The 137,265-nt window shown below is 48.2% G+C and overlaps 10 protein-coding genes, 1 long non-coding RNA gene and 3 other non-coding genes across 20 annotated transcripts in view; 10 read left to right on the top strand and 4 right to left on the bottom strand.

Moving 5' to 3' along the window:
• The first annotated feature begins 7,620 nt into the window (after positions 1-7,620).
• Positions 7,621-21,497, top strand: nr1d1 (nuclear receptor subfamily 1, group d, member 1). Its single transcript, XM_004556510.6, has 8 exons — positions 7,621-8,047; positions 14,328-14,597; positions 14,682-14,770; positions 15,872-16,016; positions 16,105-16,757; positions 16,833-17,018; positions 19,396-19,606; positions 20,263-21,497. The coding sequence occupies exons 1-8, from the start codon at positions 8,014-8,016 to the stop codon at positions 20,481-20,483; spliced, it is 1,809 nt and encodes a 602-aa protein (XP_004556567.3). The 5' UTR covers positions 7,621-8,013; the 3' UTR covers positions 20,484-21,497.
• Positions 21,498-24,560: 3,063 nt separating this feature from the next.
• si:dkey-225f5.4 (uncharacterized) lies at positions 24,561-28,056 on the bottom strand. 3 transcript variants are annotated; one of them, XM_004556511.3, is made up of 9 exons: positions 27,965-28,056; positions 27,639-27,732; positions 26,662-26,785; positions 26,409-26,566; positions 25,911-26,053; positions 25,656-25,833; positions 25,320-25,459; positions 25,079-25,241; positions 24,561-24,772 (listed from the first exon to the last, which is right to left on the bottom strand). In XM_004556511.3, the coding sequence occupies exons 1-9, from the start codon at positions 27,979-27,981 to the stop codon at positions 24,707-24,709; spliced, it is 1,083 nt and encodes a 360-aa protein (XP_004556568.3). In that variant the 5' UTR covers positions 27,982-28,056; the 3' UTR covers positions 24,561-24,706. The 3 variants fall into 3 exon arrangements, with proteins under 3 accessions (XP_004556568.3, XP_004556569.3, XP_012776002.3); XM_004556512.6 differs by lacking the exons at positions 27,639-27,732; positions 27,965-28,056 and adding an exon at positions 27,013-27,595; XM_012920548.5 differs by lacking the exons at positions 27,639-27,732; positions 27,965-28,056 and adding an exon at positions 27,013-27,595 and having other exon boundaries at positions 26,662-26,833.
• A 3,040-nt stretch (positions 28,057-31,096) lies between these two features.
• Positions 31,097-39,958, top strand: wipf2b (WAS/WASL interacting protein family, member 2b). 3 transcript variants are annotated; one of them, XM_004556513.5, is made up of 8 exons: positions 31,097-31,257; positions 32,173-32,269; positions 32,362-32,659; positions 36,366-36,491; positions 36,715-37,362; positions 39,054-39,269; positions 39,480-39,581; positions 39,797-39,958. In XM_004556513.5, the coding sequence occupies exons 2-8, from the start codon at positions 32,204-32,206 to the stop codon at positions 39,835-39,837; spliced, it is 1,497 nt and encodes a 498-aa protein (XP_004556570.3). In that variant the 5' UTR covers positions 31,097-31,257; positions 32,173-32,203; the 3' UTR covers positions 39,838-39,958. The 3 variants fall into 3 exon arrangements, with proteins under 3 accessions (XP_004556570.3, XP_076739625.1, XP_076739626.1); XM_076883510.1 differs by having other exon boundaries at positions 39,054-39,131; XM_076883511.1 differs by having other exon boundaries at positions 32,362-32,494; positions 39,797-39,957.
• A 184-nt stretch (positions 39,959-40,142) lies between these two features.
• Positions 40,143-42,129, top strand: LOC143418424 (uncharacterized). The gene is made up of 2 exons (XR_013098442.1): positions 40,143-40,432; positions 40,547-42,129. It is a non-coding gene; the product is annotated as an uncharacterized LOC143418424 (long non-coding RNA).
• A 292-nt stretch (positions 42,130-42,421) lies between these two features.
• utp18 (UTP18 small subunit processome component) lies at positions 42,422-53,571 on the top strand. The gene is made up of 13 exons (XM_004556516.6): positions 42,422-42,830; positions 43,671-43,819; positions 43,927-44,022; positions 44,095-44,168; positions 44,251-44,342; positions 46,518-46,643; positions 46,721-46,895; positions 46,972-47,072; positions 49,381-49,471; positions 49,567-49,690; positions 49,804-49,978; positions 50,050-50,192; positions 52,499-53,571. Exons 1-13 carry the CDS (start codon positions 42,612-42,614, stop codon positions 52,521-52,523), a joined length of 1,590 nt encoding a protein of 529 aa, XP_004556573.1. The 5' UTR covers positions 42,422-42,611; the 3' UTR covers positions 52,524-53,571.
• Positions 53,572-53,842: 271 nt separating this feature from the next.
• On the top strand, positions 53,843-64,186 carry btr30 (bloodthirsty-related gene family, member 30). Of its 2 annotated transcripts, none has more exons than XM_004556518.5 (13): positions 53,843-53,988; positions 57,883-58,000; positions 58,378-58,821; positions 59,053-59,157; positions 59,542-59,637; positions 59,753-59,986; positions 60,060-60,258; positions 60,341-60,430; positions 61,156-61,182; positions 61,434-61,460; positions 62,294-62,469; positions 62,549-62,704; positions 63,186-64,186. In XM_004556518.5, the coding sequence occupies exons 2-13, from the start codon at positions 57,893-57,895 to the stop codon at positions 63,393-63,395; spliced, it is 1,872 nt and encodes a 623-aa protein (XP_004556575.1). In that variant the 5' UTR covers positions 53,843-53,988; positions 57,883-57,892; the 3' UTR covers positions 63,396-64,186. The 2 variants fall into 2 exon arrangements, with proteins under 2 accessions (XP_004556575.1, XP_004556576.1); XM_004556519.3 differs by lacking the exon at positions 53,843-53,988 and adding an exon at positions 54,010-54,093.
• Positions 64,187-65,198: 1,012 nt separating this feature from the next.
• On the bottom strand, positions 65,199-71,065 carry ube2m (ubiquitin conjugating enzyme E2 M). The gene is made up of 6 exons (XM_004556521.6): positions 70,744-71,065; positions 68,908-69,002; positions 68,548-68,586; positions 66,652-66,755; positions 66,484-66,547; positions 65,199-66,368 (listed from the first exon to the last, which is right to left on the bottom strand). Exons 1-6 carry the CDS (start codon positions 70,856-70,858, stop codon positions 66,228-66,230), a joined length of 558 nt encoding a protein of 185 aa, XP_004556578.1. The 5' UTR covers positions 70,859-71,065; the 3' UTR covers positions 65,199-66,227.
• Positions 71,066-73,119: 2,054 nt separating this feature from the next.
• On the top strand, positions 73,120-89,491 carry fbxl19 (F-box and leucine rich repeat protein 19). Its single transcript, XM_012920576.4, has 11 exons — positions 73,120-73,801; positions 76,767-76,967; positions 79,052-79,195; positions 80,246-80,332; positions 80,416-80,586; positions 80,757-80,789; positions 80,876-82,098; positions 83,521-83,684; positions 84,122-84,283; positions 84,372-84,593; positions 84,673-89,491. The coding sequence occupies exons 2-11, from the start codon at positions 76,782-76,784 to the stop codon at positions 84,930-84,932; spliced, it is 2,652 nt and encodes an 883-aa protein (XP_012776030.4). The 5' UTR covers positions 73,120-73,801; positions 76,767-76,781; the 3' UTR covers positions 84,933-89,491.
• Positions 89,492-91,557: 2,066 nt separating this feature from the next.
• kpnb1 (karyopherin (importin) beta 1) lies at positions 91,558-101,925 on the top strand. The gene is made up of 22 exons (XM_004556524.5): positions 91,558-91,897; positions 92,724-92,782; positions 94,887-95,069; positions 95,144-95,344; positions 95,421-95,573; positions 95,662-95,721; positions 95,790-95,879; positions 95,967-96,077; positions 96,168-96,269; positions 96,357-96,581; positions 96,675-96,866; positions 96,987-97,117; positions 97,455-97,602; positions 97,778-97,849; positions 97,927-98,071; positions 98,175-98,257; positions 98,414-98,521; positions 99,038-99,181; positions 99,402-99,507; positions 99,831-99,945; positions 100,335-100,496; positions 100,578-101,925. Coding segments are annotated over exons 1-22 (2,631 nt in total). The 5' UTR covers positions 91,558-91,857; the 3' UTR covers positions 100,579-101,925.
• Positions 99,631-99,768, top strand: LOC111500963 (small nucleolar RNA SNORA79). The gene has a single exon (XR_002721316.1). It is a non-coding gene; the product is annotated as a small nucleolar RNA SNORA79 (small nucleolar RNA).
• A 1,228-nt stretch (positions 101,926-103,153) lies between the features above and the next one.
• Positions 103,154-103,235, top strand: trnas-uga (transfer RNA serine (anticodon UGA)). Its single transcript has one exon. It is a non-coding gene; the product is annotated as a tRNA-Ser (tRNA).
• A 473-nt stretch (positions 103,236-103,708) lies between these two features.
• LOC101475758 (uncharacterized) lies at positions 103,709-113,346 on the top strand. 2 transcript variants are annotated; one of them, XR_003024213.2, is made up of 10 exons: positions 103,709-105,740; positions 106,783-106,844; positions 107,508-107,612; positions 107,882-108,019; positions 108,338-108,477; positions 108,551-108,719; positions 108,798-108,926; positions 109,818-109,953; positions 110,590-110,748; positions 111,101-113,346. It is a non-coding gene; the product is annotated as an uncharacterized LOC101475758 (transcript). The 2 variants fall into 2 exon arrangements; XR_013098443.1 differs by lacking the exon at positions 107,508-107,612 and having other exon boundaries at positions 103,710-105,740.
• A 1,543-nt stretch (positions 113,347-114,889) lies between these two features.
• LOC101476252 (properdin) lies at positions 114,890-124,635 on the bottom strand. The gene is made up of 11 exons (XM_004556527.4): positions 124,480-124,635; positions 118,880-119,018; positions 118,611-118,780; positions 118,343-118,510; positions 117,941-118,150; positions 117,689-117,856; positions 117,100-117,291; positions 116,783-116,956; positions 116,510-116,704; positions 116,158-116,269; positions 114,890-115,299 (listed from the first exon to the last, which is right to left on the bottom strand). The coding sequence occupies exons 1-11, from the start codon at positions 124,538-124,540 to the stop codon at positions 115,170-115,172; spliced, it is 1,719 nt and encodes a 572-aa protein (XP_004556584.2). The 5' UTR covers positions 124,541-124,635; the 3' UTR covers positions 114,890-115,169.
• A 12,361-nt stretch (positions 124,636-136,996) lies between these two features.
• Positions 136,997-137,265, bottom strand: part of LOC101485181 (NLR family CARD domain-containing protein 3) — an 11,907-nt gene continuing 11,638 nt past the window's right edge. Inside the window, exon 6 of the mRNA XM_012916431.3 lies at positions 136,997-137,265. This exon is cut by the window's right edge and continues 927 nt beyond it. The gene's annotated coding sequence lies outside the window, so the exon portion shown is untranslated.

A 137,265-nucleotide genomic window follows, 5' to 3' on the forward strand; every position in this document is an offset into this window, starting at 1 on the left:
ATTTGTTTATGAAAGTTGGATAGTTTTAAAGGGATTTTATCGATATTGTAATTACAAAGCAAAAGAAAGTTAAGACCACCAATTTTTGAGAAAATATAATTGGGAATAAAGTTCCAAATTGAGGTTGGGTTCCTGAAAAATTGTTTAATCCAGTTTATTTTAAACACATTGTTTAATGAGGAGAAGTCAAGAAAGTTTACTCCACCATGTTGGTATGAGCTGGATAAAACTGATCTTTTAATATAATGAATTCTATTCTTCCATATGAAATTATAAATAAGTCTGTCAATATCTGCCAGGGTTTCTTTATTTACATCAAGAGACAAAGCAGCATAAGTTAGACGAGATAAACTCTCTGCTTTCACCAGTAAAACTCTCCCTTTAATGGATAAATCCCGCTGCAGCCAAGCATTTAGCTTTTGTTGTGTTTTGTCCAAAATTGGAGTGAAATTAAGGGAGCACCTGGTGGATTGATTTTTATTAATGACTATACCAAGGTAAGTGACAGACTCTTTCACTGGGATGCCAGCAATAGATAGACTGGTACAATTTCTAAGGGCAAGCAGTTCACATTTGCCAATGTTTAGGTGGAGTCCTGAAGCTAAAGAAAAGGCATTAATTGTGTTAATAGCCATCTGCACCTGTGAAGCATTTTTTAAAAAGAGAGTGGTATCATCAGCAAGTTGACTAATGAATATTTCTTCATCTGCAATTGTTATACCTTTCAGAGGACTGCGTTTAATATAATCAGAGAGGAGTTGAGCACAGATGAGAAATAAGTATGGGGAGATGGGGCAGCCTTGCCTGATACCGCGGTTCAAGTTAAACCTAGGTGATGTACCTGCTTGTAGTTTGATGGAGCAATTCACATTTTTGTACATTGTTTTAATTGCATTCTGAAAATAAGGACCAAAGCCAAATTTGTCCAAAGCCTGAAAAATAAAACCATGTTCAATCGTGTCAAACGCTTTGCAGAAATCTACAAATAAGATAAAGCTATCATCCCTACACAAATCTGCATAATCAATTAGGTCAGAAACAAGTCTGATGTTGTTGGATATGTGTCTGTTAGCCATAAAGCCAGACTGAGTTTCATCAATAATATCATTCAAAACAAAGATCTGAGCTAGGATCTTATAATCATTATTAAGGAGGCAAATTGGCCTCCAATTGTCAATATAAGTGGGATCTTTCTTTGGCTTTGGGATTAGGGTTAACAGACCTTGTGATAAAGTGGGGGGAAGAGACTGATTTATAAGACTTTCAATGTATATATTAAGAAGAAATGGAGCCAGTTGATCTGCAAAAGTAATGTAAAATTCAGAGGTTAAGCCATCGGTTCCTGAGGATTTATTAAGTTTAAGACGTCGAATAGCAGGTAGCACTTCACTAATAGATATCGGCCTATCACAGAAACTCATCTGATCTTCTTTAACTGTTCGCACATCAGGGATTTGTTCCATAAAGTTCAGAGCAGCACTCTCATCAAACTCTGACTTGTATAAATTTCTATAAAAATTGGAGCAATAGGTGGAGACTTTTCGGGGATCATCAGTTATAATACCGTCAATATTAAGTCTCCGAACACAACCAAGTTTAGAACGAGATTTCTCTAATTTAAAAAAATAGGATGAGTGTTGTTCACCTTCTTCTAACCATCTTCTCCTTGATCTCACAAAGGCTCCCTCTGCTTTCAGTTTATAAATATCATTTAACTTACTCTGTTGCAAAGCTAAGTCAGTTTTATCTTCTTCAGATAGGTTCTCTGGTGGGATCTGAGTGAGAGCAGATATCCTAGTAATTACATTAATTTCTTCATTTTTCCTCTGTTTTGCTGCAGATGAGCCATACTCTCTTAAATATTTAGCGGCTTCAAATTTAAAGAGTTCCCAGTTTTGACAGTAGAGATGACTGGTTAGGGCTTTATCCCAGAAACGTTTGATTAATGACAAAATATCTTCAAGCACTTTTTCATGTTTTAGAAGGGAGTTATTAAGTTTCCAGTAGCAGCTCCTACAAGTTTGGGCAGCATTAGTATTGAAAAAGACCTGAAGTGATACCGCTTTGTGATCCGTGAGTGGAGTTGGCATTATATTGGCTATAACATTATCCCTATTTAAGCAATCAGAAATTAACCAGAAGTCAATACGGGATTTAGAAGAGTTGGATTTGTTACTCCATGTAAATAGTCTGGCTTTAGGGTTTTTAAATCTCCAAATGTCTATTAAATGAAACTTTTGCATGAATGTATTTAAACAACAGGACAGAGAGTTATTTGAGCTAGGTGGCCATCTGTCTAGTGAAGGATCTGGAGCAATGTTAAAATCGCCTCCAACTAATAACAGGAGATTCGGGTATTTGGATAACCAGAACAAAAAGCATGTTTCAAGGGCATCCAGTAAGAAGTCATTATCAGACTTAGAATTAAAACCATACACGTTGGCAAGAAGAAGTGTACCATCATGTTGACAATCATTAACACATAGTGTCCTTCTGAGTCCATTTCAGAGTGCATAACATTCCCATTAAATTTGTTCTTCAGAGTAGTAACTCCTGCCGATCTTTCTGATCCATGTGAGAACCATAGGTCCTTGCCCCACTGTGTTTTCCAAAAAGCAGTATCCTTAATAACAGAATGTGATTCTTGAAAAAAAACAAAGTCAGTATTCTGTTGATTTGCAAACAAAAACAAAGCTTTTCGCTTAACAGTGTCTCTTAAACCCCTGACATTGAGAGAACAAAGTGATATAGACAGTGCGGCTTTAACACAAAATAATGAACAGTTTACTTCCCATAGTTAACGTGGAACTGGTATTAACTTTTATCCTGAACCTCAAAATTGTAAACAACCCCTCTGACATCTTTAACTTTATACCTCAAGGAGGGCATGAAACCTCCATCATCGCAGGTGCAGCTTGATCCTCAGGCGAAGTGAGCGTTGGGTGCACCTCTTTCCCCTCAATGATCACACGGACCCCGGCAAAGTGAGCTCTTTTTCCTTCTTTCCTTGCAGCATCAATAAGAGGCCAAAGCTTCTCTCGAATTGCCCTGTCAGCAGAGGACAGATCTTCAGTGAACCTCATGTAGTTTTCTTTCAGAAAGGAACAGTTTTTAGCTTTTCTCCAGATCAAGTCACGAGCTGATCTTGTCACAAATCGAATGATAACCAGCCTTGGTTTCTTCTGAGTTTCGCTGTAGCGGCCCAGGCGATGAACTACATCAATGCTGTTTTTGAATCCTGCACTTGTTTCCCCGGCAACAGTGCAGCAGATGTCAAGTACTTTTCTGGTGATGTCTTCTTGCTTTTGCTCAGGGACACCTGAGAGCCTGAGATTCCATCTCCGATGGTATCTTTCAACTTCGTTGACCTTCAGTTCTACTTGAGACATTCTGCTGCTGTTTTTTTCACAAGTAGCTTTAACGGTTTTGGTGACATTCTTCAAAGATTCTACTTCCAAGAACATGAAGTCAATAGACTTCTTCATGGCCTCGATGTTAACAGTATTCTTGCTGATCATAGCCTCCAGATTATCTGAGGGCTCATTAATTAAAGTAGCAATGTTGTTTTGCACATCAGCAAGAGTTATATCACCTTTGTGTTTTTTACCATCTGGTCTGGCTGGAGTATCGGGATCCGAGTCCGGCAGTGGCATCAGTTCAGGACTTTTGCTGCGGTTGTAGTCATGTTCGGCAGTCACGGCATTCTTGGGGCTGGTTTTTGAGCCAACAACACCTGTGTTTCTCTCCATTTCCTTGGTTGCTCCTTTGGTTAGACTTTTAAACTTCATGGGTGTTTCTTTTTCCTTCCTTTTGCTTCCCTGAGTTGCTGAAAACATCGCTGAGGTAACAGAGCTTTCCTGCTGTTAGCTGAGCTATCGCTTTGCAAAGAGGCTTGGGTCGCGAAAAAGTCCTTTGAAGTATGGTTCAGGAAGCCGTTACTTAGAAATGTTGCATACGTGTACTGAATAAACAGTCAGTAGAATAACTCATTTGTGATTCAGAGAAAAAACGACGGCTGAATGGTAAATGGTCTGTATTTATATAGCGCTTTTACTAGTCCCTAAGGACCCCAAAGCGCTTTACATATCCAGTCATCCACACATTCACACACTGGTGATGGCAGCTACATTGTAGCCACAGCCACCCTGGGGCGCACTGACAGAGGCGAGGCTGCCGGACACTGGCGCCACCGGGCCCTCTGACCACCACCAGTAGGCAACGGGTGAAGTGTCTTGCCCAAGGACACAACGACCGAGACTGTCCGAGCCAGGGCTCGAACCGGCAACCTTCCGATTACAAGGCGAACTCCCAACTCTTGAGCCACGATCACCCTAAAGGGAAGTAAAACTGCAAAATCCTGCTTAGCCGCGGAGAAGAGTGTCTACCTCGGTCGCCATCTTGGCTGCTCCCCCACGCTCCCCAGCCAGACCCTTCTCAACGTCCCTGTCACTACCCGATTCGTACCGGAAACCCGATCGGTACCCCGCATGCGCAAATCTTACGTCACTTCCTCTCTTTGCCAACATTGCGACATTCAATATATTTGAATGATGCGGTTAGCGCCCAGTTAGCTCCTAGCATTTCTCAACAGCTCTGCCTCCTTTTCGACTGCCCGGGACATTTAAACAATGGATAATCCGTATACAAAGAAATTCATGCTTTTCTCCTCAAGCGTCCCCCGATTGAGCAACAGCGCCGTAAAATAAGAAGAATGGCGCCTAATTACAGAGTTAATAATGCAGACTTTGTAATATCTCACGTGTAGATTCATCAGCCAGATGAAGTGTTTACTGACAATTGACAGTGATAGCGCACATCATCATCACTATTCCAACAATCCTCTCCTCACAGACAAGCATAAACACACTCGACTATCGCTAAATCAGATTTAACACACGTTTGTAATGACGATAATTCAGTTTATAATAGGGTTCATTCGCTCGGTCAGCAGGTGGCGGTATCCTCGTACACTGGGGAGTAAACTGCCATTAAACGAACAGAAGAAGAAGAAAACATCTGCACATGCGCAGTACGGATCGGGTAGACCCGATTTGTACGGTCAGACTTTACACATGCGTGTAAGGCAATCCCCTTACCTCTGTTGAGTTTGATTCAAGGTTATTTGTATTACTCTAAGGCACAAATTAGTCTACCTTCTTTACATCTAAACCAGATTCCTTTGACGGATAAAAACTGTAATAATAAAACCATGAACAAGATATTTAAAAACAAATTATTTCACGACTTTAACAGTAACACAAAACTAAAAGGGAGTAATATTAAAATAACGAACAAATATACGCACTTTTTAAAATGGCCTATCCCCCCCAAAGTCAAAGAAATGCAATTTAAAATAATTAATGGATATTACCCAGCAGCTGAAATGCTTAAAAAAAGGTTTGGGTTTGAGGTAGAGCCATGTGGATTTTGTTCACAAAATGCGGAAAGTATTGATCATTTGTTTTTTTCCTGCTCAGTAACAACTGACTTTTGGCAAGATCTAGTAGACTGGTTGAGTATAAGAATAGATGGGATGACCCCACTGACTCTAACACAAGTTTTATATAATAATGGTGATCCATCTAAGGAACTGTCCATGCTACACAAGGTGGTGATAATTATGGGCAAATACCACATACACAAATGCAAATGGAAAAGTAAAAGACCTTCCCTAACTGTATTGAAAATTGAATTAAAATCTTTTTTGTCATCTTTAGAATTACTGAGGGATTCATGTAAAGAGGCTGCTTTGATATGCGACAATGGGACTCAATCTCTATCCTTTTAATGATTGTGTTTTTGGTGTACTAAGTAAGCCACATGTATGTTAAAGTGTTCGCAGAAAGGAAACTGTTATATGTCATAAAAATGGCCTTCATATATTTATGTATATGTATATATGTGTTTTTTTTTGTTTTGTTTTTTTTGTTTGCTTTGTTTGTTTTGTTTTTTTTCGTTTGATTTCTTATTCAACCTTTTCAAGATGTTGTTGCACAAATGTTGTCTCCCAAGAGATTGTAATATGTGCATAAATTTAATTAAAGTATTTAAAAAAAAAAAAAAAAAAAAAAAAAAAAACTTTACACATGCGCAGTAAGGATCGGAGAGTCCTGATCCGTAACTTTCTTTTTATTTTTCATTTTTGTCTACATTGTACTGAAATGCTTCATTATTGCAAACATTTTAAGATATACTTGTTATTCTTAACATCTTAACAGATACTCTGACCCATAACTATCGTAAAACGCTACGACCGGAAGTAGAAACCTTTCGCGCATGCGGGGTACCGATCGGGTTTCCGGTACGGATCGGGTAGTGACAGTCCCACTTAAATCCTGCTAAATGAAACAACTGCACCACCTGCTGTCTCAAATGTCACCCTGCACTGACTCCAGTAACAGCAAAGGATGCTGGGTAATATTCAGTGTGGTAAAGAGAGGACCTACCTACTTTGTCCTTGACCATAAATGCTGGAGCTGTGACTGTAAACCTGTAAAGAGCCAGCAGACGTCACCCAGAGGTTACAGCTGCTGGGCCCCAGTCTGACTCATCACTGTGAGCCACAGCTTAGCCCGCACTAAACAACCAGACCGCTGAGCAGCTGTTTTCATGCAGCGTTTGAAGAACACAAAGTCTGTATGCTCTGATCTTAGTTCAGTAACACATCATTTATGAAGTTAAATAAAATGTCCCTTACTTTTCCTCTTCTTTGCATCTTTCTCCATTTCTGAGTGTCACACCCTGTGTTTCTCTCCCTCTGAACTACAGCACACATGTTTAGTGTCAAACGTCACATAAGCACTTTGTGTGTTTGCTGATGTTTGTTGAGCTGTTAAAAAGGTTGCTGTTGAACTTCCCTGCTGTTTGCTCCTCTTCTGCAGCGCTAACTGGATGCTGAACAATGCTTTGCGACTTTACATCTGCACCATGAACGCATCAACAGTGAGGGTGTGAGTGGAGTGTCGCTATTTTCTTATTGCTGAGTAAATATCTGTAGAAGAAACGCCAGGCTGCAGTTCACAAAACCTCCTGGACAGCTCCATGTTTCCTCTCTAACATCAGTCTGCGATGGTCTGATGGAGGATTCCAGCTGTTCAGCAGTCCTGGCTCTGCTTCGTCCTGTTGTTGCTTACATGATGCTCCAGATGTTGTCTGCTGGTCAGAGGTCTGGACTGCAGGCGGGCCGGTTCAGCGGCCGTGCGGCTGGGACAGATGCAGTCTGCGATTTAGCGTTGTTCTGCTCAAACACGAAGGCCTCCCAGAGACACACGTCAGCACGGAGCAGGTGTCAGAGCAGTGTATAAACACCTGTTTATACCTTTGAGCAGTGATGGAGCCTTTCCAGATGTGCCAGCTGTCAGCTCCGATGCCCCCCATGAGAGCTGCAGGCTTTGACCTGAGCTCTGATATCGTTAGTCTGGAGGATGTGGAGTCCATTTTTGGCTCATAAGTAGAATAAGTCATCATAAATATAAGTAGTAATAAATAACGTTAAATGATTGGTCAAAGCATTAAAATTATGTTTTAAAAACTACAAAAAAAAAATCTCCGCCTACGAATCCCAGAATGCCCCTGTGCGAGGAGCAGCCGGCTCCACGTGCTCGGAGGTTTAAACGAGCGGCTGCAGCGCAGAGAAGGGGCGGGAAAGTGTGTCACTGGGGCACGAGGCTCTCCCCGCGGTCACATGGTCCCGTTTTCTGCCGCGTGCGGGCACGGCGGCCCCCGCACATTCATCATCATCTTATGGCAAGCCGTTATGCGCGCGCGCCTTGTTTCAAAACACACAGGCAGGCAGACAGAGGCGCGCGTGCAGCAGGACGGATCGCTTGGTTCCGCGTGCAGCAGGAGCAGTAGTTTGAATTCACAGAATAAGACCCCGCTTCTTCTTCTGTGGTGGTTTCTTCTCCCACGTCTCCGAGCCTGGGATGCGTGCGCAGCGGTAGCTTTCTGGGACTTTTAAACGAGGGTCGCGTGTGTGACTTTTTCTCGGATGTCACAGTGACCACCGCTGCCATGGACACGAACAACAACAACAACAACAACCCAGGTAAATACGTCCCCTACTCTGCACCTCACGCTTACATTAGAGCTGATAAGAGCGACGCTGTGCGCGTGCGGCACATTTATTTTGACTTTTAACAGTGTGGGGGTCTCTGCTGCTGCTTCAGAGGTCGAGTTTTAAAAGTTGTCAAATTTCACATGGAGTTTGGCAGCAGCGCGGGGTGAAGGCTGAGACAAGCAGGTTACTGGTCGATGAGTAAACTGTTGGTATCGTTAGTATCGGACCACAGGTCGAAGCTTTGAGCACCTGCGGCTGTGTGGCGCGCGAACCTCTGTTCCGGTGTTTGTGTCCGCGGTACAGGTTCTCTCAGCGAGGGGGGCGGGAGCATCGGGTTCAGGTCCAGACCAGGTTCTGGACCCCGCATTGCCCTCACTGCAGTCCCCGTGAGCAGGTGGCCGTGTTTCGGGAACAGCGGGTCCCGCTTGGCACATGTCCGGCGGTGGTCACGGGGACCGTGTACGTGACTGCGCCCGTGTGTTCGGGTAAGTGGGTCAGAGTGACAGCGGTCATGTCGGAGGGTGGACAGGTGTCAGGTGGACCCGCAGTAATGTGTGTGTACGTGCTCGCTCGCTCGCGCCAGTTGCCGGTTCACATGGACCGGCAAACCGAGCCATGTGCGCTATGTTTTCACGGAGCTCCGCGGGCTGTGATTGGCTGCCACTGAGCCTGAGCTCATTGTATAATTCCGCTGCTCCTCCCCCGGCTCCTCCCCCTGTGTGCTCCAAACACGATCACATTTAAAGATTTGCGCACAGTCACGTGGTTTGACGTTTGCTCATTTTCGCTGACGTCAGGAGCCTTTGCTCTCTTCTTCTGCACTTTTATAGTTTGTATTTGTATGTGATCAGATTATTGATCATGGCTGATTCTGATCGATGACCGGGATGAGGATCTTTAGCACACACTGATGGTTCATCGATGATAGTAGTTACAGTCCGGCTCTCACCTGTCCTCACCTGTTAAAGCTGCAGTTTGGGTGTTTTTGTCTCCCCCTGCTGGCGCAGACAAGAACAACACAAACACAGCTGAGCGCTGGTTTCTGTGTGTGGCTTTTATCTGCAGCAGCACAGACTGCACTCAGCTTGTTTCAGGCAGGAGTCACAGAGTTTTATTCAAATGCCACTAAGGATGTTGAGCCGTACACAGAGACACGTCTCACACCTCGCCACAGACACCTGCAGCTGACCGCGGTGACGTGGAGCTGCTGGGAGACGCAAGAACACAAAAACATGAATCTGTGTTAAAATAATCCCTCAGGAGTTTTTTCAGACTGCAGGCTTACTGATGTAAATAACAATAATATATTTATCACATGATGTAATAAAGTGTAAACCGACAAATAAAACTCGACATAAAACCTGAACACAGTGACGAACACGACAGGTGAGACGATGTACCTGTGCAGCTGATTTATTTACATTTCTGGGACAAAAGGAGCCAATCAGAGGGGAGTGAGGTCAAGGAGGGAGGTGTGAATGAGTGAGGGAATAAAACAGATGTGAATGATGTATGTGATTTATGGAAGCGTCTCCATGTCTGCTCGAAGTCCGATATTCCTGATCCAGGATTCCTGCTGTATCCCCAGGATAGAGCGCCGCTCTGCTCGCTCTCACAGATCACCGTGTTTGTGGTTTAAAGCTCATCACAGCGGACACTTACTGACACTACACTACCCATGAGCCTCAGCTGCTGGTGCTGAGCTCAATGATAACAGACATTCGCCGCACTGACGTTCAAAGAGCGTTTGGCTCATGTGAACTTCCTGTCAGCTCAGAGTTCAGCTAACACATTTCCCTGCAGCACGCCCACAAACCTCAGACCAACTTTAAAAAACATGGCGGCGTGACGCTTAAACACGTACTTAAAAGGTGATAAAGAGGGTTCTTAGAGAACGTTTAGTAAAACATCACTGCAGCACTGTCAGAGAGACTCTCAGGACACGTCAGCGTTCGACCTCGAGTCGTTAGCCGTTAGCCACTTTGAAATTCCCACGGTGAGCAGAGACCCTGATGAAACGCGTTTACGCTCAGTCAAAGAGGGCGAACATGTGTCAGCAGCTGGATCCTCTCCTCTGGAGGTCAGCACAGTGCCTGAAGGAAGCACAGCGTCTTATTCCAAGCACGGATCGTTTAAAACCTTCACGAGGGCCTGAAGATCATGTGATCTGTCCTGAGACCTCGTGAGCAGCAGAGACGTGCCACGTCACCACCGCGAGCGTCAGCGCTAACGGGAAACTTTATTAGAAAATGATTCCCAGCTGGAGCATGATGCTGTTGTCAGGTGGAGGTGAAATGAAGCTTTCTTATCCCACAGTCTGATAGGAGCCTTTGCAGATTACCCAGAATGCACTTTGTGGAGCTTCCTGCAGGGCACGCTGGTTACTGCTCCTCTGAGGATGTGACTGATGAAGTCAGATGAAGGTTATTCTTCTTCTGCGGTTTCAGCTTTAATTATCTCTGAGTGGCTGTCGCTCACGAGACGAAGCAACTCATCTGCCAATTAGAAGGTTGGTGGTTCAATCCCTGGCTCCTCCAGGCTGGGGCAAGACACCAGCCCCAAAATGTTCTCTGACACATCCAACGGCGTGTGTGTCAGTGTGTGTGTGTGTGTGTGTGTGTGTGTGTGTGTCACTGTGTGTGTCAGTGTGTGTGTGTGTCACTGTGTGTGTCAGTGTGTGTGTGTGTGTGTGTGTGTGTGTGTGTGTGTGTGTGTGTGTGTGTGTGTCAGTGTGTGTGTGTGTGTGTGTCACTGTGTGTGTCAGTGTGTGTGTGTGTGTGTCAGTGTGTGTGTGTGTGTGTGTGTGTGTGTGTCACTGTGTGTGTCAGTGTGTGTGTGTGTGTGTGTGTGTGTGTGTGTGTGTGTCAGTGTGCGTGTGTGTGTGTCAGTGTGCGTAAATGATAAATTTCAATCGGCCTTCAAACAACATCACAGCACAGAATCAGCATTGCTTCGTGTTTTCAATGATCTCCTACTAATGGCTGACAACGGACGCCCCTCAGTCTTAGTGCTTTTGGATCTATCATCGGCATTTGACATGGTTGACCATAATATCTTATTAGCGAGACTTGAGCACACTGTAGGCATCAAGGGCGCTGCCCTGGATTGGTTTAAATCCTATCTCTCCAATCGGCTCTCTACGGTACATCTGGCTACATCCTCTTCCTCGGCTGTACCTGTTTGCTGTGGTGTCCCCCAGGGATCTGTGCTGGGCCCTACCCTTTTCTCATTATACTTGCTTCCCTTAAGTGCCATCTTTGAGAAATACCATATTGCTTATCACTATTATGCAGATGATATCCAGCTCTATTTTGAGCTAAACGACGATCTTGCTCTGTCTCTGAATAGCCTCCGAGAATGCATGTCCGAGGCCAAGAAGTGGTTGTTGTCGAATTCTCTTATCCTTAATGAGAAGAAAACCGAGATTATGATTTTTGGTAGTAATGCCCTTCGTGCCAAACTCCGGGATGCCTTTGGTTTTCTTAGTTGTTCTCTCTCTGATACTGTCAGGAATCTGGGTGTCTTATTTGACAGCTCCTTTTCACTTGACAAACAAGTGTCTGCTGTTGTCAGATCTAGTTTTTACCAGCTTCGTCTTATCTCTAAGGCTAGGCGCTATATCCCGCATAAAGATCTCGAAAAGCTCATCCACGCCTTTGTAACGTCGAGGCTAGACTATTGTAATTCACTTTATTGTGGTCTCCACTCTTCCCTTTTACAGAGATTACAGACAGTCCAGAATGCTGCAGCTCGCATTCTAACCAAAACCAGCAAGTTTGCCCACATTACTCCTGTCCTTGCCGATCTGCACTGGTTGCCTGTCAAATATCGTATTCAATTTAAAATTTTGTTGTTTACTTTTAAAATTACTAACAACACTGCACCCAGCTACCTTAAGGACCTTTTAAACCCTTATGCTCCTGCCAGGGCTTTAAGGTCATCGTCACAGTTACTGCTGCTCAGCCCAGATCTCGACTTAAGACTAGAGGTGATCGATCGTTTGCTCTTGTTGCACCTGTGCTGTGGAACAATCTCCCGATTGGCATCCGGGCATCTGATTCTATTCATTCTTTTAAATCACAGCTTAAAACATATCTTTTTAAACTTGCCTTCTCCACCTTTTAATTGCTGGTTTGTTTGTTTGTTTGTTTGTTTGGTTGCTGTGACCTATTGACCTTTTGTATTAATTCCCTCCTATCTTTCTATTGGTGTCTTTTATTATGGTGGTACAGCTTTTATCTTGCTATTACCCATGTGCTGTAGTCATTCTTATTGGTAGCTTTTATCTATGAACATAACTCATTATTTTTATTTATCCTTTATCAATGTTTGAACCTTTTATTGTTTTATGTAAAGCACTTTGGTATGCCCAAGGCTTTTAAATGTGCTCTATAAATAAAGATTGTTGTTGTTGTTGTTGTGTGTGTGCTCTGGGAGTAGAAGAATCAGTCCAAAAACAAGCCCCTCCTCTTCGCTTTCTCTTCTTATTCTTGGACTGTGAGCAGCTTTGCATGACTGACAGTTCATAATAATCCTTCTGTATCTGACTCTGGGCTGACTCCGCAGGCTCTCATTCATCCTCTGGGATCAGCAAGTTTACTCTCTGTGATGTCATAGAGGTCTGCAGTCTGCAGTCTTGGCTCACACTCAGCTCGTTACGAGAAACTCTAGATTGTTGAGTATGAACATCGCCATAGCAACAGCAGATATATGACAGGAAGTGAGGAGGAGGTCACGTTTAAGCTGAAGAATCTTATTTTACTGCAGCAGAAAACGCTGCAGATCTGTGTGTGTGTGTGTGTGTGTGTGTGTGTGTGTGTGTGTGTGTGTGTGTGTGTGTGTGTGTGTGTGTGTGTGTGAGAGAGATGAATGGCGGGAACGTGAGAGTGTGTGCAGAGGGAGGGTAGGCGTGGGTGTGGGCGGGCCTCTGGCGCTCCAGTCCCGTTGCAGAGCCGTCTGAGTGGAGCAGGCACGTGTCTCAGGGGCGTGACCACGGAGTACACACGAGCCTCCCGCCGAGGCTGCGTGAGGGGGAGGAGGGGAGGAGGAGGGAGGCAGCAGGTTCAGCACAGACATGAGCACAGCTCGGATATTTCTGTGGTCAGACGCTCAGAGGCCATGTGCAGCTTTATAAACACGTCACGTGACCTTCATCAGCACTCGTTTGTGTCTGCATTTCCACGCTGAGTCCTCTGTCTGAGTGTCTGTGCTGGTCTGTGAGCTCGCTGTGGTTCCTCGTGTAGCGTGAAGGTGATGGCGGCTGCTCTCCTTGTTCCTGTCTTGGTGACCCAGTTTGTGAGCTGGCAGCGGGCCTTGCTGTGTGAGTGTGTGAGCACAGACTCACAAAGCACACATTCAGCCTGAGTCTGAGCAGCAGAACATGAAGGTGATCACAGCTCGCACTGGTCGTGTGTGTGTGTGTGTGTCACGTGCAGCTCTGACATGTGCAGACAAACATCATCCTCTCATAACAAAGAATCAGGGGTTTCCTCCTGTTAGTGCTTCTGACTCCTCGCCGTGTGTTGACTAACAAACACATCGTTAGTCAACACTAATGCTCTGTGAAGGTCGCTGCGTGTCACGAGGTGAAAGGTGTTTGTCCCAACCTCAGTGGGGTCAGGTAGTTAGTGATATTGTATCATACAGGGACACCAGAAGCTGATACTTAATCAGATAAATTCAAATATTTTGGGAACACTACAAAACAGAGGGCCCATCTCTGCAGCGTGGTCCTGACATAACGTCCAACGCCATCGAAGCCACGGCGGTAAAAACAGGACTGCAGCCTCCCACAGAGATCAAACCTGCCGCTGCACCGATCGTGTTCAGCGGTCACAGTCTGCATGTGCTGCTGATGAAATCGTTGCTCAGAGCTTCACGTGATTTACAGGATGCTGATGGGAGGCAACAGGTCTGCAAACAGTCGCTCTCAGACGCTGTGCACATGTGGCAGCCGATCACTTCATTTTGAGCCCGCTCGGCGGCAGACCAACATTCACGGCAGCTTTCACTGGTGCTTTGATGAAACCTGAGAAGGTGTGAGTCTAAATCCCGCCTCTGCTGAGCGGCGGTACAAAGTCACGCTGCGCTGCACAACGAGCAGAACAAAGAGCAGAAATAAGCACTTACAGGCTTTTATTTTGTAGGAGGAGGCTGTGATGTGTACAAGCAGTAAAACCGAGTCGCTCAGAGCGTTCGAGGAGTAGAGGTGGAACGCTTCCCCCTCACCACTGTCAATAACCTCTGACCTCCCCTTGCTCTCCTGCAGGAGGCGTGATCTCCTACGTGGGCTCCTCCGGAGGCTCTCCCACTCGGACCAGTCCGGTCTCCATGTACAGTGAGAACTCCAACTCCCAGTCCTTCTTCGCCTCCTCCTCCTCCCTCACCCTGCCGTTCCTCAGCTCCGGCTCCAGCTCAGGGTCAGCCGGAGACGACGGGTCCTCCTCGGCCTCCTCGTCGGCAGCAGGCTCGCCTCGAGGCCGCGACGACGGCGGCTCTCTGAGGACGTCGCCCAGCAAGTCTGTGGCCAGTCTGACCAGTAAGTACGCAGTTCGTTTGCATGTTTGTGTGTTGAGCTGAACGGAACCTCTGATGTCACTTCCTGTATGTGACTGTGTTTCAGAGCTGAACGGCATGGTGCTGCTCTGTAAGGTCTGCGGCGATGTCGCCTCGGGTTTCCATTACGGCGTGCACGCCTGCGAAGGCTGCAAGGTGAGATCTCACACACACAATGGAACTACCGACTCAATGATAGTATTTGTGTTAATTAATTAAAATCTAAAACTGTTATTCTTATTTTTTGTTTTTGTAATATTTCAGAGTTATTTACTTCCTGTTTATTTTCAAATGCGTTATTTCTTTATTCACACACATCACATGCACACAGGCTTTAAGTGATGATGTGATGAAGCTTCAGTCCAAACTACTCTGCATTTATTAAGGCTGTTGTGTTTTTAACATGTTTTAATCTTTTGTATCTTGTTCTGTTTAATCTGAACAAGCCCCTAAAAACAGTCAGTGATCCCTGTCGGCCTCTCTCGGCTTTTATTACCACTGTTCATTTTAAAGCTCAGTTTTTAAAACCTTACGATGTAGCTACAGCCCAGCCCAGGCAGCAGTATATGAACGACTAACCTTGTATTGTGGATGGATTATCTCAGTTCTCCTGACTGAAGTTTGGTCCTTTTACAGCATCCTGCCATGCGATTGCATTTGTTCCTGACCACCGAGAACACTCACGTTAACTTTTATCGAGTGGAAGAAAGTTAGCGTTCATCCTCCAGCTTCACTGTGTTTATGCTAACATAGCTGTGTCGCTAGCGGTCACGTAGCACATCATTATATACCAGCTAGCCCAACTTCAGTAACCCTACAAACGCCACTGCTGTTTAGTTTTCTGTCTTCATTTATGTTGGAAGTGATAGCAGAGCTGTACGTTTGAATTTGTTTCAGAAATCTCTCAGTCAGAACATGCTATTTTTGTGTGGAAGCTAGCGAGCTAACTTCCGCTAGCTTCCTGCTAACTTCTAACTCCGTTAAATTTAATAAATTCTGTTTTCATGGATGTTAAACTTAACTGTTACACCTGGTAAAGCAGCAACGCTGATCATTTTATTACAGATGAAAGAGTTTAGACAGTTTTTAACTCTCAGTGATGCCGCAGTGTTCGTTTGGCTTTGGAACCTGAAGCGGCTAATGACGTCAGACTTAAAGACCGGATATACAGTCCGCGGATTTTGGCAGTTTTGGGGCTTGGTGGTGATGACGATGATGATGCTGAAGGTGACGGTGTGGGCGTGTCTGGTCTTGCAGGGCTTCTTCCGCCGCAGCATCCAGCAGAACATCCAGTACAAGAAGTGCGTGAAGAACGAGAGCTGCACCATCGTGAGGATCAACAGGAACCGCTGCCAGCAGTGCCGCTTCAAGAAGTGTCTGTCTGTGGGCATGAGCCGCGACGGTGAGCGCCCGCCTCACCTGCACGCCCACCTGCAAGCCCGCACACTCTGAATCCGACCTAACTCCTCCTCTTCCTCTTCTGTCCACAGCGGTGCGCTTCGGGCGGATCCCGAAGCGCGAGAAGCAGAGGATGTTGGCCGAGATGCAGAGCGCCATGAATAACATGGTGAACAACCAGCTGCAGAGCGACTTCCAGCTCGCCAGCCTGTCGTCGTCCTCCTCTTCCTCATCCTCTTCCTCATCCTCTTCCTCCTCGCCGTGCCCGGGGGTGACCATCGCCCCCGGGCCTCAGCCCTCAGCCCTGCCTCCAGCCCCCTCCTCACCCTCCCCGCCTGCTTCGGCTTCCTCTTCCTCCCCACCGCCTCTTCCCTCCCATCAGAGCTCCTCCCCCTCCTGCTCCCCACCCCCCAGCCCCGGGATGGACTCCACCATTAGCGCCATTGCTCGCGCTCACCGCGAGACGTTCCTATACGCTCACGACAAGCTGGCCAATAACCACGTCCACCACAATGGGGAGGCGGAGCTCTGGCAGCCCAACCGCTGCCCAAACGGTTACCATGCCAACGGCCTCAACACCATCTACCACCACAATAACAACCTGGCCACAGAGTGCTACCTACCGGAAAACAGCCGCACATATCTTCACCGTAGCAACGGGAGGCAAAGCCAGCAGAGCGGTCCCGCTGGTCATGTGACCCAGGAGCAGCGCTGTCCAGTGAAGAAGCAGACGGGGATCGTGCTGGTAAGAGCTCATCCACTGGGGGAGGGTTTACAAGCTGTCACCTGATTGGTTGACGGTGCTGTCCTGTCTCCGCAGGCTTGTCCAATGAACATGCAGCCTCACGCCGACCCCTCGAAGACCCCGCAGCAGATATGGGAGGACTTCTCGCTGTCCTTCACGCCCGCCGTCAGGGAGGTGGTAGAGTTCGCCAAACATATCCCAGGATTCAGCGGTCTGTCCCAGAACGACCAGGTGGCCCTGCTGAAGGCCGGCACCTTTGAGGTGAACCTGTGATGTCACTCGGTTTAGTGGGCGAGGTTTGTGCTGATTGACCCTGTGCACGAGAAAATGCTAACTTCCTGGTTTGAGACCGGATGTGGGGTTGTACATTTCCGGTAGCTTTACTTTGCGGTCAATCGCTACTGCGAAGATATCCTCCAACATCATGTCCAAAACTCGAAAACAGAAAGATGGCGTTAAGTTACAAAGAGCAGAAGGTGGGAACACTCACCGCTGCTGTGTCATAAAAAATCTAATGATCAATTTTGACGTTTAAAGCGTTTAGATCGATCAGTTGTTTACTTCACTCAACACAAGCAGAACTGCATCACTGCAGCAGAAGACACATCGTCCACACTCAGAAGCACATCTCTGTGTAGTGACTGGTCTCATGATTTAAACAGGCAAATGTTCAGCATTCAAACTACAGGTGAAGAATAGTCAAACCAGATGTTTCCCCGTTATGTTGATATCAGCTAGTCAGGTACACACCTACACAGCATGTTAACAAACCGTGAAAAAAGCCACACAAAATGAATGATTGCTGGTAACGGTTTCTATACATTAGTATGTACGAAGGGTATGTTGTGACTTACCTTCAAAATTACAGCGGTCCCTCGCTATAACGTTCACCTTTCACCTCGCTGTTTCGCAGATTGCAAGTTTGCATGCTTTTTTTTTTACGTCACATTGTGTCCTGCGTCCTGATCGCTGCAGACGATCTCCTCCGTGACGTCTCTCCTGTACAGTACAGAGTCGCTGCATCGATGCTAGCAGTGTGACTCTGAAGTGCAGTACTGTATGTCCACGATGTCCACCAAACGTTTGCACCGTCAAAAAATAAAATTGGCTACTTGATTTCACCTCTCGCTGGTTATTTCTATAACATAACACCCGCGATAAACGAGGGACAGCTGAGAAATATAACATCTGAATCCCTTTTCTCTTTTGCTCTGAGGCGCAGGGGGAAAATATCGACAAGTCGATGAACATCATTTACAGATATATTGGGCAAATGCCCGAGACATCTATAGAAATGTAAATCGCCGCTTGATTCATTCATTTGCTTAACTTGTTTTGGACAATAAACCAGGCGCGAATAGGACACCGGAAACAAAGCTCCCCACAGGAGTTTCCGCACCGGAAGTAGCATATGCTAACGTGCACATAGTCAGTTGGTTGATTGAGATTCCTTAGATGCTGTACCCGACCTGACCACTAGGCAAACTGGGGGCGCTGCACCCACCCTCTAGATATTTACCATGTCTTCTCACTCAGCCAGTTACAGCACTGTCATCCAATCAGAGCACATTTTAGGGAAATGACCTCTGACCTTTGAAAAAACTATTGAGTTCACCCTCGAGTCCACAAGAGTGCGAGTTTAAAAACTCCCACTAACGTTCCCGAGGTCAAAGATCTGAAGCTCAGGTTGCTGTTTAGTTGCATTTGTTCATGGAGACGTAGCGGTCGCAGCAGTTGCTTGTTGCAGCATTTGGTTAAGTTAGTGAGTTGCCGTGTTTAGTTGCAGCATTATGTTTCATTGTGAGACGCAGTCTTTGCTGTATTCTGCCCTCGCACTTAACTAGACAGATGGACAACCATCTTCCCATGTAGAAAAACCACAGCGCTGTTCCTTTCTGGCAGATTTATTTGACTGGATGCTTCGCATGGCTTTGTTGAAATACATGAATGTGCCATAGGGGTAGCAAACTGTCCTTCTCCCGCTAGACAGGAAGTAATGAGAAATAGCACTTCTGGTAGGATGTCAAAATAAAATGAACAGTGTGCCAGAAACAAATAAAGATTGCATGAACTTATATAACACTACATAACATGAGGGGCGAATCTTAAGGAGCCAGAACATGCTGCATTGTCTGTAGGTACAGAAAATGTTGCAGATGTAGTCCTGGAGCTACAGCATGATGTTTACTTGTTGCTGCAGATGTAGTTTGTGTTGCAGTTGCTTGTTTTCTGTGTAGATTTGCAGTCACCCACGTCACGAAAGCTTTCTTTCCCAGCTCCTTAGGCTAGTTGCTTGTTGTTCAGTTGCAAGTGTTGCATACGTTGCAACGTAGTGGTTGCTAGAGTTGCTGTTGTTGCAGGATTTGGCTTAGCTGCAGGAGTTAACGTGTTGCTGCAGTTGTAATGGGCGGTGTTTGGCTGAAGTTGCTGTGTTTAGTTGCAGGAGTTTGGATGTGGCGAGTTTTCTAGGCAGAGGATGTTGATCTATTAGCAGGAGTTGCAGATGTAATGTTGCTGTAGTTACACGCCTCCTCGTTGGTTGCTCAAACTCGTGTCAGGCTGAGATCGAATGAAACCTAAATGTGTCGGTGACATCATCGCGCTTTCACTGATTGCCCGTCCTTGTTTCCTGTCTCAGGTGCTGATGGTGCGTTTTGCGTCGCTGTTTAACATGAAGGAGCAGACGGTGACGTTCGTCTCCGGCGCCACCTACAACCTGCAGGAGCTGCGGGCGATGGGCATGAGGGACCTGCTGGGAGCCATGTTTGACTTCAGCCACAAGCTGGCGGCGCTGGAGCTGGACAGCGAGGAGCTCGGACTCTTCACCGCCGTGGTGCTCGTGTCAGCAGGTGAGCAAAGATCGCCGCCGCCGTAGATTAGCTGAAACGTATCGCAGTTATTTAAGCAACGTGTTGAGTGTTTAAGAAGGAAGTATAGAAAATCAACTTCCTGTTTGTAGCACATAACTACGGCGAGTGCAGGTGTAGCCCGAGTTTGTGTGGTTTAGCTGTTGTTGTTGTTTTCGATGCACGTTCAATCATCCAGGTAAGGAAATCGCTAAAAGTTGATTCTTTCATCTGGATGTTTTCAGAGGAGAAACGTTTCTCCATGTTGCTGCTGTAGTTGCACCAACTTGTTGAGTTGCATGTTGTGCCAAGTTTTGGTGTAGTTGCAAAAGGTACCGTTTGTTCAAGCTGTTGCTGTAAGTGAAGCGTCGTGGTTGCAGTGATTTAGGTAGCAGCGGCGTATGTAGATGTTGTTGCCGTAGTTGATGTCTTGTGTTTAGTTGCATAGTTAATAATTTTTGGTTGTTGTGTGTCGAAGTTGCACATGTCGAGTTTGTTTTTAAACTGTTTAGTTGCAGCTGTTGCTGTAGATGTAGTGGGTGGAGTAGTCACCGGGTTTGGTTCAGTTGCAGTAGTTGTAGACGTAACAGTTGTTGCAGTTGCTGCAGATGTAGTGGTTGCCCGTTGCTCGCTGACCTGCCCTCTCCGTGTGGTTTCAGACCGCTCCGGCATCGAAGACGTGGCGTCGGTGGAGCAGCTGCAGGAGAATCTGATCCGCGCTCTTCGCTCGTTGGTCAACAAGTCGCCCGTCGCCCCAGAGAGCGAGCACCTCGACGTGGACTCGCCACGCTTCACCAAACTGCTGCTGAAGTTACCAGATCTGCGGACGCTCAACAACATGCACTCTGAGAAGCTGCTGTCCTTCCGCATCGACGTTTGATGACATCACTGCGATGTCACCGCATCGCCACGCTCTCCAGCCCTTAACATCGCAGCGTCATCCAGACCGCATCGGACTGGCAGGATGATGATGTCATCAGCAGAACTTTGCAAGACATGCGTCTCCCCGCCAAAATAAAAGTCTGCTTTAAAACAGCTGGTTGATGTTTTAAAGGAGCAGGCTGCCATTTTTAAACCACACTATTTTAACCTGTGTAAGCCCAATCCGTTAGCTTAGCCTAGCCAGCCCAGTTCTTTGACTTTACTGGAGCGTCGCCAGCAGGAAGTCTGAAAGACAAAAGAAAGAAGCGTGAAGGACGTGGACGACGACAGTACGCTAACTGACGAGCTCACACAGGACAAACCTGTTCGTTCAGCTTCACTTCCACTTCCTGTTGATGTCATCATTCTGTCTGATTTTAGCTTCGTTAACGTTCATGATGAGTTCAGACGCTTTTAATTTGAAAGTTTTCCCAGCTGGAGACAGATGCACACTAAAAGTAGCTCTTTCAAACATCTGGACGCATCCAGCTGCTTTTAATGATTTTAAGGACTTTGGGATCAGCTCCTTCGATTTTCAGCGGCCGGCGATCTCTGACTGCGGCGGCCTCCACTTCCACTCTGCAGGAAACAGAAACTCTTCCAGTACGAACTGATTCATCCTGAACTTCCAAACTGTGGAGCGCCCGGAATGATGACTCCACCTACTACAGAGATGGAGGAGGCGGGGCGTGACCTGGCGACGCCTCAGACAAACCTTATGCAGCTGATGTTCTGTAAAGAAACTGTACATAGCCATGAACACAAAGATCCAGCTATACTTGAACTGTTTCCCTGAGATCTGTTGTACACAACTATTTTTGGTTAATATGAATATATGCCTGTGCAGATATCGTGACTATTAAAGTATGTACGAGCGAGGAAGTGCACCTGATGAAAGAAGATCTCTGATGTGTTTTAATCTGTGGTTTATGTTGTAAAGACGTTATATAAAAATGATATATAAATATATGCACACATGAGTCGTCCTGAATCTATAATATTCACACTGATCATAAAGACGTTACTGCGATGGACTGATGATTGGACGAGTCGGAGCTGAAGTAAAACGACCTTCAGTTTTCTCTCAGCAAAGCTCATTTTACCCACCAGCAGCGGAGGAGAAGGTGGAGTCAGTTACAGCGGCTGGTGGAGATGCTGTAGTGGCAGGGTTTGATGTCACAGACTCAAGCTGCTGCTGGTTGTAGTTGCAGCAGCTGTAGAGCGGGTGATGTAGCTGTAGAAGAGCCTGATTCGAGCTCTCTGTTATTGTACCGCAGCAGCTGTATGTGCTCTCTTCACGCCCCAAATCAAAATTGAGGAGGCTGTAAAGCAGCTCATGATGTTGGGACTAACAGTCACAAAAACTCATTTTACTACAGTAAAAACTTTAAAAAAAAATCTGAAAACTGAACAATCAGTTTTATTTAAGTAGCGCCAAATCCCCATCCGTCCGTCAGTCAAAGAGACCACGCCCCTAATAATGAGTTTATTTTGACACGGAAGTCTATGGGACTGACTCACTGCTGCCTCTGCTGGGCACCACAGGAACTGCAGCTCTTAGTGCTTCCATGTTGGGTTTATTCTAGTTTATTTAGACGCGAAGCTTCGTCTGTGTCACCTAGCTCACCTTTATTAGTGGAATATAAAGGTGTTTAGGGTTATATTCCAGTGGGTCTGAGCTCAGCGGCACAGTCTGCCCTCTGGTGGCGTTTTTGTGCCTTGCACTACAGTCACTGAAATACAACATCTAACATCGTCTCTTCACCATCACACATATTTATCTCTCTGTGAACTGTAAAGTATGAGAAGAAAAGAAAAAATATTTCATGTGTAATTTCAGGTTAAATGTTTAATGTTTCATATAAAAACGAGACACGTTGATGACTTATTAATTAAAACAAATGAAAAACATCATATTTCATATGAACTATAGGCTGTAAATACAGCAGCGCCAGCTTTCTCCTTCACCAGACTCCTTTGACTTTTTCACTGATTTTAGAGCCGCAGACTGTGACAAACAGACATCCACGTGTGTCTGAGCAGCATGAGGTGAAGCTGATCGTGATTGGTGGGTTTTTGGAGGTTAGTGTCCTGTTGGCTCTGAGCTTTCAGCAGTCAGTGGGACAGCAGGAGAAGAAGGAGAAAGTGAGTCACTCTGAGGAGAAAGTAGGTCGAACTGCAGCCTCATAATCAAACTTCCACTTTCTGGATTCTGATTGGCCAGCTGCATCTCGATCTCAGCATCCCCACTGCCCAATGAGCAGCCAGCGGGCGGAGACGAGCACTGTGTCCCAGTTTCAGATGGACTCGCACATCACTTCCTTTTAGTGCTGTGCGTACTTATATAACACGTTTACAGCCGTGTGGTGCGTCACCGTGACAACGGATCACTCTGATCACTGATTTACAGCAGCAGGAGGAGGAGGTCGTCAGGCAATAAACAATAACACAAACTGAGATGTTGCACACTTGTTTGTATGTGACACTGAGCTGCAGGCGCATGCTTCATAACCACACCTGCATGGTGATGATGTTTTCGCGTGGAAGCAGTCTCCACCAGACTCCAGTCAAAAATGTTCCGTTTTCACACGTTCACTTTTACAGTTACGTGTTTATCAGGGTTAAAGCTCCTTCACTGACGCACCAGACTCCACGCATATACGTGTATTTACAGCTAATAATAGCTGCTTTTATTACGCCTGGCAGCCGTCTCAAACCGTCTGCTCATCTGAGGAGATGCTGACAATCAGTAAATGCTTGGAGCAAAAACACGAAGCAGCCTGGCTTTCGTACGCTAACCCTCAAACCAAACTCCATTCACATTTGTGCTCATTTTAAACACGAACAGAATCCTTCACTTAGTCCACTCAGATATTTTCCTGATGTCAGTTTCCTACTGGTGACTCAGCAGCAGTCACACACGTCCACGTTCCGCTGTATTAAGAGTGGGTGAGATGTGCGTGGAGGGGAAACTCCACAGTGATCTGCAGTAATCTCATTCTTCAGCCGGACTCCTGTGCATACACTAACCAGCAGCTGCTTTTACTCCACTGTCCTCTCACCAGACTCCGGGTGGACCTTTCCACACCTTGCTGTGACCAAAGATCAGTGAAAATCTAACTATGTGCCCAAGAGCATCAGTTTTACAGGCTGTAATTTAGAATTATTTGTTACACCAAACTCCGTTTAAGTTTTGGCTGATTTTACACTTCCGTGCATTTGAACCAAGCCCCAGTGAGAAACGTTAAACCTGTTAAACCTGCATGTTCTGCAGACACACGTGAGCTCCGTGGCTGTTTCCGTGTTTCTATGAGAACACGTGACCCGGTGTGTCAGCAGCAGGAAGTCTTCCCGCGGGCTGTGCTCGGTTTTCCTTCAGGAGCCGCTCTGTCTGGTTTCTGACGGCGTGACATGTCCCCGACATGTTATCTAATCACGCGGACATGCGTGTGTGTCTTACGTCACGTTGTACAGTATCGGTGTAGCAGTGCATGCTGGGAAGCAGCAGACAGCAACACGAAAGGAAACAGCGACTCCCGGTGGCAGCTTTACAAAATAAAAGCTTCAGCTGAAGAATTGAATGAACATTTTTTTCTGCTGGATTATAAATGAAAGAAGTTCATGAAATGTTTTCAAACATGGTTTTTTTAAGTTTACATTTAAAAACAGACCCAGCTCAAGCAGAAATGGGCTTTTAAAAACAGCCTTTCTATTAAAAACAAAAATGGTTTTACTCTGCAAACATGCTTTTATTGATTAAAATCCTCCAATAATTGGTTTATTTTTTCTCACAAATATTCCTTTAATTTGACATATTTACTGACAGTTTCATTATTCCCTAAATATTTTTTATACGTTTTTATTTTCAGTAGTTTTTCTTATTCTTTTATAACTGACTGCAAACAGAACTTTGTTAGAGTACATTTTATTAGTTTAAAAATGAAGTTTCTGCTTCTTCTGTGTGAAACTGATGCTTCTGTAAATTCTATAAACTTCTTTATTTATCAGAGACAAACTTCATGTTTCACACACCCAGTTTGTCCTGCAGGCAGAGGTTTATTTTCATGTCATGTGATCACAGACAAAAACACTTCAGGGCAGGTAACACATGTGCAGGTGAGAGAGCGACCCCCGGTGGATGTGTGAGAGAAGACAGGAAACGGTACAGGAGGAAGACGTCGTTCAGAGGAGAGGACTGCTGTAGAGAAACACCAACCACTCGGTCAGACGCAGCTCACCGCTGGGAGGCTTAGACACACACACACACACACACACACACACACACACACACACACACACACACACACACACACACACACGTTCGTGTGAGACGCTGCAGCTGGAGCAAGAACACACGAGGTGAAATCAAAACCACTGAGATGAATGTTTGAGGTGGTCTTTGGGAGGTGGAGGTGGTGTCACGCCCCACCTGTGCAGGGTAACCACGGCGTCTCAAGCATCCTTTACTTCCCCAGACTCCAAGCCTCGCGTACTAACACACCTGAAACGCGATAATTTCACCTAAAAGCAGACTGTGAAGCAGCTTCCTGTTACCTTCAGCCCAGATGTGTCCACATGTTGCCCGTCCCGCCGAACGGACAGCAGGCGCGCCCGCCCCACGCGCGGGTATCCCTCCTCCACCTCCAGATGACACACCAGCGATGCCGTCTTCAGGTAGACGAGGAGGCGCTGGGCGGGGTGCCAGTCAATGGCGAAGCTGAAAGACAGATGGTGATTAAACGCCGTGGGAAAGAGGCCCCGCCCACGTCAATTCAATAATTGGTCAGCGCTTCACCTGGACCGCAGGCTCTGGATCTCAGACAACAGCTCGGCCTGCCCAACATAACACCGCATCACCTCCAGCAGGGCGGCGCTCAGCTCTACCCGTCGGCCCGTCAGGCTGTCCTCCGCGAGGCCCGCCGTCCCCTCGCTCACCTGAGGATCAGACGCCTTCATCACGCTCTATTTGAAGTTGGGCTACACATACTCACGGATCGATTGATCTACAGTTTGTAAGACACGCCCCTCGCATCTGTGACATCCAATCAGTTTTAATGAGTATTGATTGTTGATTGACTAACAGTTCTTAGTGTCGGAGGAAACCTGACATCACGCACACCTGTGTCCTTACCTGCAGTCTGAAGCGGTCGTCATGACTCCAGGTGACTGACAGCCTCAGCGGCTCCAGTTCATTGGACAACAAGTCAGAAGAGGTGTGTGGCCTGAGCTCCACACACAGCTCTGATTGGTTGAAGGCGAGCAGGTTGATCTGCATGACGTCCTGCGTGGTGCTGACGTGCACCTGCAGCCTGCCAGGTGACAGGAAGTCAGGTTAGCGACCAATCACAAGGGCTTCAATAGAGTCACGTGACTTTGTGGCACTCACTCGTCTCTAAGTCGCTGCCACTCGATCAGGTGACCGAGCATCACCTCTGACTCCGCCCTCAACTGGGCCAGCTGAAGGTCACATGACTGCAAAGCATTCTGGGCGTTCAGCAGAGACGACTCCAGCTGCTCACTCTGCTGCCTCTGCAGGGAACAAGGAGACAAGGGCAGGAGGAGACAAGGAGAGGAGAGGATGAGGCGACAAAGAAAAGCAAGATTACCTGATGTTTCACCTCCTCGACTCTTAGTGACTGACGTTAACCTGTGTGTGTGTGCGTGTGTGCGTGTGTGTGCGCGTGTGGATACCATGTTTAGATGTCTTTCTGAGGACCAAAATTGGAATGTGACTGTACTTGTGGGGACCAGATGTCCGTCCCCACAAGATTGAAGACATTTTGAGGCTCAAAATATGGTTTTAGTGTCAGAGTTACAGTTAGTTACAGCATCATGTCAATGAGATGCCCCCACTAAGATATGAAATCAAGTGTGTGTGTGTGACCTTGCTATGCAGATGCTGAACCAGCTGTGTGAGTGTGTGTCGTCTGTCGTGGATCTGTTGGATTCTGTCCTGCAGAGATCTGAGCAGCGCCTCGGTCTCCTCCACCCCTGACCTGCTCTCCACCTTCAGGGCCTTCCACCTGCCCCGAGCCCCACCCTCTGACACACACACACACACACACACACACACACACACACAGTAAGTCACTTTCTTTGTGTTCTTTCCAGGTGAGACAGCACCACAGTGTGTGTACCTGGTTGGGGGGGGCAGGACTGTGCCATCAGTTGCTGGGCAGACTCCAGTCCTTCCAGCAGTGACATCATGGAGTCGAGGACAAACAGCTGACGCCACAGAACCTTCTGCATGCGACGGCGGTCCTGAACACACGTGACAGGACGATTTCAGGGACTGTTTTGATCTGTCAGCTGATTGTAGTAAATACAACATAAAAGAGATGATGTCACACAGAAATTAGAGCCAACTTAAAATAAACAATAAAACAACATCATAGAAACATGAGGGTGACACACTGACGGGGCTCAGTGTTCATACCCACTCACAGGAGCACAGGTATACGAAACATATTCCATAAACAAACACTCACAGTGTGTGTGTTCTGTTAGCACTGTGGACTTTATCAAACACACCAAAACATCTGGATCCTGAGCATGAGGAAGAAGACTGACTGAAGCTCAGCTCACTGAACCACTGGCACGCTCCACACTGCTGCCTGTGGGTCATGTAACACGGCAGCCATTTTTAATGAGAACAGACAAAGCAAAGCCTTCCGCCAGCGTCTCTCCTTATTGACGTTTCTCAGCCTCGTAGCTGCACTTCATGTATTTGTGGTGATTTTCATCAGACCCCCGTCTGTTTCTGCTGTCAGCCTGGAGCTGCTGAACACCTCCTCTACTTTATTCTAACATTGCAAGGATGGCTGTAGCACGGTGACGTGTTACACACACACACAGAGGAAACTGCTCAGTAACTGCGTGTGTGAGTATCAGCTGTCTCTGGTATGAACACTGATTGAAGTCCGCTCTGACAGGCTGGCCTCACTCAGGTGAGAAACTTGAAAACTTGCGACTGAGCCAACTCAGGGTCTGCTCTCCATTTCATTGTTTACGGTTTAACTATTCCCTCAGTGGGGGTCAGAGGTCAGGGTTTTGTGCGTTTTGCGAGGACTCTGATGTGTTGTGAGGTGTAGGCGGACTATTTTCTGCCACAGACCGTAAGGAAGAGCACCATCCGCGCCGCCTGGTCGCAGTCCGGCTCCGGTTCTCCGCGGGGCTCCAGCAGGGCCGGATCACAACGCCGAAGCACGCTGACAGCAAACAAACAAACGAACAAACGTCAATACTGAACCCTCGGTGACGCAGACCGTTAGCTTCAGCTGCTAACAGCTAATAAACTTCAGATTTTCAATGTTTTATTTCATCACGCGAGGCAGAAAACAGTCGCGTGACCCACGCTTCACGTGTGAAAAGGTTTCTGGAGTGGAAACAAACATTTATTGATGAGATTGATCACAATATATTAAATATTTTCAGACTTACGCTCGCACCGCCGCCATCTGTTTTCAAATATCCGCGCTCCCACCCGGGAGCTGATTGGCTCTCTGACAGTGACGCTACAGACAGTTAAGCCAATCATCGTGTTGAAGACAGCGACGCTCAGCGGTGAAAATTAATTTTTTTTTCACTTTTATTGTCACATCACATGTGCAGGTACATTGGTACAGCACATGTGAGTGAAATTCTTGTGTGCGAGCTTCACAAGCAACAGAGTTGTGCAAAATACAATAATGTAAACAAGCAAAATACAAGAATGGCTACATCTGAAACTAATAAATATATGTACAATATATAATAGTGTATGCATTTCTGGATGTGTATACTAAATATTTTTCTACGTGTGTGTGTGTGTGTGTGTGTGTGTGTGTGTGTGTACACATATTTTACAAATTAAATAGAGTAAACAATGAATAGAATATATAAAATAAATAAAATAAAATATACAGAGTTGAGACATGTGCAAAACAGTGGCATTACTGTACAGTGTGGAGTGCATAATGTTGAAGTTCCAGTAGTGAAGCTGAGGTGTCTATGACGTGTTCAGCAGTCTGATGGCCTGATGGAAGAAGCTGTCTCTCAGTCTGCTGGTACGGGACCGGATGCTGCAGAACCTCCTTCCTGATGGAAGCAGTCTGAACAGTTTATGGCTGGGGTGACTGGAGTCCTTGATGATCCTCCCCGCTTTCCTCAGGCAGCGCTTCCTGTAGATGTCTTGGAGGGAGGGAAGCTCAAATTTGAAAAGCACCCATGAAATAAAAGGGTTTAAACGTTAACATTTTTTTTCAATTATTAAACTTTATTGAGAAACAGTATACAGAACATGTATACAACCAGAATGTCTGTGAAGGTTCTCAGTCATCCAGGTCATCGTAGTCAAAGGAGCTTGCAAAGAAAAGCGTCTGGACTTCTTTAAGTTGCTTGAAGACGTTTCACCTCTCATCCGAGAAGCTTCTTCAGTTCTAAGGTCAAATGGTGGAGAGTCCCAGATATAAACCTAGTGGGAGTTTCCCCCCACAGAGGGACAAAAGGACCCCTGATGATCCTCTAATCACATGAGCCAAGGTGGGAAACTGGGTGTGGGTCCCAATCAGCCAGAGTTTCGGGTGTGTTCATTGTGAAACCTGGCCCCACCTTATCATGCGAATTCCTGAGGTCAGATGGCCCAGGATGTGAGTGGGTGTTAAGGCGTCTGGGAAGGATCTCAAAACTGGATTATAGATGGCAGAGAGTTGGTGTCGTAAACCCCCACACACGGACCAGTACCTCCTCTTTGACTCCCATCACCCTCTGGAACACAAACTTGGAGTAATTAGGACCCTACACCACCGGGCAGAACATGTTCCCTCTAAGCCTGAAGGGAAAAAGAAGGAACACACACATGTAAAGGAAGCACTCAAAACGTGCGGCTATCCTAAATGGGCGTTCTTAAAGTCAGCAAAGAGGCACAGAAAAGAAGACCAGACACCAGCGAGGGAGGATAAGAAGGACAGACGCAACAACATTGTCATCCCCTATGTAGCCGGTGTATCAGAGAAACTCAGGAGAGTTTTCTCCAAGCATGACATCCCGGTGCATTTCAGACCCAGCAACACGCTCAGACACAAACTGGTTCACCCGAAAGACAAAACGCCAAAACACAAACTTAACAATGTGGTGTATGCTGTACAGTGCAGCGAGGAATGCTCAGACCTCTACATCGGAGAGACCAAACAGCCACTTCACAAGCGCATGGCACAACACAGAAGAGCCACCTCCACAGGACAAGACTCAGCAGTCCATCTGCATCTAAAGGTCAAAGGTCACTCTTTCGAGGATGCCAATGTTCACATTTTGGACAGAGAGGACAGATGGTTTGAAAGAGGAGTGAAAGAAGCATCTATGTCCACTGTGAGCGACCATCTTTGAACAGAGGCGGGGTTTACGACACCAACTCTCTGCCATCTATAATCCAGTTTTGAGATCCTTCCCAGACGCCTTAACGCCCACTCACATCCTGGGCCATCTGACCTCAGGAAATCACATGATAAGGTGGGGCCAGGTTTCACAATGAGCTCACCCGAAACTCTGGCTGATTGGGACCCACACCCAGTTTCCCACCTTGGCTCAGGCGATTAGAGGATCATCAGGGGTCCTTTTGTCCCTCTGTGGGGGGAAACTCCCACTAGGTTTATATCTGGGACTCTCCACCATTTGACCTTAGAACTGAAGAAGCTTCTCGGATGAGAGGTGAAACGTCTTCAAGCAACTTAAAGAAGTCCAGACGCTTTTCTCTGCAAGCTCCTTTGACTATACAACAAGAACAAAATGAACATATGCCAGGGGGTGTAATACAAAGAATTACATACATTCAAATAATTTGTAATTACTACAAATAGTAATAGTTTTCACAGCCTTTTTGTTAAGTGATCCACGAATCAATTTTATGTAACATAAAACATCATTATAGTAATGTTTAAAATTAGGCTTTTTGTTACTGTATTTGCATTTGTGAAAATAAAATTTAGCTACGATAACTAACAAGTTTATTATAAAGTAAACATCTTCTTTTTTTTGCCTTCGAAAGAAACAAAATACTAAACAATAAAAACGTATTTTTTCAGGTTTAACTAATCCTGACGCAGAGGGGGAGGAGCCACGTCAGGTCATTCAGGTAAAACATGGAGTCGAGTGAGAACAGAGTGTACAAACTGGTGTATTACATTTAAACTTTTACATTTTTACAAAGGGTCAAGAGTCTTTACCCGAAAGAATTTTAAAAAGACGTTTAAATGTGTTTTATGAATAGAGAAAATGATTGCTGTTTTTGAGATTCTTTAAAAATTTACTTGATATACATTTTATTTGATATTATAAACTCATAATATTCTGATTGAACGCTCGTGATCAAGACAACATTTGATTTCGGGAACTTCATGTTAAAAGAGATCAAAACGAATCTCTGCTTCTCCTTCTCCTCTAACCCTCTGCATGTCCTCCTTCACTACAAAATAAAATAACAATAATCTTATAAATGCGCTCATTTGTCTTTATTAAAGGGAAATGGGTTTAAACTTGTAATTGTGTAATAAGAATGGCAGAATGCCGTTATTTTAGTGAGCATGCGCAGGTGCAGCAGCAGGTCACGTGTTCTTGTAGAGAAAAATAAAGAAATCTCTGCAGAGCTGAGGCTAACGGCGGAGTTACGGTCCTCACGGCGGAGACTCCGAGAGTGAGAAAGCAGCCAGCGAACCGAGAGAAGCATGAGCTAGGCCACAGAGACGCGGTGACGCTCACAGGTACCGTTTATTCACCTCACCTGTCCGAATGTGCTCAAAGCTAACGCGCATGCTAGCGCTGAGCTAGCAGATTGGGCTCGCGATGGAGCTAACTCCGCATACTGATCAGCCTCTGCGGGGGGAGGATTGCACGGATAGATGTTGGTCACTGTGCACACAGCTGGAGGGGAGCGCGGTGAGGAGGATGAATCGTTAGCCCAGCATCCTAGAGAGACCCGGGCCGGTTAGTCCGGAGCCAACCCCCCCGCCCCCGGACCCGGGCTGGTGGGGTCCAGTGGAGGCAGAGAAGCTGTTCAATAGTTCAGGTTTGACCAACAGAAAACTGGTTTAAGCCACCAGGTGAATCCAGGTTGAAGCCTCAGGGTTCAGGCCTCCATCACAGGAGCAGCCGCTCATCAAAGCGCATCAAATCTGACGTTTCTGACCCTATGCGACCCATCTATCCGATCATGGTCTGACAGTGTGAACGGCGCAAATCCGATATTTTCAAATCCGATCTGGGTCACTTTCGTATGTGGTGCTGAATCCATCCAGTGAAACTGTTGGGAAGACAATGTTGGAGAAACGTGAACATTTTATTTGTTCTGTATAATCTGCAGACTGACAGAAATCTGCAGCTAGAAGCAGCGCTCCTCTAAAACAGCAATAAGGATCATTATTAGGACAAATGTAAATAACAAGATAACTTTATAACTTAAAGCAAAACTGGGAAACGTAAAGTCAGAAACAGTCAAACACTGTTTGTTTGGTCTAAACGGAGCGCGTTGTGTGTGACGTCTTCTTGTGCGCATGCTGCTTTGAGCGTTCACACTAGAGCGCCTTTGCTGTCGCATTTTATTTGTAGTGTGAACGAGCAGACAAAGAAGAACAGCATTGTCAGGAAGGTATTGATCGGATTGTGTGTCTGTGTTTCAGGTGATCAGGTGTGTGTTGTATCAGCTGCAGGATGCCCATCCCTCCTCCACCTCCTCCTCCACCTGGGGGACCCCCGCCTCCCCCCACCTTCAGCCAGGTGAGCTTTCTCTCATTCATAACCTGTGAGCCTGAGAAGACTTGCAGCATGTCACAGTCTGGTTATTTAACTCCACCTCCATCTCTCAAAAGGCTAATACCAGCCCCCCGAAGCTGAGCAAGGAGGAGGCCAAAGGTCGTGGCGCGCTGCTGTCGGACATCTGCAAAGGCGCCAAGCTGAAGAAGGTGGCGGTGGTAAACGACCGCAGCGCCCCGCTGCTCGACAGTAAGACTCAGACACCAAAGAGCCAAACAACCCCCACTGAGCACCCATACATTCGCTTATACCAGTACCTACACCAGCAGCAGAGCCTGCCCAAACAGCAGGGGGCGCCGTCTGAGGAGCAGAAGAAGACAGTCGGAGATAAGAGCCCCACGCTGTCGCTGGAGAGTAAGAACGCCATCTTCTCTGGTACTGGAGTCAGCGTGCAGGAGGCCGAGCGCAGCCTGAAACAGCCGCCGTGTTTCCTGTCCACCGAGGGAGAGGGGCAGACGGGGCCAGACCCGCTGAGGTCAGCTGACCTGATGGTCAGCAGATCAGCTGAAGGTTTACCCCCCGACGGGGTCCTGGGGGTGCTAAGCTCAGCTACGGAGCGCTTCCTTTAGATTCCTGCGTCTAAAATCAGCTGATCGCTCATAACCATGTGACCAGCAGACGCAGTCAGATCAGAGCTGACCTAAACTTGCCTGCACAGCGGAGCACGCCTCACACTCATCCTGATGAATAACTAAACCTGTGGGGGGGCACGGGGTCCTGATACGGCCCCGGTCATGAGCTCACGCTTCAGCCTGTGATGTGTGTAAACATGGCGTGGGCCACGCGTGTGTGACTTGTTAGTGCTAGCGCTTTAGTTCAGACCCTGCGCATTAACACCACAGACTCCTGTTCTGGGATCTGTTTTCCAAAGTTGCCAAAATAAAGTTTAAACATGTTTCAGGACAAACGCTCAGCAGAGTTGAAACAGGAAGTGAGCGCAGGCAGGTAACACGCAGGTAATTCATCGAACCTGCTTGTGTTTCTGCTGCTGGCCAGCAGGAGCAGCCGCACAGACGGCGTTTAAATGTGACCCGGGTCCTTCGGGCTTATATGCGGTCACCCCTGAAGATCCAGCCTGTGCAGGAAACCCCGTTCCTCCTGGAGCTGTCACACACTGGTCCACAAACACGCTCGTCGTCAGTGTGACGTCACAGCGAGGACGCAGGTGATTAATCTGGTATCAGTGTTGGGATTGGAGAGAGCGTCAGAGCTTCGACTCTTCTTCTGCGCACCCTCGGTGGCGGCGAGGTGTGAACAGCTTCAGCTGTACAGGCAGAGACGGCCGGCAGCCGCCTCTGACGCGCGCTCGGTCAGTTTGTAGAAGCAGGCTGAAACGGACTGCATGAGCTGAAAGACTGGAGGAGCGATCGCTCTGCTGCTGCTCCTCCGTCTGTAGACGGCTCGTCGTCTGTTTGACGGGCGGCTCTGAAAGTGGCCGTGACTCCTGCCCGTCATCGGGCTCACAGTTGACCTCCACACACACACGCCGTGTCCCCTCCGGCTCTGACTTCCTGTTTGTTTCTGTTCCACCTTTTCCTGTTTCTCCTCATCTGATCCGTTCTGTCTGTGTCGGCTTCACCCTGAACCTCCGTCATGTCTGTGCTCTAACTTCTCTTCCTTTCTCCGCCGAGTTCAGACTTCAGGTTAAAGTTGCACCACGGCGGTGGCGTGCGGGCTCGGTGGGCAGGTGACGGAGCGGCTGTTGAAACAGATGCTGCAGCTTCCTGCACAGCTGCTGATGACCTGATGATGCTTTCTGCTTTGCTGTGTGTGTTCCTGCTCTGTAAATGTCTGCCGTCCACGCCACCCACAGTTTCATCCCAAACCATCGACGCACTCGCGACCGCACGTACGCGACACGGCTGAGCGCTCACCTGTCAGTGGAGCTGATGTCCTGGCCTGATGCTGGTTTGCAGAACAGGAATGTTTCTAAAACTCTATAACGTGTCATTGAAAGCCGTGCTCGCCGTTTCCTGCGTAGACTCTGTCGGGCGACTGAAAGCCGCCCTATCACACACCGATCAGCAGGATCATTGTCGTTGTTATTTATGTAGCACATTTAACTCCAACAGCAACGTTGACCAAAGTGCTGAACAGAAATACCAAATAACTCTCAAAGTGTATTAAAAGGCAGTGAATACCATAGATTGACAGTCGGAGCCTGTCTGATGTGTGGGGGGAGATTATTCCACAGTTAAGGCACCACGACCACAAACGTTCGATCGCCTCCGTGAACCAGCCTCGAACTGGGTACGGCTAAAAGCAAAAGATCCTTTGATCTAAGAGATCCAGAGGGTGCAGAAGGCTGCAAGAGGTCCGATTAAACACCCAGGAGCCTGTCCGTTCAGGGCTTTAAGTCTACAGTACAATTTTAAAATCAATTCTGATGTGAACAGGGAGCCAGTGAAGACGGCGAGCATCGGGGAAAATGTTCACGTCTTTTAGTTTGTGTCAGAAGACGAGCTGCAGCAATCTGGACCGACTGCAGTCTTACAAGGCAGGTCCGACTAACTGCAACGTATGAGAAGTTACAACTGTCCAAAAGATAAAAATGATCCCACCTTGGATAAAAGCCTCAGTTTGTACAACTGAGCTAATCTGTATTTTAAAGGTGAAGTTATTGTCAAATATAACCGCCAAATTTTTAACGTGCGACTTAATAAAAGGCTGAAGACTGCAGGCGAGAGTTAAAGTGCTGCGATTGCTACGAAACGTTTAGGAAGTTAGAGGCCATCCAGACACTGAAGGCTTTTACTGGAGCAGAGCAGCTTCTCATCAGTCTGAGTGTCATCAGCGTATCAATCAAGTGTTATATTCGTTATGTGAAAGTTAGCTAGAGGCAGCATATAAATAGAGTAAATTGGGCCCAATATGGAACCCTGAGGAACACCACAAGTAAGGGGAACTGAAGAAGACGTGAAATAGCCAAAGCTCGCAGAGAAAGTCCTGAACCACTATGAGGGAAAACCCTTGGACAGAGCTTTAAAACCAGACTGAAACCTCTCCAGAACATTTTTATAACGACAGCTGTGTGCAAAGAAATTTTGTCTCGACTGTAAAGTAGAAACCCAGAACGTGTCCACAGCGGGTGGATGTTTCAGGAGTGAAACTGAGAGCGTGCAGCGGGATCAGTTAGCTTTTAGCTCGTACGCAGACACACCTTGTTAACCTGCAGCGGGACAAGTGGGCGGCAGACACCTCTGACCTTCCTCTACAGCATGAAGCCTGCCGAGGGCTGCACAGCTCGGTCATCCTGCTGCTTTCACTGCTGAAGGGTTGCTCTGCTTCCTGTACCCGTGTGCTCAGACCAGCTACAACTCGAGTTAGCATTTCCACTTCCTGTTTCCTCGCTTTGAAGTCAGTAGGCTTTCCTTTCAGTGTCTGAGAGGTTTACACTCAGGCCCCGCCCCTAACAATGCAAACTCTGACTCACTGCTGCCTCTACTGGATGGTAGAGGAACTGCAGGATTGGAGGTGAATTTATTTGTTCTAACATCGCCTCGTTAACCCACTGGCTTCATGAGCATGGAAAAGGGGCGGTGCTAACTTTAGAAGCAGAATGAGCCTTCAGGTAAAGGTGAAATAAAGACATTTTATCTCACGGGTGGGCGTGGCCACACTTCAGACCAACTTTACATCTACTTCCTGTAGCATGTTTTCAGTCATCATGACGTCTGGTCTGATGGTGGTGACGTGACTCCTTCCTCTTTCGCCCTACCTGACGGATACAATGTCTCCCGTTTGTTCCTGACTGATGCAGCCCTGATGATGTCACTGTGATGTAATAGGTTATAATCGATGTGTTTTCGACTGTTTGTTGTGCTGGCGATGATGTCATCGGAGCTGCGTGGGAGCGTAAAACACTTAAACTTAAAGTCTCACTTCATCTCACCTCATCTCACCTGTGGCAGTCTCCTGACCTCACCTGCATCCTACCTCGCGCACTAATCCATCCCATCGTCACGTTAGTGTCGTAGCTGTGGTGTCGGTGTAAAGCAGTGATGTCCCACCCTCAGGAGGCGGAGCCCTCACTCATCTGTCCGATGGTTGTGGTTCTCAGAGCCGAAAGGAGGTGGAGCAGCAGCTGCAGGAGCCAATGGAAGCGGAGCAGGCAGTCCATCTGGTTGTGCTGCACCAATCGGAGGCCTGTTCACAGGCGGAGTTCCCAAACTGAGGCCAGTCGGAGGTGAGAGGTCATTTGCTACTTTGTCACTTTGTATTTTTTCAATTTCAGATTGGTTTTTATTTGTTTTCATATTTTTTTTGTTTGTTTTTATAAAAAATCTTGTCAAATTTTAATGATATTTTTTATTTTTATTATTTATTTTTATTTAATTTACAAATAAAAATAAACGGGTGTTAATAAAGTTTTAGATGTTTGTAAAGTTACCTTTCCATATTTTCCATAGATGGCGCCGTCGGTCGCTCTCCCTCCACTCGGGCTGCTGCGCCCCGCCCTCCCAGCCATCGCCATGATGATGCAGAGAGCCCCTCCCCTCAGGCATCATCACCCATGGAGACATCTCGCATGCCGCGTCCTTCCCTCCCCAACCTGTCTTCATCCCCTTCTCCCTCTTCCCCCTCCTCTACAGCCTCATCCCCCTCCACCGGCATGAAACACTCTTCCTCTGCCCCTCCTCCACCCCCTCCCTTATGTCGCAGAGGTAACGCCCCCTCCCCTCCCACCTCCGCTTACAACAGAGAGAAGCCCCTTCCCCCCACCCCCAACAACACCCCTCCACTGCCCTCCAAACCCCCACCATCTCCTAGCAACAGCAGGCGCCCTCCTACCTCGGGAGGAAACCCCGTGTCCTCTTCCTCTCTGGCCCCGCCCCCTCCACCATACCGCATCACTAACGGCCCAGGTGGAGAGGCAGCACCCGAGCTGCCACAGCGCCACAACTCACTCAGCAACAAGAGGCCCGCCCCCTCACCAGGGGGCCACACCCCTTCCAGAGGCCCTGCCCCTCCACCTCCTCCAGCGTCACCTACACCCTCCCAGCAGGGTGCCAACAGGCCACCGCCCCCTGTTAGAGAGCCGCCAGGTAGAGGAGCAGGTGAGAGGTGATGTCCTTAAGTTACACAGGCAGTAAGATATAGTGCTCCGGGTGCATTATGGGAAATTTAAGAGCAAATGTTCATTTTATTTTCATGAACGCTTTAACAAATATAACACATTTTAATAAAAAAAATTATTTAAAATAATAATGTTTTGCGTTCTGTAGACATTCCTGCAGTTTAACTCATTGGTGTTATCTGGCCTATAATTAGCTAAGACAGGTCTAGTTTTATTTTTTTATTTCTCCAGGCTAAATGATGATCCTCTAAATTTGTGACACGCCATTTCCTCTCCAGATTACGAGTCATCTGCTTTAGGCTACGTGTTTGAGAATTATACCACGGAGTCAGGTACTTCTGATTTGAGACCTTAGTTTTCACTGGAGCTACAGTATCCAGAGTCGTACGTAGTGAGGAGGTGAAATTATTAACAAGATAATCGACCTCTGTTGGGGTAGCGTTCAGATAGCTGCTCTGCTCTGTGTTGGTACAGGGCATTGAAGATGATAACAGTGGGTGGATTATATTCTTAAACTTAGTTACAGCGCTTTCAGAAAGACATCTACTGTGATAAAGTCTACTCTCCTCTGCTGTGTAATCAATTATTGTAAATGTAAATGTTATCAGGAAATGATCAGACAGGAGAGGGTTTTCAGGAAACACTGTTAAATGTTCAGTTTCTATGCCATATGTTAAAACAAGATCTAGAGTGTGATTAAAGTGGTGGGTGGGTTCTTTTACATTTTGAGAGAAACCAATTGAGTCTAATAACAGATTAAATGCCATGTTGAGGCTGTCATTTTTAGCATCTACATGGATGTTAAAATCACCCACAATAATTATTTTATCTGAGCTCAGAACTAAATTAGATATAAAGTCTGAGAAATCAGACAGAAACTCTGTGTAAGGCCCAGGTGGACGATAGATGATAACAAGTAAGACTGGTTTCTGAGTTTCACAGCTGGGGTGGACGAGGCGAAGCATCAGGCTTTCAAATGAATTAAAAGTCTGTCTGGGTCTTTGGTTGATTAATAGGCTGGTGTGAAAAATTGCTGCCACACCTCCCCCTCGGCCTGTGCTTCGAGGTTTCTGGTAGTTAGAATGACTCGGGGGTGTTGATTCATTTAAACTAACATAATCATCCTGCTGCAACCAGGTTTCTGTAAGGCAGAGTAAATCGATTTGTTGATCAATTATTAAGTCATGTACTACACCGTTCAGCTGCTTTACTTAGTAAAAGTGTGCTTGCTCGCTCTGGCTGTGAGCTCCTCGCTGACGTGTAATTACAACAGTGAGTGTGTGATGAAGTGGGTGTGTCTGCTCTTCAGTCATGGAGCAGGTAGACCAGCTGCTGTGATCTGAGCACACGAGCTGTGGACACTCAGGGTTTAAATTAGATGCAGAGACGGGTTTAAGGTGGAAATACTGGAATAAAAGAAGAGATTCTGAGGTTTTCACCCTCAGGGGAGTTCAAATCATGTTCAACTCTGGACGTCATGTGATGGAATTTATTTAATCGTACTTGTTCTGAAAATATTCAGATTTTTTACCTTTGGTTTCGTTTTTTCTTTTAAAAATTATTATGAAATTGTTGTAACTTCATAAAAATTTAACAAATTATTTTTGATTGTTAGACAATTTTCAGAAGTACAGTCACCTGTGTCGATCACCTGTGTCGATCTCTCCTCAGCTCCTCCGGTTCCGGTCCAGACGTCCTTGAGGGCTGGTGGCAGAGAAGCCCCGCCTCCCCCTCCTTACAGGACACATGGTAGCCCCTCCCTCTCTTCCGATCCCCCGACCCGAGGAAAACCTCCTCCCCCGCCCACCCGCACCCCAGCCGCTCCTCCCCCGCCTCCCCCTCCTCTCCGAAACGGGCACTCCTCCTCCGTCCCTCGCTCGTTTGCGGGTGAGTCCGTCTCCAGCAGGCGGTCGATGAAGCTGCTGCTGATTTCCTCTGATGATCTGATTAGAGCTGAATTCGTCTCCCCGCTGCTGTGTCCTCCTCCTGTCTCTCCCCTCTTCTCCTTTTATTTGTAAAGCCGTGTAAACGCACACGCAGCTGTTTGTATCACTCTGAGCTGTTTCCGTGTCCTGACTCTGTGTCGTCCTCCTGCAGATGATTTTGAGTCCAAGTACTCGTTCCATCCTCTGGACGACTTCCCTCCTCCGGACGAGTACAGACACTTCACCAAGATCTACCCGAGCAAGGCCAACAGAGGTACGACCTCGTGCACGTCTTTGTTTTCATTCGTCCGTTTATTCACGAAAATAACACAGAACAGAAAGTGACGTTAGAACGACAAGTTCTGCTGAAACAGAAAGAGGTTCAGTGGATCCGTCACGTTTTATTATTTATTTATTATTATTACAAACAGAATCCGAGCAGACACAGGGGGAGCTCAGAAGTTTAACAAACATTTTTGTTTGTTTCAGTGATGCGAGGAGCTCCTCCCCTTCCTCCGGTCGGGAGGTGAACCAGGAAGATCACACCCTGGACCCCACACACACACACACACACACACACACACACACACACACACACACACACACACACACACACACACAGAGACACACACACACACACACACAGAGACACACACACACAGAGACACACGGACACACGCGGACGGACAAACACGCAGACACACACAGAGACAGACACACACACACAGACACAGACACACACAGAGACACACACACGCAGAGACGCAGACACACACAGACACAGAGACACACACACGCAGAGACGCAGACACACACAGACACAGAGACACACACACACACACACGCAGAGACACACACACACACACGCACGCAGAGACACACGGACACACGCGGACGGACAAACACGCAGACACACACACGCAGAGACGCAGACACACACAGACACACACACCTTACATCCATCATCCTGTCTGAAGTCTGCGGCGTTCCGGCTTCGTCATCCTCGCCTTCTCCATCGCTGCCTCATCTATGCTCACAGCTGATTGGCTGAGAGAGGTCTGACAGACTGACGAGTCTCAGAGAGATGGCGGGAGGAAGCACTGAGGAGCCTGATTTAAAGGGCCAGTATGTCCGTGCACGAGTCCTCCGAGATAAATGTGAAGCTTGGGAGGCGCTGAGCCTCCTCTCTGCACCGTTTTCATGTTTTTAGTTTTGCACCGGCACTTTTTGTTTTCACAGACGTCTGCACGGACGCAGGACACAAGAACAAAGTCACTCAGTGAATGAGCTGAAAGGAGCCGCTCGGCGTTTTAGGAAACCTTCTACAAGGAGCTGATTGACAGGAGACTCGTCGTGTCCCTGAGACCATGACGAAACGTTGAGTCGCTCCTTTAACGAGGCTTCAACTCATGTTTCCTGTAGGAAGCTGGATCGGGACCTGAACGGAACTCACTTCCTGTGTGAGGAGACACGATGGCAGCGTAACTGCTTCGTCATCATCACCTGCCGTGGTGATGTCATTGACCTCTTACTGAGACTGGAGCTGGTCCGTGAGCAGGCGGGTCTTTAAGTGCCAAGTGGGAGTAACTCATCTGGGATCAGCTGACTCCTGCTGCAGGTCATCAGCAGCTTATACCATGTTGTGGACTGTGTGGGGGGGTGATGGAACAAACCATCACAGACAGACTGGAAGTCTCCCACCTGTAGCGAGGACTTCCTTCCTTTTTTCTTCCCTCTAACTACAGACTAAACCTGGTGCATGTTGTCTTTATCTGAGCTGTGTGTGCGTGAGAGAGCACATTTCTTTTTTTAACATGCAGTGTTAAATAATTACCCATGATGCAGAGTGCGCAGGTGTGAGCAGCAGGTCGACACTCGCTCTGATTTCAGGAGCTGAATCTTGAGTTTTGTTTGAGGTTCAAATCAGGAAGCTGACGATGTAAAATAATCTGAGAGCGACGAAGTCGAGAAGTCGCGATGAAGATTCACACAAGTAAAAATGATACTAATGAAAGTTGTTGGAATAATTTGTCAGTAGAAATGCTTTAATGTTTGATGGGATAAAACATTTAATTCAAAAAAGCTCTGAAAATAATTTTGATTTAATGCTCGAGTTGATTAAAATAATAAAATGACATTTAGAGAAAATGAGGAGATTTCTGGAAATGAAGTCCGATTACATTTCTTTGATAAAGCTGAAAAAGAGAAACTAATGTGTAAAATCAGGATGTTTTCATTTACCTCGTTTTCTCTAACGTGTCCGTGTCACACTCATGTTTCCAGTTTCTTGTGACTGTTTCAATGTTTTTAAACGTACGTTCATGTTCGATGACTCGTTTTGTTTGTCACATGAAGCCTTTTTCCCGTCGCATCCTGAATCCTGGTCACGTGACCCATGAGCGGTTTGAGACTGAATCTGATGTGGTGCTCAGGTTTGAGGTGTTTGCGGTCAGAGCAGATTTCGGCTCTTCTTCTTCTCTGGATCTTCGCTTGCGGTCCTGCAGCAGCAGAATGCGGCTCAGTCTGCACCCTTCGTTCCATTTTATAGCAAACTGTCTGATTTTGTGTTCTTTGATGATGCATTTTGAACTGCAGCAGAGCCTCCTGCCCCATGCCTGCTGTGTTCTGCCTTACACACAGTTAGACTCTGTAAAGAAACTACTAAAAGCTGTAACAAAGCGACCCGTGTGCTGCAGGGTGGTGGTAGTGATGGTAACCGTAGTGACGATAGTGTCGGGCTGTCCTGCAGCTTCACTGAGGCTGAACCTTCAGTCCCAGTTTAACAGCATGCTCCTCTGCTCTCAATAAACTCCTCAGCGACTCTCTGTGTCCTGTCTCATCTCCTCACAAAATATTTCTATGGCTCTGTTATAAAATCTGATGGTGTGTAGAAATTACATGAAAGTTAGCTCAAAAATCACATTTTTTAGCAGCAGACTAAACATGAAATAGGGTTTGAGGAAATAAATATCATTTAGAAAAAACAGAACATTAATTCAGTAATTATATTATTTGATATTTATGTGGAGACTGAGTTTAAAGTTAGAGTTTAAAAACTAAAAATCTAATTTCTTTTTGGCATTTCTGCTTTCAATCACTAGGGGGCGGACTTTGTTTTTCCGGGTTCGGAGGTCATCTCACCGGAAGCACGTGATTGCACTGCGAGTGAGGGGAAAAAACACGCACTGGTCTCCACATGTGCAACACAGTCTGCTTCATGCTAAGAAAAGGATTACAAGTGTTGTGAGGCTGGCTTAAAGTCGCAGTTTTCTGATTGGAGTTTGGTGCAGAGGACGGAACAAACATGGAGGACATGAGCTTCATTAAGCTGCCGGCCGATGAGGGCAAACAGCCGGCCAAGAAGAGGGCGAAACTCCCGCAGTCTAGCCTGGTGGAAGAAGAGGAGGAGCGGCAGAGGAACGTAAAGAACCTGGCGGTGCTGGGGGAGAAGAACAGCTCGGTGAAGCTGCTGGAGGAGCTGGTGTTCGGGGCCGAGGAGGAGCTGCTGGAGAGACTCGTGGAGGTGACGTTCTCACCAGAGACCGTTTAAAAAAACAGCTCATTTAAACTTTTTTGGACACTAACTGGAAACCTCTGCCTCTGAGACTGAGCTGCCGTAACTCTCATGAAACGCAGTTATTTGTGGTAAATTCGGTTTAACTGACCTGAAAGAAAAGTCACGAAAATCTTTGTTACCTGAAAAACTCTCCGTTTCCTGCGATCGGCTTCAAATGTTCTTGCACAGGCGCAAAACTGTTTACGTAAAGACAAAGTTTGACATTTACAAAAGTTTGCGGGGTGTTTCTGGTAAACTCGGCTGGCTAATTAACAGCCACGATGTCTGTAATCTGTTCAAGCTTAACTTGTATCAACCAAACTCCATTCAAAATATCCCTGACTTTTGTTCTCGTGCGCATGAGCAGATATTACTCTGAAAACTAAGGTTACGAAGTTTTCCAACAAACCATTAAACCTTTGGGTTTACCGCCAGACTCCATTTAAAAGTCTTCTAATTTAGATTGCCTCTGTTTGTGTGTGAACCAGGCTGACAGTTATCTACCACCAGACTCCATTTAAAAAAAGTCTTGTTTTTCTTTCCCTGCTCAGAAGCTGAAACTTTTGTATATATAAGACGAAGATGACTGTGTAGGACTTTGGCTTAGACCCGCTGAATAACTGAGCACCAGGTGAAGAAGAGTTTTAGTGGTGAAACACTTTAATGTCAGGTCACCTCCCGTTTGAACGATGCTGTAAAACTGGGTGAATTTTTGAATGGAGTCTGGTTTGTGGAGCTTGGTGATGAATCGTGCTGGGTTCAGGTCAGGTTTTGGTTTTTCACTGATGCTTCCTGTTCCCTGAGCAGGAGGACGAGGACCAAACCGGACTCCTGCTGCTGGAGGACAAAGATGAAGAGGAGGCAAAGGAGTCTGAGGATGAGGGCGGAATGCGGCAGGAGCCGCAGGCTTGGAAGAAAGCGGCGTGGGTGGACGAGGATGACGAGCTGGAGGAAGAGTGAGTGTTTCACAATAAGACGTGTTTTAGGCTGAAAGCGGGAAATCAAAGATGATTGTGGTGAGTGAAGACTCGCGTGATGATGCTGAGGTGTTGGTGTGTTTCAGGGTGGACATGAAGCACCGTTTCCGTAGAAACCTGATGAAAGGCGAGGCAGAGTCCACCATGACCAAACAGAAACTGCAGCAGAGGATGAGGGAGCAGTGAGTATGCACGCACACAGATGCACACACACACCTATAAACACACCTGGACGTGTGCTGCGTGTGTTTCAGGTTCCAGAAGGCGATGGGAGGAACGCCATCATGGGCGGAGAGCAGCGACCAGAAGAGGAGGAGGAGGAGGAGAGGTAGAATCTAAAATGTTTTTATTATTTTAAGAGTGTTTTCAGTCGACAGAAACTCAGACTCTGCGTCTCTGTGTTCCTGAAGCTGAGGAGGATGAAGATGAGGAGGATGACCTACTGAGGAGGACGGGAAACTTTGTGGCGTCCTCGGACAGCCTGCCCAGCGGCATCCTGAGGGTCAGTGAGTCCAGCAGGCTTCTGTTTGTCTGTCAGGCTGTTCCACCAGACTCCATTCAAAATATTGCTCATTTTACGTGTTTGCTGTAGGTAATGTTACAGAGCGATGAGTGTTACACCGGTGCTGGGATAAGTTTGTGTCTGAGAACAGGATGTGAGGCTTTGTAGCATCTGCTGAATCTGGTGTGACGTGGTTGCCAGACTCCATTCAGAATATGGATCATTTTAGCAGCAGTGACTGTGTGATTTGATATACCTTTATTAGTCCCACAAGGGGAAATTTCATAAGGCTGCTGACATATTGCACGCAATGGTGGCGCCATCTTACCCCCCGACCATACATACATGACACAAACATCACATGGGGAAGACAGGTCAGAGAGGTATAACATGGAGAATGCACCACATGAGGAAAGATGAGGAGAAAAATAACTCCCCCCAGACTGAACTCCAACAGGGAGATCAGTTTGAGCACAGAAAAAACACCTCTGCACATGAAAACACTCGTAATACACCAAAGAAACACATGACAAGCAGCAGGGGGATAAAGGTGAGAGACCGCCGATGTAGACACATCCGGGCCTGCGTGCGCTGGTCTCCATGATCCACCGTCAGCATCGGAAGGGAATAAGCATCGAAGGCGTTTGGAAAGGGTGTGTGTGTGTGTGTGTGTGTGTGTGTGTGTGTGTGTGTGTGTCCGTCCGTCCGTCCGTCCGTCCGTCCGTCCGTCCGTCCGTGTCCAGAGTTCAGCTGAGACAGTGTCCTTCACCCTGCCAGGCTCAGTAAACAGTCTTCCAGCCAACCCAGGTGGCCTTGCATGGAACAGGAAGAACAGACTCAACACAGTCGTTATCAGGGTGTTGTTGTTCAGCTCCAGCCTTGCAACCGCAGCTGGTGCCAAAGGAGTCTCCTCATGAAGTGATGGTGCTTTTTACTTTAGTGCGAACAGCTCATATGAATTTCAAAGCTGTTCTACAGTCCAACACTGGTCTCTCACTCTCCCGTTGGAGAGCCGCGAGCTTTCTATGATGTTTTCCAAACTTACGTTCCGTGATGTTGTCGTTCTTTTTGCTCAAAGAGCAGGTTGTTACACTCACGACCGCAGTGCACTTCCCCAAGATGTGATCGAATTTGCGCTCAGGGGTGTTGTTCGAGCGAGCCCCTCCAGATGTAATCCAGTTTTTCATTCAGAGCTCTTGTTCTGAGTGTTCACGGCAGCCGTGCGTTCTCCAAGATCTTCTCCGTGCTGACTCAATGAGTCCATTTTGAGAAACTCACGCCTCGTCCCATCGTTCCAATCCCAGCGGGCAGCCTTGTGGGGGTTTGAACAGCCGGTTCCGCTTCCTTAATTCTCCGATAAGTCAGGGCCAAGCCAGCTCCGATCCGCCAGAACCCTGTTACCATGGTTCATAGGTAGATATCTTCAGCAGTCAGGTTCACCTGAGCCCAGACTTCTCGTTGAGAAAGGGTGTCGAACGCACCAGTTGATCAGTTGATCAAATCCATAATTCTCTTTTAGGTTTTAGAGAACAGACTGTGAGAGAGTTCCAGGGAAAGTAATACAAAAAACACGAGACGAGACAAGGACACAAGAGGCTAGGCAGGGAAGCTAAGGGAGAGGAGGAGGAGAAAAGTGCGAAAGCCTTCGTCAAGAGCAACATGCTAACATGGGCTTTGTTAAAAACATGTTTGATGCCTCACGGCGCTTCGAGTGAATTCTGAGCTCTTCACTTGAATTTTGTTTGTTTTTACAGATTAATAAAGTGAGGTCAGACGGCTGTTTACTGACAGTTTTGCCACCAAACTTCATTTAAAATCCTCTGAATTTTAGATTCTCTTGCACAGCAGTTTCAGGCTCAGCTTGCAAACTTGGTTCAGGTCATTTTCTACCAGACTCCATTCAAAATCTGCTAATTTTCTGTTCTGCTGTTCATGAGTGAGTTCATGTGGCTTTCTGGCTGTCGATGCAAAACCCCGTCCTCAGACTGAAGCTGAAGGGTTCATGTAAAACCTGTGGCGTGCTTCCTGCCAGACTCCATTAGAAAAACAGCTGATTTCTGTTCTGTAGCTCACAGGTGAAGTAGTTTGATGCTGTCATTTGTTATAAACACACACAGACGAGCACTTGTTAAAACATCGGGTCTGACTTCCTGTCGTCTCTGCGTTCGTAATCAGGTGAAGAAGTGTCTCCACGCCAACAGCACCCGTCCGTCTGAGGACAGGCTGACCACTGTCCAGTTCCACCCCAGCGCTCAAGTCGTCATGACGGCCGGCCTCGACCAGTCCGTCTCCCTGTTCCAGGTACGGTCGAGCCTCTCTGCTCAGGTGTTAGGCTCAGGTGGGAGGGGTCACGTGATTTTGACCTTCCTCCTCTTCAGGTGGACGGGAAGACGAACCCGAAGATCCAGAGCATCCACCTGGAGCGCTTCCCCGTCCACAAGGCGCAGTTCAGCGTGGACGGGGAGATGGTGATCGCCACCAGCCTCAAGAACAAGATGTTCTACCTGTACGACATGATGGAGGGCCGGGTCTCACCTGTGCACACCGTCAGAGGTGAGGCGGGGTCAGAGGTCAGGGGAGGAGGAGGTTCCCGGGATTTCAAATTAAGAGCATGTTTGTTTGTCATCAGGTCTGAATGAAGCTCGAGTGAAGGAGTTCTCCGTGTGTCCTGAAGGAGGCGCTCTGCTGCTCACAGGCACCAACGGATACCTGCACGTCCTCACCCTCAAGGTAACTCCTCCCCCTCGCCCCTCCCCTCTCCTGAGTCCTCCCGATAACTCAAGCTGTGTCCCAATCCAGCAACCGCACACTTCATAGTACCCGCACTTCGCAGACTACGTGGGGCGGGTACTCTGAAGTGCGAGAAGGCCAGAAGAACGAGGCTCGTGAAACGGGACGGTCTGGCCTTCGTCGCGCTGCTCATGTTGCCTAGCAACCATGATACTAACAGCTGGAAACGTTTCATACAGCTTTGAGTGACAGAAATGAAGGAGAACAAATGTTTTTTTGTTTGTTTATTTATGAGATCAGCTGAGTATCTGAGGCTGAGACCACGAGACTGAAACATGCGTGTTGGGCTTCATGTCTGCACTGAACAGTCATTTAAGATTAGTTAGTAAATAACAATTAGTTAATGTTGTTCATGAGACTAACGTCATCTCACTGTGGTGATGTAAATATAATATGGACAATATTAAAGTTATTGTCAGATTATTATGATTTATTACAGCAGTGAGCTTGAACTCTGGGTCAAAGATACAAGTTGCAGTTATTTATATTTCCCATCACCTTAAATCTTCACTCAAAGACGAGTATCTGTGACAGTGTATATATAGATGTGTTATATAGAAGAGACAAATATTGTTCGTTTAATATGTTGGTACTAAATTTGGCTCAATGCTTACATATATGTGTAAAAAGCAAATGTACAAGCTGTGATAACTGTGTCTGATAGAATGAAGAGTAGACTGATATATGAAATATTCCTTTATTGGGTGAGAAAATCAGACCATGTCATAACTGCTGTAAGTCACACAGAATAGATATCAGAGCCTTAAACAGGCTGGCGTCTGCTAAATGGGTCAAACTGGGCAGAAAGTCTACAAACACATAACATCCTTGTAGAATATGATGTAACACTATAGATCAACTTAGCTCAGAATATATAAAGCATATAAACAATTACAGCAATATGATGCAACAAACACAGCAGCTACTGATCCAAAATACTCAAAGCTTCATAGAACTGAAACCAACATTTATTTTAGCTCCATTCTGCTGCTGATACAGACTTTAGGTTTCTGAACATTAAACTTGTTGCTGCCTTTCATAGTGTGTAACTTGAAGGCCCTGAGTACTCTGAGTACTTTCTCCCACACTGGAAACACTGGGATGATCACATTATTTGAACATTACCTAATAAGACTGATTCAGCACAGACAGTTATGTTAAACTTTCCTAGCAGTCCTTCACAAACAGGGAACAGTCTGTCTATTCTCTCCATCTGTCAGCTGCTGCTGGCTCTTCCTCCTCCTCTTCCTCACACACTGCCGAGTTTGTCCTGGTGGATCATCAGGGGTGCAAAGCCTCACAGATGATGTGCAGCAGTGGGTCCCTCAGTCTGTCCTCACTCTGGACACTTGCAGTCGTCACACATGGACATCAAATGTGTGATAAGCTGCAGGATTCAAACACAAGTGTAACTTATAAACACATGTTCATACTTTTATTCCACAATCAGAGAGAAAGAAACAGAGAGAGAGTGCAGGACAGACAGACAGGTGGCAGTCTCAGGTGTACACACTGCTACACAACAGGAGGATTTAGTGTTTGTGTTATTACGAGTGTAAACAAGAGGAGTTCCAGATGGTGCAGTGGACACATGTGTGACTGCTGTGATTAAAGCATCTTTCTTTCAGCTTAACGAGTGAACCGTCAGCTCGTTCAAACACACGTTAAAGTCCGTTTGGCTCGACACCACCGAACAGAGGCAGCAATATAACATAGCTAACATTAACAGTGCAGTGGATCCTGCTTGTGCCGTGATATTCAGGACTGCAAACCGAGCAGCATCACTGACTTTCAGCTCGTTGTGTTTGTGGATATATGACTGACATAACTTTGCAGACATGTGGCCAACAGTAATGTTTTAATGTTCTTCGTTATTAAACATTCGCACATAAAGAGACTCAATATTCAGTTCTTACTTTTGACAGTTTAACTTTTCGGCTGCCCCGCTTCAGCCATCCACCTTTTTTTTTTTCTGAACAAATTATCCACACCCACCGCCGCGCTATGAATTGTGGGATATATGGGACCACGAAGTGCACAAAGAGAACACTTTAGATTGGGACAGCCTTCGTCGTGTCGCTGTGACGTAATCGGTCTACAAATGCGCACTACGAGGTGTGCGGCCGCTGGATTGGGACATAGCTACAGTGTATCTCTGACAGAGGCGGAGCTTGCAATGTGACCAATCGGAAGCATGGACAGGTGAACTGATGAAACTCTAATATTAGAAAAATCTGTGTGTGTGCAGACAAAGGAGGTGGTTCGCAGTATGAAGATAAACGGTGATGTCAGCGGCGTCGCGTTCTCTCCTGATGGCAGCAAAGTCTTTGCAAACTCAGGTAAGTCGAGGAAAGGTGGGCGTGTGTGTTCCTGCTCATGTCATGTGATTAATCTTTGTGTGTGTGTGTGTGTGTGTGTGTGTGTGTGTGCGCAGAGGATGGGGAGGTGTATGTGTGGGACATGCGCAGCAGTCGGTGTGTGAACAGGTTTACGGACGACGGCTGCGTGAGGGGAACTTCCATCGCCACGTCTCAAAACGGGCAGTACCTGGCCTGTGGGTAAGACACGCCCTCGTAACCGTGCTGCTCTCTGATTGGCTGAGAGCTGTGTGTTATTTAAGGTTAAAGACGCCGGAGTGCTCAGTGCTGAGCTCTTTTTTTTTTTTTTTCAGCTCTCAGTCCGGTGTGGTCAACGTCTACTCTCAGGAGGCGTGTCTTAATTCAGCCAATCCGAAGCCTCTGAAGGCAGTGATGAACCTGCTGACCTCAGCAACCGCCCTGACCTTTAACCCCACATCGGAGATCCTGGCCATTGCGTCCCGCGCAGAGGACGAGGCTGTGCGGCTGGTGAGAGACGGCAGTGATGATGATGACGATGGCGATGATGAAGAGCATTAACGGTTTACCTTTGTCCTCAGGTGCACCTGCCCAGCCTCACCGTCTTCTCCAACTTCCCCGTTGCCAAGAGGAAGATCGTTTATCGAGCCAGCTGCCTCGACTTCTCCCCGCACAGCGGCTTCTTCTCACTGGCTAACAACAAAGGCCACGCCCCCCTCTACAGGTGAGACAGTCTGTGGTCCCACAGGCGTGACCCTCTGGAGTCCGGATTTTTTAACCTCTAACTCTTCTTTGTATTTGCCCCGCCTTGTGTTCAGCCTCGTGCGTCTGAATGTGCACGTATTTCTTCAAATGCACACGAGCGTCAGACCGGAGTGTGTCGCACGCCAGCATGATGTCATAACTGCAAACAAAAACTGTTTAGAAACTATTTTTACAAACCGTTTACCTGAAAACGCCGTGATGGCCTCGGGCAGGTCTTCAAGCCCGTTACAGAAGCGGTCACAATAGAGATCGACAGACCACGTGACTTTCGCGCATTGCATGCCGGGAACTCGTGGCAAAACAATCCAAGTACCGCATCAAACGCAAGCACTTGCAGCACCGCAAAACGTTCATTCTCCGGTTCCAATAAATTCTTGCTTTTTCTTTGCCCCCCACAAAAGTTCTGTACAAAACGAAGCAGAACAATGCCGGTCCGTACAAAGACGGACTCGACGAAAAGACAAAGAAAAGATACGAGGAAAAAAATCAAAGGAGTGAAAGGGTAAGACCCTTACGAGCACACAGAGGGACAAAAGACGTCAGCGTGCTGCCCAACTTTCACCACGCTCATATTTATAATCATACGGTTCTTGGAGTGAGTGCACACACTCATGAAGTTTAGTAACTTCAGGTCACTGCAACAAGCCCAGGTACAGTTTACTGACGGATGGGTGCAGGACCTTGAAATGCACCGTGTAGAAAGTAAAGACCATCGTACGTATCATAAGTTTACCAGTCTCACAAATCGTCTCCATAAATACACATTCGTTAACCGTTTATTAATATAATCTTTGAGCACAACGGTAATTAATTAGTAGTGGAAATAATTTCTGGTTCATCACAGAAATGTAGCAGTGACAATAATACTGTATGCTGTAATCGTACTGGGCAATTAGTGAGCAGACTAACCTGTGAGCTGGAGAGTTCTGGGACGTTATATTTGATCTTTGAATGGCTGCAATCCAGGCCATCCGTCGCCTCTTTGTTACTTCGGAAACATGGCTCGAACAATTTCTCTTCAACGACGTAATCCGATAAAAACGATCTCTTTACCCGTCGGCTTCCCGTGGCTGTCATGCGACCGGCTATTGCAGTTAATAATACAACGGCTTCTTGACATTTTTGTGTTTCTTTTTATCGCTGTGTGACTGAGTTCAATTGAAAGCCTGCGTGCGCTAGTACCGCTTGCCACGAGTTCCCAGAATCCTTTGCAGTTTTACCCCTGAATGACGTCACATTTTCAATCTCTATAAGACGCCGCGCAAATTATGTGTCACTCCAAAAAGTAGTTCCTGTCCACCACAAGGCAGCGGGGCAGATCACAACCCTGAAACCTAAAGGTGTATCCCTCCTCCTGTCCTCTACCTGGACGCAACGTTTACATCTCATGTGCTTTTGGCGGCAAAATCACAAATCCCCGAAAACGCGCCCTCTCACGTCCTCACCAACTAATGCTACGTGGGGTTTTTTATATCGTGTTTTGATTGGTTCATCTCTTCCACAGCGTCTTTCTCCTGTCTTCCTTCTCTCACCCCAACCAATCACAGCAGATGGCCCCGCCCCTCCCTGAGCCTGGTTCTGCCGGAGGTTTCTTCCTGTTAAAAGGGAGTTTTTCCTTCCCACTGTCGCCACAGTGCTGCTCACAGGGGGTCATATGATTGTTGGGTTTTTCTCTGTATGTGTTATTGTAGGGTCGACCTTACAACATAAAGAGCCTTGAGGCGACTGTTGTGCTTTTGCGCTATATAAATAAAGTTGGATTTGAGCGCTTGTCGTCATGAATCGATCATGTGATCGTGACCCCGTCCGTGAACAGCAGGAGGTAAAAGTTTAAAAACGGCAGTGTGGACTTTTCTGTGTGATCAGCTGTTAATACGACACAAAGTCAAACAGGAAACTGAGGGTGAAGTCACCGCCACCACATACAGGTCGCCTCAGCAGCAGTGTGACGTTTGGAGGCGGAGCTCTGATGCCATGTACGCGGTCTGCTGACCCCTAATCACATGACAGCTTTTACTTTGAAATCCAGTTTATCCTGTTTGGAGAGTCACAAAGTGAGCGAGTTCTTGGGGTGAAGAGCGCCCCCGTGTGGTAAAGAGCTGGAACAGCTGAGAGCGCGCCAGAGCGAGTCTCACACACACATTTACATCCATGACACACTGACCTGGACACACTTAGGCTTCTGTGAGATGATTACGTGTGTGCGCGTGCGGCTCGCGTCACGTTCCCGTACATGCTAACGTTGACCCTGCTCTCTGTCTCCAGGTTGCTGCATTACAAAGAGTTCTGAGGGGCGGAGCTTCGAGCAGGAATCAGACTGTTTCTGTAAATACTGAAACCTGCAGAGGACCAATCAGCTGCAGGAGGCGGAGTTTGTTTTATTGTTTGTATGATGTGATTTCATAAAGACTCAAAGAGGATCCCTGCAGTTTCCTCCGTTTGTTCCAAACCAGTTTTATGAAACGCTGACGTCGTTCTGAACAGTTTCAAATGAAACTCACTAAAAATCATCAAAATACAAAAATGTCAAAGAAAAAACGTTTTGTGTGGATTTGACGAACTGTCATCGTAGAAATAATGTTTTTGTTTGTCTTAAAAACACAAAGTTTCATTTTGAGTTCAGATAAAATATTTTATTGATAAATAACATCGCAGTGAGCTTTAATTAAAGAGGAAGAATTTAAGCTGCAGGTTCGTAATGATTGTAAATAAGTCTTTTGTAGAATCTCATCACAGAAATCACTGATTAGCTCTCATCGTGTAATAAACACACACACACACTGTATAATGGGTCATTATGACACATACAGGTCCGGTTGGAAGGCTGAATTTGTCGATAATAATATTCTACAGTCTGTCTCATAATTCCTCGCACAGGTGACGTCTCCACTGATCGACTGGTTGGTTTGATTTGATTACATCAAGTGAATTTAGTGATTTTTGAGCTGTTTGGCATCATTGAGCTTCGGTACAGCAAACAGCTGTCTCATGATCAGTCAGCATTGAGGAAGTTGCAGAGGTGACCAATCAGATGACAGGAAGATAACCGTCAGACTGGATTTGCCAGCTCGCTCGCGCTGCTGCAGGAATGTCCTCGGTCCTGTCCGTCCGCCTCCTTCAGGCTGAAGCATGAAAAGCTCGCGTCCCTCCCAAAAACTCGTCAGCGCTCGCTTCCAACCGTCACGTTAACTTGGCCCTCGAGCCAGGCATCACCCAACCTGCTGCCATCACAGTTCCAGAGGTCAAAGGTCAAATTCTTGTCGAAAATAAAGTTTGAAAGATTTTTTCCTGTTTTATTTAAGCTTTTATTAAATGAATAAATAAATCTAATAATGATGTTTTCATTTCATGTTTATTTTATAACATTTATTAAATACGATTCTTTACTAATATTTGTTTCATCAGCTATAATTTAGATACATTTTTGTTGTCATTTCATTTAGTTTGGGTTTGTTTGAAGTCTGATGACATGATTGAAGTTATGAGAAGATCATTTTAATGTTTCTTTGTTTTTAAACTTCGGGACTGAAACATTTTTAAAAACCAATTAAAGGATTCGATCTGATCGATCGGATGTTAAAATGCGTCTGAAAGTGGGAGGAGCAACAATCTCACCCCCCCAGCTGCATAAACATCCACCCACCAAACTAACCTGACCGCTTTCTGCACCTGTTGGCCCCGCCCACGCTGACATCACAGAGGAGCACTAACCAGAGTTTCAGGATCCAGAAACGCCTGACCTGACAGAGAGGAAGGTAAGAGCTTTTCCCTGTTTCACGTAGAATGATCTGGACTCACAGACTGATCTTAAATCACAGGAACAAAAACGTGCGGGTTTGGCGGTGTCTCTGATTGGTCAGGTGAGCACACCTGTGCAGGTGTTCCTGTGAGTTTGGCCTCCTGAGTCCGAGCTGCAGGTGGAGCCTGCTGTAGGTTTGATTCCAGACGTCTAACCTGACGTGAGACAACAAAATCTTTACAACCAAAGTCTCAACCTGTTTGTAATCGTGTGGCGTCTGAGCACCTGTGGAGAGGCTCACACCTGAGCGCCAGCTTTTACTTTCAGTCTGGACCAGGGCTGCCCAATCCCGGTCCTCGAGAGCTACCGTCCTGCAGCTTTTAGATGCATCCCTACTCCAACACAGCTGAATCAAATGGTGTGATTACCTCTTCAGCATGCCATCATGTTTGGCAAAGGCCTGATAACAAGCCATTCATTTGATTCAGCTGTGTGGGAACAAGGATGCATCTAAAAGCTGCAGGACGGTAGCTCTCGAGGACCGGGATTGGGCAGCCCTGGTCTGGACTAACACTGGGCTGCAGACACGCTGATGTCTGAAAGTTTGAAGTTTCTGGGTCATGGAGAGGATCTGATTGGCTGCTGTGACGAGGTGTTTCTCTGCTTCCTGTTCCACCTCGTCGCTCACTGGACACGAGCAGCTGTGGGAGGCAGAAGTGAAGCTGTGGTGCTGCCGGGTTAAATCCACACAGTTAGTCTGTGTGCTGGTGGAAGAGCGGCGCCTTTACACCGAAACCAACAGCTGCCGGTTTGTCCTGACTGAGTGGGACGCGTTGGTCCTAACCCACCGGTGGCGTGCAGACACCTGACGACGTCCCCCGCCCCAGTGGAGGCGGTGTCAGGCTGGGTGGCTGACCCGCACAGACGCCCCGAGGATGGACTCGGGTTCAGATTTAGCCCAAACCGACCGAGATGTGCAGAGATGCTCTGACGGCTGTCTCAGGATTCCGTTACATGAAGCATTTTTCACTCTCTGCTCGTTTTGACGCTTTGAAACAAACAAACCGAACTGATCACATTTTTACACTGTTTTCATTTCTCTGGCGTTCTGCGGGAATCTGTCCGGTTACAGTCATTTAAAATGACTCTGACTTGTTTCCATGTGCTGATCTTATCTCAGCTCTGACTCACTGCGACGCAGAGCTGCTCGTGGTGAAACACGTAACAGGTGTTGATGCGTCTGAATTCTCCGATGTGCGTGCAGCACTCGGGGCACGCGCAGCCTTTTATCGGTCGCGTCCACGCTCCCACATGTTTTTACTCGGCTCTCACTTCCTGTTCTGGAAATAATGGAGGAAATTACATGGTCTCGAGTGGGGGGTTATTAAGTCGATTCGGCACAAACATGTAAACACAGAGCGTGGATCGTCCACAGACGCCGTTTCTGAGCTGCAGGTTTCATCACTCTGACCAACACTGACTGAACCAGCAGCAGAAGATCAAACTACGCTTCATGTTTGATAAACATCATCATCATCATCACTTCCCTCTGACTCTGGCTGTTGCGTCCTGCACGGCTCTCTCTCTCTGCACTCAGAGACCATCAGATCTGCATTATTCTCTGCTGCTGTGTTCAGTGCTGTCGGCCTCTGACAGCAAAGCCTCATCTCTGCTGTTCACACTGAACAAATGTGAACTTCAACGATTGCTCAGCTGTGTCTGTGACTCTTCTTCACTTCAGCAGCATCAGCTCATCTTCACATGTTGATTCATGGTTTTATTTTAAATGGTAAATGGCCTGTGTTTGTATAGCACTTTACACCACATCCAGTCATCCACACGTTCACACACTGGTGATGGAAAGCCACAGCCACCCTGGGGCGCACTGACAGAGGCGAGGCTGCACTGGCGCCACCAGGCCCTCTGACCACCACCAGTAGGCAACGGGTGAAGTGTCTTCGGGCCTCGAACCGGCAACCTTCCGAATACAAGGCGAACTCTCACCTCTTGAGCCACGATCGCCCCAGGTTTAAGGTGTTTTAAAAAGCCAGGCCAGGAAACTCTGCTTCATGTGTTTCTGCTTTAGCCTCAGTGACTTTGACACAAAGGCCTCTGCTGTGATGCTCACACCTCTGATCAAGTCTCACAGTGTCAGCTTGGTTTTATACACAGACACAAAATATGGAGATGAACTGATAACTGATCAGAATTAGAATATTTCTGACTGACTGAGTGAAAACTGAATCGAATCAAAGTGAATCGATACCCAGCCCTGGCCTCAAGGGTCAGCTGTGGTAAACAGTCCTGTGATTGGCTGGTGACCTGTGCAGGTGTGGCTAAGAACAGGTGGGCCGTTTAAGTCCATCCTGGTGCTGCTTCATCATCAGCCGTTTGTTTCTCTGAGGTGAGCAGGTGTGGGCTTTATACTTCACAGACGTCATGCGGACGATTCGGTTTTTATCAGGATTCCTCCGAAACTTGCTGATGGATTTGTTTTACATGTTCCGGAGACGATGAACTTTGTCTGGCTCTGGATCAGGGAATTTTTGGAAGCGTTCTTTCAGACAGAGACTGGACTTTTGGATCAGCTGCTCTCTGAATGTTTTACAGTGTAGATGTGCAGATGTTTCCAGATGTTGGCGGAGCGACGCTTTGATCCTGACGGGAATGAAATCAGCTGAAGCTCAGAGTGAAGATGAGATGAGTTTGTTTGAAATGATCTCATCACAGATGAATCGCCTCAGGCTCGCTGCTCGGCCTCTGATGAAGAGGAGTGGTGCGTCCTTGCTTTGAGAGTGATGAAGGTGAGAGGTCATCCTCTGGCTGAAGCCCCACCAACTTCTGCCTCTAGGGTGGAGCTGCTCGAACAAGCCGGAGGACCCGAACGGTTGATGCTGTTTGTCTGGAAAAGGGCACATCCAGACAAGCAGCATCAACCTTTCGGGATTTCCTTACCTGGATGACTGAGCATGAACACAAACTGGAGGATCGCGGTGACGCTGCAGCTGAGGCGCTCGTGCTGCTATCAGAACCAGTTCCTCCAGCGCAGTGACGCTGAATAAACCTGCTGCCGATCTCCTGTGACCAATCCAAACTCAGACGTCACGGAGGAAACGGGCCGAGGCGCAGCAGCCCACCCGACTCGCTCGGCTGCCTCTCCATCAGCATCCAGAGCGTCCAGTTCAGTGGGAGCTCACGCAGCGTGATGCTGCAGGGCGCCGAGGCCATGCCTCTCCTCGCAGACACGCCTCTGCTTCACTCTGAACTGCAGTTTCACGTGTCGGCTTAAAAACACAGTTTTAATCTTTTAAGGCCTGGAAGCTTCACCTGTGACCTCACGGGAACACAAAGGAGCAGGTCCCTTTAAACAGCTGGCCCCGCCCTCTCCACCTGTCCAGGCCTGAGCAGGTGTGCCATGTCTGTCCCCGGGCTCTGACTTATTGCTGTTTTTTTCTGGGTCAGAGTTCAGTGCGGTTTGGCGTGGGCATCCTGCAGGTCTGAGCAGATAAACATCGCCTCCTCATCCTCCGCCTGCTCCACCATCGCTTCACCGCAACGCTGCTTCATGGCCACCAACCTGACACCGCTGGAAAGCCGGGTTATTGATATGCAGCAGCATCTGTGGGTGGATTTGATGATTGAAGAGCGTCGAACACCAGCAGCCTGACACCACCTGCTCCGTGTCACAGCTGTGGGAGACGCCCACAGACTCGGGTCTGCTGCTGCGCCCACAGGTCTGGTTGGTGGCCATGAAGCATCGTCACGGTGAAGCGATGGTGAAGCAAACCCAGATGTTCTGACTGAAGTTTATCAGTCAGAACATCTGGGTCGCCGGGCGGTGACGCTCTGAAAGGTTACAGATGTTAAAGCGCCTGATCCTAAACCCCGCCTCCTCTGTGTCCTCCTCCAGGAGCAGCACGATGGCGGAGTCGACGGAGCTGTTCACAGAGCAGGAGCTCACCTGCTCCATCTGCCTCGACCTGTTCACCGACCCAGTCTCCACCCCCTGCGGACATAACTTCTGCCAGGTGAGTCCACCTGCAGGTGTGAGCACAGGGGGCGCTGTGCGTGGAAGCTGCTGCTGAAGGTTCACCCAGCTGTAATGATCAGGAAACGTAAACAAATCTGTGATCATTGACGTGTTTCTGCTGCTCGGCACGTCCTGAAATGCTTCATTTGTACAAGCTGCTCTCGATTCTGAGTGTTGTTGTTGTTGTTGTTGTTACTATGACGACGATGGTGTTGCTTAGCTGCTGTTTTTGGCAGGTCAGGTATTCGTCCTGCTTTACAGCCTTTTAAGAACTAACCAATCACAGGGTCTGCAGCAGTGTTAGTAATGCAAACAGAAAACTACCTGGGGGTGCGTTCAGGTGCAGTGGGTTACTGGTGCGTCCTGTGCCCGCAGGCGTGTATCGGTGGTTACTGGGCGTCCAGTGCCGTGTCCACCTGTCCACTGTGCAAACATCAGTTTGAAGGACGTCCTCAGCTCAGCATCAACAAAGTCTTCGCTCAGATCGCAGAAAAGTACAAACAGACTCACTATGCACCGTTACCGTCGCCCTTCGGTAATGGGGCGCCCGGCGCCGCGATGGCAGGCGCCATGAACACCAACCCCTTCCTGACGCCTGAGCCATCAGTAGCTCAGGCGAACGGGGACGTAGTGTGGTGCGACGTTTGTACGGGAATCAAACAGCCCGCCGTCAGCTCCTGTCTCACCTGCACCGCCTCCTACTGCACTGAGCACGTGCAGCCACATCACACCACGCCATTCTACGCCAAACACCCCCTGATGGACCCCCAGGAGGCCCTGAGGGGCCGCACCTGCTCCGTCCACCGGCGCCTGATGGAGGTATTTATTTTTCTCTATGATTGCTTGATTTGATGTTTATGTAACATTTAAATATTTGAATGTTTTTTTATTTTAAAATGGTCAGTTTCAGATGTTACAATAATTTTTTATATTTTGAACAAATTCAAAAATAATTAGTTTTATTTTAATAACTGGTTTTATTTTATCATGTAAGTAAAACTTTTTCATATCAGTTCATGTTCTGCATTGATGAGCGGCTCACCTGTGCAGGTGTACTGCAGGACGTGTGAGAGCTGCATCTGTGCCATCTGTGTGCTGGAGGAACATCGGATGCATAAAACTGTCTCCGTGCAAACTGAGAGGCTCAGCAAGCAGGTACAAATATCCCAGATTATTCCCGGGAACGCCATTTATTAAAGTAATTTGATTCTGTTTTTTATTTCATCTCATTTTGGTTGACTGTTATGTTTGTTAATGCTGCTCATTACATTTCATTACAATTCATCATTTAATTTATTATTACATTTATTATTTGTTGTAAATTTGTAAATTTTATTTGAAATTAATGAATTTTTGCAATTTTTGCAAATTTTTTTTTTGTTTCTTTTTGATGAAAAACAAAGATTTTAAAATGATGAAAAAACATTCTGGAATGAAAATAAATCCTTGGAGATGGATACAAAAAGTAAATTCATCGTTTGGTCCAAAGTGATTTTTGTTGCGGCTCTTTGACTCGACCGTGTCCGCCTGCCTCTTCAGAAACAGGTGTCCAGGACGGAGCAGGAGATCCTGAACCGGATCAAGGAGAAGGAGATCCGTGTGACGGAGCTGAAGAAGAAGCTGGACAGCCTGCAGGTGACTCACCTGTTTGCTCCTTATGTAAAAACCTGGCGGGGCGGGTGGAGCCTGTGGAAGACGATGGCGTTGTCGCTCTCTTCTCACCAAACATCTGAACCCGTCTGTGTTTCAGAGCCATGCTGACAGAGAGCGCGGCGAGGTTGAACACCTGCTGAACGACCTGTCCGGCTCGTTGGACCAGATCCGGTCTCATGTGGTGGGCGGGATCGTGACCCAGCTGGATGCTGTGATGACAAAGGGGGACGGGATGGTGAACCGCCTGGAGGAGGAGCTTAGCCAGCTGACAGAGAGGAGAGCCGCGCTGGAGGCGCAGGCTACCAGTCAAGATCACATCGCCTTCCTGAAGGTGAGGACGCCTGCAGTCACCGATCCCAGAATCACAACAGAGGCCTGCTTCATCACCCCTCTTCCTCCCTCAGACATACGAGGCGACCACGGCTCCTCTGGCCGAGGATCTGCAGGCCCAGGCGGATGACGACTCGCAGCTGGTGCTCCACTTCCATCTGGGCGAGGTGAAGCTCGCTTTGTCCGAGGTCAAGGAAAAGATGGAGGAGATCCGGACCGGGGAGATCCGCTCGCGAGGACTGCGAGGACCCCGAGGATCCCGAGCGGACTCCTGTGAGTTCCAGATGTTACAGCACAGTCTGCAGATGTTGGGTTCCAGATGTTTCCTCTGAGTCGTTTCTTTCACCTGTTTCAGTTTCAGCCGGTGACATGATGGCGGCCGAGAGCATGCTCAGTCTGAGAGCCAGCACGGCCAGTCTCAGGAAGAGCCAGTGGTCCCTGAAAGGTGAGAGGTCAGAGGTCACTTCCTGTATCTACCTGCAGGTGTGCCACAATCCGATCATTCCAAGCTCCTCTGTGGAGCCCTGCAATAAAGAGTGACTCTATTCTACTCTATTCTCCTTACTGAGGGAAGAATTTATCCAGTCAGAATAAGCCAGAGAAGCGAGCTCCGTCAGAGGCAGTTACGGCCACGGTGTTGGATGGAGCGCTGTTGCAGACACTCAAGACACCACCCACGAAAACACACGCTGATTATAAATGTACATTATCATCACCTCACTGCACTCTGTGTACATATGAAAAAGGAAACTATGGAGCGGTTCTTATATAGCCCTGGTCTACTCTGAGCACTCAGAGCTTCCCGTCCTCGTACGTGCACACATGTCCTCGCACGTGCACACATGTGGACATGAGTCCACACATGGACACTCTGATGGGGTCAGTATCATGCCCAGTGATATTTGGCACGATTGAACCACAAACCTTCAGATCAGCAGATGTGCATGCGCAGTATTTTGGCTCTTTTTGTACTTCACTTTTCTTCCTGTGCCCTGTGAATGTCCACAGTGTCTCTGTCTCTGCTGTGGGAACATGTTGCTTACCTCGACAGGTTGACTTGTTTAGGGAAGTGCTGCTCATCCCACAATTTCTTATGTTGAGGAAATGAGTTACAAGTTGTGGGGCTTTTATTGTGAAAGAATAACTGAGTGTTTTCCTGTCTACTTTCAGACCTAAAGAAGAGCAAGCAGGTGTCAGGTACGTACCTGTGTGAGTGTGCAGCAGACATGGATGCTCACCGTCAGCCTTTCAGACACCGATAATGAAATTATGAATCAAATCAAAGATGACAGATTTTTTTTAAATGCTGGTCGTTTTTAAACGACACAAAGATGAAGTGAAAGGATAAAAACGCTGAGTTGTTAGAGAAGCTGTAGCGGTGGGAGGTTTGTGAAGAGATGAGAGCTTGTTTCTGATTGCTGATGAAATGTGTTCGTTTGTTGTTGCAGGATACAAGAAGGCCCGACTCTACATGGGTGAGGTTTTCAGCGTTTTGGTTTCTGGGTGATTCGGTTGATGCAGGTCGGGTTTGGTTATAACTGCATTCACACAGACAGACAGCTGCCAGCTAATGCTGGGCAACATCCAAGTAAAAACACTCTGGCTCCGCCCCCCAGATGCTCTCTTACCATAGTAACCTCACAGCAGCCACGTTACTGGTCACATGATCTCATTAAACAGCCTAAACACGGTCCAGAGGTCCAGCTCAGGTGAAGCTAGCCACCTGTATCACCATCCACCTTTCAGTCACAGAGGCCACACCCCCTAATAAAGCACATTTTAAATGATACACAAACAGTTTCAGGCTGTAAACGTTTGTTTCTGCTGTAAGTTTGAACATGCGAGGTCTTCACATTATATATTTCTAAGCAAAGATACGTAATAGTGCTTCATTGGATTCAGCGTTGTTACATATATTTGATTTCTGGACTGTAGAGGAGCTTTGCATGATTCACAGTTCAAAATAATCCTCCTGTATCAGATACTGGGCCTCAGCGCAGGTCCTCTCTTCATCCTCTGAACGTTGTGATTGGCTGCCCTTCATAATCGTCAGATGGGTTCAGCTCATGTGGTAGAATCGACCGTAAAGGGGATGTGCCCTCGCTACCTTTAGATTCACAGGGTTACTGAAGCTGACTCTGAGATCACTGATATGAAACTCCAAGGCTCAAACAGGGGAAGTCCACCTTTACTCATCCTGTGGTGAGGTGTCGGGATCGTCCTGGATCGAGTTCTTCAGCCATTGTGATGACTATTTCAGCCTCCAGGGGACCTTGCTGTTATGTTTACCTGTGCTTGTTGCTTCCAGAGGACGTGACGCTGAACCCGGTGACGGCGTATCCCTTCCTGATCCTGTCCGAGGACCGTAAGCAGGTGAAGAGAGGAGAGAAGCTGCAGTTCTACAGAAACAGCCCGCACAGGTTCGACGTCTGGTCCTGCGTCCTCGCCAAGGAGGGATTCAGCTCCGGGCGCCACTACTGGGAGGTCAGGACCCAACCGGCCTTGGGACTGGGTTCAGTAATGGCTAGCAGGATCCAAGTCTGATCTCAGGTGTGTTTTTCAGGTGTGCGTCGGGGAGAATAAAGACTGGAAGCTGGGCGTGGTCAGCGAGTCGGCTCAGAGGAAGGGTCTGTTCGATATGTGCCCGTCTCACGGATACTACGCCATCTGGTGGAGCAGCAGCCAGCTGAGGGCGCTCACCACGCCGCCGCTCACCAAGGTCCAGTCCACGTTTCACATGCACTTATGTACGGAAGGCCACTGGTGCCGCAAGAAAGCAGCCACTCAGACTTAAACATTATTTTGGTCAGCATGACTTTAACATAGAAAATCTCTAAATTTAATTGAAATAAGTTGGCGCAAAAAGTACCCAAAATCCATCATTTCCACACATTTAATAACTTTAAAATCTGATGAAATTAATTCTATTGTGTGTTAATGACAAAATTTTAAGGCAAGAAGGATGCAAACAAGCCCATCCTGTAAAGCTCAATAAAAAAATACAAATTAAATTTATGTTTATTTATGTTTATGTCATTTATGTTTTTAATGCAACAGTTAAACTTTGAGTCCTTTCATGAATACAAAAACACCACAGTGTCTTTTTAGCACCAGTGGGCTTCCACACCTTGAGGCTTCTTGACAGTTTGCAACTTCTGTCGACTCGTCTTAATCGTATTCTGTTTGCGTCTCACCTGCAGGTCAAAGGTCACCACCCCAAGCTGCGACAGGTGGGCGTGTTCCTGGACATGGAGGAGGGTCAGGTGTCCCTTTACAATGTGAAGTCGGGCTCAGAGATCTACAGCTTCCACACATCCACTGAGTTCACCGAGAGGATGTTTCCTCTGCTGGGGACCGGAGACAAAGAAGTCCCCCTGATCCTCCTCACCACGCTGCAGCACCCGGCCTGAGGGACTGGGACCAGAACCGGGACCAACCGGAGGGTCAATGCTGAGCGAACTAAGAGCAGAGGAACTGCAGGTGGAGTCGAATCGTCCTCACGTTGATCTCCAGACTCTGCAGTGAGACTTGAAACAACAAAGGATGTTTGTCTCGTTTTGTCCCCGTTAGATCCTGACAGGCGATGGTTTTGTAATATCGATCACTGAAGAACGATGTGCTCTTACAGCCAGAGCTGCTTCTTAAATTTGTAAATATGGTCATAAAAATACATCAAATGAATCGAGGGAACCAACTTTTTTTTTTTTTTTTTACAATTAAAATGATATAAAGAAGTTTTCACTTTGTGTAACCAGTTTGTTTTTGTAACGCTGTGAAACTAAAAGATTAGTAACACTAAACCTTTACTGAGATTTTGTGAAACATAAAATTATTAAACTCAAAGCAAATAGTTGATGTCATGAATACGTCACGTTTAATGTAACAGCTTATCGAACAATAGTTAAATTCTGTTTTCATATTTTTTCTAAATGTGTTGCCTTTTTTTGGCAACATATTGGCAACCTTCTTTTCAGGGGGCGGGCGCAGCAGCTTCTAGTGGACGTCAGAGGAACTGCAGCCATGGTGATAGTTAATAACTGACAGTTAAATTATTTTATGAAAAACAAACGTTTCAGCGTGACCTCGGATTTTTGCCAGACGTCCGTGTACTGTAAAGCTTGTTTTTCCAGTAGATTCTGAGAAGTGTCGAATAATGTTGGAAATAAAAGTGAACTTGTTAAATAAAGAAAAGAAAAATTGAGGTTGTTGACGTGTTTTTTTTCTTTTATTCATGTTGCTGAAACACAAACTTACTGTGATCAAAGGTCAAGGTTCAGATCTGGGATCACACCACAATCGCAAAATCCCTCCATGCGTCCAGACCCGACCCTCACATCACAGCTCGGATCAGAAACTCTTCGTTTCATTTCTTCATTTTCACCTTCTGATTGGTTTTACTTCCTGCTGCTCACTGCCATTGCTCCAGCTTGTTTCTCTGATGTGGGACGAGCTCAGGACCAGTCACATGCTTTTAAACAATGTATTCCTGACACTCGTTATTAGATTAAAAGAACCAGGTAACGCACGCTCGCTGCACGAGTCCATGGTTGTCATCGGTGACGCTGAAACAGAAATTATGTCCCTGTTTAAACCTTTCACATGTGAAACGTCTGCTGCGTGCTCCGACCTGCCAGGCAGTCCGACAACTTCCTAAAAGCAGGTTATTAGTTCAGTGCCCCCTACTGTCCCACCCATGTTACTACAGCTCCAGCTCCTGGTCGTAACGAGCTCACTGAAACTGAGCGTGGTGCTGAAACGGGACGCCAGGGCCGCTGTCTCTCCACGCTCAGCTGATTACCGTAGGGCAGGGTCTCAGGGTGCTGAGGCGTCTGCTCAGGTATTAACATCAGCACAGAAAATATGCACCACGAGCTTCATGCTTCATGTTATCCTTACACCACCGAGCACCGATGCGTAGAGCCCGCCGCAGAGCCTTACCCGACCATCTTAAAGCTCCTCCCCCCACACTGGTGATATCATCTGTGGCGATCGAGGACGGAAGTGACGTCAGCACAGCTCTACTCATTCAACTTCATATTTTATTTAACATAAATCATACTGCAGTCAGTGTGAACAGCCGGGGTTTCAATATACACAATAGAATCGTAACATTTTAACCCCCTCCCCCTTAACCCCACCCACAACCCCCCCAAATGAAAATCGACCCCCCCTCCCCCTGTAACCCCACCCCCAGACCTACAAGCCTTTAAACATAACCCTCCCACCCTATAACAGCCCCACCCATCTCACACAGCTCCGCCCACCAACCCTGTCTTCATGTTTCCATCTAGCAGCGAACTCCAAACTTCTCCATCCGCCACACCTGCAGAGCGTCATGTGACCACCTTAAGCACAATGGCACTAACAAGCCCCTCACATAAAATCAAGCTCCACCTCCACACCACCCGCAGAGTAACAAGCCCCTCCCTCCAGTGTAGGCACACACAAAAATCAAAAACATGTAGCATCTCCTAGCATTGCTAACAGACTCCGCCCACTCCCACAAGCCACTCCCCCTTTGCTGGAGAAGAAAAAAAATTAAAAATGGAGCATGTGCTTAAGGCCCCTCTCCTACAAGCCCCTCCCCTTGTGCTGACATTATCATTACACCTGCAGGTGCAGCAGATGGCTTTAAGGCTCCGCCTACAGGTGGTCACAAGCGCCACCCACAAGTGTCCATACAACACTGAAGCTGCTAGGGTTTGGAGTTTGCTGCTAGTGGACTTGCATGTAACCAACAAGGGGGCGGGTCCATTCTAACCGCCCGTCTAATGTCAGGCTCCCTCGCCAAAAACTCGAAAACTAACAAAAAGAAAAAAACAAAATCACATGAGTATCATCATCACCAGCATCATGGCCATCACTGACCACCCTGCCCTCCCCCTCCCCCGTCCATCATCATCATCATCGGCGGCCGTCTGCTGGCAGCCATCTTTTTGAGTCCATTCAGGTGTGTGTTGTGTGTCGGCGTCCCGCGGCGGCATGTCGACGGTTCAATGCTGCGTCTCAGAAGTTAAACAGAGACAAACAGGAGGGGAGGGAGGAGGGCAGAGGGGGAGGATGAGGTTCTTCTTCTTTTGTTTTGAAACAGAAAAGCGTCTTCTGGTGTGCTGCTTCCTGTCGCTGCAGCTCCTGCTTCAGCCAACGAGCAGGACCGGGGAGGAGGGGGAGGAGAAGTAGTGAAGGTGGTGGGAGGGGGGAGGTGGGATGGGAGGGAGCTCAGAGGATGATGGGACGCTAAGTTATTTAAGACATCTCTCAAAGTAGGTGGCGCCCACGTAGCCGCCCCTCAGGGAGCGATGGACATTCTGCTCGAAGAGCCGCCGGTTCGTCTGCAGGACCTCCGCCGCCTCCTTGTTCAGCGGATCCTCTGGGTTTGGCTCCTGCGGGGGGAGACGGGGAAGCAAAAGGCGACAACGGTCGTTAAATGTCTCGTTACAAAACGTTCACCAGCTGAGGGCAGCACTGAGCCGCAGAAGAGAAAACATGCGCACTCACTAGAAATAGATACTGTAGGCCGTAGATGATGGAGTTTATTGTCAGCACGGGCTTCCAGTCCTCTCTGTGGAGAAGAAGGAACAGGTGAGCAGCAGAAGACCTCACCTGGAAACGCTCACCTGTCTGACCTCAGTGTGACCTCAAGTTTGATTTTAAGAACGCACACACCTTAGGATGTTTAGGCAGACGTTGCCCTCCAGGTCGATGTTGGGGTGATACACCATCGTCTCACATTTTACCTTTGGGGGGTCGTGGGGGTAACCCTGTCCTACCTGAAACACACACACACTGTCAGATCACCTGCTTCTTAACGAGCCCCCGGCGATGACCCTCGAAATGTCGCCGGACCCTCTGAGCTGAGATTAGCAGCCTCTACAGGTGAGGTCAGAAGTCTCCGCCAATCACAGGCGTGGATGTCAGGATGGAACGACTGTACAGCAAACATCAAAGGAGTTGGAAGAACAGGTCTGTGAAGACGTTTCATCCCAGAAGCTTCTCCGTCACAGACTTTAGTGGGAGTGGCCCTAAGAGTATTCATCATGTGACTCATGTGATTATCAGCAGATGTCTTGGAACCATTGTGAGACTTTGCCCCACCCCATCATGTGACCCACTGAGGTCACCTGATGCAGGTTGTGAGTGGGCGTCAGGGGTCTGGGAAGGATCTCAGACCAGTGTAGGTGGCGAATGTGAACACTGGCATCCTGGATAGAGTGACCTTTGACCTTTAGATGCAGATGAGTGTTTTGCTTTTAGAGCTGAAGAAGCTTGTTGGATGAGACGAAACGTCTTCAACAACCAAACACGTCTGCTGGCTTTCTTCCCGAGCTCCTCGGACTTCCCTGAGCTGAATGATGTACAGCAAACTCCTTCAATGACTCTAAAGAACAAGTTTGCATTTGCTTTTCTCTGATCCACACAGGCCCAGATACACAGACATCTTTTATTAAGCGAGTTTTATTTTGACACGGTCAGGTTATTCAGATGTGTCACCACTTTGGCCTGGAAGAAGGCCCAAACTGCCCCCCTTCAGATGACACCACATTGGTTGGGATGTTCAGGAACCACCGAGACTCAAGCCTGCCATGACCCACAGCGAAGCCAGTTTCACATCGCCACGGACCGAGAGGGTCCCAACCAAGAAAGAAGAACCTGCTCCAAAATCAAAACCTTTAAAAACGTGTACCTGCCCACATGGATGAACCAAATGCCTCCAGGAGAAGAGTCTGATGGTCAGAGACAAAGACTGAGCTGTGTGGCCAAAGGTTAGTGGTGGTGTGTTCATTTATTGGCCCCGTGTGGAGCAGGGAAACGCCAACACTAATTCAAACCTGTTTTTTTAGAGTTTGCTGTACAGTCACTTCAGCCTGGAACAAGAACATCCAGGCCCATGACGACTGACCACAGCTACCAGTCGCCAATGGTGACGGTCCACCCCGATCCTGAAATATAAAAACTATCATTTAAACGCATTAAAATGAGCCACGCACTTATCAAAACGTCTCTTTGCCTTCCTGTAAATCATCAGCGACGAGCCTCCTCTCCTGACCCCCACCGGCGTTCCTACCGGCCTGCAGCAGCCACCGCAGGAAGTCTGCAGGCGGGCCAGCAGGAAGACCAGGTGGACTCAGGAGACCTGTAGGACCGTGGAACGTCACACAAGTCTGTCAGCGATTATGATGAATCCACCTGCTAGTCCTTTACGGGCTCACCTGCAGAAACCTCAGGACTTCTTACAGCTCAACCATGAGGACATCTAAACACTGCGTGAAAGGCAGCACCTGATTTATAACACCAGAGAAAATGAGAGCCTCGTGGAGAAAACGGAAGAAAAAAGTGATTTTATCATCGCTGCAAGCCAAATTCATAAATAAAGTGATAATTAAATAATGGAGCTACATTAGTGAGCCTCTTATTGATGTTCTCAGGGCGCTGTGGGCCGGACTTTACACAGGTGAGACCTGTTGTTAGACCAGTGGAGGCTGCTGAGGGTCAGACTGTTTCAGGATTATTTCAGCATGTGGAGCCGAGGGTGGAGCAGAGAGAGAGACGGCTGTTTCTCACCTTAAAGCTGAAGACAAACTTTCCTCCTTTGTAAAAACCCTGAGAGACAAAAAGACAAACAGAGGCAGACTCGTTAGCTCAGCATCATCTTCATCTCCCGATTCAGCCCCTCATCCTCACTCTGTACATCCTGAGGTTTCATACACCTGTGTGCCACATGAGTGGGAACAATCGGCTCTGGTGCAGCAGTGTCTGAAACTGGTCCTGCGCTCACAGGTGGAGGTGTTTCACTGCTTTTACAGACAGCACTGCTCGTGTTACTGACGCACACCTGCAGCTCTCACAGGTGTTTGTCCTCAAAGTCAGAGAGGAATAAAGTTTTTATGCAATCACGTCTCTGAATGAAACGCACACACGCACCTCGTCCGGTGAAATGATGAGTCTGAAGTTGAGGAGGTCGTCATCATCGGGGAAGTTGATCTCACACGTCTTTGGTAAGTTCAACTCATTGATGTCTGAAAAACAAACACAGGCAGGTGTTACTGATTCTGATTCGTCCTCGGGAATCAAAGACGTCCTTCATCTCTTCTTCTTTCACCTTTCAGAGGCTCATGAAAACATCTGGAGCTCTAAATACCTTGTCTGTATGCTAGGACCTGTGAAAAGCAGTGCTGACACGAAGGTCTCTGAACTGTCCCAAAAGACTTAAAAATCCAGAACAACATCTGGAACACTTTCAGCTAGAACTGGAACCTTCTCCAAGACCTCCTTCAGCATTTCTCAATCTCACCTTGGTATTTAAGGACTTCTAAAACCTCTGGACCTCTTTAAATATTCTTAAAAATCTCCACATATTGTGTTCTTTAGGACTTCAAAAATGTTATGTCATCATCTCCAAAATCTCAATAACCTCCAGAGAAGAACACAAACCTCCTTAATCAACTTAGATGAGCATCAATGAGAAATGACGGCCTAGACCCACGAGGTAAAGAAATAAAAGGACCATTATGAAACAAATCTAATCAACTTTTATGTGTCAAAACGTTTTTGCCAAAATGTGGAAGAACAACTTCCAAATGTAAAAAACCCTGATCTTGTCGCAGGTTTAGGGGGTGACTCTGAAACCACTGGATACCTTCTTGTTGTTTAAGGCACCAAAACATCTGGACCATCTTCAGAATTGCTTTGATCCCGTGTGGTGGGTCAGAGCGGGCCCAGGTGGTCACTCAGGTCTGCTAAACACAGGTTGGAACCCAGACCCACGGGCCTACAGATCCCCTGAGGACCCCAAACCTCTGCAACCCCATGAATCGCTGAGATTCAAATTGTCATTCATCAGGTGGGTGGAGGCAAGAAGAAGTAGGTGGTTGGTGTCAGGAACACGTGCTTTTTCTTGGACACTTGCTGGGGCATCACCGCCCAGCCTTTTGGCCTGTGTCACTCCTGCTCGGGTTATGCTCCAGATAAGAGACCAAAAGGTATGAAACCACCGACAACCAGCCAATCAGATCCATGGAAACCACAGAGCCCATTCCAGCAGATCACTTAGAAGTTGAGAAGGGTTTCAGACCTGTCCAGGTCAGATGCTGCAAAGTAGACAGAGCTGATAATTCGGACAGGTGAGCTGGACTCTGAGAATAGGGACCTGAGGCTGTTCTCCTATTGGTCACCCACACCAGGTGACTCACAAGGCGTCTGACAGGCAGGCAGGACCCTCAGAGTCTACTGTGATCCACCACACAGGTTCAGCCTGGTTCTAACCCTGCAGTCTAGGCCGGGCTCTGATCTGCGTTCACCTGTCGCCCTGCAGCCCCTCGGGTCGACCTGCACCTGAGGAGGATAGAGGGTCAGGAAGGTGGGCGCTGTGCTCAGGTGTTCCACTGAGTCCCTGTGTTCCTAACTCACCTGGTGTTAGGTAGAAGTGGACCCCGCGGAACTGACACAGCAGTTAGAGGCTAGCTGCCGTTAGCCGTCAGTGTTTACGGCTATCCGGCGTTAGCTGTTAGCAGCTGTGTTCCGGGTTAGTGTTGTTAGCTGCTAGCTGCTGCTAACTGCGTGCTAACACCTTTAGCCTGCGTTTTGTTTTCATGTAGCACAGCCGGGCTAGCAGCCCTAGCTAACACCAGCTTCAGCCGCAGTTAGTCGGCCAGCCGTTAGCCCGAGTGAGCTACAGCAACACCGGGTCTGGGTTTGAGAGCCCTGGGTCCCGTGGGTTCGGTGTCGGCCGGTGGGTAACTCTCGGCTAACAGAGCCTACCTTTCTGTATTCGGAGCTGGGCCGCGCTGGCTTTCTTGCCCCCGGCTCCGGTTCTGTTTCCTCCAGCAGATTCCTCGTCTTTCTTCTGCTGCTTCAGGGAAAAGAGCTTAATCATCTTCAGTTATTTGACACACGAGGCGTCCCTTCTGTGAGCCGTCAGCGGGTCTGAGAGGGTCTGAGAGCGGGGTGGTTTCCCAACAGCACCGTGATGTGAATGGAGCCGGTGCGTCTGATCACGGAGGCAGGAGGAGCTAGCAGCGGAGCTAGCAGCGAGCTGGCTAGCGGGAGAGAGGGGAGGGGAGGAGAGGAGGGGGGTTGAGCGCGCGCGCGTGTGTGTTGGTCTGAAACACGTGAAAGTCCACTGGTGCCAGAAGAAAACAATCGCGAGATGGTCTGGGGGCTGCTGGAAAGAGTGAGGGGGCCACAGGCAGGTAAACCCAGCTTTAAAAACTCTGGGTTCAAGAAAAGTGATGAAAAGCACCTGAACGTGAGTTTGAAGGTGTTTGTGATGAACAGCTGTCTCTTCAGTGAGGGAGGAGAGTGTGCTCAGCACCTCCGGCCTCCGTGCTGGTGTTCCAGTTCATCCCGATGCAGATGTGGAGTGTAGGCTTCCTGTCTCAGGACAGGTGCTCCATGCAGTTACCCTTTTCCTTCAGAAGCTGTAGGAGTCATGACCCAAAGCTGAAGCTGTTCAAGGCAGACAGGAATTCAGCTTTACAAAAATAAAACTTGTTTTTCGTGCAGTCTTCTCGTATTAAATCAGAGTCCCATAACTGTCTGCCTGTAAGTACAGGTGGGGTCTATATGGCAGCACAGGGCGCTGAAGGTGGAATTTAAAACATTGACCTTTAACCTTCTGCTGTGAAGACTGGTTTTTGCTGACAGTTTGGATCCAGGTGGATGTGACCAAGAAAGCGCAGGTAGACTAAAAACACTGCAAATAAAAAAACAGCAGTGTACTGATTCAGTGTAGTCTGCAGTTATCACAGCGAGGAGTCTCAGCATCCGTGAGTTATGCTTTACTATTATCCATCCCAGACTTCTACAAACTCGAGACCAAATAAACGCAGTCTGGTCAGCTTCAGCAAACATCAGCATAAATCCTATTTTTATGGCAGGAAACGTCCAGCTGGCCGTCACTCAGTCAGAACACCGTCAGCAGAGCTCGTCGTCACAGACGTGAACCTTCAGGTTTGAGCTGGAGCTCAGATCAAAGATCCACTTTCAGCAGAGCCACTGTGCCCTCTGAGGAAATGCTTATACCCAAGTGTCTGAACCCACAGAGGAAAGTCACTCACGTTTACAGAGGAGAACAGTACTCCACACATCACATGACTTTGTTCATACAGCAGACAGCGACCAAAGTCAAATGTAAAATTACATCAGTAAATAATAAAAACAGAAAACATGCACTGGGAGAAATGACACAGTAAATCAAATCAATGTAGATTAGATTAGATTAGATAGAACTTTATTAATCCCTCGGGTGGGTTCCTCTGGGAAATTCGATTTCCAAAAAAGCACAGCACCGACAGAAGTTACAGAATATTATATATATATATATATATATATATATATATATATATATATATATATATATATATATATACACACACACATATATATAAATACAGAGACAATATAAATAAAATATACGAAGGGGATAAATAGAATAAATAGGAATAAAAATAAAAATACAAGTGAATTGCACATTTCAAGTATTGAGTCTATTGCATCGTTGACTATTTACAAAAGTATTGCACAAAAGGTATTGCACAGTGAGGTGAAGAGGCACTACAGCTTAGTTGTTCCCCCTCCTTTGTCCTCCTGTTTCCCCTCCCTCTCCCCTCCAGAGAGGAGTTAAACAGTCTGATGGCGTGTGGGACAAAGGAGTTTTTAAGTCTGTTAGTTCTTGTCTTTGTAAAGCTGGAACGAAACAAAAAACGTGTTTTATGGAATAAAATATTTATAAGATATATTGTGAATAAACCCTGCGGTGAACTCAGGAGTCAGCACTGCTGTGTTTCTTTATAAAAATAAAAATCTCGGTTTTTATGAGCTGTAAAGTTATTCACCAGCATGTTTTAGTCGTTGATTGATTTCATTTTTATTGCACCAACATGTATTTGCATGTGTTTGCTGCATTTTTTAAATCTTTTTTTTTCTTACCTTGAATTTCATTTTTATCCGGATTCTACTGATCTCTATATTCTATTATATTTCAAATGTCTTGTGTGGGCTAAAAAACATTTTAGCTCAACGCTTTTTTGTGGAGAAGCGGGACAACTACAAGTCCCACAATGCCCTCCGCACTGTGACGTGACACGGAGAGGAGGAGCGTGCATATCGTTTGTGCCTATATTTTATTTAGCGGTTTATTTATTTATTTATTTATTTTATTTTCCGTCGCTGTCCGAGGCTGAAGCAGCGCGAGCTCTGCGGTCACCTGCATGATGTCATCAATGCGGGGTTAAACGTGCCGCGAGCCACCGGCCGATTCGCGACACTGAACCGAATCACGCGCAGCACCGCAGCCTCGCGCCACACAATAGAGTCGCAGAACAATAGCCGCGCGCGGCGCTGCTTTTCCAGCCTACGACGGCGAACGGGCCTAGTTCGTGCGGAGGAGTATCACCGGGAACGCGTTGAAAGCGCCGCGCTGCGGCGAGAACGGGCCGTTGTGTGTATTTTGGAGCCCCTCGGGAGGAAGAGCCGCGGAGCACGCGGAACGCGCTGCGGGGGGAGAGCGAGGCGGATCGAGTGCAGAGAGAGAGGCGGACAGAGAGGGGAGTGAATGGGCACGACTGCGCCCTCCGCCTCACCGATATCCATCCGTTCTCTACCGACACAGTTAGACCACCGCGGTCCTTCAGGCAGGCCAGCCTGGAGAACCGGAGCCAGCGGCAGCCAGCGGGATGGCATGCGCATGAAGCAGCGGCGGGCGAAGAAACAAGGAAGCGGACGGCTAGCTGCGCTCAGCACGGGCTAACGTGGGCTGATTGTTGGCGGATACCGATTCTAATGAGCGACCCAGGAGCATGCGAGCTGATTCAGAGAGGTGAGCGGGGAAGGGTTCGTGAGGGTCGGGTTTGTTCACCTACACCTGCCCGGCAGCTAGCTGCGGAGCGGGGACAGCGTGAAAGAGGAAGCTGCTGCAGGGGGCGGACGGGCTGCTAGCGTGCTAGCCTGTTAGCACGCCTAACGTTAATGTTTTAGGAGAGGCTGGGGAAGGGAAGGGGGGCTGCCCTCCTACATGTGATATTAGGTAATTAACAGGGCAGACGGTGTGTACAGGTGTGTTGTCCGGGCAGGTATGCCCAGGCTGGCTGTAGGTGACTGTGACGGGATAGCTGCTAGCTGTTAGCGGTTAGTCTCCAAACGGTGCCAGATGCGCATCTTCATTATTATTGCTGTTAGCTGCTGTTAGCTACAGCCAGCCTCTGTTTCCGTCACATGTTTAATGAGAAAATCGCGTTTCAGGTGATGTTCTCATACAGGTGTTTCTGTGGGCTCGTGCTGGCCTGGAAGGAGGAAGCTGGTGAAAACGATCCTGGGATGTTAGCTTCACACAGGAAGCAGGATTGCTTCACCCTCTCCGTTTTCATTCTTTAATGTCAGGAATATTATTCCCTTGATTACTGACAGGCACTGTGAGACTACAGCAGCCGCAAGAATACCCAGAAAATACAATAAATATTATAAGTAACGTGAAAGAAACAGAGTGAAGCTTCAGAGCATGCTCAGCAGCCTGTACAACCAAAACACCTGGATTTAAAAACACCTGGATTTGGACCAGATAATGAAGCAGATCCGGTCTGTTAGTGATTTCAGTATGTCGAGGTCCACCTAACAGGTTTAAATAATAATGTAGAATCTTTAAGCATGTGGCTGCTCTGCAGAGGACTGCTTGCTGTTTTTGGTTCTTTGACTTTGCATCTTTTTTGGAATAACACTGTGTCCCTGTTGGATTTATGCAACTGTAAACCTGCAAAGATGCACTGATACGGCTTTACACTCTCCCCCTCAAACTCCAGGAAGTTCTTGTCTCACTGGAACAAAATAAAGTGTCTGCAGGTGAGCTGCTGTGCACTCGCCTTTGCCTGATGGGAAAGCAGGTGCAGCAGATTTATATAAAACCGGTTTTGTCGAGTCCTTTCACTGCTCATACCGAGGCCGCTCACCATCAGCTTTGAGGGGGACTCTAGTGTCTGATTAGAGTTGTTGTGAGGAGCGTGTTCTTGGTCTCGCCGCAGTGAACTTTGAACTCTGACTCTAGAAAGTTTTATAGTTTTTACCAACAAACTGAACAGTTTGAAGTCGAGGATGAAGAGAACATAGCCTGAGACTTCCAGATGTTTACAGCTTAACACACACTCCAGTCCACAGGAAGTGGCCTCGGCACTGCTGACACAAGTGCGTGCAGCAGACCCTGAACTGATCATCGTTTACACAGAGGAAGCTTTTTGAAAGTAATTATCAGTTAGAGCAAATGTGTGTTTTAATGCTCTGCAGCCACTTTTTGTATGAATGGGTTTATACAATAAAATATCAAATTAATGTCACTTTAACAAAGTGTAAAGCTGAAAAGTTGTTTTAAAAATAAAAGGTACAGAGATCAATCGCGTCTGTCCACACAGTGAACCGTTGTTAACATCGACCACATAAGTGATGATTAGTTAATCGAGCAGCGCCGCGAGGCTGCTGCGAACAGCATGTCAGCTGCATGTTGGTGTTTTGGTTTTATTCTTACAAAATGTTTTTTGTGCCACGTGAGAAAAGGAAAAAACCCAACAACAGCCAACGGCTCCTTCTGGTTATCGATCAGCTGAACCTGATCAGTAGTCAGTATCAGTCAGGAGGAGAGGGAGGCGTGTTCTTCAGGTTTAAACTGCGTTGAATTGGCTCCGTAACCTGACGGGCGCCTTCTTACAGAGCGACTGTGATTGGCCGTTGAGGTCTGCCACTTCCCATCTGGCTGCTTCTGCTGCCATGTTTCGAGTCAGCTGGAGGGCCAACTCGTGTTTGGGTGGTGAAACTGCAGGGCGGTGTGGGCGGAGCACGCACATGCATAAATGGTGGCTGTGGTGGGCGGCTGCGCAGGCTGCGCCGCAGATTCAACACTGAGTGTGAGCTTTACCCCGTGCTGTGCGAAAGTCTTGAGTCACCCCTCATTAATCTGCTTCCGGGCAGCCAGACCTTGTTGTTCCTTCTAAAGCGCTCTTGAGCATTAGTCGCCCAGTTTCTGAAGTTGTTCTGTGGACACTGACTGCTTTTTCACTCCAGTCCTCATACCTGACAGTTTCCTGTGAAGCACGGTGGAAGTTCTGTCATGGGTTGAGCTCATTTCCAGCGTGAGACGCTGCCAGTCCAGGGAGAGCACACCTGGATGGGCCTCGTCAGAGCCCGGACCTGCAGTGTGAGGTCATCCTGACAGAACACAGGCAGAAACATCCAAAAACTAATAAACATTCAAATACTGAAAACTCAGAGGGTGTTTTAAACCAGTCGTATTCAAATCACCAGTTAATTACATGACTTTCTGGGTCCTTATGATATGAAAAATGTTTTTCCTTTTGTTGAACCTCAGACGAGTTTCTGCTGATTGAATTTTCATTTTGTGAGACGCACATTCTGCTCCAGCCGTTTAAACGTCTTCAACAACACGTACGACGACTTCAGTCCACCTGTAACGTTTCAGGAATAAAACTAAGTGTTTGTTGGATTTAAAAAAGCGTCGTGATGAGTCCAGATGTTTGATCAGCACATTATTGGTGTGATGATGTCATTAAAAGGCTCGGACAGCACAAACATAGTTCAGAGGTCCAGTTCAGGTGAAGCTAGCAGACAGCCTGTCAGTCAAAGAGACCACGCCCCTAATAATGCAAACTTTCAGCCTTAATACGACTGAAACAGGTGTTGTGAGGGGTTTATCTACATGCTGTAAACGTCTTTACCTCCACAGGGATCGTCTGCTGCTGTCCCACATGCTCATATCTCTGTCCTCTCGCTCTCTCTGGTTCCAGCTGACTTGTTCGGTGATGTCGGGCAGTAAGGCGCTGGGCGGGGGGGCCGGCGGTGGGGCGAGGCGCAGGCGGACGCGGTGCCGGCGCTGCCAGGCCTGCATGAGGACGGAGTGCGGCGAGTGTCACTTCTGCAAGGACATGAAGAAGTTTGGCGGACCCGGCCGCATGAAGCAGTCCTGCCTCCTGAGACAGTGCACGGCGGTGAGACGCACACACGACACGACAGCAGACGCCGAGACTGTAACCTGAACATGAACCACACTGGCCTTAAAATGAACTGAGGTTAAAAATACATTACAGATCCTCATTGTTAGACTCTACACAGCAGCTTTGCATGATTCGGTTCAGAATCAGTCTTCTTTGTCTGACCTACATCCCTCGGAAAGCTCTTACACAGAGCTCTTGTTTAACCCTGACAGTGTTTGTGTAATATTCACAGCGAAGTGGACATGCTTCTGTCACACGGTCGCCGTTGGCTGATGTTTGCTGCGTGCCGTCTTGCAAAAACCTGCCGAGAAAGCAGGAATGTGTGTGGCTCGCAGACTGAAGGGTGACCTGTGCTTTTAGCTTTGGATCATCCAGCCCAAACATGTCAGTAACGCGTGACCTACGCAAACCAGCAGGAGACACGTCAAATCTCGCAGGGCTCGCTCAGCGGTCCTCGCCACTGCTGGCACACCGGCCAGCGAGAAAGCCCCTCCCACAGACTGTCAGATCAGGTTCAGTTCGTCTGCAGGTACGCCTCCGCGGTCGGACCTCAGGCTCTGTACACTCAGGTATCTCTGTGGCTTCAACTGATAAGAAGCAATGATTGATGAATATTATGCCCTTTGACCTCTGAAGCCTTCAGCTGGAGTCAAACCCAGCTCAGCGGTTTGCTTTCAGGACAAAGTGTCAGAAGCATGTGACTGAGCAGATCACGGAGGCGTGTTAGCTGCAGCGTACATGCAGCGCTCCATCATCCACAAACATTCAGCTCAAAAACCACACTGCACTTATTTATGCTCAGATCTGCAGTCTGAGTGAAACAGGTTTCCATGTCAACACGGTCCTCCATTACACCTGCTGCTGTCCCTGACGGCAGGAACGCGACCCATGCACAGGTGTGTGCGTGCTGAAGATGTGCTGTATTCTTCTTTCTGTGTGTCGATTCTTCAAATGGCATCAACCAAGAGCCCAGCGGGCGACGATGCTGGGTTTCCGTGGCAACCAGTGATGGTTGCTGGCACTGTGAGCGAGAGCGAGTTGGCTTTGATCCATTGCCATTTCACAGAGCTGCTTAAAACACACACACAGTGAGACGGTCTACGGCTCACATGATGGAGATTTATTTATCTGTTGTTGGAGCTTTGTGTGGAGGAGGAGGGTGGTGCAGGTTAGGATGATGCTCCTTGCTTTGCTCCCTCAGCAGGAGCAGAGACGCCCCCTGGTGTCTGCTGAGAGGATGAGGAGCACCAGCTGCAGGTGTTCTGAGTGCTGCTGCCTCACTGAGGTCGAGCAGTGACCTGGCGACCTGCAGCTCATCGCCTCTTTAAGTCATTGCGAGCCGTTTGAGGCCTCAGACCGCAGGTTTGGGTCTGCGCGGGTGTTGGGGGGTCGACCACCCTCAGTGGGTTCGATGTGTGAATCTGGTGTTTCTGAGTACATGAAACACGAAAATAAAACCGGATCATGCGTCTGTGCTGTTGACCTTTTGGTGACCTGCTCGACTTTTAAAAGGTTGATGGGTGCATGATCATGTTTTTAAAAACGCAAAATGCAGCCAAGCGTCACTGCTCGACTAACGAGGCGAGATTGTAGAAACACACTCGGCTTCTGTTTGGATGACAACAGCACAGGTTACAGACCCAAACACAGCAGAGCTCCACGATTCTGCGCTCGGATCAATAACCGCACAGTGTTGGATGCCAGAGCAGCCAGGTGAACGCCGAGGGGAACGGCCCACCTGCAGGATGTGCAGGAGAAGAAGTCTTGATCGATCGATCAGATCCCGACTGAGCCCTGAGCAGGTCGGGAGGGTCCTAAAGTCACAGGAAGGAGTCCGCCCCTCACCTGTGGGCCTGATCGACCTGCTCTGAGATCCAGATGTTTCTCTGAGAGATGTTCAGTCCTACTGTTTGATTAGGAAGCAGGAGTAGACATTAGCGCTCTAAAGGTTTCAGCTTTGTGTGGTTCATTCAGGTACTCTCCTCCCACAACATCTGCATCCACGTCTTTAACTGTCAGCACGTTTCCGTTTTTACCCCCCTGTACACGTCTCACCTGTCTGTCTCACCTGTCTGTAGCCGGTGTTGCCTCACACAGCCGTGTGCTTTGCGTGTGGAGAGGCGGGGAAGGAGGACACGGTGGACTCAGAGGACGAGAAGTTCAGCCTCTCGCTGATGGAGTGCACCATCTGCAACGAGATCATCCACCCCAGCTGCCTCAAGGTCAGTTTGCCTGGAAAGGGCTTTTATTTTGAAATGCCGGTTTGTTTCCTGTGAATGAAAGTTTAATGATGCTGAGGAAAAAGTGGGTCGATGCAGCAGAGCTCTCAGAGCTGTGAACGAGGACGGAGATCTGTGCTCAACACAGAGACGGACTCGGATCCAGATGTTTGGCACTCAGGCTGCACATCATCAGCGTGCAAACACGCAGCATGCTGCTGGAGTGCAGACACGGGGCTTCATTCCGGCTTCTTACTGTCCTGAAAACAAAAACCTGGAAACGATCGCTCCTCATTTTATCTTTTGGTTTCACTCTGCTCGCCCTCTGTGGCTGCTGTGCGGGCCTGAGATTGATGGCCTTTCATCTGTGTGCGCGGCAGCATTAATCCACACTAAAAACCAAACAGAGGTGCTCCTCCTTGGTTTCAGGGAGCTGCTGTCACACACTTCCTGACTCAGAGCAAGTCCACTGAAAGCAGCAGTGACTCAGCAAAGTTTAATCTGTGTAACCTTGTAAGTTTTCAGCAGCTGCACACTGGTCACATGATCAGGTTAAATACATTCAAATAGCAAGCTAACGTTCCTTGGCTCGACCAGGACGTGAGTAACACGTGGCGCTCATAAATGTGCCTATAACAGTGTAATTCCAAAAACTCATTAAATGAATGATCAATAATCTGTCAGAGCCACCGACATCTTAAATGTCACATGACGGTGTCTGACGGCCACAGACAGGGAAACGCTCCGGGCGGATCTGGTCCACACGGGGTACGGTCTGAATTTGTATTTGGCCGACCAAGTTTGTCCAGCAGCAGCCACCGTAGCTCTGGTTACGCTGGAATTGGGAGAAGGAAAACAGACCTCAGCTCTCTGAGTCGGCTGACGTGGTGAAAAATTAGTTGCTGTAACTTCAAACTGAGAATATTTCCTCGCAGCGGCTCCATCACATGACCCGCAGTCGTGTCGAGCTGCTAGCATCTCCTCCTCTGCAGTCACTCGCTGCTCTTCCTGATGTTTCCAGATGTGCTGATGTGTGCTGCCTTTTGTCCTCAGATGGGCAAAGCTGAAGGAATCATCAACGACGAGATCCCGAACTGCTGGGAGTGTCCGAAGTGCCACAAGGAGGGCAAAACCAGTAAGGTGAGAGTGGGACCAGTACAGGGGACCGGTTCGGGGCAGTGGTGCGCTCGGATAGACTGAACCCTGCTTCTGTTTGTGTGCAGGACCAGGCGGACGGCTCGGGCAAACGCAGGCTGGATAATGGTGAGGTGGGCCGGTGGAAGCTCACCGATGACCCGCCTCCTAAAAAGAAAGCCCCACCCACCTCAGAGGAGGGCGGGCACAAGAGGAAAAAGGAGAAGGAGCTGCCTGCGGACAGCGGGCCCAAGAAGAAGGTGACCTTAAAGTCAGATTGAACGAGTCACAGAGTTGATTATAGATTATTGATCGGTGTTTAATGTGCTCAGATTTAAGACTGGAGGAGGAGCCAGTTCACAGCTCCCTCTCCAAACCGCTGTTAATGACACTAATGATGTTATCGATCTGCTTCCTGTTTGTTCCTCAGATGAAAGGAGGCCACGAAAAACGCCTGAAAAAGGTAAGACGTCCACCGCTAACCCACGTGATGTCCTCGAGCTCGGTTACCGCCCGCTTTCTCTGACATGTCGTCTTTTCTCTCGTCAGAAACCCAAACAGGAGGCGGCGGAGTCCAATGGCCCCTCCTCCTCTGGGGGCGGAGCCTCAGGGGTGCAGGGTTCCTCCACGTCATCTTCCTCGCAGCCCGGAGGAGGCGGTGGTGTGGGCGGGACGTCGAGCGCCGACCAGCGTTCCCATCACAGAGAGAAACTGGAACGATTCAAGAGGATGTGCATGCTGGAGCGCCGGCCCTCCTCGTCCTCGTCCTCGTCCTCCAGCTCAGAGTCTGACTCGGAGTCTGACTCCGACGACTCCCTGAGGGGGGAGCAGGGGAGAGTGTCTTCCCCGTCATCGTCCTCGCCAGCCCCACCCCCTCCCGTCGTCTACAGCAACAGCAGCGGCAGTCGTGCGGAGCGGGAGAGAAGGGAGAGGGAGCGGCGTCTGGCCGAGCTCGGCTTCAGTGCCAGCGAGGAGTCGGAGGGGGAGGGAGGGAGGGGCGAGGAGGACGAGCGGGAGGACGAGCAGGCCGGGGGAGACAAGTCCCGTCGGAGAGGGGAGGCGGGGCTGTCCCAGAGGGGACGCAAAGGTGGGCTGATGGATGTAGAGGATGACGACACGCCCACTTTGGACAGGACCAGGAAAAACTCCGCCTCCCTGCCCCCGCCCTCACCGTTGTCCTCCAGTCAGATGGCTCCGTCCTCGCAGCATGACAGCTTCACCGGGAAGCAGCGCAGCAACGGGCAGGAGGCGCGCAACGGCCGGACACGTGGAGGCACGGGGGGAGGAGGGGGCGGGGAGAAGGAGAACGCGAGCGGAGCTCTGACCAATCACAGACACGGCGGGGGCGGAGCGGGTGGGACCAAAGGTAGCGGCAACCGTGGCAACAAGATCCGAAACAACAAGAACCAGACGTCTAGAAACAGCACCTCCTCCTCCTCCTCAATCCCCACCTCCAACGGCGGGGGGGGCGGGGCCAGCGGACTCATGATGTCAGCCATGGCGGCGTCGCCTTGCTCGCAGCCGTCCCGCCTCGGCCCTCGCTCTCAGATGATGAAGCGCAGCCCGCCGGCCGTACCCTCGCCTCCCCGCCCCGTGCAGATGGAGAGGCACCTGGTGCGTCCCCCGCCGGCGTGCCCCGAGCCCAGCTGCCTGCCGCTGGACTCTGGCACCGCCCACATCATGACACGGGACGTGTGGCTGCGAGTCTTCACCTTCCTGAGTCACAGAGAGCTCTGCGTCTGCATGAGGGTCTGCCGCACCTGGAGCCGCTGGTCAGTCGCTGTGAGGTCACGGGTGCGAGGGGGCGGGGTCTCGTACGATGGCCTATCAGAGTCGCTGTAGCTTTGGCTGAAGAGCCGAGCACGCCCCTTCTGCTGATTGGTTTTAATAATTATGAGGCTTCTGCAGGTCCTCAAAGGGTTAAAAAACTAATAACAATAAAATAAACGCTGTAAGAATAAGAAGCGTCCGACGAGTCGGGCAAACCGTCAAGACGACAGCGTGTTAGCCGACCCAGCAGGAGGTATGTCGGCGCCTCGACCTCCGCCTTTGTTGCAGCATTCGTGTCGCATACTCACTATGTCATGGGACCCTCGGCCGTGTTGCTATGACGACAGCCACACACATTAGGTGGTAGGGAGGGTTTTAATCATCGATTCATCGATTAAAATGATTCTGGATAACGTGATATCGATTCATTAAAATCCTGAATCGATTTTTTAATATAAATTTATTTTGCCCGAAACGCCAGAATCTCAGGTTAAACCTCACAAAACTTCAACAACCACCAAAGATGAAAACAGTAACTGAGAGCAGGAACAGGCTTCTGCACAGAGACGTGAACACAAAGCTCGACCCGCCGACGCATCAGGATCAGCGAGCTGTGACTTTCTCAGCGACGGCACGGACACGGTCGGGGCTGAAAGCCGACAGCTCGCCGACTCTGTCGGCGGGTCGAGCTTTGTGTTCACGCCCTTTTTGTGCTGATTCTGAAGCTGTTAGTTTGATCTCTCTCCAAACAACATTGATCCAAACTACGCTTCACATAAACATCGTCATGGATTCACTTCGTTTTTGATCGACTGCAGAATATTTTTATAAAATCCCAGAACAGGAAAATCTGCTTCATGTTTTTCTGTTTTATCTTCAGCTGCTGTGACACAAAGGCCTCTGCTGTGACGCTCACAGATACAAAAATATGTAAATGTACTGATCTGAATTATATTTCTGACTGTCTGAGGCAAAATTTCCCAGATTTAAATCGAATTGAATCGAATCGATTCTAGAAATCGGTGACGATACCCAGCCCTAGTACTCCAGTAGGGGGGCTACAGTTGCACTTTTACGAGACAAAAGTGGACTCGCTTCGATCAGAGCTGGAGAACAGCGGTAGGTCCGAGTTCATCCTGTCTGGTTTGGATTTCCAAGTCGATGCGTCTCGCTGTACACGTGACCTGTGCTTCTGCATCGTAGCTTACGCCATAAACGGAGCCCCGTTTGAATCCCACGCTGCAACCTTCCACCTAACCTGACGTGAGCCTCGCGGGTAACTACACGTTGGGTCGACATATACCGCTGTATCTCTAGTGGCGTGGAAGGCTGCGGTGCGGGGACTAAAGGAGTTTGCTGACCTCAGTGTAACCCCCACGGTCGTCAGCCCTGCGGACTAAAGCTGTGGTCTCTCCCTCCCCCAGGTGCTGCGATAAGAGGCTGTGGACTCAGATCGACCTGAGCCGGCAGCGCTCCATCACCCCCCCCATGCTGAGCGGCATCATCCGCCGGCAGCCCGTCTCCCTCAACCTGGGCTACACCAACATCTCCAAGAAACAGCTGATGTGGCTCATCAACCGCCTGCAAGGTGACGGTGCCGCCACCTCCACCCGCTGCACACACACACACACACACACACACACATTACCCCCACTCGCAACACGAAGACTGAAGCGCGAGGGGAACTTGAATTATAAAAACGCTTTGATTCTGATAACTGCTGTGGATCCCCGTCTGACCGAATCAACTTCGTATTCATGTGCTCACGCTGTGGGGCGGCAGATGGAGCCGAATCTGAAGGCTTGTTTTCAAGGCCTCGCACAGGTGTAGCTCGCCTGCCCACACCCTGCTATAAGTTGCCGTGGTTTTCATTTTTTCACCTGATGGTGTAAGGCTTATTGGCCAAACCAGGTCACATGATACTCTTGAAACCTCCCACTGGAGCCGTTTCCCTCCTTCCTGTGAGGCAGCGAGTGGCTCCACCTCTCACCTGCGAGTCTCACCTGTGTCTTCTGTCCCGCTCAGGTCTGCTGGAGCTGAATGTGTCGGGCTGCCCGTGGGCGGCGGTCTCCGCTCTGTGTCAGGCCGTGTGCCCCTGCCTGAAGCTGCTGGACCTCAGCAGAGTTGAGGACCTCAAAGACTCTCACCTGAGAGAGCTGCTGGCGCCCCCACCTGATACCAGGACAGGTGAGACACCCACATCGGAACACCTCCGCCTGCACAAAGGCTCTGAGGTTATCACGTGTTTGATTCTCTGCTCTGATTGGGCCTGCAGCCCACGGGGAAACCAGAGCGGGGCGTTTCCAGAATGTGACAGAGCTGCGTTTGGCGGGTTTGGACCTGACGGACGCGTCGTCCCGCCTACTGATGCGTTACGTTCCTCACCTGGCCAAGTTGGACCTGAGCCACTGCGGGAACATCACCGACCAGACGGTGCACACGCTCACCTCCCACATCTCCCCCCTGAGAGAGAGCCTCACCCACATCAACCTGGCAGGTAAGCGACGCCTGAGCCTCACCGTTGTCCTGCTCCACCTGTGCCGCTGCTCCGCCTCACCCGTCTGTGTGTTTTCTAGGTTGTGTTAAGGTGACGGAGCAGTCCATCCCACTGCTGCGCCGCTGCACCTCCCTGCAGACGGTCGACCTGCGCTCCTGCTCGCTCCTCTCCTCTGAGACCGGACAGCTGCTCTCCTTCCCCTCCAATGCCACCACCACCTCCTCCTCATCTTCTTCCTCTGCTACCACCACCACCAGTGTCGCCGCTACATCCTCCTCCACGCCTGCCTCCTCCTCCTCCTGTCCTCCTGAAGACAGAACGCTGCTAAAGAACAGCTAAAGTCCGCCTTCATGTTATGTGACACTCAAGTCCAGGTGGCCTGTGAGCCCGGCCTCGCTCCTCATTACACTACAGACAGGTGAGGAGGAGGAGGAGGAGGAGTTGTGCAGCACTGCTCCTGACGCTGGAAGAGGAGGAGGGACGTATTTTGGGAAAAAGTTGTTGGTTATAGTTAAAAATAGAAACCCTGAGCATGTATATATTTGTTCTCTGTATAATTTGGGTGTGTGTATATATCTGTAGGTTACTGTAAATGACCCCTGACCTTTGAACCATCATCCCACACCTCCTTAAACTCCCCCATCTCCTTCCTTTCCGTCCTTCCACCCTGCGACCGATCATCACGCCGGTCAGCTGCTCGTCGAGCGAACTCGTCGAGCGAACTCGTCGAGCGAACGCGCCGCGCTCCGTCTGTGCAGGTCAAGCTTTCCCTCTGCTTCCTGTCTCACAGCATCGTCCGCCTTTTTCTCGTTTCTCACCTGAAGCGTCACTGACCTCACACTACACTTTCCATGTCCTCCTCTGCACAGACCACAAATGCATCGACCGTCAAAGTTCGTTCAGACTGACCTTTACTGAACTTGGTTTATTTAACGTGACGAACTCGTCACATCTCAGACGCTCGCGCTGCCAAGTGACTCAAATTCAGGCAAAAACCATCAATCGACTGTTTCTGGCACCTCTTGTGGTTTCTCTCTCCAAAAGTTTGCCGTGATTTGAGTAAAGACTTAAACATGCTCACAGCAGGTCATCGCTGATTTAGTTTCGTTTTCTCTGTTTGACCTCTGACCTCACCGATGACTCCCCTGTAAATACAAACAGCTGAGTGCGTATGAATCGATTAATTGCCCAAAAGATTAGAAAGAGTCACTGGAAAAACTTTAGTTTGGTTTGGTCCAGCACGCCGTCCACGACTCAGACGTCACCGTGACCGACCGACATCGGGAAGGAACCAGAGGGAAAATGGCGAGGGATGGATTTCTGCTGACGGGTCGCTCGTATTGGGTCGTTCACGTAGGCGAACCTCGAGTGTCGTTTTCGTAACACTGATTTCTTCTGCTGCTGCTCTGCAGCTTGCTTCAGGCAGCACAGACACGTTTTCTATTGTGGAGCCCATTTCTTTTAACGAGACCATGATGAATGTACTACAAACACCACGATGGAGCAGAGGTCCGTGTTCGCTGGGCTCAGTTTAACCTGCAGTCTGAGCAGGCTGTGGAAGCGTGTTCATAAAACACAAGTGACAGACCAAAAGACCGCCGCACCACCCGAGGGGACTCGATTTCAGACTCAAATCGTGCTGTCAGAGTCCCATCACCGGCCGAAACATTGGCGCCAACTTCCTGTTACTCCCGGCAGGTCCTCCAAGTTCCTAAACCGTGACGAAATCTTCTGCAGTCAAAACGGAGGCGTGGCTTCCCTTAGCGCGCAGGCGACCTCCGTCAGCTGACGACATAAGGACAGCCGTGTCTTAGCTGCTTTAAATGTACCGACGCGGTCCACAAGGGGCCGTCCTTCAGCTCCTAATATTTGATGGTCCGCTCCAAGACCTCATCTTAGGTCGCCCCGCAAACAACAGCTGTGGAAGAACGTGAAGGTGAAGCAGGGATCAGTGCTGATTTAAAAACCTCTCTGTAGCTCCGCCCGCTCAATCAGTCGCATGCCGTTGAGACTGGTGGGAGGCGGAGCAAGGCTAGTGGTCTCCCCACGCTTCCGGTGCTCGTGCCGAGCTAGGCTGCAAACTTCACATGCGGTACTATTAAAGCATCGCAGTCTTTGTTTCCTGTATCGCAGGTGACCTTTGGCCATGTGTGGGGTGTGTTCAGGTGTTCCTCCTCCCTCTGAGCGTGTGCGTGATCCGACTGATCACGCTGTTTGAAACTGAGCCTCAATCATCCCCCTTTGATTTTATACCCTGTGTCCATCACCTTCGATCAGCTTCCTCTGGTCAATCATCAGTTTTCTCAGGAGTATTTGTTGTCTTTGATTTTCTGTTTTCTATTTATTTTGTGCCACAGCAGCGCTTCCATCTGCTCCGATCGGAGACATTCCTGTTTTTGGCTGCTCGCGCTCCATTTGATCAGCTTCTGTCGTTGCATCGTTCAGATTACTTTGAGAAATACGAATCTGTTTGCTGAAGAAACCTATTTCTGCCAGGAAAAGAAAAACATGGATGAACAGTCCAAAATCGAGTTCGCGGAAGTACGTCTGGACTTGTTTTATAAATCGTGTGTGTGCGTGTGAGATCTTGCTTTTGTTTTAAGAATCTTAATTTAGCATAGACTTATTTTATCATATCCCTAATTTTTCTTGTGATTTGCCATCAGTTGATCTTGTTTCTTGTTGTGTTCTTGACTTGTCTCAGGTTATTTCTTAATTTTAGTCACTCTGTAGTTGCGACTGAGAAAATCAAGATGATGACTTTGGGTCTTAAGTTGTTTCATTCATGAAGCGTTTGTTTTCTTGGCTTAAATGGGCTTCGGTTGTTTCTTGTGGGCGTCAGTTATGAAAAAGCATTCAGTTGTATTTGAGCAAAGGTTTTTGTTTGTTTGTTTGTTTGTTTTTTTCCCCCGTGTTTCCATGGATAAAAGCAGGGAATTTCAATTATAAAGTCGCACAGATGTTTCATAAATCACGTCCAGATACTCAGCTGTAAATGTTGGGTTTATTTTTCTTAATGTATGTGAACTGCCTGAGTTTCCTTTGGGTGGAGGGTGGTGTTAAAAATGTTTGTTTTTTATTTTATTTTATTATAATGTTTGTATTTTAAGATGTACACGTCTGCGACACATCAAATGGTCGATCAAATCACAGCGGTTTTAATGACTAAAACTTACTTTTCAGGGTAGACTAGAGTAAATGGATTGCCTTGAACCAGCTGGCAAGTTGGTTAGCTGCAGTCAGTGCTGCTTTACCTCCGCTGCTCAAATATCACTCAAACTATTAAAACTAGTGGACAACAATGTCAAATTAGTGAAAACGTCCTCTAGCTAGCCCACATTAGCGACAATACCCTTTTTAATTTAGGGATTTATTGTTGGTAGTCAGCTAACACGCTAACACTAGCTCTTTAAGGATTAAAAATAAAAACTAAAGAATAATTGAGTAAAGTGCATGGAGCAAAATAGCTAATAATATAACGTTGGAACTTACATGAGAATCTAGACCGGAATATTAAAAACAGGGCAGGAAATAATTTGTCAAGTTAATTTATAACCGCTAAAGATAACAGAATTAGTTTTAGCTAGCTAAATTATTACAGTATAAACTAAAAAATACAAACATACTTTTTAAGGGAGATTTTTATTTATCAATAAGCTAACAAGCTAATTCTGTTTAATTTTAGCTTTGAAAGTTGTCAGGAAAATTCCAAAACAAGCAGGAAAAGGGTCTGATTTATCAGGCTAGCTGAAGGTAACTGCAAAGGCTGTAGAGGTTCAGGGTTGGCTGGCTAAGAAGACCCGATACTGTTAAAGTTTAAAAAAAAGAAAATGAGCGGGAAAATGGCTACGTTCTTTAGGCTAGCTCAGACGACCTAAAATACCCAGAGGTTTAGCTAACATTGATTCAGAACTTGGTCAGAAAAATAAACATGGAGGAAAAAATTAAACAGGTCTACAAGTTTGTTTGTTTGTTGTTCTTTTTGTTTTTTTTACATGATTACATTTTCAAGCTAATTGGTGTTAGCTTGTTGGTTTAGAATAAAGTGTTCACATATTTCTGGGGACATGATCATAACTGTTTACTGTCTGCTATTAGTCATTTTCTGCTGTTTGTTTTAAATATGTTAACCGTTACCCGTGTTCAATTCTTAGGAAAAAAATGCAGCGTCAGCACCTTCTGTTAGTTGGTATGAGTGAATATTGCAGCGCTGCAGCCGAGGTATCGCAGTGTTTCCTGCAGCAGTGCGTTGACTTTGGGCTGCTACCAGCTGTGAAATAAAAGTATTATGGGTAAATTTGAAATCGCCTGTGACGCCTTGTTGTGCCATAAACGCATCAGATCAACTGTCAGCATGTGAATGGGTCATTTTGTTTTTTTAATCTTTTATTTTTTTTCTATTTGTTGAGTTGTTTTCTTTTGTTTATTTGTTTTTTCCGTGGGGGTGGTGTGCTCTCTGCCGCTTCAGCTAGCAACAAATGAGGAGGTCAAATGTGATTGGACGATAATTGCTAAGTAATGGAAACTGTTTTCCAGTCGGACACCTGCGCTCTCCTCGGGATCTTAGTAAAAACTGAATCATGTGGTGTTTGATGTCTTTTTTTTGTTTTTGTTTTGTTTTTTTAAAGATGCACTGGATCATCATCTTCATCCTCACCTTTTGCCAAATGTAGTTTTTGTTGTGAAAAGGGGCATTTTATCCTGTTTTCCCTCTGTTGGGTTCTTTTTATACTTTGTCCATGACTCTTCCATTGTGTTGATGTTTTAAAAAAAGAAAAAAAAAAAGAGGAAGATGTTGGAACAAACGGTAAATAGACACAAAAAGACCAACTCCAGGCAGCTACGTATGAGTGACTACTGTAAAATGACTAATAAAGAAGCAATGGGTTTGTTTTTCAGCTGCGTGTCTTTATTCAGCTCGACGTGTTTCATTCAGACAGACCTGCGTCACTTCACCTGCGCTCACCTGGCCGTGGCCTCTCTCCTCTAATTATATATTTAAAACATCTAATTATGAAGCACTTTTCTCAAAGTCCTAAAACAGATCAACACGGAGTCAGACACACAATCATAAATGTGTCAATATGAATGTCTGCAGCTGTTTTTAGTAAAAACCTCTGAATCAAAGTCGAGGAGTGACACCCAGCCTCTCTCTCTCTCATATATATATATATATATATATATAATTTAAGCGCAGAACATTCTAAATATCCTGTCACTGACTGGAGCAGATTGGGATGAACGCAGGTTTTCTGGGTTTCCGGCTCATGCTCGAGTTCTCCAACATCGTGGCAGAATGTGTGACTCGGGTGTGATCTGTAACCCTCCTCACCAGAGCCATGTCTACAGCTGTCCATCACCCATCAGTGCGAGTCCAACTTATACTGGCAGCTGCAGGTCGGCCTGATGATGTGTCCATGCAGTGAGGTGATAGCTCCACCAGGGCCACAGAGCGCTGTCACAGTTCAGTTTTATTCATGTCGCTCCGAGTCATCACGGCGGTGTCCTGAGACCTTTTAATCGCGCCTGGTTTCAGAACTCTGAGATGATGATGGAGATGCTCGAGGCTTCCAGACAGGACCGACTAACGACAAGAGTCCGATCTCTCCTTCAGGAAGTCCTTTCCTTCAGCAGCACTTCCTGCTGCCCTCTGCGTGTTTGACCTGAACGATCACTTTCTGGTTCAGGCCTCACCACCTCCTCACAGCTCGGCCTCCCACCAGAGATGAGGAGCGGGGAGTCTAGGCAACAGAAAATAAAGTGAGCTCTCCTTTAATGGAGGCCACAGGCAGGAGGACGGAGGAGCTTGAAGATCGAAAGGCTTTGACGACCTGAGGAGAAGCTGCTGACAGAACTGCTGACTTCCTGTAATTGCTTTTATACAGCGCTTTCATGTGACGTCATTGTTTATGTTTTTGTGTTTGGTGTCTTCTTCCTGTTTCACTCAGTCTGAGGACAGAAAACATGACATAGTCCTGCAGCAGGTTCACCGACACACTCACAGACACGTGAATCCAGCACCAACCAGCAGCTGGAGCGCAGAGCAGCTACAAGTACAAGTACTTAGTTACTTTCACGAGAGACTCCGTACGCCGAAAAGATCCAAGAGGCGCGTGCTGCTGCTGCGTTCCTGTGTAGCTCGGAATCCACAGCGCCTAGAGCTTTTATTCAGTTCGTGTTGTTCAGGCTTACATTAAAAGGGATCTTTGAAGAATGATCCCTTTCTTTTAAGAAAGAAAACGTTTTCAGCTGAGCAAACTTTAACACAATGACTGCGCTCAGTGTACTTTTTCCTCCAAACGTCTCATTTTGTCAGCTTTGGGCTCCATCCACCTCCCATCGGAAGGAGGCCCCGGGGCAGACCCAGGACACTGCAGAGATTATATGCTGGCCTGAGAACGCCTTGGTGTTCCTCCGGATAAACTGCGAGACGGAAGTCTGGGCCTCTCTGCTTAGGCTGCAACCCCGCTCTGGATAAACGGAAAAGAGTGGATGGATGGGTTCTATTGGGGGGAAGGCTGGAGCATATCCCAGCTACCAATTCAATTTAATGGAAAGGTATTTATAACACTAACAGCTGTTAAGCTGCATTTTAAAAGAAAATATTTTCAACTACATGAATAAATACATAAAAAAAATAAACTGTGTGATTCAAACTGCAGCAAAAATGTAATCATTCTTTTAGTGTTTTAATAACGAACATTAAAAACTAAGTAGAATAAGATATTATGTATTTGTGTAGTTTAAAAGTGATGTAATGATATCTATATTTTCAGTCATCAGCTCCTGCTCCTTTTCATGCATGGATGCAGTGTTGTTTTAATTCAAAGGAAGGTTTGTGTGTAGGAAATTAATTACTGTTGCACCATGTGTGAAAAATTACATGAAATGAAATCTCAGTGTACTGAGACAGGATGATATGGTGTCCGGCGGTCCCTGAAGGCAGCACGTTTTTTGGCGTCACTGCGTGATATCCCTCCGCGGGAGAGAAGCGCGCAGCCCTTTCCCTCCCTGTAGCACAGGATGCGAACGGGCGGCGGTGAAGCGACGAGACGTGACTCTGCGCCGACGCTGTCAACATTTCCCGCAACATCCGAGTGAAAATACGCCGAACGAAGACCGGGGAACCTCCGCCACCCGTATCACCGACTGAACCCGTCCTGTGCCTGACAACGCCCGAGCTCCGTGGAAGAAATATAATCCGCTGTGGGCGCTGCGCGGCAACCGAAAGTGTCGGACTGAAGAGAGGCAGCCGGGGGAAGGAATGGAGCTCATCACGATTCTCGAAAAAACCGTCTCTCCGGGTGAGTCCCTGCATCACGCAGCGCACACAGCCGGCGGCCCGGGCCCGATGCCCGGCCGGGGGGTGCGGTGTTTGCGAGACGGCGGGCTGCCCGGAGCACCGGGGAAAGTTGGAAGCAGGGAGGAGGGAAACCATGCTAGCTCACTGTGCTAACCCGTTAGCGTTACGGCCTGACGCCGCTGGTGACTTAGCACTCTACCGGGCGTTTAAGCACACTTTAATGGCATTGGTAACCCTTTAGCCTGTCGACGGGAAACCAGAAGACGTTGTCATATCGCCATCACGCGGATTCGGGCCCACATAGGCCGTAATGCCGGCTGTGTGTCCCCGATCAGAAGCCGCGACCCTGCCCATGCCCGGGTTAGCCGTTAGCTTCTTCGCTAGCTCGGGCCATTCAAACTGTCGGCCGCTTTCTCGGCGTGTTCTCCTGGGTAACGCCGCTTTAGAGTCGCTGCGGGCACAGGCGAGCGCCCTGGTTGTGAGTTGACCTCTGCTCCGCTGCTTTAAGCGGAGTTGGCGCAGTTTTAGCGGCTCCGCTGTTTGCACATAAAACTTCATGCGCGTCTCTGGAAACGTGTCGGCTAGCGTTAGCCTGCTAGCACAGTGCAGGTGGCTAGCGCGCATGTTGTAGGGTCGGTGTGCTTCTCGGTACCACCGATGGCTCTCACCGGGGCGGGAGTTAAACTTTCTGAGTCTGAGGTGAATCATTAGTGCGGGACATCCACCCCGGGGCCGGGTGCTTGTGTGTGAACGTCTGGTGAACACGTTTAACCACCGTGCGTTAGCCCGTCCGCTAACCGGCCCCCTCCTCTCTCCTCTGTCCGCAGACCGGAATGAGCTGGAGGCGGCGCAGAAGTTTCTGGAGCAGGCGGCCATAGAGAACCTGGTGAGTATGGAGGGAGAGCAGCTGGAGCTCAGGCTGCTGCAGGAGAGGAGCGGACAGGGACCGAGGACTGCTGGATCCCGCCGGCTTTTCCTCCTTCCTCCTCCCCTTCCTCCCTCTGCATTGGCACACACGCACGCACACTCTTCACATATGTGTCACAGTGAAAGCCTCCATTGGCTCCTGATATGACCGTGCCAGGGTCTGCATGCTTCAGCCACTTCAAGGTCTTCATCAGAGGGCGAAGCTGATGCTCCCACATTTCTACATACCCTTTGTGTGGTCCTGACCTTTGACCTTGCCCTCATATACTATTTAAGTACACATGCTAACTTCAACCAGAACAGGAAGTGGTTCATAGCGAGTGTCTGTGAAGGTTCATAGCGAGTATAAATATGTATGTTGAGCGAGTATATCTCTGTAAACGGGCTGTCTCTGCTGGTCACATGACTGCAGCTTTCTGTGACCAGGTGTGACCGGCAAGTGCGAGCAGGTGGGTCTCTGTGAAACATCAGTGTGAGGGTCACAGCTGTTCCAGGGTTTCTGTGAGGGTTGGATGCCGTCTCCACGGGTCGCCCTTCTTGACTGTGTGGTCAGGTTTGACTGATATTCTGTAGTGAGGGTGGGGCTTGATGAGTCAGGGTGTTGCGGTTACGTGGCTTACTTGTTACTCAGGGAAATGTTTAAATGTGTTGTCAGATGTGGTGACTGGCATGTAGAACTCCAACTAAAAGGTGCAGGTGGTGGGGGAGTCGGGGTAGGGCCGGTGGGGTTTGCAGTAAAGCCGCCATGGGGCTGTGGCGGTGTAGTTTGTGACCATGTGGGCGCTGTTGTCACGCGTCACTGGGAGACCAGGTGAGCCATCCTGAGCAGCAGGTTCACCTGAGGAAATGTTTCTTCCTGTTTATACACACAGACACTCCATACGATCGTCAGCTGTGTGAGGTGATGTCATCGTCGGCGGGAACCAATAAAATCAAAGATGACTTTCTGTAGTTTCTTATTTTGTAGTTTTTGCTGTGTCAGGAAGATAAATATCAGACTCTGTGGTCAAATGGTCTCTGTGTTAGAGACAAAGGTAAGAACAGTTACCGTTTATCTCGCAGTTATAAATTAAGCCCCACCCCTTCGCTTTACAGTGTGTTGACAATAAAACTGTAAACTCGGCAGAGTGTAACCCGACCGAGTCAATAACTCCTGCCAGACGCCGCCATCGTGGCCAGAAAGTCCACTGATCTGATATTTAACACTGACTGTTCAAATCCAGATGTTTCTGCTGGATCGTGGTTTCTGCATGCTAAAGAATATCTGCACGCGCGCGCACACACACACACACACACACACACACACACACACACACACACACACAGTGCTGCTGTGGTCGTCTGCTCACTGCAGAGAAACAGTTAGTTGTCTGTCCAGAGAAAAATAAAAGTTCTGGTTGGAGCTGATTGAGAGCACCTGGACACCTGCAGGAGGCGTGATGCTGATGGCGTCCTGCAAACAGAAGAAACGTAGTTGGCAGTTCTTTGCTGTTTGCCTCTGTCTGCGTGTGCTACTGCCACCTTCTGGCAGGAGGAGCACGCTGCGTCTTGTCAGGTGTGAGGGGAAAAGTATTTCAGTCCAAAAATATCTTCGGTCAGCTTTCTTCTCTGGTCTGACGTCAGTTGTAGCTCGCCGTCCTTCAGCCTGAAGCAGAGCGACGGGGTCAGGTGTGCCTCACCTGTGCAGACAGAATGAATGGAAGCAGAGCGAGCAATCAAATCACTAAGTCTGTTTAATGCTCCGCCCAGCAAACTGACAGCGACTTAATGTTGACAAGCTAAAGTAAGACTTGGTTCCAGGTCGGCGACCGATCTCTGGTTCCTGTTAGTGCTTCCTGTCTGTGATCGTACCTGCTGCCTTCTTGTTCACACGTTTACACCTGAAACCAGAGACGCAGAGCAGCTGTTGTAACGAGAAGCTGTGTTTCAGCTCCAGTAAAAATCCCAGCGTCGTCGCTTCTGCACAAAGCTTCCTTCACTCTCACTGTTTCACCGTAACTCAAACAAGATGTTTGACGTAATCAGTGACGCTCATCATGTGACCTTTGCTCCTCCTCCTTCAGCCCACATTCCTGGTGGAGTTGTCCAAAGTGTTGGCGAACCCGGGGAACACTCAGGTGGCTCGAGTTGCTGCCGGTCTGCAGGTGAAGAACTCGCTGACATCCAAAGACCCCGATGTCAAGGCGCAGTACCAGCAGAGATGGCTGGCCATCGACATCAACGCTCGCCGCGAGATCAAGAACTACGTAAGGGCCGAGCAAACCCCGCTCACCGTCCGCCACCGCCTCCACCTGTCTAACGGTTCCCGTGTCTCCGGCAGGTTCTACAGACTCTGGGCACGGAGACGTACCGGCCCAGCTCGGCCTCGCAGTGCGTCGCCGGCATCGCCTGCGCCGAGATTCCCGTGAACCAGTGGCCCGAGCTGATCCCGCAGCTCGTCGCCAACGTCACCGATCCGTCGAGCACGGAACACATGAAGGAGTCCACGCTGGAGGCCATCGGCTACATCTGCCAGGACATCGTGAGTCACGGCGAGCACGTTAAAGCACGCCGCCTGTTGTTACCCAAGTGTTCGCTCACCCAGCTGTTTTCCGCAGGACCCGGAGCAGCTGCAGGAGAACGCCAACCAGATCCTGACGGCCATCATCCAGGGCATGAGGAAGGAGGAGCCCAGCAACAACGTGAAGCTGGCCGCCACCAATGCGCTGCTCAACTCGCTCGAGTTCACTAAAGCCAATTTCGACAAGGACGTACGTTGCTTTCTCCTAACTCCTCCCCCTTTTAATGTAACTTTATTTGCAGGGAATCACGCTGACAAATGTGTACTTCCTGTTTCAGACGGAGCGACACTTCATCATGCAGGTCGTCTGTGAAGCCACGCAGTGTCCCGACACCAGAGTGAGTAACGCCAGCGTAATGCCCGTGACCTTTGACCCCTCAAATGCACTCACCTACTGCTCTTTCAGGTGCGCGTGGCGGCCCTGCAGAACCTGGTGAAGATCATGTCTCTGTATTATCAGTACATGGAGACGTACATGGGCCCCGCCCTGTTCGCGGTAAGACACCACAAACCTTTATTTAAACCCGAGAGTCAGTCGGAGTCGTCTCAGCAGCGCCGCTACTCTTGTCACTTCCTGTTTCAGATCACCATCGAGGCGATGAAGAGCGACATTGATGAGGTGGCGCTGCAGGGCATCGAGTTCTGGTCCAACGTCTGTGATGAGGAGATGGATCTGGCCATCGAGGCCTCAGAGGTCAGTGTGACGCTTCCTTTAACCAACAGGAAGTTGTTTTTTACTTCCTGTTTGTTCACGGTTCGCTCTTTCTGTCTCGTCCAATCGCAGGCCTCGGAGCAGGGACGCCCCCCCGAGCACACCAGTAAGTTCTATGCCAAAGGTGCGCTGCAGTACCTGGTCCCCATCCTCACCCAGACCCTCACCAAGCAGGTAGCTCAGCTGTCGGAGCCTCATCCCGTTTACCTGTCTGTGGCTTTGAGTCTACCTGTTTAGCTCCGCCTTCTCCTCTTCCTGCAGGACGAGAATGATGACGACGACGACTGGAACCCGTGTAAGGCGGCCGGCGTGTGCCTGATGCTGCTCGCCACCTGTTGCGAGGACGACGTGGTTCCCCACGTGCTGCCCTTCATCAAAGAGAACATCAAACATCCCGACTGGCGTTACCGCGACGCCTCCGTCATGGCCTTCGGCTCCATCTTGGAGGGACCTGAGCTAAACCAGCTCAAGCCGCTCGTCATACAGGTGAGACGCTCGAGCAGCTCGCCCAGCTCGCCCAGTCTTCTGTCTGTCACACAAATCCCTCTGTGTACTAAACTCCGCCCCCTCCTCCTGCAGGCGATGCCCACCCTGATCGAGCTGATGAAGGACCCCAGCGTGGTGGTGAGGGACACCACGGCGTGGACGGTGGGCAGGATCTGCGAGCTGCTGCCCGAAGCTGCCATCAACGAGGTCTACCTGGCCCCCCTGCTGCAGTGCCTGATCGAGGGCCTGGGGGCGGAGCCCAGAGTGGCCTCCAACGTCTGCTGGGTGAGTCGCCGGTCCGCGCTGGGCGTCATGTGGCCTTTGAGAGAGCTCTGTCAAAACGAACCCGACCTCAGATTTCGTTCTTCTTCGGTGGAAACCTTAACCTGTCGTCTCCTCCCTCAGGCCTTTTCGTCTCTCGCAGAGGCGGCGTACGAAGCCACGGATGCCGCCGAGGACCAGGAGGAGCCGAACACCTACTGCCTGTCCTCGTCCTTCGAGATCATCGTGCAGAAGCTTCTGGAGACCACAGACAGGTATGATGATGCTCACACATGCGTCTGTGCCTCTGACGACCGCAGCCTGATGGCGGTGTGACCACTTCCTGGTTTCAGAGCGCAGAGTGAACTGCATAAAGAGCTGGCAGACGGCTTCCTGTCGGCTCGCCGATCGTGTCACAGCTGCTGTTTCCTTCACTTTAACACTTCGAGTTAACCGCTTAAATGATGATGTCATCACAGAGGTTTCTGTGATCGTGTCGACGTTTGTGGGCGGGGCTCGACAGCTGAATGCGCTCAGTCATCGGGCAGCCGTCGTGCCTCCTTGACAGCGCTCTGCGTACTCGTCTTTGATTGGTCTGTTCCTGTCTCTCAGGCCCGATGGTCACCAGAACAACCTGCGCTCTGCGGCGTACGAGGCTCTGATGGAGATCGTGAAGAACAGCGCCAAGGACTGCTACCCCGCCGTGCAGAAAACCACGCTGGTCATCATGGAGCGGCTGCAGCAGGTCCTGCAAATGGAGGTGAGGGCGCCGTCTTAGGGGCAGAGCGATATCGATGCCGTTGTGAGCATCGCTTGGATCTCAAAGTCATTCAAGAGAAAAAACATAGAGCTGAAATAAACTGGTTTGAGCAGACCAGGCAGCTTTTAATTTGAAAAGGCACTGGCTTCACGTCTCTTAACTTCCTGTCTTCCAGTCTCACATCCAGAGCACCTCAGATCGGATCCAGTTCAACGACCTGCAGTCGCTGCTGTGCGCCACTCTGCAGGTGAGACGGGACACCTGAGCCTTTCTGTGCTCATGCTCTTATTATGGCGGTTCTGAGTGTTTCCTGTGTGTGTGCAGAACGTCCTGCGTAAAGTGCAGCATCAGGATGCCCTGCAGATCTCAGACGTGGTGATGGCGTCCCTGCTGAGGATGTTTCAGAGCACTGCCGGCTCCGGAGGCGTGCAGGAGGACGCGCTGATGGCCGTGTCCACGCTCGTCGAAGGTACGCCACAGTTACTTGAGTGACTACACGGCGAGGGCAGTGACGTGTTGTGTTCAGAGGGCGCGGCTCTCCACGTGTCTCACTCTGCACATTTCTCTTGCAGTTCTGGGCAGCGACTTCCAGAAATACATGGAGGCCTTTAAGCCGTTCCTTGCCATCGGACTGAAGAACTACGCAGAGTATCAGGTAGGACTCGCACAGCTGATCACCACTTCCTGTTTCACAGTCGCGGTCTGACCTCGGAGCTGAGAGGCAAGTTTGCTGTTTATGGAGGAGGAGCTCTGATGTCATCACTGACTCAGACGTCACAGTGTTGATGATGTCATTGACGTGTTGCTGCAGGTGTGTCTGGCGGCCGTGGGTCTCGTGTGCGACCTGTGCAGAGCGCTGATGTCCAACATCCTGCCGTACTGTGACGAGATCATGCAGCTGCTGCTGGAGAACCTCGGGGTGAGGAGGGGGAGGAGCTCCTTCGTCTTTATTGACATGCACCACACTGACCGTGATGTGAAAACCACGTTTATCTGAGACTTCCTCTCTCATCACTTCCTCGAGTTTTTCTGCACATGCTCAGTGGCAGGAGCACTTCCTGTGTGGCACAGATTTGGGCCAAAGCGCCGTTAGCTGGCTGCTCTGACATCAGTGAAGCTGTAGAAATTCAGTTCCATTCCAGTCAACCTTTGACCCCCACACAGTCAGCTGGTTCAGTTTCCACATTAGCTCCCGTCTGCCCCTCACAGGGTCGGTCCAGATATTCCGACCCACAGTCACATGATGATCCAGGTGTAGCGAGCAGCCACCTGTTCACAGGTGTGGATTATTGATCCCAGACTTCACCTTCCTCTGGTGCTGTTTGATCACCTGATGGACATTTAACAGCTGCCGTGTTCCAAAGCAGTCTTTGTGCCGCTCACCTGTCTGACCCTCTCACAGGTGTGCAGATGTTAAACGTTGGTCTGTTTACAGAACGAGAATGTGCACCGGTCGGTGAAGCCTCAGATCCTCTCTGCGTTTGGCGACATCGCTTTGGCCATCGGGGGCGAGTTCAAGAAGTACCTGGACATCGTCCTGGACACCCTGCAGCAGGCATCGCAGGCTCAGGTGGACAAGGTAAAGCCCCGCCCCTTCAGATGTCTGAACACACACTGAATCTTGAACTTGGGCTTCGAGTGTAGAAATGCTCAGCTTAGATTCGGACGTCTGTGATGAAAACTCATGCACCACGCTGACCGTGATGTAAAACCAACCACGTGTATCTGAGACCTCTGACCTCACAGATTTACTTCCTGTCTGTCTGAGTTCACCTGACACATCTGAACCTGTGTTTCAGACGGACTACGACATGGTGGACTACCTGAACGAGCTGAGGGAGGGCTGCCTGGAGGCTTACACCGGCATCATCCAGGGCCTGAAGGGAGACCAGGAGAACGTCCACCGTAAGGACACACACACACACGGACAGACGGTCTCTCTGGCAGCGTCTGTCCTCAGGTGTCTGGGGCTACCTGGTTGTCTAAGTGCTAACGGTTATCGCTGTGATCGCATGACCACAGCTCCAGCGACGTCAGTTCCTCTTCCTGCTTGCAGTCAGCAGGAGGCTTTAGTGATGTCGCAGACAGACGTGGGTCCTTTTCACCCGGGAAGCTTTAGGCTGCCGCCGAACTCACAGCTTCCTGGTTTTGCGGGACCCAACAAATAAAAAAAACCTCCTGTTTGCTTTACTTGCTCTCTCACCCTCATCTCCTCTCCACCCCTGCAGCCGACGTGATGCTGGTGCAGCCTCGGGTGGAGTTCATCCTCTCCTTCATCCACCACATCGCCGAAGACGAGGACCACTCTGACGGCGTGGTGGCCAACGCTGCCGGACTCATCGGGTAAGCAGGGGGCGGAGCTGAAGCTCGACCATGTTGGTCCAACATGGAGATCTTATCAGGAGGTCACAGCCAATCAGAGGGTTCCTTTACCCCAGAACACTTCATGCTCAGATCAGATATCACAGAGCAGCTTTTATGGTTTTATTTTGAAGGAGCTAAACTTCCTGTGGTCTGCACCACAGCTGATCAGCGAGGGTCACATGGTTCAAAGTCTAAGGCGTTGTGGTCGGTGAAGAGAAATCATGCACCACGCTGATGGCGTGATGGAAAACAAACCGCATCCTCTGAGACCAGCACGGTTACCCTGGCGATGCTCCAGTGTCCAGCTTGAGAGCTCAGATTCTTTTCACATTAAAAGCCTCAGTTTGTTTGACGTGTGTGTTCCGTAGTGACCTGTGCACAGCATTTGGGAAAGATGTGATGAAGCTGGTGGAGGTTCGCCCGCTCATCAACGACCTGCTGACGGAAGGCCGGCGCTCCAAAACCACCAAGACCAAGACGCTCGCCACCTGGGCCACCAAGGAGCTCCGCAAGCTGAAGAGCCAGGCCTGGTGAGGGTGGAGGCATGCTTCTCGTGGCTTCTCTGCGTCACTTCCTCTCTAACCCCTCCTCTCTCTCTGTGTCTCCTGCAGATGGCGGGTGTCGTGTCAGGGCGAGATGAGACTTCGGATGACATCACTGAGGACAAATCGGCCGCTGGATTAAATCTTCTGTGTTTGTCGGCGTTTCGCTCGAAGCAGCAGAAGAAGAGATGAGTGTCTGTGTGTGAGCGCGAGAGAGAGACGTGTGAGCGAGCGAGAGATGATGACATCACACCACCTTCAGTTCCTGCAGGCGATGACCCCGCCCCCTCCCCCTCCCCTCTTGGATGGCCTGTGGACTGGACTGTGACTCCTCCCCCTTAAAGAAACCCCCTCTCCTTCCACTCCTCCCCCGCCTCTGCCCGCGATCCGCCTCTTTCGCTGTAGCTGGGCTCTCCTATGACATCGTGATGATGTCACCGACCTGCCGCCGCCACCCCCCCTGCTCAGGGGGAGGGGGAGGGGGAGGGGAACTGTGTGGAATCAGCTGATCGAGTGACTGCGTGGACTACTTCTTCTGTGGAAAACTGGATTTTTGTTGCTCTTACGTTTCTTCTTCTGAGCACTAAACATGGCGGCGGAGCTGTGAGGGACGGATGCCTCCGCCCGCTCGGTCTCCTCCAAACAACGGCAGCACTAAATTCCTTCAAAATAAAAGCCGAAACGATGCTGAGAGGAGCGAGTGCCAAATGGGAATAGTTTAGCCCGGGCGTGAGCGAGTGCTGCGAGCTGCCTCGGGTTTCCTCGCCGCCGCGCCTGCTTTGGGAACGGGTCACTCACCTTTTTGCTTGTTAAGATTTCAGATGATTGAAGACGTTTGTATGAGGTTCTATTTTTCCATTGCTATGATGAAAATAAAGTTAAAGTGATACAAAACATTCCCCGAGCTCTTCTGTGCTTTCGCTCTTCTTCTTCTCGGACTCCTGGACTCAAACGTTTTGGACTCTGCTGATTGGACGCTGAGCTCTGGCTGTCTCCCACTGTTGGCTTGTTTATTCGACGCTACAAAGAACCATGATTTTTGTTTTTTGGAACTCACTAGCAGTAAGGCGGTCGCTCCTCGCTACTGGGTGACTTCCTGTTGGGACGGTTTCAAGAAAAACAACAAAAAACCCCAACACTGACACGAAGCTTAAACGCTGCAGAGCGCGCTCATTGCCGCCTCTACGGCCGGAGAGCTTTGCTTTCAGTTGGTAAATATGATGGTCACTGAAAGCCAAGTGGCTCTGGCCTCGGAGGCTTTTATTTTGTAGAGGCGCGGCAGCTGTAGGGAGGAAGCACTTCCTGTGTTGACATGAACCTGAAAGTTTTATTTCTGAATTGTGAATCATTTGAAGCCGATCTGCTTTTTCTTTCATATTCAACTTTAGTGAACTAATAAAGTCTATATTGTACTGACCGTCTGCTGCTTCTTCACAACGCTACTGCTTCCTGCTGGAGTCTGACAAAATAAAAGCCTCTCACTGCTCTACATCGGGGCTCAAAGTCAAATCCTGATGCGATGGGTGAAGCAGTGTGTGGTGTCACGTGACCTCATGAGTGTTTTATTTTAGCTGCTTTGCCTCAAAACAAACGCTCTTCCTCTGCACCAGACTGCATTCACAAAACTCCTGATTTTACCTGAGTACAGGTGAGCTGCGACAGTTGGGACTTCAGTTTAAAACATTAAAGTACAACACTGAGGATTCAGGTCCCAGCGGTGCTCAGACGTGCTGCTAAAGGCTGGCGCAAGCTCTGCAGCACCGCTATAAAATCGACATGAAAAGCTAGAGTATTGTAAAGCTCGTCGGGCCTGTGTGTGTGGAAACGGGTTATTCATAAGAATCTGCAGGTAAGGGGTGACGGGCTGGCTCAGCGTGCGTCACGTGTCGCCTCCACGGTTTCTGAGCAGCTCGTTATGCGCTCAGCATTACGGAATATCCTTTAAATCTTTCTAAATGTGTTCTGGATGGTTCAGTGTTTCCTGCAGCGCGTCCTTGCACTGCAGGGTTAAAAAAAAAAAAAACTGGTTTTGGCTGTCACAGAGCACCGGACTGGACCCCGGGCCACATGTTGGACACCCTGTCCTGCATATACACACAATGGAAATGATAAACCAGCTCTCTGTTGCTGTGGAAACAGCTGAAAAATGAGAAATGCACAATAATGGAAAGGTTTTCTGTTTCGCTCGCCAAAGCAGCACCTGTGGGCTCTAGAGGCTCACCTGTTGAGCTTTGAGTTTCCCTGCTCTCCGCTGTAGCTCAGGTCAGGTGTTCCTGCTACGAGCACAGGTGAGAGCAGCAGGGCCACCTCCTGTCGATGAGCCATACACTAATAATACAATGATGACCACCCACGGGCCTTACTTTGAGAACCTGACTTTCTCCTTCAGACCTCAGAGGGATTTTCGGGAATGATGCTGTTTTCCATTGATCTGATTGGCCCGTAGGTTGTTCCTGATGAACCACCTTTGAGACCTCGAGAATCAATGATTCACTTTTTGTTTTTCTTTACGTGGTCATCGGACATCAGTTGTCGACTCGTCAGCCTCTCAGTCTGCGTTTCACATACAAGTTACTGACTGTTGGAGAAGCCTCTGACGTCACTCTTAGCTTCAGTTTCCCGGTCAACTCACTTGCTCTCCGGCTGCTGCGATGGCCGAGAGGTTAAGGCGTTGGACTTGAAATCCAATGGGGTCTCCCCGCGCAGGTTCGAACCCTGCTCGCAGCGACTTTTTAATAAAGTTCAAACTCTCCCCTGAAAAAGCTGCACGAGCCGGAAACAGCCCAGAGAGTACGCGTCACACCAAAATAAAAAAGGAACTGTATGAGGATGGATTAAAACCAATGACTGTAGAAACCAGTCATTGATTAAAACACACAGACACAACACCGATAAGTAAAATAAGTATATTAATAATGTTTTGTAAACTCAAAGAAGAAATATAAAAAACAGAAACAATAAAAGAAATCATTAAAAAAAATCCAACCAACTGAAAAACAATAATTAAAAATAATACCTGTATATTACTGCATAATAATTAAATGAAATAAAACTTTACTACTGTTCGTAACATTAAAATTTTAAAGTGATCCACTAAAAGCGAATTATTTTTTTTCCATAAATCTTCAATTTCCCTCAATAAACGACAACAATCGTCATCATCATCATGAGGCTGTCAGATCCCGGCAGGTGTTCGGTTCCCTCCGTTAATCGTTTAGCTATGATCGGTGATCGATCCTGCGTGCGCAGCCCCGCCTCCCGCCGTGTTGTCTGACCGGAGGATGAGGAGTCTTTAGGAGGCTAACAGCTAACGTCACGGAGCGGCGGCACCGGGATCGTTTCTCTCGTTCCTTCATGTTCTGACGTCGTCCAGCGGAGCCTTCGCCGTCACGAACCGGACCGGACTTCACATGTCCGCGGCTGTGCGCTGCCGGCGGCCCGGGTAGCTCTGCCGGGAGATGCGGCAGCAGCTAGCCGTTAGCCCCGCAGCTGTTATGTAAGAGCGGAGCGACTAGCCGCGCAGCTAACGTTAGCCGCCGCCATGAATGACGCGCAGCAAGAAATGTCTCCGGACTTCGTGCTCATGCGGCTCGTGTCCGCCGCGGAGTACGACCGGCTGGACGACCCCGACGAGCTGATGTCCGGGGGCGGCGGGTTCGGCCCCGTCAAAGCCGTGCTGGGCCGCCGCGGCGGCGGGTTCGATGTGGACTCTGGCGGCCCTTCGGCAGGCCTCGGCTCGGCTTCCCCGCATTACAGCTCCCCGCTGCCCGGGAAAGGAGAGCTGAGCGGCGGGCTGGGGCTGACGCACGCCCCGTCGGGCTCCGAGGCGCCGTTGTCGCCCCCTCCGTCCGAAGACTTTGTGGACTTCCCGGTGCCGCGTGGGCACGGCTCTGCGGGGCACGGAGCGCAGCTAATGGTGCTCCAGAACTTGCTGCGGTCCGGAGACCGGATCCTGGAGTGCGGGCTGGAGCAGCCGCCCCCTGGCTTCCTGCAGGAGGAGGCAGAGCGACAGAGACAGCAGCTGGACCCGGTGCCGGGCACGGGTCCTGGCAGCGCGACAGCTGGTCCCGGGGGAGGAAAGGACCAGAACCCCCCCGCACAGGAAAACCTGCAGCCGCAGCAGCTGTTGCAATGGCACCCAGTCCTGAGGCTGGGCTCCCAGGCCCCCCAGCGGGGCGTCCCGGCTCTGGACTCGGAGTCCGGGTCAGTCCTGTGCCACACACACCACCTGCTGACAGACCGGCTGGCTAAGTGGCCCCCGGGCCTGCTGGACCAAGCCCTGCGGGCGGGGCTGCTGGAGCCCAGGAAGACCTGCCCCCCCAGGTGTCAAGACCCGGTCCTGGCTCCGGCCCAGAGGCCAGTACACCCGGGCGAGGTGAGGGAAGGAAGTGGCGGGCAGGAACTGGTGCTCTCGCTTCCTCGCTGTTCCTGCCATGGCGTCCTGGCCTCGGGGTCCGGGGGCATCGGGCCTGGCGAGGACCCCAGCGAGACGAGCGACGCCCTGCTGGTCCTGGAGGGTCTGGGGTCAGAGGAGGTGGGGGGACTCGCGGCAGAGTCCAGGGATGCGGAGGACACAGAGAAAACAGAGCGGGTGGTGGGTGCAGGGATGCCTGGGGGGGCGGGGACTGTGTTCTCCAGTGGGACTCTCAGCGGGCTGATGCGGCAGGTGCACAGACTGGCAGAGGAGGCGGGAGTGTGCACAGATCAGAGCTGCCGGTCCTCACTCGCCGTTCTCGGCGCCACCGTGTCCCTCCCCTCCTGCGTGGACCCCCAGCCCCTCATCGGCAGCACCGCCACCCCCTGCCCGTACCTGCCTGTCCGCCCGCCACTGTCCCAGGCTGCTGCGGTGCTCCCCGACCCCCTCCCATCCTCTGACCCTCGCTCTCGCCCACAGCATCAGCACCAGTCGCGCTCCCAGCCCCAGAGCCGTGCCGCTACCCCCAAACTGGGTGTGGCTTCTGGGGCAGCGGGTCGGTCAGCCTCCCCTCTGGTGGTCCTGGAGGGGGAAGGGGGTGCAGGAGGAAGGGAGGGGGAGAAGATGCCCCGGGGGAAGTCGAGGAAGGGGGGGTCACTGAAGGTCCGGCTCAGCAAGCTATTCAGAACCAAGAGCTCGAGTGGCGGCTCGGGGGGGCTGCTGGACAAGAGGCCGTCCCTAGCGTCGTCCACGTCGTCGGGGGGCAGCCTGTTGGACGTGTGGGGGTCCACCTGCAGCAACCCAGACCAGGATGGCAGGTGAGGTCCCAAACTGATCAGGTAGTATTGATTAATCAGCTGCTTAGTTTCTCTGACATCACAGAACGGATCAGAGCGAATCGGTGACCTTGTTTTTGTTCAGGGGCGACTCACTTCCTGTTTCCTCGAAGCGGGGGATTTCCTGACTGTCTCATTTTTCTTGCGGCCGATCGAGTAGACTTCATGTTTCGTATTCCTGTGCAGCTCACAGTGAAAGTGTCTCTGATCATGTGACACTGATTAGTGGGGTGTATTGTTGTAACCATGGATACTGAAAGCACCTGGGCAGGTGAGAGTCAGGTGACACCAGGTGTTAGATTGGATCAGTTTTTATTGCCAGATAAACACTGACTTTACCTGTCGGCACACAGGAAGTGAAACTGCCCTCTCCTCAGGATGCTTCCTCGAGCAGCAGGTTAGTTTGTGTTGACACAACTAACCTGCTCACCTGCAGTCAGTGTGACGGTGTACACGTGACATTTCACCCCCACAGTCACACTGACTGTAGTGTGAAACAAAGCAGTCGCTGTCCACCAGACTCAGACCACAGCGAGCGGCTGTGCCTCTGTCGGCAGGTGTAGGGCGTGTTTTTGTGTCATGCTGGTGTTTGAAGGGGTCACTTTGGATCTGAACGAACTCCAGGCGTCGAGGGCCGGTGTCCTGCAGGTTTTAGATGTGTTCTTGAGCCAACACAGCTGCTTTAAATGACCTCCTCAGCATGCCGTAAAGTTCTCCAGAGGCCTGGTAATGAACTAATCATGTGATTCAGGTGTGTTGACCCAAGGTGAGATCCTAAACCTGCAGGACGCCGGCCCTCGAGGCCTGGAGTTCGACACCCCTGCTTTAAAGCATCAAAGTGTCCTGAAGCTTTTCTTTGAGCTGAAATGTTTATTCTGAGTGGAGTCGGGTGGTTGCTGATTCTCACTCAAGATCGCTCCCGTGGATACGAACATGTTGACGAGTTGCAGCGTTAAAACCTTCGTGCCTCGCTCTGCAGTCAGGATGAAGGTGATGGTGCTGATGGTGTTGTTTGTGTCTTCAGGCTGCAGGTATCCAGACCTCACAGTGCCTTCTCTCCGGTGCCCTTCACTCCGGCTTTCACCGGTGAGTCCACACAGCTGTGAGTGTGTGAGAGGTGAACAGGTGAGATGTTTTTACCTGAGTTTGTGTGACTGAGTGTTTTCAGCAGCTCTGAGTGGCCAGTTTATTAGGAACTCCTCTATAAGCTCGTTCACGCGTGCTCTGCAGCCGCGAGAACGTTAAACGCTCTTTAATGTGCGAGACCAGGTGAGCAGAGGGCAGGTGAAACTCATGTGACCTGCCTCTGATCAGCAACCCAAAAATGTCACATTAAATACATCAAGTATGTTTTTAAAAAATATTTTTAATATTTAATTTATTTCTGAATTTGACAGTTGTGGTCCTCCCAAACTTGTGTGTGTGTGGGTGGAGCCAGGTGCTGGGGGCGGGGCGGTGTGGGTCTGTGCAGACCTGCCCGCGGTCACAGTCGGGCCGGGTCAGAGACTCCTCTGCTTCGCGGTGTCAAACATGCGGCCCGGGGACCAATCGGCTCTTCATCGATTATTATTTATGTTTTATTCCGAAAAACGAAACTTTTTTCCTGTTTTGCTCCTGACACGCCCCCCTCTCCTCTCAGCTCTGCTTCTGTCTGATCACATGACTCATCAGGTCAGCTGATCACTCTGCTCACTAATCTTTCCCTCTCTCCTCTAACCCCTCCCTCTCTCTGCTTTCACCTGTGTCCAGGTGAGACGGTCTCTCTGGTCGATGTGGATATTTCTCGGAGGGGGGGGAACTCTCTCCACCCCCCCACTCCTCCTCCCCCTCCCAGACGGAGCCTCAGTCTGCTTGGTACTTCCTCCTTCTTTCTGCTTCCTGTTTGCACTTCCTCCTTCTGTGTGTGTGTGTGTGTGTGTGTGTGTGTGTGTGTGTGTGTGTGCGCCGTGACTCTTACGTGAGTTTCTGCTCTCACGGGTTTTCGTGGAATTGTTTTAATCGTCTCATTGAAGGATTTTAGTCCTCTGAGGACCAATCAGAGGCAGTTATTCTGTTTTAGAATTGTTACTTCGTATAAAGTTGCATTTTTTGGCTCTTTTATTATTTTAAATGGTTTTTTGCAGATGATTTTGGGGGTCCTCCTCAGCAGCACGGCCCCTTCATGGAGTGCAGCGCCGGGGCCTCCATGCAGTCGCTGCCCCCCCGACCGATGGCCCTGCCCCCCTCCCTCAACACCATCCAGCACAGCCTGAGCCTCAACGGTAGCGCGCGCGCGCACACACACACACACACACACACACACACACACACACACACACACACACACACACACACACACGTCATTAATGGCATGTGTGTTTATTTGCTGATGCGTTTCCTGTTCAGGTTTATTTTCTGTTTTTTACTGTGTTGATTTTTAGCTTTGACTCATGAGCACATTTGTCATTGTTTTGCTTTTCAATAATTAAACTTCAAACATCAGTTGTGACAGTTTGTTTTTACGTCCTGATTTTCGTTTTTATCTTTGTTCTGTAGCTGTATTTGTTTATGTAAACTCATGCCCCCCCCATCTCCTTCAGACACCTTCCTGCGAGGTTTACCTCGACCCGTCCCCCTGCGGCCCGACGGGCAGCACCCGCCCCCCCGGCTCGCCCCTCGCTGCCCGCTCAGTCGACCCGATGCCGGCAACTTCGCCACCAGCCTCAGGGAGCTGGAGAAGGTGGAGCTACTATCGCCTGCTTTTGTAGCCTGCTGTGCGAGTGGGCGGAGCTAACCTGTGCATCTGCTTTCAGTGCGGCTGGTACTGGGGGCCGATGAACTGGGAGGACGCTGAGATGAAGCTGAAGGGGAAACCGGACGGCTCGTTTCTGGTGCGGGACAGCTCAGACCCGCGCTACATCCTGAGTCTGAGCTTCAGGTCGCAGGGAATCACACACCACACACGCATGGAGCACTACAGAGGTAACGCACACACACCTGTGCAGCGCCACGCCTCGCCTGTGAGCCTGCGTCCCCGTCTCACGGTTTCTCGTCCTGCAGGGACGTTCAGCCTGTGGTGTCACCCAAAGTTTGAGGACCGCTGTCACTCGGTGGTGGAGTTCATCGAGCGAGCCATCATGCACTCCAAGAACGGAAAGTTCCTGTACTTCCTGCGCTCGCGAGTCCCAGGTACCAGCATCCAATCAGCTCCAGGATATCTGTGGCTGCACAAGCGCGTGACATAGCCTCGGACGCACCACAAACACCACAAACAAGTGGCATATAAATGCCACTTGTTTTGCACATATTCAACTCTGTATATTTTATATATTTTATTATTATTATTATTATTATTATTATTTTATTTTATTTTTTTACTATTTAATTTGTAAAAATGTGTATACACACACACACACACACACACACACGTAGGAAAATATTTAGTATACACATCCAGAAATGCATACACTATTATATATTGTACATATATTTATTAGTTTCAGGTTGGCCATTCTTGTATTTTGCTCGTTTGTGTTGTTGTGTTTGCACATCTCTGTTGCTTGTGGGGCTCGCACACAAGAATTTCACTCGCATGTGCTGTGCCAGTGTGCCTGCACATGTGATGTGACAATAAAAAGTGATTTGATTTTGATTTGATTTGATTTGGCTGCAGCCGCTCATCATTAGATTCTAACAGGGAGCCTCGTGGGTCACAGCCACACTACTCAACTACGCAGCCAGTGTGACCTCAATGTTTGTCCAACCCTGAAGCTGCGTCCATGTTTCGTGCTGTCAGTGATGCTCCGTGTATTATATTATATATGGGGGGGGGGTTGATAGGTTTATAGGATCCAATGAAGACATTAGTTCATCTACATTACCTTCACAGACAGGACATTTTACAAGTACACTCAGTAAGTATCTGGACACATCAGCGTTAGTTACAAGCCTGGCTGTCCACAAATATGTTCCTATAATAATTACTGGACTTTGAATTGATTCGCCTTTTGTCCGGTTCACTTTCCTTGATATAAAATCTTTATTTAATATATTTTGAGTTTCGTGTCCTTGTGTGTTCAGGTCTGCCGCCGACCCCAGTCCAGCTCCTGTACCCGGTCTCCAGGTTCAGCAGTGTTAAGTCTCTGCAGCATCTCTGTCGCTTCTGCATCAGACAGCTGGTCCGGATCGACCACATCCAGGAGCTGCCGCTGCCCACGTACGTACCCGCCTGAGCGCTCCCACGTCAGACACGGTCCTCCTGACCTTAGAGACGCAAAGCTGACGTTTATCTGTCCCGTGGATCTTTTTCATGACACGAGATCCCGCGGTCCTCGAAGGACGCCGGGCGAGGATTTAAAACAATGTTGAAAATAATCATATTGACCCAAAACAAAACGCATGAAGGGCTGCAGCGTGACTGAGACCAGTGGCGGGTTTCTCTTTAAAGCATCATTTGGTTTAGTTTCCTTGTGCAGCTTTTGTTTATTTGATCCTTCATGTCAGTTTCACATGTTTGGTTTGATCATGTGATGTAACTGCAGGTAGAGTCTCACCTGTGACTCATTACAGCCCGTTTCATGCGCTCTCACGGTGACCTGCTGTTAGCGAGCACACCAGAACATGACAAAAAGCTAAAGCTAGCTGAGAGCCTCGGTATGAGTAACGGATCGAAGGTGATCTAACGCCGTCGCTGTGATGGAGACGATCCAGAGCGGCGTCCTGTGATCTGCTGAATTGCTGTTACTAAAAAAATCAGTCGGTGCGTGTCTGCGTCGAGGTCCATGTTGTAAAAACGCGCCTGAATGTCGGAGAGTGTAAGCGAGCCGCTAACATCTGTCCTGGCTCCCCTCAGGCCTCTGATCGCCTACCTGAGGAAGTTTTATTACTACGACCCCGAAGAGGAGATCAGCCCCACGCTGAAGGAGGACAAGGAGCAGAAGGAGCGGGGGACGGAGGGCGGCGGCCAGCCGGGGGTCGAGTCACAAACGTAGCACCGGAGCCCGAAGCCGGCGTGAGTCATCTTCACGTTTCAGACATGCGCTCAGATCAAAGCTTTTATTTTTATTTATTTTTTAGCTGTTTCAGAGCAACTTGAAAGTGTCAGTTCCCAGTGATGATCACTGTGTGCTTTATTAATAACTGCTAACAGGACGCAGATGCTCTGTTAGCATGACGGTTTGTTTCTTTTAGTTTGTCACAGAATTTTATTATTTTTTCACCTTAAACAACTGATTTCCTTACAGACAGAAGTAATGAGATTACATTCATGATTAGGTTTTTGTGTTAGACTGTTGATGCTAAGCTAACACAGATAAGTGTGCACTGTAGTGATGACGGCGTCTCCTCTTCTTCTCTCTCTGCAGTTCTTTCCTTTTCTTTGTTTCTCGGACTCGAACACTGAAGGATGTTCAAAAATCAAGCTGAACTCTCAGACTTCAGCCAATCGGCTCCCTCCGCTCAGTCCCGCATCCGGGCGGGTTTCAGATGATCCACCCTCCTTTGAGCTCTCTGATCGGCTCACGGGGAGTCGACAGGGGAGGGGCCGGGGATGTGGAGACTCCGCCTCTCTTTTGATGTCATCGCTGAGCAGCCAGACGGCGATGTTAGCTAAAATCAGTAAAAGAGAAAGGAGCTGAGAAAGTGTCGGTCGCCTCTGGGGTCCTCTGACGATACGAGAGGGTCTCTGATCCCGAGAGCAGAAGGCGGTACAGATTTATCCCAGCTCAGAGCTCGGCGCAGCACAAAGTGTGAGAGCGTCCCCTGAATGCACCAAAAGGTCTTTAAATGAATAAAACATCACAGAAATAAACGAATGATTGTACGGAGCCCCGCAGGGGACATGGAGGAAGAAAAAAATTAAGACGGACTTTTGCGGGACCTCGCAAAAGTTTTAGCCGCATTCTTCGGAGGCCGCCGGCTCGAAGCCGACCAGGAGGTCGAGGCACGATGTGCCGGGAAAGCGGTGTTCCTCCCGGCCGTAGTAGGTCTCGACCTCCCGTCAGCTTCGAGATGGCGGGTGTCAGATCTCCGAAAACGTCGGAGCACTTTTGCAAATATGTGATGTCTTGTAAACCGAGCAGGTATCTGACGTTTACACAACTACATTCACGCCTCAAAATATCTTAAAAGTGTATTTTGTGACCCAGAAAGAGGAATATTACAACTAAGCAGCTGCCGCCATTGTTGGAATTCAACTTTTGCGCGATCTCACAAAAGCACGTCTTAATTTTTTTTCTCCCATGTCCCCTGCGGGGCTCCGTATGATTGAACCTTTTAAAGCTAAATTTAAGCAGCTTTGATTCGTCGGATCAGCTGATTCGTAGCTTGATTGATCATTAAGATTTGATCGGCTCTAACATGCAGAGCGGTCAGCATCAGCTGTGAGCTGGGAGTCTGATCCATAGATCCTCAAACGTCTGCCATCTGTAAGAATGTGGGAGACCTTTCTGGGTTGAGGATGACGTCCTTGTGATGTTCGCGCTGCCGCTGAAGCGTGAGCAGCTCTCGTCTGATTGGCTCGGAGACGTCCGCCGTCTGCTGCGCCGTCGTGTAAAGTTGTTTACTTTCATATTTGCACTGAGCGACTTTTGTGAGTTTGGCCCGATCCTGAAGATGAGTCCTCGCAAACCGCTCCCCGTTCGTCGATCTCGTGTACGCTGAAACCTTTGGTACGATTTTTGCACTGCAGGTGAGGAAAGGCGGAGTCTGAATGTAGGTGTGGAGCTCCAGGAAGAGGAGCGCGCTGTGAATGTCACTGAAATATTTCCTGAGTATGAGCCTAGGTCAGCTTCGGGGTTTTATCATTGAGCTAGTGGTACTTGGCCGTCCTTTAGTTCCTGCAGCGGCGTTTTCTCCACGGTCTCGAGCCGCGGGGAGTCAGCTGACCCTTCAGAGAGCGACAGGTGATCGTGGACGCTCGTTTTCTTCCTTCAGCTCGCTCAGATATGAGCAGACTTGGACGTTGAAGGCAGAAACTCTGAAAGTGATTCATTCACCTATAACACGTCCCAATGAGATCAAACCCCGCCCACTCGCACACCTTTGCACACCTGACCAACCACTGCACAAAACAGAATCGTTCAAAGTTACAGAGAAACGGACAGAAACGACCCGACTCCATTAAAAGTGTGGTGTGAGGTGGAGGGGTCGGGCGGTGTTTGAAGCTCAGTTTGAATATCGGAGTTGAATACGAACAGCACAAAGCGAGTGTTTCCTTCATGCATCTGGCCTGTAACGCGTCGGTGTGTGAGGCGGCGCGCTCAGTACGGCGGCCGGGATCCTGGAGGCGACCACCGCTCCGCCTGTCGGGGCGTCATTACCAAAAAATAAGAAAAGAAGAAGAAACAGGACGACTACTGTGACGACTACTGAACTACAGCTTCCCCAAGCTGCACTGGAACAAGCTGGCGTTCAGATGAACTGGACATGAGTGCATTCAGACACTGGGAAGACTGGAACGCTGGAGCTGGGATGTGAGTGCCCTGCGGGCACTTCCATGATGTCAAACGGTGAACGTGGGGGTGAACCTGCACCTGCAGGTGTGCTTGTCTGTGGTGTGGGGGGCAGTAATCTGTGCTTGTCACCTGTTAATAAAACAGTGTGGGCGGGACCAAGGCGCTCTCCTTCTTTGATCTGTACACAGGTTCCAGGAATGGCATGATACGCAGCCTGGCTTCTGTCAGTCTGCCCCAGGGCAGCTGTGGCTGCAGCTGTGGCTCAGTGTGTGAATGAATAGTGGCATTGTAAAGCGCTTTATAAATCCAATCCATCATCGTCATTATTATTATTATTATTATTATTATTATTATTATTATTATTATTGTTATTGTTATTAATTCCAAAGGCAATCCTGAAAACCAGAGTCTGCTGTGCAAAAGTCTTGAGCCTCAGCTCATGTCTTTCTGTTTGCAAAGAGCCGACTCGGTGATTGTTTAAGTTGACCAATACTTCTTTAGCTGCTGAAGGCTTTCAGTCCAGTCCTTGGCCCTGACTGTTTTCAGACCAATGTTTTTGTTACGCTGAACTCTGACCTTTGAACCTTTCAAGCGTCATGAGGCTCCGAGGAGGTCCAACAGTGAGTCTGCAGCCGTCTGTGACGCATGGTGGAGGCGCGGTCATGGTTTCAGCTGCACGTCAGTGCTGTTCTTTGATAAACTGATGAGCTATGAGAAAGCGGAGTTGAGACTGTGCTCACACCAGCTCGTTCGTGTGATTCAAACTCTTCCTCACTGATATTCTGTATTTCATGAACACGGTTCACAAAATCACTGCAAAATATGAAAAAGTGAGGGAGGCTCGAGACTTTTGCACAGTAAAAAGTCTGTGGAAGTGACGGAAGTAAAAGTACATGTGTGTGTTCGGTGTTTTATTAATTCATAACAGCCCCTCGAGGTGCTTTATATAGAACTGAGAGATGATACAGTGTTAGGAGACCGAGCGGTCGGATGATTGCAGCACTCGGTGAAAGTAGGAAGGAAAAACTCCCTTTTAACAGAAACGGGCTCAGAGAGGGAGGATGAGAGAAAACAAGCTCTGGCAGAGAGCTGATGGATTTATAAAAGCATATTTTAAAGGACCTTCGTCCGGCCCTGAAAACGCTCCTCCTGCACAAAGAAGTCCGAGATCACAGCGAGAACTTCCAGCTGTGTTTCGCACAGATCTGAGAAGCAGAGCAGCTTCACCAACAGCTGCTGTTCATTCGACTCTTCCTCTGAACCAGCTTCAGTGTTTGCTTCCTCCCCCGAGGTCTTACCTATTATTACCTTGATGCAAACAAAGTGAATTGATGTGCTGATGCATGCTCAGGCATCCAGGTAAGGAAATCCCAAAATGATCAGAGGTGATGACAATTTGGATATTGATCATAAACGGACCTCCCAGCTTCATTCAGTGGGCGGGTTTCAGTCACTACTGCTTATAAGGTTGGAAACCTGCAGTCAGCTGAGACTGAAGGAGTCACCAGATGAACAGAATCAACAGTTTGAGTAAATTAATCTGTGTTGCCATCAGTGATCGTGCAGTTATTGGTGTTTTCGAGTCTGCTGTGATGAAAGTGCCCTTCTCTGTTGTCGTGGTTACAGTATCAATGAGCTGGATCCATTTGCAGCTCATCAGAGGATTCGATCCTCCGTCATGACTCAAAATGACCAAAATAGACTTGAAATCATTTAATGAACCAAAACTTTCAGCACAGGTAGAATGAGCCAACATTTCACAACAAAAGTTAGATTTGTGTGGCTGGATGTGTGCGTCTTTGCTCCCATCAGCCACCTGGGCCCCAGGCTGGAAACCATTACAATAACTATCATCATTACAAACACGCCGCTGAAGTTTTGACTTCACAGGTCAAATGTAATCTACGACATCATTCTAATAACAGCAGCACAAGCTCCGCCTGCAGTCAGACGTCTGGACTGTTGGTAATGTACGAGGTTAGGCACAGGCGGGGATGTTGATGCAGGACTCGCTCTGGTCCTGCTGCTCGCCGTCGGGCAACGGGCCGCAGTTGACATTTGGTGTCCCATAAAATGAAGCTTTCTCCGACGAACGAGGAGGGAAAAGGCTGCAAACACACAAACACACGTTGTAGTATTCGCAGAACGGCAGTTTGACACTAGTTTCACTAAAAAACCGTCGTACTTGGATTTATTTCACTTTCAAAGCAACTGACGACCTGAACCCGGATAAGCCGGAGACCACGGCTGCAGGGGCAAACCTGTATTTTATTCACAGTAACGTGCAGAAAACATGTCAAATGTTCGAATCATCCTATTTTAATGCGCTGCTGCCTGACGGCCTGCAGATCACAGGTTATTCCTCCAGATTAGCGGAGTTTGCAGAATGTACTGCAGACGAGACATTCAGTTTTTTGCAGAAACTTTTTTCTGGGATATTTTGCTGACATTAATATTTGTCATGAAATTTTAAAAGGTTTGTGGTAAGTTTTGTGTTCTGCCGTGAGCATTGTTTGGGTTTCACACAGTGAAGTCGAACCGCGGTTGGAATCAAAAGATGACCAAAGTGTGTAAACCTGCTTCTTCTGCCCTCACCTGTTTTTAACAGAGCTGAGTGAACACTGAAGCGGTGAAAGTGAGTTAGTCTGACCAGCTCACGTGTACTTCAACCACAGCCAGCTACCATCCGTGACGCTTTGGCTTTTTGTTATTGCTCTTTTTTAAAATCTGCGTTTTAACAGCGGCCTGTGCACAGGTGATATTAGCCCAGGTAGCATCTATTACCTAACATCCAAGATGCCCTGGAGCTCACAGCTGGTTAAACTGTGGCTGCGACTATGAAACAAGGCTTCAGACTTTAAGGTTCTCACTGTGATGTTAGAATCTTAGCTCCCGACTGGATTTTTAACTGCACGACAGATTTGATTTGGTTTGCTGTGTCTTTGTTTTCCAGTCTGTAAACTGACTTGTAGCCGGTGTAATCAGGTTTGCAGATTCTCTTCCTGGACCGGACCGAGTTTTCGCCACAGGGTGGATCACAGAGACTCCACGGTGTCCAGGCCTCCCAGCGGCCGTTCACTGTAACACAAAAATGTGATGAGAAAGCAGCAACCTCCAAAAACTCCTGAAAACGAAGCCGGTGAGCCACCAGGACCTGCAGTTCCTCTACTGGCCAGCAGAGGCTCCAGCAGTGAGGCCACACCGGTCTCCCATGTTACTCTAACAGGTTCCGTTCGCCTTTCCAAACACGAGGTGTAGCTCATTCAGCCTTTCTTTAGAAAGTCAACATAATGTGTTGAAAGTTGAGGACAGACTCACTGTTGCAGCCTTTGATGTGGTAGCACACTCGTCTCTCAGTCAGGTTTTCACCTTCGCAGAGGGACCCGTTATGAGCCCGATGGAGACACTCGCGCACTCGTGAATGGCTGCCGTAAGTCTTCCTACAGCGGATGTCTCGCCCGCCCGGGTACTTACAGTCACTCCACTCGGACCACTCGGACCACACGCCGTCCACTGAAAACACAGAAGTTGGACATGAATCAGAAGCTTGTGCCGCAGTCTTTTCCTTTCACCTGCGCTGAGGTACCAAACCTGGACAGTGGCGTCTGGTTGAGCAGATCTTTGTTTGACGTGCTTCTCCCAGACATGGGCTACCACCATGTTGAGGGGAGGGGCTGTCACATCTCCTGGCTGATACCTGAAGTCCCAGCCCGCAGGTAACAGGACAGGAACTGAAGGGCGACCATGACCCCCAACTTCCATTCACTGATGGAGAGATTTTTTTTTTTTTAAAAAGTTGGGAAAACCGGTTATTGTCTTTGTGTTGACTCCAGGGGGCGCTACTGACTCCTTTTATTTACTGGGGAGTCATAAAGGACTTGTACAGGTAGGGAAACACACAGGTGTACCTGGGCAGAAGGGCAGGTGGTTGCAGCTCTCTGTCTGGTGCCTGTCACCTTGACAATTTTGACCAGGTGGGTTGGATGAAGGGGCGGGGTTAGAACAGGCGCGCTGGCGAGTCCTTCTAATGGCTCTGCCTTGCGGGATGCAGGAACCTGAACACTCGCCCCAACTCGACCAACCAGACCAGAACCCGTCAACTGTTAGAGACGCAGAGATCCCGCTAACACTAACTGTCATGTCACCTGACATGCGTACAAACTCCAGGAGAGGCGGCATGCGGAGTAAAACTTTAATAAAATAACTTTAATAAAAAGAAAATGACCTAATTTTGAATGTTTTCTGTTGTAAATAAAATGTGTGTTAATGATTTTTGTAAATCCTTCTGTTGTTATTTACATTTTACACAGCGTCAGCTTTTGTGTTTTAAAAGATCGATAAGGAGCATTAAACCACAGCATCACAACATCAGCAAACAGGGATCCTGCTCAGACGTCCAGGAAGCGTGGACGAGACGCAGCAGGGAGGCTTTCAGCAGTAACGTCACTGAGTGTGTTGCAGTCCAAGGCTCCAGGTGTTTGTCAGTGTGTGTGTTACCTGGACATGGACTCTCACAAATCTTGCTCTGAGTGCTCGGCCCTTCGCAGACTTTGCCTCCATATCGAGGGGCGGGGCTATCACATTTCCTTTCTGACAGCTGCAGCCCCTCCCCACAAGGGACTGAGCATGGCCTGAATGGAGACCACGCGCCCCAGCTGCCGTCCTCTGCAGAGACAGCCAATAAGAGCTCAGATAATTTGATAATTTTGACCTTTTTCGGATCACATCATGAGTTGGTTCCTCTCTCACCTGCACAGTTGGGAAGCTCGCTACAGTGCTGCACCTGTAAGGCGTCTCCAGGGCAACTGTTGCCAGGTGGCGATGTGTTGTCTGACGGCATGGGGTTAGAGCAGGCGCGATGTCGCACCCTGGAGGGAACGATGACATCGCCATCTGATTTAGCGATGCACGTAGCAGAACAATGAGACCAGCTAAACCAGCTGGACCAACCACCGTGGACTGAAACGCACAGGTGAGACAGAGAGACAGGTGACAGGTGGGAACTGAGTATCGGAAAGACTTTACTGAACCGCTTTAAAAGTAACACACACCACTTACCTTTGACCTTTATCAGAAACACACCTGTCCCCCCAAAACTCTCAACACAAATAAGCCTGTGAACCCTGAGAGCATGAATGACATCAATGTTACCTGGACAGGTGTTTTCAGCTGCACATCTCTCTGTTTCCTCTGAAGGACCGCTGCAAGCCATGCGACACTGAGGAGGACTGGAGCATTCTCGCTTTCGCTTCCTGACTCCGACGCCTCCACAGGTGACTGAGCATGGAGACCAGCCGAGCCACGAGCTCCACCCCTTATCTACACACACACACACACACACACACACACACACACACACACACAGGTAATTAGCACATTCAAACACAACGTGTACGTCTCTGTGTGTTTCTGTGTGTACCGTCGCAGCAGACGCCATTGCAGGGTTCAGTCTGCAGTTTTTCAGAAAGTGGAGCATTCTCGCACTCTGACTGGTCGATACCGAAACACTTCCTGCTTCTCTGCCTCACTCCCTGCCCACACAGCACGTTGCACAGTGACCATGACGACCAAGAAGACCACTTGAGGAGACTGAAAACACAACAGACACACAACAGTGTTGGTGGAGGAGCAGTTATCAGCAGTTTTTACTGTGTGTGTGTGTGTGTTTGTGTGTGTGTGTGTACTCACCCACAGGACTCACACTGTCCGTCTGTTTCCATGTAACCATAGTTTGGGTTCTGACAGCAGTCGTCTTCGTCCACCTCACCGATCTCCTCATTACACTCACCTGTGTTCAGGTCGAAGCGTGTGAAACACCTCACACAGTCTGCAGAATCACACACACACAAGGGTGACAGGAAAGATGAATGACGGACACACCTTTGAGTTCTTAGCCATCTTTATAAGAGCATTTTTGCCTCATGCTCCATTATTATTGTGTAGAAAATATATTTTTTAAATATTTTAAAATCAACCACGAATCAGAGAAAACAGGAGAAACTTTGTGTCCATTCAGAACACATAACAATCCAACACTAGCATTACGTCTTATAAGAGTCACTCAGACTCAGTTATATTTGGATCTTACGGACTGGGGCCTCTGCTAGATGTTCCCAGCACACCCTCACTACGTGTTTAGGTGCACCGGGTCTGTCCAGCGTCCTCCCCCACCACCTGATCCAACTCACCACCAGGTGGTGATCAGTTGACAGCTCAGCCCCTCTCTTTACCCGAGTGTCCAGAACATATGGTCGCAGGTCTGCTGATACGATTACAAAATCGATCATCGACCTACGGCCTAGAGCGTCCTGGTGCCACGTGCACTTATGGACACTCTTATGTTCGAACAGGGTGTTCGTTATGGCCAAACTGTGATTTGCACAGAAGTCCAATAACAAAACACCGCTCGGGTTCAGATCAGGGAGGCCGTTCCTCCCAATCACGCCCCTCCAGGTCTTGATGTCGTTACCCACGTGAGCATTGAAGTCTCCCAGCAGGACAACAGAGTCTCCAGGTGGAGCACCCTCCAGCACCCCCCCCCAGGGACTCTAAGAAGGCTGGGTACTCTGAACTGCCACTCGGTGCATAAGCGCAGATGACAGTCAGGACCCGTTCCCCGACCCTAAGGCGCAGGGAACAAACCCTCTCATCCACCGGGAAGAACCCCAACGTACCGGCAGCAAGCTGAGGGGATATTAGAATACCCACCCCAGCCCGCCGCCTCTCACCAGGGGCAACTCCAGACTGGGACAGAGTCCAGCCCCTCTCCAGGAGGCTGGTTCCAGAGCCCAAGCCATGTGTAGAGGTGAGCCCGACTATATCTAGCCGGTACCTCTCAATCTCACGGACTAACTCAGGCTCCTTCCCCACCAGAGAGGTGACATTCCATGTCCCTATTGCCAGTGTTGGCAGCCGGGGGTCAGTCCGCCAGGGCCTCCGCTCCTGGCCGCCACCTGGCACACAATGCACCCGACCCCTATGGCGCCTCCTGCGGGTGGTGGGCCTGCGGGAGGATGGGCCCATGTCTCCTCTTTGGGCTGTGCCCGGCCGGGCCCCACGGACCAAGGCCCGGCCACCAGACGCTCGCCCTCGGGCATCCTCCCCGGGCCTGGCTCCAGGGCGGGGCCCCGGTAACCCTATCCCGGGCAGGGTAAACTGTTCCCTCGATGGTATTTTCATAAGGGTCTTCTGAATCGCTCTTTGTCTGGTCCCTCACCCAGGACCAATTTGCCATGGGAGACCCTACCAGGGGGCAAAAGCCCCCAGACAACATAGCCCCTGGGATCTCAGGGACACACAAACCCCTCCACGACGATAAGGTAGCGATTCCTCTCCATGAATCGCTACCTTTGTAGCTGCCCTTTGTCTCCGATTCTGTTCATAATTTTTATGGACAGGATTTCTAGGTGCAGCCAAGTGGCGGAGGGCTTTTGCTTTGGTGGCCTCAGAATCTCATCTCTGCTTTTTGCGGATGATGTGGTTCTGTTGGCTTCATCGGGTGAGGGCCTCCAGCTCGCACTGGAACGGTTCGCAGCCAAGTGTGAAGCAGCGGGAATGAGGATCAGCACCTCCAAATCTGAGGCCATGGTTCTCAGCCGGAAAAGGGTGGAGTGCCCACTCCGGGTCGGGGATGAGTTCCTGCCCCAAGTGGAGGAGTTCAAGTATCTCGGGGTCTTGTTCGCGAGTGATGGGAGAAGGGAGCCGGAGATCGACAGACGGATTGGGGCTGCAGCTGCAGTAATGCGGACGCTGCACCGGTCCGTCGTGGTGAAGAGGGAGCTGAGTGTAAAAGCGAAGCTCTCAATTTACCGGTCGATCTACGTCCCTACCCTCACCTATGGCCACGAGCTGTGGGTAGTGACCGAAAGAAGAGATCGCGGATACAAGCGGCAGAAATGAGCTTCCTCCGAAGGGTGGCTGGCCTCTCCCTTAGAGATAGGGTGAGAAGTTCGGCCATCCGGGAGGGGCTCAGAGTAGAGCAGCTGCTGCTCCACATCGAAAGGAGCCAGCTGAGGTGGTTCGGGCATCTGACAAGGATGCCCCCTGGGCGCCTTCTGGGTGAGGTGTTCCAGGCATGTCCCTCCGGGAGGAGGCCCCGGGGCAGACCCAGGACACGCTGGAGAGATTATATCTCTCGGCTGGCCTGGGAACGCCTTGGTGTTCCCCCGGATAAGCTGGAGGAGGTGGCTGGGGAGAGGGAGGTCTGGGCCTCTTTGCTTAGGCTGCTGCCCCCGCAACCCAGCCTCGGATAAAGCGGATGAAGATGGATGGATGGATGGATGGATGGTCTTTATGGTTTACGGGGACATTTTGTCCTCAAACCTTCAACAAAGGGTTTTGTGATTTATTCAGATCACATTTTTGGCTTCATTTTGGAATCAAGGTTAAGGGAGATTGAAAGCAATGCAAGCAGTGCTTGTGCTCACACCCTGCCAAAGTGAATGCGACCTCAGGCCCTTAAAGCTTCTCTCACTGCCTGTTTGCAGCCATCCTTTAGCTTACTGCCCTCTTGTGGCGTCAGTTGGAAACAGGCACGACTCTGCTTGACTGGTTGATGATTTCACTGGCGTGCTGGTGTAAACGGTGTCTGCAGCTGGTCAAGCTGAGCAGCTTTTTCTGATCGTTTAAACATACGTGATTAACTTCTGCTCTGCTTTCACTGCTCTGAGATCAGTTATAATCTGATTAATTAACTGATCTGTTATTGTATATTTCTCACATGTTTGTACGGGATACTGTATTTGTTTTAAATGTTATATACTTATGTGGTACATGCTCTCGTGGAAATGAGACTTTTACCTGGATAAATAAAGGACTAATAATAATAACAAAAAAACAATCCAGCATCAGTGTTTATCATCAGATACATTTTCTCCTAATAACCAACCTGTGATGTAGAAGAGTGCAATGTTAGACAACATTAGTAAGGAAAGCCTGGGAGACTGCTGCACATGCTGCTGTGCACACGTGCAGGCAGCATCTCCGCTCGAGCCGTCTGCTTCATTTCATGCTTTATTTGATTAATCAGTCTTTGTTTGTCTTTGTGTGTGTGTGTGTGTGTGTGTGTGTGTGTGTGTGTGGGGGGGGGGGGGGGGGGGGGGGATGTCGACATAGGGGAAAGTTCGTTTTTGCTTCTAGTGAAAGTTGCACAATTTTCAGGCTCACTTCCAAAAACAGAAGCAAACGAAGCACAAAGACAGTTTAATGTTCGTCTCACAGTCAGAATCATTGATGTCCGTCTAACTGCTAACCTGGAGGATTGTTGCTGAATGAAAATCCGACAAAGTGACAATTAAAACACAGTGTGTGTGTGTGTGTGTGTGTGTGTGTGTGTTTGTTCAGGTTGATTATTTACAGATTTAGATCTGATCTCCTGAACCAACAACTCTACACTTTGAGTGTTTTCCACAGAAAACACCCGAACCCGTCACGCTACAAGCCGCTGTGGTCCTTTTGTGAAGTACTTCCACTTAAAGTACTTTTACTCTGTAGTGGAGTAAAAGTACTTCACTACAGAGTAAAGTTCTGCACTTAAAAACTTGATTCAGTAGAAGTGTGAAGCAGTAAGAGCAGTCACTGAGCACTGAAGGCCGTTTTTGGTGAAAGTTGAATGTTTTTTCTGTTTATTTCACTTAAAACCATCTCAGGCCTGTTCTGTTTTCAGCAGATCCAAGAAGTCCTCTCGACAGCTTCCAGACCCAGGAGAACGTCCTGTGGCCAGGCTGGAACAAACGTCACACGTGTGTTGTAGTACAACACTGAAATTGTCACACCAACTTTTACCATGACTCTGCTGTGAATGAACACGGGCTTCACGGTCGTGATTGTTTCAAGTTTTTATGATAAAATAAAAATGTGGGATGAAAGGTATAAAACACAATGTTAAGAACGTGATTCTGTTATTACGGCTTTCAGGTTTTTAGTCCCGCAGCTTCTCTACGAGCACCTCACAGCGTTGTGCGATTCACGTGCTGCTCACTTTAACGTCTTTACTCGTCATTCATGTCTGTTTGCAGCGCAAATCTTTGTGAGGGGGCAGAGTTCAGGTCTGACAGTTTCATTTCTTCTACCTTCTGTGGAGGAGCTGCGTCCACTGTGTGTGTGTGTGTGTGGAGGGGGGGGGGGTTACGCTACACTGGCTGACACGTAACGAAGGCGTAAGCAACAGTCGCGTTAATTGTATCGAATTTCCCAGAGGAACCCACCCGAGGGATTAATAAAGTTCTATCTTAACACAGAAGGGACGATACTGATCTATGATATCGTTACTGTCTGTATTAACCACGTTCACACAGACTATAACAAAGTGGAACCCATGATGTGCCACAGTAGCCACCTAGGCTATGTGAGCTTAAACAGATTTATTCAGTGCATGTAGCTCGTCCATCATCTGCTTTGGCACCACAGGATTGGGAGTCTATCCAGTTCCCAGGTAGACGCCTAAATCCGAATCATCACTTGACCTGCAGGTGCACATGAACCCAGGACCCCGTTACTGTGAGGTGATGGCGCAGGTTAAGAGTCTTGGTGTCATCCTCGACAGCCCTCTGTCCTTCACAGCACAGATAAATAATATCACTAATATTAACCGCCTTCGTCCCTCACTCACCTCAAACAGTACCGCCATGCTCGTCACATCTCGTTTAGATTACTGTAATTCTCTTCTCTGTGCTCTGCCTCATAAATCCCTCCATAAACTGCAGTTGGTTCAAAACACAGCTGCTTTATTTCCAGAACTAGATCCACTGAACATATAACACCAGTTCTTAAACAGCTCCACTGGCTCCCAGTTCACCTCCGTGTCAATTTCAAGATCCTGCTTCTCACTTTCAAAGCGCTTCATAACCTCGTTCCTCCATATTTACCTGATCTTCATACATACTCACTCCATCGTACGCTCCGCTCTTCTTCAGCTTCCCTTCTGTCTGCTCCACCTGCTCCCCTGACTACCACGAAACTCAGAGCCCATACTTTGGATGCACCTCCACCAGATCTCCAGACCACCAGCTTTCTCAATAAATTTTAAATCACATCTTAAAACCATCTAGAATTTCATACCCTTCATCGTGATTCCATAGTTGTTTTTATTTTGTTACACTAATGTGAGGAAACCTTGAGGATCTTTAAAGGCGCTTCTAAATAAAATGTATTAATATTATTACCATTATCACCTCCATGTTGTCAAATATGATTCACTGTCAGTTAAAATGATACAAAAGCATCACAGAGTGACGCAGACTCACATCTGCTGAGCAGGTTTAAAGGGAAAGCTCCACATCTGGACTCACCTGAACGCGGCACAGAGAGCAGCACCAGAACCAGAACCAGCAGACCCCTCAGACCCTCCATCGTCCTTCTTCTGCAGCACAGAAGTGACACTTAACTCTAACTGTGCCCATGTGACTGCTTCCAGCTCGGGTCCTCCCTCTGACCCTCCTCTGACTGGAACTGCAGGGCGCCGTACGATGAACCGTCACAGCTGCAGGCGGTGACATCAGCGCTGGTTAATGGGTACTCAAGTGTTTCAGGGTCTTCAAGATGTCAGTCAAAAGTCAGTGTAACGTCCTCGCAAAGGACAAAAACGTGTGCGTGTGTGCATGTGTGCGTGAGTAAATACAGATTTTCTCTTCACCAACCTAAAAAAGAAACTTGACATGAGGCAACTGCTTATCTGATGACACCACCCACACCACCCACCCCCACCCATGTTGGTGTTGGTCACTGAAAACCTAAAACCCTCAACAGACCTTTCAAACCTGTTCAGTGAAGCCAAATTTATGTATAAAAATGTAGATAAAAGTGATCTATAGAATTTTATAGTATATCAAATGTATTTCAAATGTCCACGACTGCAGCACACAGACACACAAATGTGTGTCTTTGATGTAAACACCAGCCGGGTCAGAGGTCGTGAGGGGAGGACCGACTCCCTGTGTGAAAGCAGTGGTTCACACTCAGCCAGAGCAGCGCAGCAGATCTGAGCTGATTTCATCCAACAAACATCTGCAACAAAGAAACTGACATTTGAAATGAGAGCAAGCACCAGAAACATTAGTGGTGCTGATGAAGTACTTTGTTCATCGTCGGTGTTATTGCTCTTTGAAAACGGTCAGATGGGACCATTTAACTTTCTTTTTGTCACTCAGATAAAAGGCTGAATAACTGGCGTTAAAATACAGTCGACTTCTACAGTGCTGTGAAACAGTAACTGCAGTTCTTTCATCGTTCCACAGTGAGGCGCTGCAGCCCACACACATAAAGTTACTACATGAAAAAATACATGTTGTGGAAATCATGGGGACCTCGGGTGGTCCTTTTTGGGCTCTCGTCTCTGAGGGGCCTCTAGATGCCTGGGCCCTGGATCGCCTCCATACCTGCTTCTAACCTCGGGGGCGGGGCTCCCCACACCTACTATTACACACTTAGGTGGAGAAACCTTTTGAATAGTACCGTGCTCACGCACACCTGTGTGCACCTAAGCATACCGTGTAGTATCAGTCCTGTGTGCTGCTCAGAAACATTCAATATTTATTATTTACTGTTATTGATGCTTATGTTGGTACATATTCTAACCTTAATTACTGGGGAGAATAATGAATGATGCTCATAGTGAGTAAGAAGTAAACTGAGTGGATTTTTTGGACAGAGATTCACATTTGTGAATGTGGTGGTCAGAGGGCCCGGTGACGCCAGTGTCCAGCACCAGTGTGTGAATGTGTGTGTGAATGGGTGGATGACTGGTTGTGTAAAGCGCTATACAGATACAGGCCAGTTACCATTTTAAAATATATAAAAATACACTCCAAAAACAGAGTCCTTGAAACGTACAAAATATTGATTAGAAAAATTATAAAAATGGAGGCAACTTTGCCTGTGGTACACCAAAAAAAGATCTTATTGCTACTATGGCTCTATAGACTTTTCCTTTTATTTTAACCTATGTGGCCTCACCTTGAGGTTGGCAAATCTGTCTCTCACTTGTTGGTGATCAACTCTCTCAAGCAGTTTAACAGTTTCTGCCTGTCACTGCTCCCTGTCTGTGTCCTCACCTGGTTCTTCCTGACCTTGTACTTTCTCCTCACGTTCCCTCTTTGGACTGACAATCATACACAAATAGATTGGATTCAATTAGATTAAAAAATACTATTAAGATCACCAACAAAAAGTCCTCTCAGTGTACTTTCAACCAAAAGGCAAATAACCAAACCACATGAACATCTAATAAAAGATATAAATATTGAAACTGATCCAACATTAATCTTTATTGACGGATGATTTGTTTTTACACTTTTACCTGACGTGGCTCCTTTTTTTGAAAAAACTTCCTCATATCCATTATGAACCTGGCTGTCTCTGTACACACACACACACACACACACACACACACACACAACAGCAGTTATAAGGTTAATGGGAATCCAGTCAGTTAGCTAGTTAGTACCTTGGGTTTAATATCGGCACATATGACAAAATAAGCAGCTTCTCTCATTCCTTTTCAAACAGGACAGTGGTAACAACAGCAGGCTACAGACAATGTTACGTTTTAGATTTTAAATAGGCTGTATACATTTCAATGGGAGCAACAGGGCGGTCAAATATCACTGATTTCACTACAGAGCAGGACGGATTGTAGGGCAGCAAACATCGTGGGGAAACACGTTTCCCACACTGCAGGTTACCTGGTGTCATGTTTTTCAGCTAAAAGAAACATGGTCTGACTCCTACCAACTGTACAAAGAGTAACGCAAGGTTAAAGGCAGCTAACATGTCCTGTTTTAAGCCAGGCTCTTCCACCTCCCTCTGCTGCGTCTCAGCCGCCATCGCTCTGGCAGTAGCTAGAGCCAGAGCAGGGGAGAGCTGGAACAAACCATTTTGGGAGGGGGGGGGCGGTATCTATACTTTTGTTGTTAAAATGTTCCATCTCAATTAAGTACTGTATGCTTTTTGTATTTTTAGTAGTGTGTCCCACAAACAGCAAATATTGTCAAAGTAAGAACTCTTTGGGGTGCTTTGATTCAAATGGGCTGAAATCGCCCCTGCCCTCTCTCTCTTTATTCTGACGTTTAACTAATTCAAAATATATTTCAATATTTATTTATCTAAAACAAAACAAGTTTACACTAAATTTAGGTTTAACAGTAAAATGTTTTTATGTTTTCCCTAAAGTGTAAATATCTGGTTTAATATGAATATATATGTATCTGTGAATATCCTGCTGTGTTGAAGTTCCTCTTGTTTTGCAGAGAAATATACTGAACAACATACAAAGCATAATATATAAAATAACATCTACCTGAGTTTCTTCTTTGAAAGAAGCTCCTTATGTCCAGTGTTGTGTTCATCAGTACTTTACTGAAACCGGATGAGAGTTTGTTTAGCCGTGGAGGGAAACAACTGAAAATATGAAACAAACACACGTGTGAGCTGAGACTCTCTAAAAAACAGCTGTTGTTTCGCCATTTGTTGATTCACTCCAAGAGCGAGTAACGTAATATGGGTCAAGTGATCAGTTTGATATCAATCTTTTGTGATACACCGTCATATCACAAAAGATCGATACGACAGGACCACCAGTGTGTCTGCAACTGGCCCACTAAAGGGCCGTCATTCTTTGTGGTGTATGGGCCATGTGTCAGCACATTGTGTGGGCAGATCTGGGCCATACCAATTTTGCTATCTGGGAGTGAGTAGCGGCAGCCAGATGTGCCAGTGTTCACTCAAGCCGGAAGTGGGTGTCTTCAGAGGAGTGTCTTCTCCCTCTCATCCTAACCAGCTGAGATGCCTCATAATGTATCAGAGGACACGAGCTTGCTGGATAATGCTGAAACCATCTGCCATTCTTGCTTTTACACACTTGGAGATCCAGCAGAGCTTAGCACAAAGACTGAAAACAGGATATCTGGAGGGAAGCTAAACTGTACAAATCCGCTCAGCCATTTTACATTGGCTTAGACAAATACCTGCTTAATCTGCTGACCTATGCATATAAGAGGATTTTATAAAATGTCAAACTAAAGAGGGATTCATCTGTGCAGGTTCTCAGTCATCCAGGTCTTGGTAACCTAAGGAACTAGTAAAGAAAAGCAACTGGACATTTCATCCTAGAAGCTTCTTCAGTCCTAAGACCAGATGGTGGAGAGTCCTAGGTATTTAAACTCTAGTGGGACTGTGCTTTAAGAGGGTAGCTGATCCATTATCAGTCACGTGACGCATCACATGAGCCAAGGTGTGAAAAGGGGTCATTATGAGCAGAGGTTTGGGGGGAAACCGTTGTGAGACCCTGCTTTTTATCTAAACCTTCATTGAAAAACATTATGCACCTTTCATCAAAACATACAAGACAAAACCAGTACTTTTCCTCCTCCGCAGATCAGATCAATGTTTTTAAGAGCAACAACGTTACTAATAATCCTTGGTTCAGTTTACCTCTCGTTTTCTTGATGTGAGTAGTAACTATGCACCAGCATATTCACCTTATTTCCTCAAACACTTTTTCCTTAATTGGAGATAAAGTATCTGAATTTCAGGAGTGGGACCACGCCTCAAAACATGCTCCTTCGGGTTACTATTTACTATAACATGCTTTCCCCCCTTTTTTAAAGTGCATTGTGTTCTGCGTACACTCAAAAAAATAATTCATTGGATGAACGTAATTTTATCTTGCCACTTATATTCCATCTAAACAAATCATGTTATATTAATCCATCTTGATTGTGTTGTGTCAACACGATATATGTGTGTAGGTTTAACATAATATTAACATTAACATTCAATTAATTTGACTTTTGTTCAATCAACATGTTTGCACCACGTTAGTCTAATTAAATGTATTTAAATCCGTCTTATCTTGTTTAAACACTTTGGCACATCAAAAGTCAGTCTTGTTACACGAACTAGTAAAGTATTTGTTTGTTACACCAATGATAATCTTGTTGAATGAATGAAAGGTAACTTATGTCTGTAGTACATGTTGTATTCATATTACGTAATGTTCAACCAAAAGAAATCAATGGATTTACAGCAACTTCCAATCCACCCATCTTCTTAGCTTTATCTGGGCTGCGGAAGTGATAGGGCAAGAGGGACAGGGTACATCCTGGACAGGTCGCCAGTCAATCATACAGAGACAAACACCATTTGCACTTCAACACCTTTGGGTAATTTAGAATAACCAGTTACCCTTACAACTGCATGACTTTTAACTGTGGAGGAAACCAGAGTACGCAGAGAGAACCCACTGCAAACTTCACCACACTGTGGATTTGAACCCAGGCTCTTCTTGCTCTGAGGCAACAGCACGAACCACCATGGCATTAATGTGTCAATGCAGACTTAACAAAAGTAGGAAAGCTATGCTTGATGATGCTTTATGCCGTTGTCCTTGACAAGTTAAACCATAAGAAGTAGTAACAGCATACACGTGGTGTGGTTGTCTTCCTCTTGTAACCCCACTGATTGTCCTGTGGTTTGACATCTAATGTGATCTTGTGAATTTCGTGAGTCGACCTCCAAAATCAAATTGGGTGGTTGTTACATGCATAAGATCCAAACTTGTAATTTGAACTAAATAATTCCATGTTTCTATGGTGAACGTAATTAAATCATGTAGCATCTGCATGAAATTCAGCAACTTAATTTGTTCTTGTTGAGATGACATCATACAAACTAGTAAGAGCGGTTAGTTGCCTGGATCCAGCCAGTCTTACTAGTTTGTATGATGTCATCTCAACAATTTCAATGTTTCATTGAACAGCCCGAGTGCTGACTCTGTGGTCAGCTCGTTCACACATAAATCAAAGACAAAAGATTTTACTCATTGCGCTCATTGCTATTTGATGGAAATGAGAGACGTAAGTGTAAGAATATGCTCAGTCAAGGATGAGCTGTATTTCCGTGATCTCTGAATGATTCCCAGGTGGGAAGTTCTCCTGGCATGCGGCAAGATTCAGCAGGACTTTCTTTCCTTTGTTGCAGTGGGTGATTAGTCATGCAGTTATTAAATACAGTTGATGCATTACAGACTTGTCATCTTTGGGGATATGAGCTATATGTGTTCTTTTTTTAGGCGGTTCACTCCTTTCTCAGACAGTCTGCATTAGATTAGATTAGTCTGGGGCTTACTAAAGTAATTAAGGTTGAAATAAGTTCTTTTAGAGACAGAAATACTTCAGTTCAAAGATATGCAATCCTTTTGGAGTGTTATAATTCCCAAAGTTTCAAAAGAAATGGTGCAGTGAAGGGGATTTCCCCTCAGCTCAGTGTGTGCCAGCAATGACAATAAAATAAGGATCTACTCGTGATCCCTCTCAACTTAGTTTAAGTGTGTGAGCAAACTTAAGCGCAATTTACTCCAGGTTATTTAAAGCATTTGTCCAGAAGTCTTTGGTAGCTTCTGTTTTCTTATTCTTTAATTTCCAACAACGTTCTGTAGAAAACTGGTGCTAGAATCGACCAGAATTCTTTGTAGAATTCTGCAGGAAAGCCGTCTGGACCTGGAGCCTTATTATTGGGCATACTTATCAGGGCTTCCTGGAGTTCACCTGGTGTCAGTGGTGAATCCAGTGCCATTGCTTGAGTGTCCAATAATTTTGGAAGAGTTATGTTGTCCAAAAACTGATCAATTTCTTTTTTAGATGGGTTTATTTGTGGTGAATACAACGTTTTATAGAAATCCCTGAAAATGTTGTTTATTTGTATCGGCTCATATATTGTGTTCCCAGATGAATCTTGAACAGCACATATAGTTGTTTTTTCTTTATTTATTTTTAGCTGGTTTGCTAGAAATTGACCGGATTTATTACTATGTTCGTAATTTTGTAGGCGTAGTCTTTGTACTAAGAATTTTGTTTTTTTATTAATAATTTCATTTAATTCTAGTTTTGTTTTGCGTATTTTGTTCAATGTTTCCTGATCTTGGTGGGACGCGTAGGCTTCTTCTAGTGATTTGATGTTTTTTTCTAATTCCTGAATATTTTTGTTTTCTTTTTTCTTTTTATGTGATGAGAAAGAAATTATTTTACCTCTCATCACAGCTTTCCCTGCTTCCCATAGAACAGAAGCTGATGTTTCGGGAGTGTCATTATAGTCCAAATATGAAGTCCACTCTTTTTTAAAATATTTAATAAAGTCTTCATCTTTAAGTAGTGATATATTAAATCTCCAGTTTTTTCTTGGTGTAGTATTATTCTTGTGCATTAGTGTTAAAGATACAGGAGCATGATCGCTGACAGCTATAGGGTGAATCTCAGTGTCTGAAATGTCGTTCAGCAGTGAGCTGCTGACCAAAAAATAATCCAGACGAGAGTAAGAGTGATGAACATGTGAGAAAAAAGTATATTCCTTACTGGTGGGGTGAAGGGAGCGCCATGCATCGCAAAGACCAAAGTCGCTCATATACTGTTTGATTATATTTGTGGACTGCCAGTTACGCTGAGTTCCTGCTGAACTGTATGCTGTATCCATGTCTTCATTTAATCCAAGGTTGAGGTCGCCTCCAAGAACAAGTGTGCCATCTAAGTGTTCAGAGCGTGCACTGAAAAACCCGTGAAAGCACTATTTATGACGGCGGACCCGTGTCATCCTTCGCTGGATCGTCGAGCCATCAGCGTCAGTTCCCCTGAACCTGAACCTGTGAGTTTGAGACTGTGCCTGACCTGGACTTCTTTCTCTTTTAAATGCTCGTGCACAGCAGCAGTGCTGTTGTGCGTTGCAGAGTTTTCATTTAACTTGGTTTTCTGTGAAATGCTTCCATATTTTTTTAAATGTCCATTTCCGTTTTCTTCTGTCCTTCTGTTTCGTCATGCCCGCACACCAAGGGTTATATCATATCAGCAGTCGAGCGGTTTCACTTTCGTCATGAGCAGAAAGAGGACTCTTTAAAGGCTTCTGTGTGCGCTGTCATTACTGCTGTTTCACTTCTTTATCTCATTGTGCCACTTCCTGTTACACACAGTGGGGTTTGTGTAGCGCTTAATTGATTACAAACTTTTACATAGCAGCTAATATCTCTAACCAAGCAACATGGCCTATGCTTCTTTTAGCATTAATGGTTCTTTTAATAAATGTAGCCTGTAGGGAGGTATGGGGTCTTCACACACCCCCGTTCTCTGCTGGCCATCGGGGCGGGGGGGCTCAGAGGAGGTGTTGGCCATCCGATTGGGATCTGGGATGTGGGCCTCTCTGCTGCTGCGGAGTCGGGGCAGACTGCTTGCCTCCACCCCGGGGGAAAGGGTAACATCTCCTGGGTCTAGGTGCCGTTTCCCCCTCTGGGGGTGAGGGTACCTGGACCCGGGGTATAGAGTATGTTTGGGGAGTGTGATTGTGTGAACATTTGTGTCTATCTTTATGTTGGGTGAGTGTTGAGTATTTGTATATGTGTGCATGAGGGTGGGAATGCATGTTTGTGTCTGTCTATATGTCAGGTCAGGTCTTAGACTCCACCTCTCTGGGAACTCCCAGGCCCTCCAAAGTGTGGAGGCCTATCTCTCCACACTCCCTGCTGGTGACTGATGCCCTCAGGGGTCGGTGCGTTGGTGGTTCTTGGTGTCCAGGGCTGGACGCTCAGGTATGTACCAGCTCACTCCCGGTGGCTATTTGGTGGGGCCTGGTGCCTGTTGCTCGGTCAGGCCTATTCCGGGGCGTAGGGGGCCCTCGGGCCTCCGGCCTCTGGGCCTGCGGCTCGGCTCACTCTGGCACAGCTGGCGGGCACGCCAGTGCAGCCCCTCTCTGGCTTCTGCTCCGTGGCTACTGGGTGACCCCTTGTCTGGGGCTCTCCTCAGCTCTTCCCAGGAGGGTGGCACGGATGCCCCCCTGGTGCTCCTCCTTGGGCTCTCGCACTCTGGGGCCTCTACATGTCTGGATCTCCTCCATGCCTGCTTCATGCCCTGGGGGCGGGGCTATGGCTCTCTACACCCTCTTGCAGACCATTACATGGGGAAACCTTTTGAATACAAGCGCGCTGATCCACACAGGTGTGCACACAGGTGTTCACTGTTCATAGACATAAACTACACCTTTCTTGGCTGCTACCTCAAAGCACATTGTGCGCTGTCGGTCCTGCGTGCTGCACAACAACATTCAATATTTAGTATTTACTGCAGTTTACACGTAGCTAGATTAACGTGGTGGTGTTGTGTTTAGTATGTTGCTCTGTTTTTTTTGCTTGTTTTCTCTTCTTTTTCTCTCAACAGGTGATCAATATTGAATCGGTGTGCAACTTTGCCAAAACAATGTGGGACTCTGTAGTTTTCTCTGGTCCCCTCCCCAATCAGACCAGGAGTGACATGTTTAGCCGCATGTTCTCCTTAAATTGCTGGCTGTCTGAGTGGTGTCCCAGAAACAATGTGGGCTTCATAGAAAATTTGGAAAGCTTCTGGAGGAAACCTGGTCTTGTTAGGAGAGACGGCATCCATCCCTCTTTGGATGGAGCAGCTCTCATTTCTAGAAATATGGACAAATGTATCAAACCTCTGTCGTGTTCAATATTTTCAGAAGGAATTACAGGAGAAAGTTCTGTCTGTTAAAAAGATTTAATTTGCGTTGGCAGTTGAAATTACAAGTTTCCACAGCTCTGGACGTCTGTGTGAAATCAGGCATTTGGTTCACAAAAAGGATGACCCTCAAACGGGCCGTATAACTTTATATAGTGAAACAAAAACAAAGATTATCATGGCTTTCTGGCTCCTGCACGGATATGGCAGTCCGGCTGTCTCCCTCCCCGTCCACGTCTGACCTCGTCCGGTATCTGCTCGCTCCTCTGCAAGAGGTAGAAGAGGAAAACACCTCCCGCCTAGCCTTGATAATCTCATTTTATTCTCCATTGTTCTTGTACTGATTCTACGTTCTGGTTCAGAATATCTTGCTCGGACTCTCTAACCCAAAGACTCATTCTAACCATTATCCGTGTGTCAGCGTGTTTGCCACCAACCGCCTGCACTCTGTGTCACTCCTACAATATATCAATCTGGACCGTCACGCCGAACGAAGCTTTCGACCTTCAAAGGAGTGCCAGCTCGTATGAGCACATTTGCAGTGTGTATACAAAAATGATTAAACCAGCTTTATTTATACTGAAAACAAACATTTTCAAATTTTCAACACCTCCCAAAATATGAGTATCCAGAGTTGGGACCAGGAAGCAGAGCTGCAGTCTTACACGCCTCTCTGCAGCTTCTCTCCTCCTGCTACCCCCCCAAAAACCCATCTCCATAGAGACTGTGTCAGCTCCCAAACAGACAAAAACAAACTAAAAACCAGCAACAAACAACTTAAACATAAAAATAAGATAAAATAACATAAGCTCTGTTATTGTAATCATACCAAACACATAATGAAACTGGAAGAACTGCTGAGCTTGTGTGTATAAAGACAAACTAACAGTCACACTACTTGAATGAAATGGCACCGTGAGTGGATCTGTGCAAACTGATGGGATCAAAGTCACAAGGAATGTGTGTTTCGTCTTCTGCCCTGAAGGCAGAGTTGCTGGCTGAACTTCACATATCATCCATGGTTTCTTGTTTGGATAAAACATAGATGTGTTTATCAGCTGTGACGTTGTCCATACATAACTGCAGGTCCTGGATTCTTAGGTATTCTGTACTCTGTGGCACTGAAGCAGTCCTGCAAACGAGTGACTGATCTTTCTGTGCAGGCTTCAACGCTCTTGAGTTTGATCTGATTAGTTTTTGTTTTTTAAATTTAAGTGTTTATTGAAGTTATGCATAAAATAAAACGTACAGTATTTGACGGCTTCCTTTGTTCTAAGACTCATATGTACAGTAGTCTGGATCACTTCAAGTGCTTTTCCTTCACGCAGGTATGAAAAAAAAGAGAAAGAGAAGGAAAAAACAAAACAAACACATGTAGAGACAGATACAGTTTGTAACTATATCCATGCAGAGAGAGGGCAGCTGAAAAGCCAACACACTCAGTAGCAGATGGTGACAGAGCATTAGTACATGTTATTATAAAAAGCAAACAAAAACTGAAACAACCGTTCCTTCGATGATGAATATCAGCGATATCAGGCCTTACAGGACTCACAGAGCAGTTTCCCCAGTGTTTTACAAATTTCTCACACTCAAAGTTCACAAAAAAAGTAATCTTTTCTTATAAATCTCAAACGTTACATCAATCCAGCTGTTTAATGTTGGTGGATCCTGTGTTGGCCATCTTTTGGTCAGTGCCTTTTTACTTGCAGCCAGCTGCACACCAAGTAAGTATTTATCTATACTTCATGCCTGAGGGTTTGTATCCTAAAAATATGGGTTTGAAATCAAAATATGTACCAAATATGTTTTGCATCACTTTGTGGACTCCTCTCCAGTAGTTCTTAATATTCTTACAATCACAAAACATATGGTAGTGGTGTGCTGTTTCGTAGCCACAGTTCCTCCAACATTCACAACTTCCATCATCATAATGTGCCTTTATAGCTGGGCTGATGAAAAACTTTTCCAGCAGAGCTTCCATATGTGTGATTTTGTACTTTTCCAATGAAAAGAACAAATGTTCTGCCATTCCTCTTTCTTCCATCGTTCTTTTATATACTTTGTTGAATAATCGCTGAGATCATGAAGACGATTGTATATTTATGAGATTACACCTTTCTTATAAGCATTTACAAAGAGTTGGATAAGTGGCCTCGCTGTAGTGGCTGTTTGGTTTTTAATGCTTCGAGTATAGAAGTTTCTTAACTGCAAGTATCTATCGTGGTCTCGGTTTTCTAAATGAAACGTTTGCTTTGAAGTTTGGAAACTCATAATTTCATCTTCCTTTACAATACCACACATCGATGTAATTCCTTTATCTCTCCAGTTTTTAAACTGGGTCTATTTGACCTGATTAGGTTGATTCTTCTTCTCAGGGGAGTATAGGCTGGGATGAGGATAAGTGGTGGTCAGATGTTCCCGGCTGTGGGAGGGGGACTCAAGTAGGAATAGACTCCATCCAGTGTGTTTCCTCTGATGGAAAATTGTCTGCGGTCTTACTATTACCTATATCTATATTATCTATATTCGCACCAGTTGTTGTGAATATCGATACACAGTCCACCCCACCTGCTCCAACCCAAGTCTTCATTTCAATCATGGCGGGGAGTTGTGGGGCCCACTAGGTACACTGTAGCATCAGGATAAAACGATGTAGCCAGACCTGTGGGATGATCAGAAGCATGCTGGGCAGTGGTGGTTTGAATGATTGTTTTCTTAGCACACCATTTTTGTCTGCGCTCCACATATTACTTTCATCACTTGCCAAGGCCGACTGCACACCTGGGAGAATCTGGCAGTGTGCGAACGATTAAGATTGGCTCTGTGAACATGTTTTATTGTGTTTCTCCCCCTGCTGGCCCTGCTGCTGTCTTCTTAAAGGATTTTACAGATTTTTTATCTTCTATTATTATTTTGAGAACGTTCTGATTCTTGGGGATTTTTAACATGTTGATGAGGGAAGCATCAAACTCAACAGCTGAACTTTGATCTGTATCTGATTCCTTTTACTTTGTTGAACGTGTTTCTGGACCAAAACATCTGAAAGGCCGTACCTTGGACCTTGTGTTTGTCGAGGACGTACCTGTACTTAAGTCTAGCTCTAAATAAATGCACTTCATATTAAATCTCACAGAGGCATAATGAATTAAGAATTTTTTGTTGATAAGGTCAAAGAAATCAAGGCCAAGATCTCACCCCAAAGCTTTCTTGTTCTGCTAGCGAGGCAACCCCTTCTCACTCTTGGTCTCATATATATATATATATATATATATATATATATATATATATATATATATATATATATATATATATATGTGTATATATAACTACATTTGAAAAAAAAAAACATACATGCATAGGTTGTGACCTGGTCTGAAAGTTTCCTGGGCGGAGCGTAGTCATGGATCCATACTTACTGAAGATTATGAAACACAACAGAAGCTGAAATACAGTTTTTACAGTCAATACACAAAAGTATGAAGTCCATGACACCTGCTTGCATGCTTGTGTGTACTTCGCAGGAGAGGTAACAACACGTGATCAATGCTGTGAGGACTGCAGGATGATTATTTCTATGCGTGA

This window comes from Maylandia zebra, linkage group LG4, assembly GCF_041146795.1.
Source record: "Maylandia zebra isolate NMK-2024a linkage group LG4, Mzebra_GT3a, whole genome shotgun sequence".
Classification (NCBI taxonomy): Eukaryota; Metazoa; Chordata; class Actinopteri; order Cichliformes; family Cichlidae; genus Maylandia; species Maylandia zebra.

What these genes read in the sequence shown, in the direction of transcription:
- nr1d1 (XM_004556510.6), top strand. Translation starts at nt 8,014, where the DNA reads ATGGACACGAACAACAACAACAACAACAACCCAG. An exon ending in ACGCCTGCGAAGGCTGCAAG is followed by an intron (nt 14,771 to 15,871) that starts GTGAGATCTCAC and finishes CTGGTCTTGCAG; the next exon opens with GGCTTCTTCCGCCGCAGCAT. An exon ending in TGAAGGCCGGCACCTTTGAG is followed by an intron (nt 17,019 to 19,395) that starts GTGAACCTGTGA and finishes TTCCTGTCTCAG; the next exon opens with GTGCTGATGGTGCGTTTTGC.
- si:dkey-225f5.4 (XM_004556511.3), bottom strand. An exon ending in GGATGGTGCTCTTCCTTACG is followed by an intron (nt 26,786 to 27,638) that starts GTCTGTGGCAGA and finishes ACGTGTGTTCAG; the next exon opens with GACCGCCGTCGCATGCAGAA. An exon ending in ATCCAGAGCCTGCGGTCCAG is followed by an intron (nt 25,242 to 25,319) that starts GTGAAGCGCTGA and finishes TCTGTCTTTCAG; the next exon opens with CTTCGCCATTGACTGGCACC.
- wipf2b (XM_004556513.5), top strand. Translation starts at nt 32,204, where the DNA reads ATGCCCATCCCTCCTCCACCTCCTCCTCCACCTGGGGGACCCCCGCCT. An exon ending in CTCCCCCCACCTTCAGCCAG is followed by an intron (nt 32,270 to 32,361) that starts GTGAGCTTTCTC and finishes ATCTCTCAAAAG; the next exon opens with GCTAATACCAGCCCCCCGAA. An exon ending in CAAACTGAGGCCAGTCGGAG is followed by an intron (nt 36,492 to 36,714) that starts GTGAGAGGTCAT and finishes TATTTTCCATAG; the next exon opens with ATGGCGCCGTCGGTCGCTCT.
- utp18 (XM_004556516.6), top strand. Translation starts at nt 42,612, where the DNA reads ATGGAGGACATGAGCTTCATTAAGCTGCCGGCCGATGAGGGCAAACAG. An exon ending in ACCTGTGCACACCGTCAGAG is followed by an intron (nt 46,896 to 46,971) that starts GTGAGGCGGGGT and finishes GTTTGTCATCAG; the next exon opens with GTCTGAATGAAGCTCGAGTG. An exon ending in AGGACGAGGCTGTGCGGCTG is followed by an intron (nt 49,979 to 50,049) that starts GTGAGAGACGGC and finishes CTTTGTCCTCAG; the next exon opens with GTGCACCTGCCCAGCCTCAC.
- btr30 (XM_004556518.5), top strand. Translation starts at nt 57,893, where the DNA reads ATGGCGGAGTCGACGGAGCTGTTCACAGAGCAGGAGCTCACCTGCTCC. An exon ending in AGGATCCCGAGCGGACTCCT is followed by an intron (nt 60,259 to 60,340) that starts GTGAGTTCCAGA and finishes CACCTGTTTCAG; the next exon opens with TTTCAGCCGGTGACATGATG. An exon ending in CCACGCCGCCGCTCACCAAG is followed by an intron (nt 62,705 to 63,185) that starts GTCCAGTCCACG and finishes TCTCACCTGCAG; the next exon opens with GTCAAAGGTCACCACCCCAA.
- ube2m (XM_004556521.6), bottom strand. Translation starts at nt 70,858, where the DNA reads ATGATTAAGCTCTTTTCCCTGAAGCAGCAGAAGAAAGACGAGGAATCT. An exon ending in TCATCATTTCACCGGACGAG is followed by an intron (nt 68,587 to 68,907) that starts GTGCGTGTGTGC and finishes TTTGTCTCTCAG; the next exon opens with GGTTTTTACAAAGGAGGAAA. An exon ending in GCCTACAGTATCTATTTCTA is followed by an intron (nt 66,369 to 66,483) that starts GTGAGTGCGCAT and finishes CTCCCCCCGCAG; the next exon opens with GAGCCAAACCCAGAGGATCC.
- fbxl19 (XM_012920576.4), top strand. Translation starts at nt 76,782, where the DNA reads ATGTCGGGCAGTAAGGCGCTGGGCGGGGGGGCCGGCGGTGGGGCGAGG. An exon ending in TCCACCCCAGCTGCCTCAAG is followed by an intron (nt 79,196 to 80,245) that starts GTCAGTTTGCCT and finishes TTTTGTCCTCAG; the next exon opens with ATGGGCAAAGCTGAAGGAAT. An exon ending in AGGAGGGCAAAACCAGTAAG is followed by an intron (nt 80,333 to 80,415) that starts GTGAGAGTGGGA and finishes GTTTGTGTGCAG; the next exon opens with GACCAGGCGGACGGCTCGGG.
- kpnb1 (XM_004556524.5), top strand. Translation starts at nt 91,858, where the DNA reads ATGGAGCTCATCACGATTCTCGAAAAAACCGTCTCTCCGG. An exon ending in GCCGCGAGATCAAGAACTAC is followed by an intron (nt 95,070 to 95,143) that starts GTAAGGGCCGAG and finishes TGTCTCCGGCAG; the next exon opens with GTTCTACAGACTCTGGGCAC. An exon ending in AGACCAGGAGAACGTCCACC is followed by an intron (nt 99,508 to 99,830) that starts GTAAGGACACAC and finishes CCACCCCTGCAG; the next exon opens with CCGACGTGATGCTGGTGCAG.
- LOC101476252 (XM_004556527.4), bottom strand. Translation starts at nt 124,540, where the DNA reads ATGGAGGGTCTGAGGGGTCTGCTGGTTCTGGTTCTGGTGCTGCTCTCT. An exon ending in GCTCTCTGTGCCGCGTTCAG is followed by an intron (nt 119,019 to 124,479) that starts GTGAGTCCAGAT and finishes GTGATTCTGCAG; the next exon opens with ACTGTGTGAGGTGTTTCACA. An exon ending in AACCAGACGCCACTGTCCAG is followed by an intron (nt 116,705 to 116,782) that starts GTTTGGTACCTC and finishes CTGTGTTTTCAG; the next exon opens with TGGACGGCGTGTGGTCCGAG.